General features: G+C 41.6%; 6 protein-coding genes across 14 annotated transcripts in view; 3 read left to right on the top strand and 3 right to left on the bottom strand.

The window, feature by feature from the left end:
• CHRNB3 (cholinergic receptor nicotinic beta 3 subunit) overlaps positions 1 to 4,346 on the top strand; it is a 12,468-nt gene extending 8,122 nt beyond the window's left edge. For all 3 annotated transcript variants that reach the window (XM_068175781.1, XM_068175780.1, XM_068175782.1), the window contains 3 exons: positions 1,070 to 1,179; positions 1,404 to 2,286; positions 3,560 to 4,346. In XM_068175781.1, the coding sequence (XP_068031882.1) occupies positions 1,070 to 1,179; positions 1,404 to 2,286; positions 3,560 to 3,694 (1,128 nt within the window). In that variant the 3' untranslated portion in view covers positions 3,695 to 4,346. The remainder of the gene's footprint in view (positions 1 to 1,069; positions 1,180 to 1,403; positions 2,287 to 3,559) is intronic.
• Positions 4,347 to 6,784: 2,438 nt separating this feature from the next.
• On the bottom strand, positions 6,785 to 18,012 carry CHRNA6 (cholinergic receptor nicotinic alpha 6 subunit). The gene is made up of 6 exons (XM_068175877.1): positions 17,614 to 18,012; positions 15,153 to 15,292; positions 13,966 to 14,010; positions 12,810 to 12,919; positions 11,682 to 12,666; positions 6,785 to 8,671 (listed from the first exon to the last, which is right to left on the bottom strand). Exons 1-6 carry the CDS (start codon positions 17,690 to 17,692, stop codon positions 8,549 to 8,551), a joined length of 1,482 nt encoding a protein of 493 aa, XP_068031978.1. The 5' UTR covers positions 17,693 to 18,012; the 3' UTR covers positions 6,785 to 8,548.
• Positions 18,013 to 46,046: 28,034 nt separating this feature from the next.
• IDUA (alpha-L-iduronidase) lies at positions 46,047 to 92,640 on the top strand. The gene is made up of 15 exons (XM_068176069.1): positions 46,047 to 46,302; positions 48,732 to 48,872; positions 78,855 to 78,937; positions 79,533 to 79,640; positions 80,288 to 80,383; positions 80,876 to 81,078; positions 81,513 to 81,692; positions 83,341 to 83,557; positions 84,142 to 84,357; positions 84,960 to 85,081; positions 86,324 to 86,449; positions 87,104 to 87,180; positions 87,968 to 88,068; positions 89,645 to 90,817; positions 90,862 to 92,640. The coding sequence occupies exons 1-14, from the start codon at positions 46,178 to 46,180 to the stop codon at positions 89,743 to 89,745; spliced, it is 1,896 nt and encodes a 631-aa protein (XP_068032170.1). The 5' UTR covers positions 46,047 to 46,177; the 3' UTR covers positions 89,746 to 90,817; positions 90,862 to 92,640.
• On the bottom strand, positions 52,885 to 89,769 carry SLC26A1 (solute carrier family 26 member 1). Of its 7 annotated transcripts, XM_068176063.1 has the most exons (7): positions 89,631 to 89,670; positions 89,174 to 89,274; positions 71,937 to 72,040; positions 69,066 to 69,148; positions 65,812 to 65,891; positions 56,963 to 57,614; positions 52,885 to 55,992 (listed from the first exon to the last, which is right to left on the bottom strand). In XM_068176063.1, the coding sequence occupies exons 6-7, from the start codon at positions 57,581 to 57,583 to the stop codon at positions 54,472 to 54,474; spliced, it is 2,142 nt and encodes a 713-aa protein (XP_068032164.1). In that variant the 5' UTR covers positions 57,584 to 57,614; positions 65,812 to 65,891; positions 69,066 to 69,148; positions 71,937 to 72,040; positions 89,174 to 89,274; positions 89,631 to 89,670; the 3' UTR covers positions 52,885 to 54,471. The 7 variants fall into 7 exon arrangements, with proteins under 7 accessions (XP_068032164.1, XP_068032163.1, XP_068032168.1 ...); XM_068176062.1 differs by lacking the exon at positions 71,937 to 72,040 and having other exon boundaries at positions 89,631 to 89,769; XM_068176067.1 differs by lacking the exon at positions 65,812 to 65,891.
• A 3,890-nt stretch (positions 92,641 to 96,530) lies between the features above and the next one.
• On the bottom strand, positions 96,531 to 101,091 carry LOC137465366 (purpurin). The gene is made up of 4 exons (XM_068177377.1): positions 100,875 to 101,091; positions 99,318 to 99,454; positions 97,831 to 97,943; positions 96,531 to 96,760 (listed from the first exon to the last, which is right to left on the bottom strand). Exons 1-4 carry the CDS (start codon positions 100,989 to 100,991, stop codon positions 96,531 to 96,533), a joined length of 597 nt encoding a protein of 198 aa, XP_068033478.1. The 5' UTR covers positions 100,992 to 101,091.
• Positions 101,092 to 113,806: 12,715 nt separating this feature from the next.
• PDE6B (phosphodiesterase 6B) lies at positions 113,807 to 135,259 on the top strand. Its single transcript, XM_068176141.1, has 22 exons — positions 113,807 to 114,812; positions 116,735 to 116,887; positions 117,225 to 117,314; positions 119,533 to 119,673; positions 120,808 to 120,882; positions 120,973 to 121,037; positions 122,005 to 122,071; positions 122,216 to 122,263; positions 122,476 to 122,625; positions 123,622 to 123,765; positions 124,335 to 124,400; positions 124,947 to 125,093; positions 126,649 to 126,756; positions 127,579 to 127,688; positions 128,698 to 128,785; positions 129,340 to 129,440; positions 130,844 to 130,951; positions 131,630 to 131,693; positions 132,539 to 132,613; positions 133,514 to 133,597; positions 133,860 to 134,016; positions 135,117 to 135,259. The coding sequence occupies exons 1-22, from the start codon at positions 114,402 to 114,404 to the stop codon at positions 135,173 to 135,175; spliced, it is 2,511 nt and encodes an 836-aa protein (XP_068032242.1). The 5' UTR covers positions 113,807 to 114,401; the 3' UTR covers positions 135,176 to 135,259.
• Positions 135,260 to 143,038: the final 7,779 nt, after the last annotated feature.

Raw genomic sequence — 143,038 nt, 5'->3', positions numbered from 1 at the left:
TCTCTAGTACAGCTGTGAAAATAATGTGGAATCAAAGAAATAAGAAGGGAACCTTATGAACAATTAATAGACAGTATTGCTTTTTTGGTTCATCCTTAAGTCATGGAGGGAATTACCCAGTGAAGGCTGAGACCTCCACATCCCTGGAGGTCTCTTAGTACTGCAGCTTAATGGAAACTGGTTCATTTTCCACTTCTTGGTATTGACCACAGTCTACATCTCTTGCATGACGTTGCTGCTATTTCTGTGGACAAATGAATATCCTCATTAATAATGAACAAGGATCAGAGAGTTGATTTTCCATTGCCTTTCTGTGGAAATCTCCAGGTTGTTGGAGCCACTTTGTTATGACCTCCCTATCTGAAAATCCAAAAAAAGGAGAGAGAAATTATTCTAGAGTTCAGCATGATGAAAATGGAGAAGACTCTCCCTGCTTTTGTAACCAAATACTTTACAATAACATATTATTTTTCCTGCAATAGTCTGCAGATTTTTCTGATGAAAGACCTTTTTTTTTTTTTTTTTTTTTTTTTGCATGGACAGTGTGTAAGTATTAGATGTTGTATTCCATTCACATAAAAAAGCCAGGTTTCCACTGAAAAGTGAATTGAGGCCACCTCTACTCATTTGAGTGCTACTACCCACACCACATAGGGTCCATGGGGTCTTCCATGGGGTCTGTGCCAGCCAAAACCCGCTTGGGCTGGTTCTCAGAAGGAAGAAAAGCTGCTGCACTAAAGGGAAGTGGCTCCTTCATTCTAGACTACTCTCAGGTGGGCTGTGCAGGGTGGTGAGTGAAGTGAGAGTCAAGTGCTGGCTTTGAGGAGTGCTGGCTTTGAGGTTGCTAGCCTAGGGATGGGTTCTTGGGTCTCACCTGTGTCTGGAGGGGCAGTGCTTGTGGGGATCAACACCTCCCAGACTTACCCATCTGGCACCCTCTCTGCAGCTGAGCAGCCTCATAGCAGGTTCTGCCTGCTATGCTGTGCATGCAGTTGTTGAGGCTCATGTGAGGGTGAGGAAAGAGGCTTCTGCATATGAGTGGGCAGAGAACTCCGCTGTGTTTTAATAGGAATGGATCGACCACAAGCTCTCCTGGAATCCAGATGAATACGGTGGAATCACCGCTATCCGGGTCCCCTCTGAGTCTCTGTGGCTTCCCGACATCGTTTTGTTTGAAAAGTGAGTAGTGTGGCTCCTTGCTCTGGGCTTGGGCCAGAGCTTGGGCAAGGCATGTCAGCTACCATGAGGCTTGTGTATGCTGTCAGAAGGCTGCTTCTTTAGGCAGTGTGAATGTTGTGCACCTTGTGCTCCAGGTGAGGGATAGAAAGCAAAGCTCGAATGGGGTACGACTGGGGCAAACATAGTCCTGAACTTGGTACTGTTTCTTCCTGTCCAACTCCCAGTGCTGACGGACGTTTTGAGGGATCCCTGATGACCAAAGCCATAGTGAAGTACAATGGAGTGGTGACCTGGACACCACCGGCCAGTTATAAGAGCTCCTGCACAATGGATGTGACCTTCTTCCCCTTCGACAGGCAGAACTGCTCCATGAAGTTTGGGTCGTGGACATATGACGGCAATATGGTGGACTTGATTTTAGTGGATGAAAATGTAGACAGGAAAGACTTCTTTGATAATGGGGAGTGGGAGATCTTAAATGCTAAAGGTATGAAAGGCAATAGGAAGGATGGGCTATACTCTTACCCATTTGTCACTTACTCCTTTGTGTTGAGGCGCCTTCCATTGTTTTACACTCTTTTCTTAATAATCCCTTGCCTGGGATTGTCTTTTTTAACTGTCCTAGTATTTTACCTACCTTCAGATGAAGGTGAAAAGCTTTCATTGTCAACGTCAGTTCTAGTCTCCCTCACTGTTTTCCTTTTAGTGATTGAGGAAATAATCCCTTCTTCTTCCAAAGTCATCCCTCTGATTGGTGAGTATCTGCTCTTCATCATGATTTTTGTGACCCTCTCTATCATTGTGACTGTGTTTGTTATCAATGTCCACCACCGATCCTCAGCAACTTACCATCCCATGGCACCCTGGGTTAAAAGGCTCTTTCTCCAGAAGTTGCCTCGTCTGCTATGCATGAAGGCCTATGTAGATCGCTGCTCATTCTCAGAGACTGAAGAAAAGGGGACAACCTCGAAATCAAAGTTTCTGGGGAAGCAGGAATACAAGCAAGCAAAAGACAGAGAAAAAATTGTTATTGCCTTTCTGGAAAAGGCGGCTGACTCCATTCGGTACATTTCCAGGCATGTTAAAAAGGAGCATTTCATCAGACAGGTAGGTGGAGGGAGGACAAGGAGGGAATCACACTTTCCTTGACAGCAATGGCTTCCAAACTCTTTCCTTTTTTGCATGCTTTTCCCTTTGCCTCTTCCTCCTGCTCTCCTCTGAGACATACTCGTCCTCAGACCTTGATAAATAATATGTTTTTTGAGACAACACATAGCTTCAAGGAGAAGCATATTACTCTGTGAGAGTCCCTGCTCTTCACAGGAGCCTCTCCTGGAGCGATTCCTGGTTTGGGTTTATTTGAATAACCTTGTCCTGTGTAAGCTTGGGATACACACAAATCTGGAAGCCTCTAAACTCATATCATCAAAAATGTAACTTTTACACTTACAGGCAAGCTCTATGGCATTTGCCAGTCCTGGCCTCCTAGCACATACAGTGCACTGCATAGTTGCTCTGTTTTGAGTGAAGGTCTTCTAGATTTTCACTAACACCTGTTTAGATTAGCTCCCAACTAATATCCTTCACCACTCAATGAGCCTCCTGGCTTTTAAAATAGCAAATTACTGTGTTTGCAAACAATGAATCTCATGCAAGGGTAGGACAGCAGAGCAATGCAGCCAGCAGCATTTGGAAAAAACTTCTGTTAGCATCCTCCTAGCAAGAGGAGGCTTTGTTTAAACTGTGCTGAGAGGACTACAGCAGAAGGAAGAGCAGTAAATCAAACATATAGTGTGTGAACACATACTGTCCATGACTAATACCTGTTTGAAGCTGAAATAATTTGAATAAAAAGGTTCCTTGAATCACCTTAATAATTAGCACTTTTTAATATGCATAGTTGTGCCAGCACTCACCATTCAAAATTCCCCTCCTGAGTGTACCCAATCTGAGTCAACAAATCACTTAAGCAAACACAAGTAAATGAAACTGTTTGTACTGGAATCAATGCCTGTGTCCAAGTGCTGTGCCAGAGCCTCATCCTGGCATTTACAGGAAGATGCAGGTCTGTAAAAAGTTCACTGGAAAGCCATCCTCAAGGCTAAGTCTGTAAATTTTCATATATGCACTTAACTAAAAGCTTTTGCACAGGCTGAGGAAGTCTCATCACCATGTGCATAGAACTACGGAATTGTTTTGGGGGTTTGAGTGATTTGCAGCTATGAGTCCTGAAAAGGTGATCTCTGTTAGTTTTAGGCTACCACATATTACAAAAGTGTAACTTTAAAACCAGATCCGGGGAGCTAAAATGTACGTAGCAGTATCAACACAGTACCAGGCTTGTTACTATTTATGTTTATCCTCCCTCTGTCCTTCCCAGGTTGTACAAGACTGGAAGTTTGTAGCTCAAGTCCTGGATCGGATCTTCCTGTGGTTATTTCTGGTGGTGTCAGTGACGGGTTCAATTCTCATCTTTACCCCTGCATTGCGGATGTGGCTGAGCAACACTTTATAGAAAACGCTCCCTCAGTAACATACAAGTACGGTGCCAAGGGATGGTGGTGCCTTGGAGCTTGGTCTCTGCTGTACAAGAGGGGAAGCAGCAGCAAGAATGAGGGAAGATGATGGTAACAGTGGGCATTTATTAGTGCTTTCAATCTTAACAATAACTCTATCAGTTACAGATTTTGCTGAAATCAGAGAAGAGCTTGGTGCACAGCCAAGGCCTAAAGTGAACTGGGGTTGCACAACTGGGTTATCATTATTTTATTGTCAGCTTGGTTGTATTACTATAAAAGCCAAGATTATTAGTTAAAATTGGAAATAGAAGGCATTGCACAATCATTATATTTAAAAGGCAGATCTGCCAGTTAAAATGCTACATTGTAAAAAAAGTTACAGTAGGAACACAAATCTCTACTCAGTTTATCTGTGTTTCCAATTAAAAAGCAGTAAGTGTCTACAGATTGCTTTATGCATGTGTCAGAACTGTCAGTTGCATAGCATGTGCATCAGAAAACGTATAAATTCTTCTCAGGTAGGATGCTTAAAACCTTGACTGTCTAGCCTCACCTTACTGCAGGATCAGCTCGACAGGGGTAGAACCTACCACTGCCCACCTGCTACCAGCCTTTATGGCATATACACTTTGTCTCTCACCTCAGCCATTGGGATTGCCCACTTTTCAGTATTATTTGCAGTTTTGCTTGCTGCTTGCTTCTCTGTAGCATACCAGAAGGCTGACAAACTGAGGATTTTTCCTCATTTAGAAACTATTATTCCTTCACCTGCTTGTTCACAAGTGGAAGATCACCTAAGCGAAGGTGGCTGTGCTATTCCATAAGGCGACAGTGATATTCATTAAATGTTCAGCTGGAGGGAAGCTGCAGACATCTCTTTTGGCAGATGAAAGTTTTGGCTGTTACAGGAGTGGGGTTTCTCTTGAGAGCTATGGGGTGGGCTGGTCACCAGGAAGATACATTTTTAGACGTTGGCTTGTCCAGGTTTCCTAGGCAATTCAGAATTTCACTGCTTTGATTAATTTATTATGGGATCCTTTTGCATGATTAGAAACAGCTCTTAAAAGTGTTAAATAAGTGAGATGTGACAGAAAACACCCAGGTGAAACTCTTGAACACAGGAATGAAGCTGTCACTACTTTTGCTGGGGCAGTGTTTTCCAACATGGTGTGCTTTCGAAAATCCCATTCAGAGCTTGCAAATATTTTCAGGGTTAGCAAGGGATTTGGAGATCCAATTTTTGACAATCTAAATATGTATTAAAGTTTTAGCTAGCCTTGAAACTGTCTCTCTAGAGATGAAGGTTAGAAAGTGTTAAAAATACATAGAGGTGTTCTTGTGCTTGGATTGTGCATGCACACCAGACATCCATGAGTTAATGCAATCCCATCATGTTGTGTCAATGTAGAAAATTCTGTTCACTTGTGCAATTATTATTAATAAAGATGTATTTAGTAAATGATTCCTGGGGTGTCCATACACTGGAGTTTGCTGTTGATTTGTTGTCAACAAAGCTAGACTGTAGCCCATTTTAAAAGTTTTGTCCCAAATCTATTCCAACAGAGGGGTTGTCAAGTTCTTGGAAAGTCCTTATTACTTTTTAGCTCTCTCTGTGCGTTTGAGCAAGAAGCATTCAGATGTGGTTATTATATTGCTGGAATAAACTCATTTAGTTGGGCATATAGAGAGAGATATCTTAGCGTAAGATACTGCAATAAAACTTGACTATTAAAACTGTAAAACTCATACACATTGACCATTCTATCAGTTTCTCCTCTCTTCTTGCATAAAGTGCATTTGCTTCCCTAGACAGTACTGTGAAATGTCTGTAGGAAAAGAGCCAGGAAACTCTTCAGTGTTTCCAGACTTTTGAGGTCCAGTAGTGATAGGTATTCCCTATAAGCACTACGTCCAGGAGGCTGGCTGTTAGCCATGATAGATGACAGCCTCCTCTCCTGGGAAACTGCCTCAGGTGTCCATCTGACAGATGGTCCTGTCTCTACCATGCAACACTTTGGTTGCCCACCCGCAAGAAACACATGGCTCTGTCTCACACGTCTGTGTCTGATGCCAAGCTGCTTTTTCTGGCTTACGCTGGTGAAGATCAGCAGAGCTCATGTGTTGGAGATGTATGAAAACTGCACAGGTATAGCTTCTGGCCTTGAGTCTTCCTAGCATTGCATCTGGTACTGCTACATCTGTAGTCTCACTACTCATTCCCTTGTGCTGCCCAGTCCTGAGCTTCTCTAAATCTCTTTGCTGCTGGCCCACAAAGGCATTCAACATGTTCCCCACAAAGGTCTGCCACTAAAAACACAACTAGAGAGGACATTTGGGCAGACAGTCCTCCAGTGGGGCCATCCCTCTGCTCTATCTGCTCTGTCTGTGGATGACAACATTGCAAATCACAAGTCTTAACAATAAAAGAGTAACCTTCTGCCTTAATACTGTCTTGACCTGTGCTGCCTCAGTTTCTGGGAACTGGTTTTCTGAGACATTGGCACTGCTTTTGGCACTTATATATATGACCCACTCACCAAAAGATAAATATGAAAAACTCTTCTGGGCCTTTTAGTGGAGGCAAACTGGAAGAATGGTCTCCCTTGGGAAGAGAATGTAAAGAGATGTTGAGCTGTTGAATTGCTTCTGTGCTTTTAAAATTAATTCATAGATGCTGTCACTCCCAAGGAGAGGAGAATTCTTGCTGCCAGTGGTACATTCATCACTGAGACATATTAATAAGGGGTGTTGCTGATGTGACTTTGGAGCTCATGGGGTGAAAATAGACCTTTCCTGTGGCTGTGCACAATGTGTGACCCAAGTTAACATCTTGGATGGCACTAGCTCTAGTTGTAACTTCTCTTGTTATTTCATTTAGAAGGTCCCCCAACCTTCAACAAGACTTGGGCAAGCAAAACTGTCATTTTTGTGTGAGCTCTTCCATGTCTGCTTGCAGGGGCACACCTACTGCAGCCTTCTTCAAGGTGACATGCTGAGATGCTTCTTGTGTCCTCCATCTCTCCTCTCTACATTCAGTCAAGTACTTTCACAAAGCTGGCGAGAGTACATTAGGCTCCCACTATTGATTGTGTCAAGCATGGCTGAGAATTGCAAAAGATGGGTCCAAAAGTTACTGAGCTGGAGAAAGGAAGGGTAAATAGTACACTAAAAAGAGACAGAAGATGACTTTGTAAATCAGGAATTTTGCTGAAGTCAGATTACTCACTGTGGGGCTGTAGCTGTCATGCTTAAGACACCAATGCAATGAACCTTCAGCCACAATATTTTCATGGTTTGGATGGTCATAGAGTGTAACAGTGAATGCTGACAGTCAGACGTCTTTTCTGTAGAAATGGGGTTTTTAGGTTCAGAATTCAGCTCTCCTCTTCAAATTTCCTTTCTCTTCCCTCACCTTTTTTCTGATTAAAGAGCCAAGTAGTAGCATCTATAAACACATTTACAACAGGAAATCTGAAAAAATACCCCAAACCACAAATTCTTCAAGAAGGTGTATATCAGGAGTGACATTTAATTGACAGGCTGACAAAATAAGCCATGCTTTTTCATACATCTGTATGTCAGTTGATACATAATTGAACAACATTCAGGGGGATTACAGAAAATAATAGTTTTCTTCTACTCGTTCTTCTACAGTCATGACTGGGCAGATTAAGACAATTATATTCTTGCCATTATGCCTTTATCTCTAATATATACACAAATTCATTCCCATTCTCTTTATTATGAAACATCAAAAAAGAGTGAAAGGCCAGTCAGTGACTTCAGAAACAGGGAGTCTTACTTTCCAAGGATTGGTGATGTTCAGAGCAGAGACTGATGCATGGCAGACACTGAAAACACTGCATTGACACTGTACACTTAAATTTAGAGGCTCTTATAAGAGAGAAGGGCTTTGCTTTCTTGGCACCATTTGGTTTAATTGTAGTGGTGCCTTTTAAAAAGAATCTTTCACCACAAAACAGGAATATAAACAAACAAGGGACTTAAGGGTAAATCAACCACATTTTATAGAAACCACATCAGGAACACATCTACTAAGTGTTTCAGGAGGAAGCGCACTAGGATTGAGACCTGGTTACAGAGCAGCAACATCAGCCCCAAAGGACATGGCCCTAAATTTCAGGTTTGCACACACAGCACAGACCCATAAGGAGTCAGGAAACAGAACACTGCTGCACAGCTGTTTGAAACAGCTTTGCATAGGATTCATGGTATCCATCCTTCTTCTGCTGGTATATGCATAATTTAGGTTGGTCTTGGGTTTTAAAAACACAAAACTTCAGATCAATCCACTGCTGTCAAACCAGTTCTGTCTATTACAAGTAGCTAGTAAGGGACAAACCCTTCTCTGTTGGGTTTATGTCTGAGCCTGAGCAAGAAAGAGTTTTCAGAGCAGAACATGTGGACTAGGACCACTGTTAACCTGATGAGATATGTGGCTTGGAAATCCTACTGAAGCTCATCAAGGTCTTGGTACTCACTATCAGGAAGTAAAGGGGACTTTGGTCACATGGCAAGGTAAGAGGCATATCAAACTAATGTTAAAAGATTTTAGAAGCACGAAGTTTTCAAATGTGTATGCCTCACTTGGCATTCTAACTCACATTCTAACATTAAGTCTGTTTGTCTTCAAATATGAATAAATGCTCAAGATCTGTCTGTTTATAAACATAGATATAAACACATACTTTATTGTTCTGGGAGCCTCTGTGGCTGAGTGCTGATGAGGTGGTGAGCAGACACATTATGTTAGAGGAGAGAAATAGAAGGTAAATTTCTGAACTGAAAATGAAACAAGAGCCAAAGTGGATAAAAAGGAGTGGATTGAGTTACGTTTCTGCTATTAGTGGCTGGATAAAGAGCCCTACAGTCCCAAACACACACAGGATTATAAATATCCACAGAAATACTCTGTCTATCACCATAGCTACGTATTTCCAATCATCTTCCACCTGCAAGAGAATAAAAAAAGAGAAGGATAAACTACATGTAATGTTAGTTGTCAACTCACACATGCATGTGAGTTGACATTATGCAGTAGAATTTCCCTTTGTGCTTTTGAATGTAAGGAAGAACACATGCAAGTCAGGAATGTTGCTTGTCATGCTTATAGTTGCTGCAGTTTTCACAGCTCTTCAGAGGGGGCTGATTTTCTAATGGTATTTTACCACTTTTGTCTGAGAACATACAACACTGTCTAGTCTGCTGAATTGTTCTAAATATTTGAGTCTGAGGGCAGCTTATCCATGGTTATGATGCTGATATTAACAAATAGGACCTGATCATGTGGTGGGTGAAGAGTGGGATAGTTTAACAGCAGGCATAGCCACCATAGCTGCACGTCACTAAACCCTGTTGAAGGATTTATCCTGACAGCCCACACAAGACACAATTTGCTAATCTGGTCAGATTTGAAACACTGTCTCACCAATCAAGCCCTACTGATTTCAGGAAACTGGACACACAGACACATGGACTATGGGTTCCAGCTGAGCAAACTGCAGTGTCATGTGCTAACCAGGACAGAGGGGATTTTGCATGGCTGAGAGACAGACCTTAGAACCACATTCAATGAAGTTGCTGTCCTTTAAACTGTACCTTTAAACTTGTACTGCACAAGAAACGCTGCATCAGAAGAACATTCACACATATAAATGAGGAACTAGGTAAAAGCTCTCTGCTGAGGGATCTTCCACTTGTTTTCCCAATTTTATTATATTTGCCTCCAAGAAAATACTGGCTTTAGGATTTTGATCGTGTTGAGGGTGAGGAATACAGCAGTAGGTATTGGGAAGTGTAAGTAAAATTTAAGTAGGGTAAGTTTGAAGTTGTAGACTATGATAACGGCAATACAGCCCAAGTGAGAAACAGATAAATAAGGTAAGAGTTTTCAAGTTTGTATTTCATTTAATCCTATCCAACTTCCCAGTGCTACTGAGAGGATAGCTATGATAGTCATTATTGTTGGGTTGAGTGATAGGGATGTTATGAAAAAGAGGGTGGCCATGATAATAAAATGACCATGAACAGAAACAGGCTGGTAGTCAGGGAAGAACCTTAGAGGACTTCTGAAAATCAGACATGGAAGCTGTACTTTGCATGAAAGCACACTCAGGAAGAACTCCAACAGCTTGGAGTTTCTACAATTGTTGTAGAAAACATGTTTCTACAACATGTTGTAATGTTTCTACAATTTTAAAGGGCTTTTATTTATATAGGACTAACACACTATAACACCACCCATATTGCTTTGTATATCTGGCTGAAGCAGAAGCAGTCTCCAGAATAATTTTTCTCAGTGCTTGCCTGAGAATAAATCCTGATATTTCCCTGAAAAGGGGATTTTTCTAAATGAAAAATCATGCTTCCCATCTCTAGTATGTTCTGAAAGATAAGATATAAAGCTGCTCATGAACACACTGGACTAAGAATAAAATTTCATGTGGCAGGAGAGATTTGCAAAATGGAAATCACTGAAACTAGCATAGAAGGATTTCTCCTGAGCTGTATAATCAAGACAACAAGTTATTTGGATAACTGTATGGAAAACTTCTTTTTGGGAGACCATCAGAGAAAGCAGCTGAATCAGAACATGGATATGTTTTATGAAGCTGGTGTGATAATGAAAGCAGGGCTGAAATGTGTGGGTTAAGCAAAACACTAAGGCCATGGGTACTAGGGAGGGCTTAGCTCAATCCCCATCCTCCTCTATGGCGAAAGATTCCTGTCTTTTGCTTCAGCCTGGCATGTACTATATTCTCACTCTATGAATTCAGTCACCAGCTTAACTCTACTCTTTTATTCATAAATTTATTTATTTTTCTTTCAGACAAAACTTCTTCTGCAGGGCATAAAGAAAGGGGGGAATAAAGATGATCTTTAGATTTCACTGAAGTAGTATGAATTTCAGCAAAATATTCCGATAGAAATAATGCATATCAACATTTCCCTCATAAAGTTGTTGTGATTTTCAATATTAATACAGCAGTATTTAGCTTTGAAATTGATTTTACCATCATAGCATCTAAATGGATTTTATCATTTTACTATCATGCCATCTAGAAAGCTTCAAAACAAAAAGCAAAAATTCCATGACAGATCAAAGATATATGTTTCATTAGGTTCTAAAAACTTCTATAAATATCTTGAAGTGTCAGAGAATTTCTGTTCCTTATGAGTTCTTGTTGTCAGAAAATCCTTTTGCAGCTTCTTTCAGTTTGTGTTTACACATGAGGATGTGGCCACAGAACCCTTTAAATTCCAATGTGCACCATTTTCTATTACAGTAATCCCAAATGTGAAAAAAAAAATTATGACCTGACACAAACAATCCATTAGATGGTCTTCTTCCCCAGCAACTTGTACCTTTAGCATTTCCTTTTTAGACCACGTCCAGCCTTTGTGGACTCCTTTGACATTCAGGACTCACTCCAAAGGGACTCTGGCAATTAATTTCCTAAACCGGCCAAAGTCTAACTGCTGGAGATCCAGTTCTGCTGGCACCCCTCATAACTTAACCCCAAACTGAAAACTCTATCATTCTGTGGTTGCTGCGCCCATGGCCTCCGACTGTCACATCTCCCACTAGTCCTCTGTTCACAAACAATGAGTACAGTGGGGCACCTTCCCTGGTTGGCTTGCTTCCTGTGTCAGGAAATTATCTCCCACACACTTCAGGAACCTCCTAGACTGATTCTTCTCTGCTATGTTACACTTGCAGCAGCTTCCTGGCAAGTTGAAACCCCTCATGAAAACAAGGGCTAGTGATCATGATACTTCTTCCAGCCTCCTGTAGAATACACACCTGTTCATCCTACCTAGGTGGTCTGTAACAGACTCCTACCAGGACATGTGCCCTGCTGACCTAGCCCCTGATCTTTACACGCAGGCACTCCACCTTCTCATCACCACTGATTTCAATACAATCAAAACAAGCCCTAAAGGGATGGTTACCTCCCTTACCTCTTTGGTTTTGTTTTGAGATCTCATGTTCTCTGCGATGAACTGCACGTTGCTAATGACATCCTTCACCTCTGGAGAGTACTCCATGTGCTCTGCCATCCATCTCAGTGACTGATGGCTCAGCCGTCTTTTGGTGGTAGGGAGTTCAGTCGGCTGATTGCGGTGACTGCACCACTGCTCCTTGTGCAATTTGGTGTCTTTGTGTTTGCTGTGCTTTGACTTGCCCAGCTTACTGTCTGATACTTTCTTGGTTTTGATAGAGGTGGTTTTTTTCTGCTGTTCTAGTGGCCTCTGCATCAACAGGACTTTGGGGAGCAGGCTAAGAAAGACGGTTTTTACCCATTTGGGCATTGTGTGTGTCATTGGAGTCCTGTAATGTATATTGAGGACAAACACTGTGATGACAATTGACAGAGTCACAAATATCATTGTGAAGAGTAAATATTCACCGACTAGGGGAATTACTAAAGAAGTGGATGGGATTGTTTCTGTGATCACCAGTAAAAATACAGTCAAAGAAAGAAGCACTGAGATGCAAAGATTAACTTTCTCGCCACAGTCAGATGGCAGGTAAAAAACTAACACAGTCAGGAATGAGATGAAAAGACAGGGAATGATCAGATTTATGGTGTAGAACATTGGTAACCTTCGAATATAAAAAGAATATGTTATGTCTGTGTAGATCTCTTCACAGCAGTTATATTTGATATCATGTTTGTAGCCAGAAGCATCAACTATTTCCCATTCACTATTTTCCCAAAAGTCATTCATATCTACTTTGGATCCGATGATCAGAAGATCAATTTTGGCTTTATCGTAGGTCCATGAGCCAAATTTGAGTGAACAGTTCTGGTGATCAAATGGGAAAAAAGTAATATCCATAGGACAGGAGCTTTTAAAAATAGCTGGTGGGGTCCAGGTGATCATTCCATCATAGTGAAGGAGGGCTTTCGTCTTGCCTTCGACTTGAAAATCTCCCACAGCACTTGAAAGACAAATGAGGCAAAACCAAATAAAAATTACTGCAAAAGTAAAATGTAATGGGTGTTTTTACAGGTGCTGCAAGGGGACATTTTTGAGAGAAAGATTCAAATGAATCAATAAAATGGGTAAAATGAATCATCGTACTTATTATACAAGACAATATCCGGTTTCCAAATTTTATCTGCTGGTACACGAACAAATTCAATGCCATCATATTGTCTGGGATCCCATCGCAGTTTGTAGTCATTCCAAATCTGAAAGAAGAATGGACCAGAATTACAAAACTTTAAATTATCAACAAATATCTGTTTCTCACACTCTTCCTGTAAAATGACAGACTATAGTAAAGTGTAGCATGTGGAGAAGGGGACAGTGGTCCAAAAGACAGGACTGCCATGACCTGGAGAAACACTGAACATGTGTGAATACTGCTCCCATTGATTGCTGCTCTCTTCTCTGTGACGGGATGGGGTGCCAATTGCTATGAACTGCTGGCATGCTGAGACCTCTCCTCTGTCTTGCAACATCAGTGGAGAGACTTGCTTGTGATAGGTTACCTCCCCACTGCCAAGAGAAAATAGGGATCTTGCTGCAGCACCCCACAGGTGAGAGTAGGACAGCACCAGAGGAGACCAGCACCCCCATGTTTGGCCCGCCTGCACATGAACAGGCAGCTGCTCCCAGAAGAGAGTATTGGTTCCACGGGAGTACGGACATACCAGGTCAGGGCAGCAAGGGATGCACAGCAGCTCTCTTGCACTGCTGTCTATTGCCCTATCATGAGGCCATGCTCCATGGTCTCTCACCTATCGCGAGTATGGTATTTTTTACAAAAAACTTTGCGTGGACCACAATCAGTGCCTGAAAAAAATGGTTCAAGTTAGCTATATTTTCTCAGCAGTTTAAGTCCTATAAGGATCCTTACCTATGTAAAAATACTAAAACTATCAGGAATAATGGAGGCATGTTCCTTTTTCTAATAAATATTTTGGTGGGGATGACCTAGGACTGCAGAGTGGCATATTTAATCACTCTTTAAGGAGTACATCCAGCTTGATTTTCCAGAAGAAAACCAATCATCATGAAGTTGGAGAAGAATATATCCCACAGGAAAGAAAGAAGATATAACTTCTAGGTAAAAAGAATGAAGAAATTACTTTTTCAATTGTGGAGCTACTACTTATTAATTTTTAAATCCTTGTTACAAAAGAAAAACTTATTCTATAGATGTAACTTACAAATAACACACATTTAATAATTTTGATGCAAAATGCATGAGAAATGCAACACAGTCACTTACGTGTCTTAGCCACAAATTTGTTTCCATAATCTGATTGACTTCATCCTATAAAGAAACACAGGCATCAACCGTTAGAGTATCCTGAGATGGCCAAAGGCTTAGCCCATAAAACTGGAAAATAGAATTTCACATTAACTGATAGCAGATTTTTTTTTAGCATCTTTCAAGAGGTTTACACATTGTACACTGTTATGTGCAACTCACTGAAAAATTAATAAAACTTTACTGAAAATGCTCCATAAATATCAGATATACAGAAAGCTGCACTGTTTTGCCAGGCATTTGAGTATCTGGAGAGTACACAACCTAGAATTGCTCTGACCTGTACCAAAAGAATAATGTTCTTCTTGTGGCTGTGTATTTTGTTGGATTCAGTGTTTAAAAAGCTCTTATTACACAGTACAGAATTGGTCAAGATTCAAGGAAAATGACATCTATATCACAGTGTTTTGAATTTCTATGCAAACCTCTAGAGCAGATGCACTTGACCAGCACTAAATTAGGTAACTGTTACACAGAGACCTTCTTTTTACAGTCACTTATTGCAATTGCCAATCAGTCATGAATCAGAAAGGTGATGCTTTGCTTCTTCCACATTGCCTCTGTCCTGCCCAGCATGTTTGCCCCACACCCATTTGCATTCCAAAACATGCAACATGATCCCCACCTCCATGCTTTAAAACACCACTCTTCCACTTGCCACACTTTTCCCTTACATCATTTTGAAACAAATAGATTGAAAAAAAAATGCAAAAAAGGAGAATTTTTTTTTCCCCTCAGGACTACTGGGAAATGACAATAGCCCCAAAGGAGAACTGGTCACATGCTACACACAGCATGGACACACAAGGTGCCTCTGCAGTGTGCTAGCCCTGTGAAGAGTGGGATTGAACATTCAGTAGTTCTGCCCTGGGCTCTGGAGGCTGCTACCTGGAGCAGAGGGGTTTGATGCTACAGAGAAATGAAATAAATCTGTGTCGTTCAAACAACTTCTTCAAGCAACTGGAACAACTCATCTGACTGAAAGAACAGCAAAGGTCTCAGCACGTGCACTTAGACACGGATTAAATGAAAGCTAGAAGATCTGTGGGTGCGTGCAGCCATCACAATTACATGTCCTGCTTCAGCGATTTGCATGTGTTTACAACCATCCCCAAAGCTCAGCAGTATTCTGCAGTGAGTCTTACCACATTTGTAAGCTGGGTAATGGCTAGTTCAAAATACACTGTAACAGGATCAGACACATTTTCCACTGGCCTGATGAACTGGTTGTAGTCGGAGAAGAGTTTGTGAAATAACCGTTCCTCTGATTTGCAGGCTGTGGCATCTGTATTAGTAAAGATAAAGAACAGATAAGCCAGAAGTAAGAAAAAGGGGAAGAAGGTGCTGGATGACATACTAGTCTGTGCTATATTTCTGGATCTTGTGCTTGTGACCATGTTTAAAGCCACCAGAGTACAGAGAGGAGAGGCTGCCAGTATGGTGTCAGTTGAAAACATCCTCCTGCAGAATGCTGGCTACTCCTTGTTTCCTCAAATAGTAAGGTAATGGCTTCAGAGATTTTGTCTCCTAAGCTGGGTTTAGCATATGAGCCTCCATTAGACCCACCCTGGTATCACACCAAAGTAAGGTGGTTTGAAATATAGGAAGTAGAAATGTGATAGATTTTTTAAAATTTTTGTGAATCTTCCTGGTAAAACAGGGTGTTTATGAAAAGCATAACTACTTAGAAACTAAAAGCTTGAGGCTGAAACTACTGTATCAAAATCTCTATCAGGTGATTAGGGGACTACAACGATGCCTCCTAATTTTAAACATTATGACTGCATTTTATCCTCATGATTGATATTTCCACTCTTTAGATAGCACAATTTTTCTTTGCAGAAAGTTCATTTATTAAGTTCTATGAACAAGAAAAAAGTGGAAATATTAACATTTCTTATAGAATAGCATGCATCTATGTAATACAGAACTGTTCTTTGGGAACGAGCAGATCACAGCTGTAACCCCTCATTAATGAAGAGCAGACCAGATGGCTTAGAAGAAACAAGGTATGTGACAGGCACTGAGCTGACTCACTGCAGCATTAAGAAGAATGCTCCTAACCTGTTACACATAATCCAAACCTGAAAATTATTTTCACAGTGTTAAAGGCTAAACACTTTTATGTCAAAAGGAAAATATTATATTTTATTGTCTCTGGCAACAACAGCTCAGAAGAACAATTTTCTTGAATAACTTTGCTATTACAATACATTACTGTAATTCAGCACCCAAAATAAAAATACTTTATAAGCTCAAGATTTAGAATATCTATCTCATGCTGTGCACTGCTGTGTTATCAAAGCTATATGATGATCCCAAAGATATTACTGATACAATTGTGGAAAAAATTGTTTTCAGATTCATTGTCATAAATTTTTTGCATATGTCCCAGATTGCACTAGAACACATCAGGCAAATAACCATAATAAGCCTTTATGATTAGAAATACTAAACATAGAAGGGGTTTGTGGCAGGCAGCATGGTCTCTGGCACATAAATTTGCAATTTACATATCCTCCAGTAAATACAAGGGCCTGTGGATGTGCAGATGTCCTGCAGGGAGACACTTGGTCTCAGTATACTGCACTTTAATGACTAGACTGTCCTTCCCCTGTTCTTGAAAAAGAGATTTCACCTCTAAATTGATTCAAAGCATTCTGAAATTGCAGGGGATTATCATGACTGCAAGATGAAATGTTGGCTACTGGTCACTTACATGTATGGAAAGAAAATTCTAGTAAAAATTTGAAAACTTGATGTTTTACTTCGTCCTTTCTGCATCATTCAGAGAAGACACATAAATGTGTCATGAAGTTTGGATTCTTTTATATCATGTATTGTTTCATTCAAAAAAGAACTAAAATTTTTCTTTTCAGATTTCCTCAACACCACCCATTGCACTGTGATTAGAAGCACATTACTGTGGGAACATGAAGTCTCATGACTAAAGTAAATGTGTCTAAAATCATGTTTAATTTGAAATTTTCCCACTGGTTTCTTAATAGACACATGCTTTCAAATAAAGTAACGAAACCAGACAAGTACTTAGGTTTTATCCCATGGTGCTGCTTTAAGACAGTTTCTTATGCCTTGCTAACACAAGCAGTATATTTAATCCACATCTTGGTCAACTGCAGAAGTGAGACTTTCAAAATAAATGTGTCCTAAAAGCAAAAAAATGCTGCTAAACTCTGTGACAGTTGTGAGCAGGAATGACTGCAGCATATTTAAAACACAGATCATAATCAGTAGTGAACAATAGGTAAAGTTGTCACTTTTGAAAATGTGAGTACTGACCATGCACATCCATAGCTTGCATTGTTTAAGTGCTTGCAAATTCAAACACTAAATGAAACTACTAGGAACTCTAATCCATTTCTATCGTTTTCTAGAAACAGTTCTTCCATTAGTTAGCAAACAAAAATAAAGAGTTTTACATTGTAAAACTATTATTGCTTTAGCTCTTTTCAAATACTGTTGAAATGTTACAGATTTCAGGTTAGAAACAGCTGGTGGAAGCTTTACATTGAATTCATTTAAGAAAACAGGAGCAGAGACAGTAACTAGAAAATATTCTAGAAACTGGTATCAAAGAGAGCCTACCTTTAATCAAGGATGTGAACACGAATGCCCACACACAGAAAGCAGGGCAACACCAACATAGCCGTGTCTCAGGATGCATTGCTAGCAGCAGAACAGAGCTTCCTTTTGAGAACAGAGGTTTGGGGGAAGGAACAAGAGGCAAGAAGACATATAACCTTCCTGATGGTAAGTAGGCAGTAGAAGGATGGATTTCTGTTTTGCATCTGCAGCAAACTCTGCAGCTTGCTGAGCAGAGCAAAGCCTTGCAGAGTTGCTTTCACTACCACTAGGCAAGGAGAGCTTATGCCGTGCAGAGCGAAGGGAGTCAGGCAGCATCCTATCAGGTGACTTCCCATTTCCAGTCACCCGCACCCCTGCCTCGGGGAATGTGTAAGAGTGCAGGAGAGAGAGGGAAGGCAAGACACAGGACAGCCATCATGGAGCAGGGGGAGCATTCACTCAGCCCCTCACCCAAGGGTTAAGAGCTGTCATCGTGCTGAAGCAGCTGCTTTAGCTGTTGCCTGGTGATCACCTGAGTGAGTCCGTCAGAATATGCTGAGGTGAAACAGCTTCAGTTTCTTAGCCGGGGACTGATACTTCATCTGATAGAAATGGATATTACATAGTTTTAACATGTCTACCAGAAGCCATATGAACCTTGAAATAAGTACAACATCAAGTAATAGAATTGTTTGACAGTATTCTCAAACAATAATTAATAATTATCCAAGGCAAGTAGACTTGGATAAATCTTGACTTGAATAAATCCAAGGCAAGTAGACTTATTATTGCCATCTGACAGGAGCAACTAAGCATGCTAAATTCTTTCCTGACAGTCAAGTCAGTTTACAACATCAATTCTTCTAACTTTTTTTCCTCACATGTGCAGTCTCCTGTGCCAGTATGCTAGTGTGCAAATGGAGGAGCAGAATAAAGGAAAAAAACCCACCAGATGCTGTTACAGGCCAAGTTCTCTGCAGCAGAGTGTTACTCTTAATGACAGAAGTTAAAAAAATTATCACAAATCCTTTAGAGGTTGATGCATGTTCCCTCCTTAGTTGTTCAGTACACGTCCTTGCAACAGGAATTCCTGAAAAGAATCTGTAGGAAAAGGATCTGAGAAACTGAGGGTCCTGTTTAGCTGCAGTGGGGTGGAAGGCACCACAGGTTACTTGGTGCCATTCCGCCTTCCAGAAAGCAACTCAGACAGGGAATCTCCATTATGTGTGCTCAATCCAGCAAGAACAAGTCTGAGTGACTGGATGAATGATTTGATCAAAACAGAAATGCTGCTGCATTTTCAGGCACTTACATTGTTGTAAAAGTGTACAGAGAAGAAAAAAAAAATGAAAAAAGGATGCCCTTCATACTACAAAATACAGAGGCTAAGCTGCAGTGCAGAATAAGAAAGTAGATTGTCATTTATACAAATTGTTGAAGTATGGATAGAAAGGAAGAGGACTGTCTAGAAGATAAAGACTTAGGAATGAGTTGACTGCAATAAAGAAGATCCCTGAAGTGGACCCGTGTGAATCCCTGAAGTGGTTGCCCATGACAAGTTTTGAGGGATGAAAAGTAAATTTTGAAGGATTACAATCACCAGCCTTACTCCAGAGCTCATTAGGGAGAGGGGGCCTTCTGCAGAGAGAGGAGAAAGCAAAAGAAACAAAACTATGAGTGTTTGGGAGTAATTTTGCCCTCTCAAAAGCAGCAGTGTAAGTGTAGACCACAAGACATGGTTATGAGGCAGCTCTAAGCTGAAGTTAGATACAGATTCTCCTTGCAAATAGTTTTAAGATGAAAAGGTGGGTTTCAGCATGGTGATTTGTCTTTTAAATTTCCATTTTACCAACATTTTCCAGGGAAAAAACTAAAAACCACAAAAAAATTCTGCTTTATGCCAGATTTTCCCAAGTTGCAGTGTTTATTAGAATGATATTAACAGTCCAGGTCATAAACTTGCAGTTACCTCACCTTACCAAATGAAGTTCATAGTTTCTTCTTGAATTGATGTGCCCGTGGTGCACTGTAGCTAACAGAATTACGCAGCCATGTGGCATCACAGGATGCCTGTGGCTGGCTGCAGTCATGGCATATGCACTCCTGTTAAAGTCCAGTCCTTCTAGAAGGATGACATATGGTAAGACAGATACAATTTGAAAACAAACCCCAACTTAAAATGTTTTGACATTTTCAAGCTTACTGTTCTTTCTAAAAATGTAACAGGCCAGGGAATCAGGTGGGAGAAGTTAACAGATCAGCACATGCATGTCTGCAGACTGAAAGGTCTTCAGAGGTGAGGGTAATGTGTGTGCTTCCCCTCAAGAGGCACGGAAAGCAGTGCCTCTGCAAGGCCAGCTGGCAAAGATGATCCTTGCTGCCACACATGAGGGAATGAACTGCTTTGTTATGGGGAGCAAGGGACTGGGGAAGCAGGCTGAGTTTGGAGGCAATACCAGTCATTCAGGGAGCAGATGCCAGGAGGGGTTGTGCTGCTGAGACCCTGCCAGATTGGGTGCTGCCTTTTGGAAAGGCTGTCGTTGTGCTGCTGAGACCCTGCCAGATTGGGTGCTGCCTTTTGGAAAGGCTGACGAGGAAGGCAAAGTTCAAACCGAGCCATGACAAGCGGCCGATGAGGCATCCAGATGGAGAATGCGGAGAGACCAGCTGACATACTGCCTCAGCACAAGGATGCCAGCTGGAAGCAGAGCAAAAAGTTGTGAATCATTGCTGCTTGGGAAGATACCTAATTTAATCTAATATGAACTGGCCAAAAGAGGTGGCAAAATGCCAGGCTCAAACAGAAAGCATGTATTGACAGGCTTTCATTTTTCTTTTGCCCTCTAAGTGTGGAAGAAGAGGCTGATTTATTCCTTTTACATGTATTTTTATCCCCAAGCAGATATTCACTCAGAAAAAAAAAAAATCTCTGATTTCTTTTCTTTAGTTAAGGTGGCTCAGGAAAAAGAGGGCAAGCAGCTTGCAGGGATGGACAAAATCTACACACCAAAAAGTTTCTAGGACATAGATACACTTCTTCACTGGAACTTGGTGTTGTAAAAGCTGCATGGTATTGACAATGAAAAAAAGACCAACAATGAGAGGACCCATTTGGAGGGTTACCTATGCACCCAGGAGCTGAAGGCATGCTCCCTGGTGCTATTTGCAATCCTAATGGCAGATCCATTTGGAGTCGGGCTCAGGTTTGAATGGCTGATTTCCTCCTCTAGAGCCAAGCAGTCCTTTGTTGGAGAGCTGTATCTGAGTTGTTTGTAAGGATTTGATAATGCAATGGATTAAACTGCAATAGGACAGTTACAAACAGCTCTGTGACAAATACTTTTTCCATCATGAGATACTCATGTCCTGATAATCTGCTGAGAAGCCCCTGCATCCAGTGGAAGAGTTCACAGTCTGTCAACTCTTTGCTAACTACCACTAGCCAAGTGAGTTTGCACTAGGGGCACTTTTCACCTTTTGCTGCTCTGGCAGCACTGTGGGGATCTGAGCCACTTCTTGCTCAGGTCTACCTATACATTTGCTTGTGATACCTGCCCTGAAACAGCTGAGTGGAATCTCAGCAGCATTTAATTTTATGTCTACTCTGCTACTTACTACTTTTGCATGCAGATAGTTATTAGTGAATCAACAAACTCATCTAGAGCTTGGTCCTCTTTGCATATTCACACAGCACTTCCTCGGGCACGGGACACCTACTGCTAGTAAAAAGGGATGCCAGCAGAAGGAAACTGTAATGGAATAGTGAAAGAATCAGTCAAGTCCTGCCATCTGACTAATAGTCCTGTAATCAGCCTTGGATATCTTCTGCATTAGATAATTAAGGTAAACAGCAAAGTTGCTAAAGCTCACAAGGGAGATTTCTGAGAAAGGGAGGTACTTAAATTGAGCAGGCAATTGAAGGACAATCTCTAAAGGCTGGAACATGAAGCTCCTTATGTTCTGAGTGATGGAGGAACTGTTTAGCTTGAAAAGTTTATATGGATTTGAGCTTTTTCCATGTCTGTGCTGTATGGGCAATTCAACAGCATGTGAACATGGATATTTTACCTTAAAATGCTCTGTTCTGATTTGTAGCATTTGGATACCATCGCTTTCCAGATCTTTCAAGACAGCTGACTGTAGAAATAAAGCAGACTTTTCAACCATTCAAGGCTTTGCAGACATTAGGCAGGGAGGCAGAGGCCACCTGTAACAACCCTCTGAGGGAAGTATTTGATCTCATCAAGTGCTGGGCTCAAATTAGGACTCCCCATGAGACATTTTTCACACAACTACTTGGGCAAAAAGGGTCACAAAGATTTACATCTGCTGGAGACAAAACCAGAATTCTATTCTTTTGTGTTGTCAGAGTTATCCTTCACTAACATGTGTGCATCTATTACTAAAGCATAGAAAATTGCTGCTCTCTATGTTCTCCCATCTGACATCATCCAGATGCTTTCTCAGCTGTTTTTCTTGGTTACTCCTGTTCTGTTTCTGAAATGCATTCTCCGAGCCCTATCCCTTCTCCCCCACTTCAATAGACAACTCACTGTCTGATGAGTTCTTGGTCTGTGTTCCACCTCTCACAGTATAATTTCCTACAGCTTCATAGAATCAATACTGACAGTAGCCTTATATGTGACAACTCTAGTCTCATAGAGGTAAAAGATTACTATTAATCTGTGTAAGCCCTGAGTGCTGTTGTGATCCACTGTTTTGTTTCAACTTCTGGTATTACTACGATAAATCAGACTAATAAAGCATTTATCAGAAGAATATTAGGAATCCAACTTTCACTGCCTTGTTGGAAGTCGTTCAACTATCACAAAAGCCCTTCCAGGACACTACCCTCTGCTAAAGTGTGAGTACAGTCCAATCTGCCAAGTGTCACACCCTGAACAATATGTTTACACCCCCTGCAGCAAAGCCTGGATCTCACCCATGTGTAAGTCCTGGCCTGTGGCCTCTCTCGTGCTCTGGAACCTCATATTCCAACTCAGTGTTTGCTCTCTGATCCACCAGACACTGACCAGTGGCTTCCAGTGTGCAGGAGATGTGAAGCATGAGTGAAGATGGACCTTCAATGACTACTGTATGCAGAATAATGTGCTCATGCTTCAGGCATGATCTTTTATACTAAAGCCTTTTTTTTTTTGTTGTTGTTAGTCAGATTTTAAATGATGTGTGGGAAGAGGCTTTGAAGCTTGTGTTGATAAGGGCATTTCCACAAACTGAGCACAGGATTTCTTCAGGTCAGTAGCTTGCTTTGTGATAAAGTCCTTTCTTAATTTTTCTTTTGCATTAAAGAGATTGAACCACAGCACCTCTATGAGTCTGCCCCTGCTGCCCCAGATATGAAGTGGGCAGTCAGTAGGTCAGGCACTCAACATACACTGAGTAAACAAGCACATGAATGGGGATGGCTATTCCCATGATCTTGTCTGCTAAGGAGATGCAGTAACCAGAGTACAGCACAAAGATCCAAGCTAAAGTGTCACTGATCCCCAAAGGACCTTCCATTGTACTAACAGCATCACTTTTTTTTTACCTTCACTGACCTTCAGCTTGGACCAGCTCTTCTTGTAACTTGACGGAGATTATATAGGGTGATAAAATCTGATCCATTTCAAGGAACTAAATTTCAAACCAATCACCTCTGTTCAGCTTTTTAAGAATTCTCTACTAAAGCAACAGTTCATGGGAGTAGGTTTTGAACATGTAATATATATGTTTCTACACTTCCCTAATGTAAGTTCCTTTCTTTGCTGCAAGCATACTTTGACACTTACAGGGAAGGTGCATTGGCTATTTCTGTACCCTCTTTTGAGCTCCTCACTATAGATGCCATTTCTCCTTAATCCCAAAATGGAAATCACAAAATGTTTTGAAGCAGATCTAAAAAGCTATAACAGAAAGAGGCCAGCATAAATCTCTAGCTTTATGCACACAGTTGTGATAGCAGAAATAACATGAAGACCACACAAGTTTGAATAGGATCTTGTGGAAGCAACCAAATTCTATACTGAAACATGCATTGCCTCCAGGGATGCTAGTATAGCCAACATTTTATTTCTAAGAAATTTAGCATTTCTTAAGTAGGGAAAAAACCAAATCAAGCAGAAGTGTAAATGGGAATGCTCAAAGGGATGCTATGATGTAACATCCTGAAAATGTTGGCTTCATTGACTGTTGAGGGGGTGGGTCTTCTCATGTCTTTTCCTTGTGGTGAGGATAATAGATATAGTATCAATATTGTTAGGGAAAATACAATAGCAATGAGTGTGATGAGTGGAAAGGGTAGGGGTCTTAAACAAAAGGTACAGGGCCAGATTGAGCTAGTGAATGATGGGAATATGACTGCAGTAGAGTTCCAGACTGAATGTCTGAAATCACCTGGCCTAAAAAAGATTAAGATGCAAATGCCCAGTTTTAGCCCTTACAAATTAATGAAATAATAGACCTCTGGAAAGAGCAAGTAACTCAAGCACAAGAGCAAGTAACTCAAGGTGTTCAGAGCACACCTAACAGTGCTCTTGTTGATCCAACAATTCATGGTTGTGGTCATATGCTGGCTGAATAACTACTCTGAGGCTGTGTTATAGTGGACTGAGGTTTGTGGGTGTGTTCCAAAGAAATAATAAAATTCGTGGAGAACTTGGTGGTTGGGGAAAGCAAAAAAAAAAGGGGGGGGGTGGTAGAAAGAGTCTTTAAACTAATTAGTGTGGAAAAAATCCCCTAACAATTGAAAAAGAAGAACCAAGTTGTCATTAGGGAAATGGGCTAGTCAATGAGCTGGAGGAGTGATGGAATCTTATCTTTTGTGCATGCATCTTTTCCCTCCAAACTTCCAGTATTTCAACAGCCATGACCATCCCTCTTGCTCACTTTTAGATCCCTAAGGGGTACAAAGCAGCATGTGTAGAAGCCAGGTAGGAGCTATGTGTATGTATGGTGACTGGTGAACTAACATATACATGCTGACTAACCACGTGATGTTGCATCGCTTTGGGGAATCCCCCCACCCCGAGACCCCTGCAGCTGTAACCATGTTAGTTTAACCCTTCCTTTCTGGACCCAATTGGCTCTTTCTGAACAGGGGTCTAGATAATACCCTGTTCCTTCCTGGTTTGCTCTCTTTCCGTCTTCCTCCTATGGAATAAACGTCTTGGACCACATTGGGAGTTAGAGCCTCTTTTGGAATCTTTCACCTTAACCCTGAAATATTTCCCCCCAAAGCTCTCTCAGATCTGGGCTCGCCTTGTAACTCCAGGGGGCTGCGGGGGTAAGTATTGCAATGTGACTTCTTCCAAATGAGATATATAGTCTGTCTATTGTTTCTTCAGATGAGAAAAATCTCATTTGAGTTGTTCCCTTAATGCAGTTTTTGATTCACAACAAATTTACAGAAACTTAGTTTTCTTTAAAATTCATTAAAAATTGACTTTTGGAAGGGTGAGTAGACAGAAAAATGTGTGATGAAAAAATATGGTTTGAGCAGGAAGCAGGGGTGAAATAAAGAACAGTCTTATTCTTGCTTCAATCATTAGAAACATATATAGAAAACAAAACCATAAGATGGGAAATAAATTAAGTATCTGTCCTATTTTTCATCCAAAATCTGGAGTAGAAAGAGCACCAGCTTGAAGATGAAAGATAAATCTTCTCACATAAGGTTTATCTCTTGGAATATTTGGGCCCCAATATATCCAAGTGCAGCAGAAATAACAGATGTTTGACTGCATGGTGATGAATACTGTATCCATTTATATAATTAAACATCAGATTCTACCTGGGATAAAAACCTCAGAAATACACCATGTCTAGACTAGGCAACTTGACATTCCTCTGTCACTAATCTTCTGTCAGAGGACAGAATTTAGGAAAGGATAGGTGAGGGGAAAGGTTTTGTCAGGTTGGATAATGAAGTAAACCCCTTTACCTTGCTGATGCTAGAGGAAAGCCTTAGCAACATCCTGGTTATCTGAAAATTGAGCTCAGAGCAGGCACCCTGTCGGAACCCAGAATGTCCCTTGGACACTCTTGGATGTTCCAAGCCCAAGTCAGAAGCATTTGAGACCCTGGAATGCAGCCACAGACCCCTGTGGCTTTGAACCTGATCCATAGAACATTTTACCAACCTTGCAAGAAGAACAAGAAATCACAAAAGTTTAGATATTATAGTAGAAGTAGTCACAAAGTGAAAGGAAGAAATTTTGAGTACTATACAAGAGAGTTTTAGGCCTCATACAGAAGGGTCTGAGTTTTGTACATAAGGGACAAAAGTTCTAAGATAGAAGGATTTAAGCATACCCTGTCCTCCTCCTTTCTTCTTCCGAACCTCCATGTTCATAGTGATGTTAGCACTCACAAATTAGTTTAGAATAAAAAGTCACTATTCAATGTAAGTAATAAGCATTAGAGAAAAACCATAAACATTTAACACATAATGTATGATATAAAAAAAAGCAGCACCCCATCCAATTAAAAAAAAAAAAGAAATAAAAAGAAAAGGTGCCATTTGAGAGAACTTGTAAATATATGGGGTAAATAACCCATGTCTGTAGGAACTCTGCCATTCACTTCTCAGATTTCCCCTGTAATGAAACTAATCCGCTTTGACAATATCTATGGTACCTTGGCCTGAAATCTGAAACACTTTCCCAAGTGATGAAAACGTTGAAGGACACAGCTTCTACACATATCAAAAAGAGGTTGGCAAGCTTTGTTTGAAAGTTCTCAAAACTTCAGTCCTTACTCTTTATTTTGGAACATTGAAATGATCTACTAATGTTTCTCTTAAAAATTCTTCAGGTCCAACTCTCCAACATTTCCCAGCATACTACAACATTTTATGGACATATTTTCACATGGCAAAAAGGGCTCAATATATTCAAGACATACTAAAAATTTTGTGGGGGAATTTTCCTTATTAAATGCAAATGAATAGAAAAAAAATCTGAACTGGGGCTAGAAGTTTAAGTAATCCTGGTCATTTCAGAGTCTGTGAGATGCTTTTATCCTTAGTGTCCTGTAGATTTTGAAGAGTCTTGTTTGAGATTATTTGTGCTTGGTTTTGTGAGCAATGTTGATCCCTTGCGATTGGTGGGAATGTTACTCTTATTAACTTAGCTTATTCCCTTTTTGCTCCTAAAGACCATATCACCACTCTGGAACAACCAAAGTAGCAGTAAAAATGTTTGTGTCTGAGAGAATCCAGTATTTCTCTCTCTGCTTGTTTTCCCAATCCATCACTAAAGGTTTCTGGAGTTCCTTAATGCCAGTGGGAAAGGAGGATGCAGTCATGTAACACATGGGCAGCCAAATTTCAGTGTCAAAAACGTTCCAGTGTCAAAGAGATTTACTTTGCAAGAGCTCTACATAAACACACTGACAGGCAGACAATCTTCAGAGGCGTCAATTTCAAAACTGGCACAGGAGGCAAGGCAAAGAGGAAAAGGAGGAGCTCAGTGGTCACATGAACAACTGGAACAGCCAAAGCACTGAGCGATCAAGGGAGTCAACAAAAATTGAACATGAAAATGTGGGCTTCAATGCACTAACCAGTAAGAGACTTTCTGGACAATGAGACATATTCACAATCATAATTTCATCTGAAAATAAGCCTCTTTTTCTCTTTTTCATCAGATTTCACTGGAAATTTGTCAGGAGGAGCCCTTCTGGCAAAAATTATAGACACAAGTTCTTGAAAAATTTTAGAGCAAAATCAACAACAGAAACAGGCAGGAACTAAGTCACACCTCAACAGTCCTGTAAAGATTCCATGCAGAAGTGAGAAATTGTGTAAATGTTTTCCTATAGACTCCCTGAAAACCAGTCAAAGCACAGAGATTTAGAACAGCACTGATGTCAGATCCTTAACATGCAATAAAGCACATCAAGTGAGCTTGGATTTCCCACCAGGTGAGACTTTTGTCAGAATTCTTCAAAGAGGACGTTTTTCCCCTCCAGAAGGAACTGGAGCAAGTGTCTGAAGAATTTTGATCTCTTTGAAAGAGAAACTTGTTATCTCAGTGCTAAAATTAAGTCTGCACTGTGCCATAGAACTTGTACCCAGATTGTGCTGACGTGCCTTAGTAGTGCTGTTTTAAATAGCCCAAAGCTATTTACTTGAGCCTTTCCTACAGTTTATCAGAAAATCATGCAGATTCTCACATGAAATTTTAATTTCCTTTTAGGCAAATTGCAAAAAATGAACTAAGGAAGTATTTGGCCAAACCTAAACTTCCCTAACAGAGTTCCTGGTGAGGGGAAGCATGCTATGACTGCAATGACATACAACACTCTCAGAAGAGCAAGCAGCCAAGTGACATCTTCCATGAAATCTCATCATGGCATATGTCCTCTGCAAAATATTTCAACTGCCAGTTGATTTATATGAGGGACAGGGAGAGCACTCTTTTATCCTTAGAAAATGCTGCCATCCTTCCATAATCAGAACCACTCGGACAAAAATCCATTTTCTTAGCAGAGAATATTTTTCATTCTTTTAAAAACTAATTTCTGAACCCCTTAATTCTTTACTTAATTGATGGCTTTCAAATGAAGTGTGCTGAGAAAAGGACTGCTGTGGGACTGACAGAATTTAAATCAGCAGCAGCATAAGGAACGAAGACACCGCAGTGTAAGTGACCAAAGCTGCAGAGGTCCTGAGATTTTTTAACCTTTTTGGGGCTAGCTTAAGTTTGCATCTGGAAGGAGAGCACTTCAAGTCTGCCAAAGGAGACTAGCAGCCCATTCCAGTTAAAATGGATCGTGAGTTAAGATCCAAATCTTCTGGTAATTCAGAAAGAAAAAAGTAACACCTATCCTCTGTTATGTGAAGAACAGTCCTGCTAAGAAAACAGTCATTTTGTAACTGAAGGCACAAATGGAAGCATTTAGGTTAACAAGAATTAAGTGTCAAGAGTCTGCTTCTGGTAGGTCAGTGGACTTGTCCATCTCTCCTTATGGATAACTTTGTATTAGTGAAGGAGGCAGGAGGCCATTAGCAAAGTTGACTGACTCTTCTTTATATAGCAAAGCTTTATTTTTGTTAAATTACTGTCTGACAGCTATACAGTCCTGTACACTTCACTTAATGCATGGCTTTGTGAACCTCATGTGTTCTGACATTTCTAGGACAGGCTGAGCCATCAATACCTCTTGTGCCTCTGGGCAAAAAGTCTAAGAGAAAGCCTAATGTCATTATGGTCAGAAACCATCTTTTCTGTTCTGTCTGAAAAAGCTTTTGGAAGGAATATCAGCAACCTGATAATGGGCATTGTGACTGAGAGAGGGAGGAAGTGGGAAAATTAATTTAAAACATCATCTGATTTAGTTACAAAAGTATTGCCTTTGGCTATTATCCCAAAAGGCATTGTCTAAAGGGAAAAAGCTTCATGTCTTGTACACAGCCTTAGGATTAGACCAGGAGTGTTTGGTGATCTGTTGCCAATGCCACAGTCTTTGTGATGAAATTTTAGGTTTAGACAGAGCTGAGATATTCCTGTCTTTGCTTCAGGCAGATGTAGATAATCTGATTAATGGGGATTCATTTCATCTAGCTCTAGCTATACAGAAATGAGGCATCCCTTTCAAGGCTTTCTCTGTTATCAGTAGAAGATTTGCTGCTTGTCTCAGACAGAGACATCTCAGAGACTGTTCTGCAGGGACTAGCTTATTCTGCCTTCTGGGTGGTTTAGGTTGGGCTAGCTAGATCCCATCCTTTTACCTCCCATTGTTTCATCTGGCACAACAAGATAACAAAGTTTTGCATCTCAGATCTTCTCTAGGCTCTGAGACTGGCTCAGAATCCATTCACTGTATGCTTGTACCACCCAACACCCTTTAAAATTTGAAACATAGACATTAACAAGGAAGACATTCAGATGGATAATAATCAGGGTAGACTTACATGAATAATGAGAATAATCTGCTTGTTTTTATGGACAAAATTGAGTGACAGAAGTGAGGAAAAAAATGGCAGTTCCTTTGCAGGCCTCCAGAGGCTGTGCAGCAACTCTTATGTCAACTTTATATGATAGATGCCTTAAGGCATTGTACAAGTAATATTGTACATCTATGGTATTTGAGGTCATGACTAGTACCTGATGAAGTAAAAATTGGTGCAAAACATATGAAAACAATCACCAATAGAGTTGGGCAGCTGAGTAGTATAACTAAGTATTGTAATTTGTTTTTTTCAGAGCATCCAGTAACACATTATTAAAATAATCTTAAATCATCCTGCATTACCTGATTAAGGAGGGATGTAAATATGAAGATATAAACAAAGTCAGTGCATGTGTTGAGATGGAATGTGGCTAAAAGGGCAAATGTCAACCGTCATTCATTTATACTACAGAAGATGCAGCAGTTTTGAATCAAAGGTGAAGAAGGTAAATATAAATTGGCATGACACCCCCTGGATTCAGGGTGCAAATTCAGTTAAAATGTTCTAGGGCCACAAATGCAAACAACAGGGGGAAGACATGATGAAGAGGAAAAACTGACACACTGTGTCAACTGGGCATCACAGTGTGTTGGTGCCATGTCAAACATCAGCACCAAGACAAGCAAGAATGTGTCAGTGATTGTCTGACCTATTTTACATTGTCAATGAGCTGCAGCTTGACAAGGAAGAGCAAAAGGTGAAATTCCCTGAGCAGACCCATGAAAAGTGAACGGCAATGACAGCTGACATCTGCTGGAACTAAAGTGTTGCTGGCTCAGCCAACAGGATCCCCTTGTTTAGTGATGGCCAGAAGCCTTGTAATTTAGAAAAGGTCAAAGTTTGCAAGAAGGCAAAAAACTAAATGAAACACATTTTTTGCAAAGAGCATCTCATTTTTCTTGGTCACTTCTGTGGCCAGCAGAAATTTTTCAGGTAAAACAATTTCTGTTGAAATTCTAATTTGTGTTTTTTTTTTTTTTTTTTTTTTTTTTTTTTTGAAGATAGATCTCTTGAAAAGAAAATGGTTAGTTTTAGGAAGGGTAAACTATTAACATTCAAAGCTAGTCTCATAAACACCTCTAGATTTTACTGCCTTGCTACCCTGTACCCACAGAATATTTTGTTACTTCTTACATTAGTAGCTGTCAAAGATATTACTCTCTTGTTTCATCTTTCCACCTTCAACCAAAAAAATCCAACAACTGTGAAGAAATTTTTATCAGTATGGTTGAAGTTTGCAAAATACAAGCCAAAGGAGAGGATCTGGTTTGGAAAAGACAAGGTTTAGTCAGATGGAAATCTGGGAGCAGCAAATTATGGCCCATGAAGAAAAATGAAGCCACCATGTAGAAAAAGGATAATTTTGGATGTCTTCACTCTAAGAAGACCCATTTGCAGACAGTGACCACTGATTGACAAGAAACTGAGAGCTGACTCTCAGTGTAAGAGGAGTATCTATCTGTGTGTTTATGTCTGTGCATGCATATACATTTTTACTAATCATGTCGATAGATAGGGAAGGATGAGTGCAAGGACTACTTGAAATGGATGCACTGTCCAGATTAGGCTGCACCACAGGATGGAATGGTACAGATGCACATATCCATAAAATCCCAAATGAGTGTGCAATGCTCATATCTGCTGAGTTGCTAAATGTGCTTTGGGCTCTAGAGGAAAGCAGTTATGCTCCAGTTCAGTGAGTTTACCAGTCTATTTTCAGAAGGAGGTAAAACTGGGAATTCTAACTTGTGCAGAAGTATTCACATGTTCTGTGTGGGAAGCAGCTGCAAACCCCTGAAGCTGAATGACCTTGTGCTCTCTTTTAATATGTTGTGTGATCTTCAAAACCAGCCCATTTTAACACGCATTATTTTAAGTGTTCTTTTCCCTGAAAAAGAGTACTCAGTTAACTTGAGCACACCCACTCCTCCACTATGCAAATGAGAAAATCTTACATCAGAAGATTTCCCATTCATTTCTACCCGTAATTGTAACCTACACCTTCTCCTTGAATGGAAACCCACAGGCAAGCACAGCAAAAATCTTTCAAGCCATGCATCAAGTCCACCTTACTTTAGTTTGGGTACCACAGTGCCCCCATTTTAGGATTACTTGTTTTCTCACTGTGCATCAGGCTAAGCATGGCCATAAGCCTGAGGTGCAAACCCTAGTGTTTTCACATGACAGTGCTGTGTGGTTTAGCAGACTCCTGCCATTACAAAAAGCCTGTAGAGAGCACTGTATGAAATGGTGAAGCAGCTGTCACTGGTCATTGTTCCTGTAGAAGAATGGGCTTCATGAGGAAGCTGTATGAAATGCTATCCATGAATATTCTGCACTATCATTTGGAATAGCAATGAAATGGGAATGTTATCACAAACTGTCACTATTTATTAATGGCTCATGTACAACTGTGACCACAGGTAAATCTATCAAGATACGAGGTCTGTTATGAGTCTAAGACAGGTAGTGAAGGGGAGGATATATGCCGAAGACTTATATGCAAGTACCTAAAGGAGATGCACAGCCATATCACAGACAGCTTGAGATTGACCAACTCTGGAGGGCTTAGGGCATAAATTTGTTCTGGTCCTGCAAGGCAATGCACCTGCAGAGCTGCTCAACAGCTGAAGTTGTTGACATCTCTTCCTTTCTCCCTTCTGGTGCCTTATCAGATGACGACCAAACACCTGAGGAGCACAGAAAGGCTTTTACCACCCTTTCACTGTGCACTGCCAAGGCCATGCTAAGACAGCAGAGGTATCTGTCATGCCCTCTGCATCTTCAGAGAACTGACAGTTAGTGTGACTTCTTTATGGAGAGAGCTGTGTAAACCCATGAAACAAAAATATTGCAAGTCTTGCACTGCTGAGAAGATATCTCTGAAGCACAGCTCCTCTTCTAATGTACTAGAATTAAACCTTGCAAAACAACTTAATGAATTATTAGGCAAAGTATTTGCAGTGGCTTTTCTGAACTTTATTCCTTCAGTTTCTAAGTATCACTTAGTGGCCTGTTACTCTACTCTGTTCTGCAGTTCATTACTTAAAATAGAAAGGCTGCAAAGCTACGGGGAAGATACTGATGGACAGCTCTGCAAATTGTTCCAGCTGAACCATAAAACTGTCAAACAAATGATACATGTTAGTTGTGATGGCCCCATGCCTCCCAGAAATAAAGTGAATCCTTAATGGAAGACTTTAGTAAGGAATTAAACATTAATTAGGACTTATATGTGATAGACATAAAAGGGATTAGATACAAACCACAGGTTTGCTGTAGCAACAGTAGAATGAAAGAGCATTTCTTTTTGAACTTTGGTCGACTGGTTAAAATCAATAAAGCTGAGAAGGCAGAGGAAAACATCTTTATTCCTTGTTTTGAAAGGGATAGAGGCCCAATGCCTTTAGTTTTCTTTACTTGCTTCACAAGCATAGTGCTGTGAGAATACTTATGTTCTCAGTTATTGACATGGTTAATAACTGGAAAAGCTTCTAATGTGTTGACTCATAAGCTCATGTGATAGCCACAGGAAGTCTAACACAGAAATTATGGCTACACTTGGTGTCAAAGAGGCAAATAGCTTTGTAAAGGAGATATATTTTTAACTGAGTACATCTGAGTTGACTTGTTTAGACAAAAGTGCCAATGTAAGCTTTCCAGAGGACTCACAGAGTGGCTATTCGGATTTTTCTAGAGGACTCTTTGATTTGTTATTATTTTTGCCTCTGCCTCTCCACAGCCCACACAAAACATCAATTACAATCCATGTCCTGTGGAACAAACAAGTGAGACGTGTACATCCTTGCCTTTCCATTTTGGGGGCAGACTTCCAAACGTGTATTTATTAATTGTTGACTGGCATTTAACATGAACCTAAAGTTCCATCCATGAGTCATCCTTTGGACTAGCACAACCAGCATCACAGATTTCCAAAACTTGCTTTCAGACCAAATATAGAGTATTTTAATTCTAATCCACAAAAAAAAAAGTCTCTTGGATTCTGTTTACAGAGCATTATGGCAAATGGTAGTTAACTGATCAATTAAAACCAGATATATAAATTATAAATATTCCCATCTGTATCAGCTGCAAAATAAAACTGCATGGCTTGCATGGCTTGTAGCATTTGGGAGTACCTGGAAACTGTAACCACAGATGCCAAGCTACCAGTGGCTGATTACAACCTCCACTTGTTTAGTACTGTGAAGCATAATTCAGTGCTGAGAAAGGTCCACTTGTTAATGTTCTTTGCATGGTAGCAGACAGCACTGCCACTGCTGAACCACAGAATTTGAAACTTTCCCTTCTGGTCTTCAGCTATTCCCAATCATGCAGAAGAAAGGTGCTGACAATGGATAAAATAGATCCACCACCGCTTCTCATCAAGACCCAGTGCCCATAAGGTATCAGAGAGTTGCAGTGTGATCTTCTCCTACAACTATACCCTAGATCTTTGAGAAGCCATGGTGGTCAGGAGAGGTGCCTGAGGACTGGAAGACAGAAAATCTCACCCCAGTCTTCAAAAAGAGCAAGAATAAGGACCCAGGGAACTACTGGCCAGTTAGCCTTACCTCAGTCCCTGGAAAGGTGATGGAGAACCTCATTCTGAAATGAGGCCATCCACATGGATGACAAGAAGGTGGTCAGGAGTAGTCAGCCTGGATTCACTAAAGGGAAACCATGCTTGACCAACCTGGCTGCCTTCCAACAATGAAACAAAGACCTGGATAAACAAGGGAAGAGCAGCTGATGTTGTCTACCCTGACTTCTTTTCAAATGAGCTTGGCAGACCAAGCTGTGGAAATCAACTCCCTGTGTTCTGTCCACCCTGTGTATTGATGCCAGTTCTAGGAGCAAAGACAGTAGCAAAGACTGTTGAGGTTTGAGGGATAAATCTGTTCTTTCCTCCTCACTCAGCCTCCCTTCCTCAAAGCAAGTGGTGGAACATGCTCTGGCCATAGGTAAATATATGCAAATCCTCATTCCACCAAGGGACCTAAAGGAGTTTTAAGAGAAATGACAATGTGGGGTGCCACACAAATACATGGTAATTTTTACCCTGAGGAGCTGATGCAGCCAAAGAGGGAACTGAGGATAAAAGGTGACTTGTTAGAAGGATGCAAGGCAGTGTATCATCCTCAGCTAACCAACACAGTGCTGTCTCACTTCTACCTGACTGCAGTCAAAACATATGTGACTGCCATTAACATCAATGCCATTCTCTCTGGTAGCTCTACAACACTCTTCCTACACTCTAAAATAAATTTTGCTATGGGCAGAAGGGAGTACAAATTATATGTGGAGCTCAGAATTTATTGTTAGTCTAATTAGGGTCTCCACAGACTAACTAAAATGCAGGAGGTCACTGCCTTTGGTTCAGTTATGGTAAAATGAACAATCTGAAAATAAGAGTGAGACTGGTACATATTAAATTCCTATTATCTATCCCTTTTCTCTGTCCTGAAGTTTAGCCCGCCATTGTCCTTCTGAGTCCTAAGGCTCAGGGAGGACACAAGCTCTCCCCAGGCAGGAAGTGGGTATCACACTGAGTCCTTGGCATGCCAATTTCTTCATCAAATGTAGGCTCTTAGTCATTGCAGTGTGGTTGCCTGAGTCCCATTTGGGGCTATCCTGGATGTTTTGTTAATAAAATCTGTTTTGCTTTCAGTAGTTCTCATCTAAACTTTGACACTCAGCCATAGTGTTCTTCTTTCCTCAGGGACAGTGAAGCGAATCCAGAATTTTATAATTGGCAGTAAAATATTTCAGATTTATTTCCCCACCAAGTTAAATGCAGATGGAATACATACTAGCCTCAGGCCTGACATCCTGATCCTCCTGAGTGGAGGAACTGGTACTTAACCCACTATAGGAAGAACACTGCATCTTTACAGTAGTCCTTTCTATTTATGTGAACTAAATATTGTCATTGTTTGCAACACAACCTTCTGCTTTCAGCCCAGGAGCTCCATTTCAGAGAGGCTTCAACTTACCCAAGCTATCTTGCATAAGTGCTGATCTCAGCACTGCCTACATCTGGCCGCAGACCTTTGATCTAGACTCTGATTCATAGACTGACTTCCCAGTTTGGCCCCACAGTTGTCCTGTCACAATACTTGCCTGGTACAATTTAATGACCTGGACTCTGGGCTGACCACATTTGTTACTTAGCACCTGCCTTTGCTTCTCAGTTCAGAAGCAGTGAACAAGGGTGCTGATGAGGATGCCAGTTTCCTTGGGGTTAAGCTGGCCCTTGCTGAGGCCGGTCACATTTTACCCCGGACGCTATTCACAGAGCTAAGCTGAAAAAATTTAGGAAGCAGTCACACAACTATCAAACAGCCCTTACCACAGCTAAAACAATCTTGGGCCAAGACAAGCCCTGAGACAACACACTGTCAGGCTGATATGAAGCCATCAGCCTAAGAGACATAATGACAGAATTAGATGTACCAGGTTACATCTGTTGACAAAAATATTTGTACAGTGGTGAACTGTAGCAAAACAATCCCTTTTAGTCATGCTCAATCATGGTGGAATAGAAGGTGACATCTAGGTGATAAAGTCCACGTCCCTGTAAAAGTAAGAGAGCATTTAACAGATAACCTTAGGCCACATGCATTGGATGAAATATACTGAGGTATCACAAAGACAAGGAGATGTCAAATACCGGCCCTGAATGTAGCCAATTTTGGGATATTAGAGATATGCACATGGATGGCATCTAGAATTTCAAGCATTCACATAATACTTGTTAAATTTGTTGTATTCAGCAGTGGTGATATCAAGACTTCCTACTCACCTCTTAGGTAAACTAAATAATGATGAGGAAAGCACTTGTTAAGGGCTGAGAAGTATTTTCATCACTCTCAGTCTGTTTGCATCAACCCAGACTGTGTTGTATACCAGCAGTTGGTCTCCTTGGGGCACAGAACACATCCACCTTAGCTATGAAGTCCTGAAAGTCCACTGGAAAAGCTATGAAACACTTCTGAACTTGTCAGAATTGTATCTAGACCAAAAGTGGGAGATGGAAAAAAAAAATGGCGTCACACCAGGAAAGAAGCAGAAACTACAAAATCTGAAGCCCTTGGGAGGAAACAGCACATCCCATCCTACAGCAGAGTAACGCACCCTATTCTCTCCTATACAAATCACCCACCCTCAATAATCCCATACAACTCTAGCATGATATGTCCCAGGCACCTTCAAGCTTTCAAGCTCCCTCAGGAGTGCACCCATGTTCCTGCATCATGTGCAACTTCTGTCTGGGGCTGATCACTGCAAGAAAAGCAAGTCCAGCACAGGCAATCACCATCAGGGAGCAGGTATTATGTCTGTCTGCAACCTGCACAGCCTGTGGCAGAAACTTAGTGCTAGAGGTACTGCATGTCTTGAGGCAGCATAGCACTGTCCCACCGAGGGGAAAGGCAACAGATAGCTGCAGGCCACATCTGGTTCAACTACTCATCCCAAAGGCTGGAAATAAATTGAAGATGGAAATCTTGGGGCTCACAAAGCCCACCAGATCATGGGTAAAAGCTGCAACATCGTCACAAGTGCTGAGCTTTGTAAACAAGCCACCCATAAAAAAAGCAGAACTAAGATTCCTACTGTGTTGCTGATAAGACTCCTAATGTGAGATATGGATGTCTGATACCTTCAGTATGTTGCAGAGACATTATGAATGCAGCGGCAGTTTTGTGATTGAGACAGGCATATAGAACTGCTAGACTCCTGCAAGAAACAGCATCAGTTCAGAGTTAGATTTTACAAGGCTGACCATGCTATGGAAGCCATGAAGATGCATGAGTTGGAGCACAAGTTCATACTATGTCTTCTCCAGCCTACCAGCAGGCAGTTCAGTCAGGGCCAGTCTCATTCCCTCCTACCTCTGTCTCTGTGCTTCTTCTGTTGTGGCCTACCAGGCTACACAGCGTCATGTCTCTGCAGCTTACCTGTGTACAACACAGACTGAATCAAAAAAGGGTATGCTTCCCAGGCAGTCAGCTGGATGAATGATCCACCTTTCACCTTCCTTGGTGTTGGACCTGACACATGGGAAACAGTAGCAACAGGCAAGCAGTGGCAAGGAAGAAGAGCAGGACAGAAGTCCTGGTTAGACTGGATTAGATATAACATGAAAGTTGAGACTATTCAGCCAAGTCTATCTGTCCAAAGACCAGCTGCCACCATGTGGGAAAGTGAAGTCATCTAAGAAGCAAAGGCTGTCATAAACCTTGGAAGGCCTCATCAAGAATTAGTTAATTATAACAGTAGTTAGTTACTACAAAAATATCCAGATAATTCCAGATGATTTTCTAGGCTTCAAGTTCCATATGCTACAGCAAAAGTCTTGTTCCTGCCATGTGGCATGAGATGGCTGTGTGACAAAGCCATCTTGGCATTTTCAAGGATGATTTTGCAGCCAAGTTTATAATTCAATTAAGTACTAAATTAGCTGGAGGCATCTGAACAGAAAAGCACACACACACATTCATAACTCACACAGACACACAGACACTCCCTCAACACATACACCCAAATTTCCTGTGCATTGTGCAGGTACCTCTTCACAAAGAAAAAAAAAATGCAGCAGGAAGTTACCAGCTCCCTGATGTGTCTGAAGGAGCCCAGAATGTCTATGTTCTCAGAACATCTGCATGATGCTGCTGGGAGAGCTGCTGGGACTAGATGCCTTAAGCACTCTTTCTCAGAGGAATGACTCAGTTTGGGAGTAACAGGTTTTACATCTCTCATCTCCCCAATCTGAGACACTGGAGGATTTTAAGCTGGCCAGACAGCTGGGAAGGGTCAGACTCAATATACTGGAAAGGGCCAGTGAACAGTGCTGCTTTCCATTCCTCATGCCTGTGTGCCTCCTCAGGAATGCCTCAGTACAGGAAGAGCTCTCATTCAGTCTTTGCAGGGAGATGGGAGAAGGCTGTGGTAAAATTCCCAGAGTACTTAGGATGGCAGTGCTAGCTGTGGGAAACCTCATTGTAAAATGCTACATAGAAAAACTGCTGCTGGACACTTCCCAGCCCTTGGAGGAGCAGAAAGTCAGAGGAAAAAGGGAAATCTTTTTTACTTGGTGACCTTGACCAAGGTTTTTATCATGGCTCTGCTTCATTGTTTCTAGAACCATGCTCACAGAAACCTAAGCATATGGGTTCTATGAATCCATCTATGAATCAGATTTTTAAACCTGGCAAACTGTGTGTTGGAAGTAATCTGAGGTAATCTTGGCATTTGCATTGCCCCTGGAAGTAGAGGATTAGGAGGATTGCAGAGCAGACAAGGGAGTTTCATCAGGGTAGCCTGGCATCTGACCTGCAAATGCTGCCAGAACATGTTGACTCAGTCAACTACCGTGATTGAGAAAAGTCAAGCCATATGCTCCCAGCTGCTCTCCCTGCAGCACCCCTCAGATGTTTTAGGAATTCACAGAATTCACAGAATGTCTGGGTTGGAAGAGACCTTCAAGATCATCGAGTCCAACCCATGCCCTAGCATCTCAACTAGATCATGGCATTGAGTGCCATATCCAGTCTTTTTTTAAACACATCCAGGGATGGTGATTCCACCACCTCCCCAGGCAGCCCATTCCAGTACTTTATCACCCTTTCTGTAAAAAACTTTTTCCTAATATCCAACCTATATTTCCCTTGGCACAGCTTGAGACTGTGTCCTCTTGTTCTGTCAGTTGCTGCCTGGAGAAAGAGACCAATCCCCACCTGACTACAACCACCTTTCAGGGAGCTGGAGAGAGTGATGAGATCACCTCTGAGTCTCCTTTTCTCCAGGCTAAACAACCCCAGCTCCCTCAGTTGTTCCTCATAGGGCTTGTGTTCCAAGCCCTTCACCAGCCTTGTTGCCTCCTCTGAACGTGCTCAAGCACCTCAACGTCCTTCTTAAACTGAGGGGCCCAGAACTGGACACAGCACTCAAGGTGTGGCCTCACCAGTACCGAGTACAGGGGAAGAATGACCTCCCTGCTCCTGCTGGCCACACTATTCTTGATATAGGTCAGGATACCATTGGCCTTCTTGGCCACCAGGGCACACTGCTGGCTCATGTTCAGCCGACTATCTACCAGTACCCCCAGGTCCCTTTCCGCCTGGGCACTGTCCAGCCACACCGTCCCCAGCCTCTAACGTTGCAGGGGATTATTGTGGCCAAAATGCAGTACCCAGCACTTGGACTTATTGAACTTCATCCCATTGGACTCTGCCCATCCATCCAACTGATCCAGGTCTCTCTGCAGAGCCCTTCTTCCTTCTGGTAAATCGACACAAGCTCCCAGCTTAGTGTCATCTGCAAATTTACTAATGAAAGACTCAATTCCCTCATCCATGTCATCAATAAAAATATTGAACAGAATTGGTCCCAGCACAGACCCCTGAGGGACACCACTGGTGACTGGCTCCAGCTGGATGCAGCAGCGTTCACCAGCACTCTCCGGGCCCGGCCACCCAGCCAGTTCCCATCCCAGCAGAGAGTGCTCCTGTCCAAGCCGTGGCTGCCAGCTTTTCCAGGAGTGTGCTGCGGGAGACAGTGTCAAAGGCCTTGCTGAAGTCCAAATAGACAACATCCACAGCCCTTCCTGCATCCACCAGGCAGGTCACCTGGTCATAAAAGGAGATCAGGTTGGTCAAACACGACCTACCCCTCCTAAACCCGTGCTGGCTGGGTCTGATACCCTGGCCATCCTGTAAATTCTGTGTGATGACACCCAATATAAACTGCTCCATTACCTTACCATGTACTGAGGTCAGGCTAACTGGCCTATAGTTACCAGGGTCCTCCTTCCTACCCTTTTTGTAAATGGGCGTCCCATTGGCCAGCTTCCAGTCATCTGGAACCTCACCAATGAGCCAGGACTGTTGGTAAATGATGGAGAGTGGCTTCACAAGCTCATCTGCCAGCTGCCTCATCACCCTGGGCTGGATCCCATCTGGTCCCATAGATTTATGAATATCCAAGCATCCCAGCAGATCTCTGACTGCCTGCTCCTGGATAACAGGGGGACCATTCCGTTTGCTGACGCTATTAACCAACCCAAGAGGACAGCTGTCCTGAGGACAAGCCATCTTTCTGCTAAACACTGAGGCACAGAAGGCATTAAGTACTTCTGCCTTCTCCTTATCTGCAGATAGTGAGTTCCCTCCCTCATCCAATAAAGAACAAAGGTTGGTCTTACCCTTCTTTTTACCATTTATATATTTGTAAAAACATTTTTTATTATCCTGTATGGAAGCTGCCATCTTAAATTCAAGCTGAGCTTTAGCATCCCTAATTATTTTCCTACATGCTCTAGCAGCCCTCTTAAATACGTCCTGAGAAACCTGACCGTCCTTCCAGAGATGATACATCCTTTTTTTATTCCTAAGTTCCTCCAATACCTCCTTGCCCATCCAGGCTGGACATTTACCTTGTCAACTCATCTTTCAGCACTCAGGAATAGTCTGTTCCTGTGCCCTCAAAAATCTCTGTTTTGAAGTATGCCCACCCTTCCTGAACTCCCTTGTTTTTAAGGGCTGCTTCCCATGGGACTCTCTGAATAAGTCTCCTAAACAGGCCAAAGTCTGCCCCCCGGAAGTCCAATGCAACAGTCTTATTAATGCTCCTGCTGATATCACCAATTATTGAGAACTCTATTATTTCATGATCACTCTGCCCCAAGCGGCCTCCAACCACCACATCTCCCACCAGCCCTTCTCTATTAGTAAACAAGAAGTCTAACACAGTCCCTCCCCTGGTAGGCTCACCCACCAGTTGCAACAAAAAGTTGTCATCTATACATTCTAAAAATTCCCTGGACTGCTTCTTATCTGCTGTATTAAGTTCCCAGCAGATGTCTGCAGGTTGAAGTCACCATCAAGAACAAGGGCTGATGATCCTGAAATATAATCTAGTTGCTTATAAAATAAGTTGTCCACCTCTTCTTCCTGGTTGGGTGGATGGTAACAGACTCCTAGCAGGATGTCAGCCTTGTTGGCCTTCCCCTTAATTCTTACCCATAGGCATTCAACTTCATTAGTTTCAATACCTATGGTGTCAAAAGCCTCCCTAATATAAAGGGCCACCCCTCCTCCTCTTTTCCCTTTCCTGTCTCTTCTGAAGAGCTTGTAACCATCCAATGCAGTGCTCCAACTATGTGAGTCATCCCACCACATTTCAGTAATGGCAACTACATCATAGCTTCACTGCTGCACCGTGACCTCCAGCTCTTCTTGTTTGTTGCCCATGCTGCGTGCATTGGTATACATGCACCTCAGCTGGGCTACTGATTTTACCCCTAACTCAGGCTTACTGCCCTTGGGCCTGCTTCCAGACTGCCCAGATGCATCCCCTTCCCCCTTCAAACCTATAGGAACTCACCCCCTGGTTGGGGTGAGCCAGAAAGGTGGAAAAGTCTCTCCTCCAACCCGTGTCTCCAAAGAAAGACTCAGTAGTCTTCAGTCGTCCGGTCTCAAGGTAGTTTATTGTTATGTTATCTAAAAGATTTCTCCCTGAGCAGCTGCGGTCCGTTCAGCAGTCAGGCAAGGGCACACTCTGAAACCCAGGGGGCTGGTGCCCTCTTTTATATCAAACATTACGTATTAGATGTTTACAGTTTTTCCCCAATGCCCATCACCTATATTGAACAGTGACTTTCTACTCTAAACCAATCTGTGAGTGCCAACATCACCAAGAACATGGAGGTTAGGAAGAAGAAGGAAAGAGGACAGGGCACACCCAAGTCCCTCCATCTTAGAACTTCTGACCCCCATGTACAAAACTCAGACCCCTCTGTACAAGGCCTAAAACCCCCCTGTACAGCACTCAAAATTTCTTCCTTTCACTTTGTGACTACTTCTACTGTAATATCTAAACTTTAGTGATTTCTTGTTCTTCCTGTAAAGTTGGTAAATTGTTCCATGGATCAGGTTCAAAGCCACAGGTGTCTGTGGCTGCATTCCAGGGTCTCAAATGCTTTTGACCTGGACCCGGAACATCCAAGAGTGTCCAAGGGACATTCTGGGTTCCGACACAAACCTAGTTTAAAGCCCTGTCAATGAGGTCTGCCAGTTCATGAGCTAAAAACCTTCTGCCCCTAGCAGAGAGATGTATCCCATTTGGTTCCAGCAGGGCAGGTGCCGTAAAAGTTGCCCCATGATCAAAGAATCTGAAATTTTGCCGACGACACAAACCCTTAAGCCACTTGTTAATGATGTGAGTTCTCCTATTTCTTCCATCATTTTTCTCTGCCACCAAAGGGACTGAGCAGAACACGACCTGTGCCCCTGTCCTATCAACTACTTGACCCACTGCCCTAAAGTCCCTTTTTATTGCCTTAACACTCCTCTTTTCGATCTCATCACTGCCAGCTTGAAGTATCAGCAGTGGGTAATAATCAGAGGGCTGAATCAGCCCAGGAAGTCCCTCAGTGATATCCCGTACCCGGGCCCCAGGGAGCCAGCAGACCTCTCTGTAGGATGGGTCTGGGCGACATACAGGGCCCTCTGTTTCTCTCAGAAGGGAGTCACCCACTACGACTACCCTTTTCTTCTTGATGTTAGAGGTGGTGATCCTTCTTACAAATGAATTATAATTGGGAGGTTCACTGGGCAGATAATTTCCCTCTAAATCCTCTAAATCTAAGTCATCTAAATCATCTGGCTGGCTCTTTAGATCCAGAGCCTCATACTTATTCTGAAGTGGCACCTGGCTAGGGGATGGGGGACAGGAGGAATTTTTATTACTACCTCCCCGAACAGGGACCCATTTCCACTCCCCTTCATCTTCCATGTGCTCAACCATTGTCTGAGAGAGGAAGGCGTATGAGTCCTCCGACTCCTGGTGTGTCTCCCTTAAAGTTGAGAGGGCTGAGCTCCACCAATCTATTTCCCTTTCACTTTCCCTGATACTCCTCAATCTTTTAATTTCCTCCCTAATCTCTGCCACCAGTGAAAAGAGGTCATTCACCTGTTCACACTGCAGGCAAGCCTCCTCCACAACACCCCCTGAAACAACTGATAAGGCCAAACACTCCGGAACAGAGGTGTATTGGGCTCCTTCACAGGGTGCAGATAATTCTGATGGACTTTCTTTCTCTGACAAGAGGCACCAGAGCAGCTGTGGTGAGCAGAAAAGATTTCCTGCAGGCAATTGCAGTTCTTCAGAAGTACCTTAAAAAATCTTGTTAGCTGCTTTGTTAGACATGGAAGAGAAACCTGTGGGTGATGGAGCCTTTAGCAGGGGTTTTACTTCTCTTCTGTCACTCAAGTTCAGGCCTGGTGTGGCCAGTATGCTACATGTAGCACTCGCCCATGCCTTGGGATAAGTTGTAGAAAACAAGGGGGATGTTCTATTTATCCCCTACCCCAATCTCTAAGAAGGATCTTCCTGGAAATGCTCTGGAGTTCATGTTCTTGTCAGACTCCCAGGGAAGAGAGTTTCTTGGAGCTCTGAGAGAGACTTCTCTAAAATGTCAACACAGCACTATTTTACATCCATGGCTTTGTGGTGTTTCAAGACGTTCTACAACATGGCTGAGGACAGCTGTGGCAAGCACATTTCTCTCTCTCTCAGGATTTTTATAAAGGTGCACAGAGAGAAGTGAAAGAGAAAACAATTTCTATTTCTGCTCCTTGTTTTTCTCTTGTGGAATGTTTTTGGAGAACTGTTTACCTAGAGCGAATGCCTGGTTGGATCACGGTGGATTGTTTGGGCCTGATGGCCAATCGGATCCACCTGTGTCTGGGCTCTGGAGAACAGGGTCACGAGTTGGGAGTTAGATATGATAAAGAGAGTAGCATGTAGTTTTTAGTATCCTCTTTTATATAGTATATTAATGTATCATAGCATAATTATAATAAAGAAATCATTCAGCCTTCTGAAATAAGTCAGATGTCATCATTCTTCCCATTGGGTTCACCGACATCTACAACAGACAGCCGAAGTTTCCTGGCCAAAAACTGCATAGCATTGGTTTGACACCCTGTCTTCCAGACTGGACTTTGAAGTCAGCCAAACTGAATGCAACAGTTCTGTTTTAGCAGTCTCTGAGGAAAAGTCAGCTTGGTTTCCAAGGGTCAAGCCTTCCTGATGTCAAAAGGAATGGTCTGTGGTAGTATGTATGGGCTTCAGGGGACTTCTCCCTTGAAAACAACTTTTTGCTGAAACTTTTGTCCATGTCTTTGATTGGGGATGGAGCTGTTGGTTCTTCTGCAAGGAATGGTTTCCACGCCCATCGCAGCTAGGTGCTCAAACTGCTGGCATCTTGTGCTGGCCCCACAATGAACCTTCCCCACTTACAGATACAGAGGTGCAGGGTTGGTGTTAATAAACAAAAAAATCACAGTATGGTGTTTGGTTGTCAAGTGGGTGCAAGGATCTCCTCTCATGGATCACCCTTTCAAACTGTCAAAATGCCATCAGCCCTCACTGAAGCCCAGACGACAGCACCAACCCACAGGCAGCTGTTGTCCCAGCTCAGAGTGCAGCTAGCGGCATAGAACTAGATTCCCTGCCTGGAAGGCTTGACAAGATTCCTGAAGGTAAACGAGAATGATCCTGAAGACAAGGGTCACACCTTATGGAAAATGAACTCCTCAGGTGTACTAGGTAACAAACAAGCATTTAGAGACTCAAGCTGCAGGCTGCGTGTGATAAAGCACATGTGAAGCTCTTCAGAGACTCACAGAATCATAGAATATTAAGGGTTGGAAGGGACCTTCACTATTATCTAGTCCAAACATCCCCCTGCCACGGGCAGGGACACATCCCACTAGACCGGGTTGCTCAAGACCTTGTCCAGCCTGGCTTTGAACCGTGCCAGGGGGCATCCACAACCTCCATGGGCAACCTGTTCCAACATCTCACCACCTCCACAGTAAAGAATTTCTTCACAATAACTACCCTACACTTCTCCTCTTTAAATTTGTATCCGTTATTCTCTGGGACTGAACAGCCACTACTTTCTTAGCCTGTCTTTGCAGGGGAAGTTCTTCGGTCCCCTCGTAAACTTCACGGCCCTTTTCTGGGCTTGCTCCAACAAGTCCACGTCCTTCCTGTAGTGGATCCCAGACCGGATGCAGCACTCCACGTGGGGTCTCTCCAGAGGGGAGCAAAAGGGCAGGATCCCCCCGCTCGCTCTGCTGCCCACGCTGCTTTGGAGGCAGCCCAGGACGCGGCTGGCTTTCTGGGCTGAGAGCGCACTCTCCTCTTTGACACACCGAGGCCAGCTGGTGTACACGTAGCCAGCGGACACGGCTCCCACCCTGCCCCTACGCTTTTCCGGGGAAGGAGGGCAGTTCCGCTCCTCTCACCGCGGCCTTCCTGGGCCTGGCGCGAGGAGCGCGGGCGTGGCGGTGCGCACCGCCCCCGTGTGGGGCAAGGGTGAACCGCAGCCGCCGCCGCCCGCCCCGCGGCCCCGCCGGCGGGAGAGTCCCGGCAACCGGCGCCGCCGGGACAGCGGCCGCAGCGCCGCGACTCGGGAGCAGCGCGGCGGGCAGGAGGCTCCCGCGGGCCGCGGGGCTCCGCGGGGCGGGGGCCTCGGGGCCCCTGGGCGTGCCCTGGCGCGTCGGCAGCGGGTGGCGGTGGGGCCCCGCTCCCCGGCCCCGCGGCCCTCGCGGCGCCATGGGACCGCTGCTGTGGCTGCTGCTGGTGCCGCTGGGCGCGGGCTCCGCGGCGTACGAGGTGTACGTGGATGCCCGGCGAGCCGAGCGGCCCCTGCGGCACTTTTGGAGGAGCACCGGCTTCTGGTAAGCGCGCGCCGCCCGGCTCCGGGCCCCGAGCCGCTGGGCAGAGGCTCTTCTGCCCTCGCCTCGGCCGCATCCCGCCCTCTCGATCGCCAGGGCGAGCGGACGCTGCATTCCAGGAAGAGCCGAGGCTCTCCTGGGCTTGTTGCTGTGGGATCAGAGGGCCTTTGCTGCCCCTTGTTGCTTAGCCTGGTGCTGGACCGGGTCCACAGCGTAGGGCGGGATGTGGGATGTGGCCAGTTAATGTGAACTGGCCAAAAAATAGGCCTTGTCTCCCCTTCTCTTGCTTCCTTGCTCCCTCGAACATGTAAAGTCCTTCTTCTTACCCAGCGCAGTATATATGTTGATACTCAGAACTCATTTCCCTTTACTTCTCGGTGTTTCCATTGCCAAGGCCCCTACAGGGCCCCAGGAAAAAAACTTCTGAGAGTTCTAGTACTGCCAAACAAAAGACTGATAGTTCTAGGAGTTTGTTCTTCTTGACAGACGTTTTCCAGATGCACCACCAGATGCAGCCAGTGGGTCGAGTTGACCCAAGCTGGGAAGGCGGTGACCATGCAGAAATTCCTGTATTCTGGTTGTGCTTTGCTTCTCGGAGAAAGCCTGGTCTTGCTCAGATAACTGGGATTGGAACTGCCTTTAAGTTTTGTGAGACTACTAAAAAAGCTTCTAGCAGGCGTGAAAGCAAGAGATGGTATATTGCACTGCCATGCTTGTATTTTACACTAAAGTGATTATGATCTACTTCCTTTAAGCACACAGTGGGTTAAGTAACACTTATGTGGAAAAGAGTTGCAATAGTGATGGAATGAGCACGTGCTTTGGAAAAAGGACTTTGTGCACATTTTTTTATAATGCATAAAGATCCCCTAAGAAAAAACTTACAAGATTTTTCTTTAGGTTTCCAAGGGGGGAGGAACAGAACAGACCTAAAATACATTCTGATGAAGAGAAACGTTTGGGCTTTCAGGATTTTTTTCTTCTTTCGTTGTTTCTTTTTTTTTGTTTGTTTGGTTTTTGTTTTGCTTTGTTTTAAATTTTTCTTGTAATATTAGGAATCATTAATGAAAATCTGCCTTAAAAATAGTATGTTTAGCCCATTTAAACTTCAGCCTATGAAACACTCATGGTTTTAATCGTGCAAAAAACTTTGGAAAGCTGCAAACATGAAACATGCGTGAAGGAAAGACAGAATAGCAGTAGCAGAGGCAGAGAATATCCATGGGTCAGCAGTTACTTTTTTATAACACCTGGCCAACACTAGTATTTCTGAAAATCCCTTGAAAGGTCATGCAGTGGCACAACTGAGTTCCAGCTGCTGAAGCTTCTTTTCTGGGCAAGTGCCCAGCTGTGTATCAGCAGCTGAGAAAACCTGGGAGCAAGGCTTGAAGTTCTTTTGGATGGGCACTTTGCACTCAGAACAGAAAAGGACAGATACTGATAGCACCACTAATGAAACCCAACATTCTGTCAGTTTTCTTTTGTATCCCATCACAGTTTCTGCAAGATTTCTCTCTAACAGGGTGTGAATTTCAGAATGTTTATTCATCATGGATGAAGCAAAAATAATTGTCTTTGCTACTATTTAATGGAAACCAGTTTGAATTTCAGAGTAATAGTAAAGCACTCCATCAGAATCTGATTGTTAACATTGTCCTTATTCACTGGAATAATAAAAAAGACCCAGATGGCTCATACATTTTTAGTAAGAGTGGCGATGGTAATTTATCAGTATCACTTGTGTGACTTGAAGCTATCTTATGGAGATAGTTTTTAAGTGCCTTGTATGCCGGTGAAACTGCAGAGAGGGGCTCACATGTACTGGCTGATTTGTAATAAGCGTTATAAATGGATGTGGTTTGTGTAAAGACTTGAACTTTCAGGTAAGGATGCAGGAGATGTGTTAATAGATCAGCAGTATCTCTGTGGTGTCAAGTTCTTATCCAGGTGGGGTCAGGTGTTTCTTCCTTTGTACACAGATGGTTATACAGTAGGAGATTCATTCGGTAGTGCCCTTGGTGGCGGGATGATTATATGGATGGGTACAGAGTAAGCAAGGATGACATAAATGACTCTTCCCAGCAGAGTTACAGTCAGCACAAGTCTGGTCAATATCATAGGAGACAGACTACAACAGGCAAGGTATAGACTACAACAGTTTTTGACTTAAACAGTTTGTATATAGCGTGTAGTTAGAGCACAGGTCATCTCTTGCTGCAGTGTGAAGACACATGGATGTATTTTACCAAGCCTTTACCAGTGGCCTTTACCAGTTACTCCATTTTGCTTTCATCTCATGTTAGACAGTGCTTCTCATGCCATGTAGGAACATACAGGTGGTATAGGGATGTAGCATAGGAATTTTTGCATGCCCACTGGAGCTATTATTTAATATTTCAATGTATTTCTTTTCTGTCCATCTTTTCCTGAAGCCCTCCTTTACCTCACAACCGTGCTGACCTGTTTGACCTGAGCAAAGACCAAGAGCTAAATCTTGCCTACATTTCTTCAGTTCCACATGGCGGCATTGAACAAGTTCGGATTCACTGGTTGCTGGAATTAGTTGCTCTCAGGTAAGCAAACACCTCAAGTCAAAGTCTAGGAAAATGTGACACATTAAAGGGTTCAACAGGTGCTCACTTTGATGTTAGCTGAATTGCAAGCTGGGCATATCTTTGCTTCTGTGGAAGTCAGCTAAGTTTCAACAGATGGGAATAATTCTGGAATTTTAAGAGATGAAGAAAGACACAGTTTCTACTGAGAAGCTGAGGGATTAGAAAGGTAGCTTACTTTTTAGTCCTTTAATGTAGGAGTTACAGCAAAAAAATCCAACAAAGGTTGATACAGGCCTAACTTACTGAGAGGTCCAAATGAAAGCTGCCATAATCCTTCTGCCCATTTTAGAAGTTACTTTTTGCCTCCTGAAGGCACCTGTGCACTGCATTAATTGACAGGAAGTGAGAATTAAAACAGGCTGGATTTCGGTAATACCAGTTAATACCCTGTTCCAAAAGGTTTTATATACAAAATGGCATTTTTAGTTTTAGGGAAATATATGTCAGACTTTAGGAGAGCACTTGGAATTCATTGCCTTTCAAGTCCCTTTTAACTCAGCTTGAACAGACTCATACCAAGATGCCCAATGGGAGCAGCCAAATAGCCAGATGCCTAGAGCAGGAGCAATTGGTCTATGAAGAAGGAAAAACCATAAAAACCCCATGAAAAATTGTAATAGCTCTTAAAAGTTCTGCCTGGCTCAGACTCTTTCTGAGCTGAGCACATTTACAGTCCACATCATTGTTGCATCTACTGTCCCAGACACAGAAGAATTTACCACTATGGGGAAGCAACAGGGAAGGAGAGCTCAGACTCTGAAAATGGTGTGTGAGCAGAGGAGTAGAGAGTTTCAGAGTCTGCATTAGGAGCCGGATTTTTCTTCTTTGATACTAAGGTGTGCTTGTGTATGTCAGTTTTTTAGGAAGGTGGTCCTAAGTCCTGCACACGGGTAAGTATTGCATCAGTACCCCGTGGTGGCCTCTGTTAGTTTATCCGTGAACATAGCAGGTAACAGAGCTTCTCGCTCTCTTGTTTCCCTTGTGAAGTTTCTACTAAACACCCTTTCCTGTGTGTGTCTCCCTCTCTTACTGGACTATGGAATATGTACTCTTGGAGTGAACCAGTGCCTAGGACAACCACCACTGCTCACCACTTCCGGAGTTCCTGTCTTAGAGAGTTCTCCTGGGAGGTGGGTTGGGTCTTTCAGGTTTCTGTAACCAATTCAATTAGGAAAAATCAATGAGTAGCTTTGGAAATAAAGTAGCCACATCTACACTTGGAGCCCAGAATCCCTTCTGGCAGCCTGTGTTAGCTGTGCCATTGTGTTGAATTGGGCTTTGCACATGACTGAGGGAGAGGAATGCATCTGTCATGCATTCTGCTCAGCCTTTGTGGAGACTGAGCCACTGAGCCTTTTTAAAAAAGTAGGATACAATCCTTGATACCATTAAAATTCTAGGACCATGGAAACATAGCAATTAATCAATAAGTTCCCAAAAAAGCTGTAGTGTCTCAAAGGTAGGGTTCTACCCTACCAGCTTCAATCTTTAGCCCACCTTTGACATATAGAAATTAGAAACTGCTACTGTTTAGAACCAAGATAAAACTTCTCATCTTGCAAAAAAATGTGCATTTGTCATGGACAAGAAGACATGTAAGTTGTGAGAGGACAATCAGTGGACTAAATGTCAGCAATTTTTGAAGGGGAAGGTGCATGGAGCCTGCAGACAAACATTGGGACTGAAAAAAACAACAGGAGCAGGAATGCAATTCTGAACAGAGAAGTTTAGTGCTGATGCTTAATTTTGTGCATGTGTAAATCTCTTCCTGAACCAGTGATTTCCAGAAGGATGTAAAGAGGCTTTGAGTGCAACCATATGAATGCAGAACTGTATTATGTCGTGGTGTTGATGAGTAGAGAGCACTCCTTGGAATGTAGAGATAGGCACTTGACTGAAGAAGAGCACTTAGAAAAAACAGAGGACCTCTGTGGAAGTCTAGCAGATAAAGGCTTTGCTTTTCTTCACAGCTGCCACCATCTGTAAAAAAGATGCCATAAATGTTTCTGCCAAGAAATAGATGTGCTCAAATAAAAGACTGCCACCTTCCCCTTCTCACTTCTGTAATGGTCTTTCTCATTATGTTTTTTAATCCCCCAATACCAAGTTCATCCCTTTATTTTAACTTTTTCTAGTACAGCAACGCCCTCTCTTCATCTTTGTCTTTATTTGGAGTCAGCCCATTATTTCGCCACTTGTGAAAGGATACCACAAGGCATACTGTTTTCAGATAACTCCTAGTTTTATTTTCCAACCAGCAGCACACGTTTGTCTCTTGGTCTTGGTCTTGTGACACAGGAATATTCATGATTGTGGGGAAATCCAGGATGTCTTTCATGGACTGGACAGTTCCTAGGTTGTTGGTTACCAGTGCCAGTAAATATAGCTATTTTGACACCTAGACCACACATTCTAGCCATACTTCACTAGTCAACAAGACAGGACACTTTGAGCTGAAGACTCAGGCTCTTTGCCCAGTTCCAAGGGACACACGCAGTCCGCAATAAGAATCCTTTCCCATTTTTATGTAGCAGTACTAAGATCTGTTGGATACATGATACATGGTAAATCACAAGGTATCACAATGAAAAAAAAATATAGTCAACCTACATGAAGCATATAACATTTCTTTTAAGGCATATAATATTTTTTATTTCAATATTAGTTTTAACCTAGTTGGAATTACCAGCCTATCCCCAGCTCCTCTCCAAGACATGATAGCTAATTTCTGGTAAATTAGGAGAGAAGAGAATCAGTAGGTTTTGTTAATTTTCAATCTTCATATCTTTAATCATAATAGAACTCAGTATAGCAAATAGAGATGTTCCAGAAAAAGGCTTGATTTTTTTAGTTACCTTTTACATACTCCTTAGAAATAGTTCACAGTCTGCCAGCATCCCTACATCAAACCATTGAAGCTGTTTCCATGTTGTGTTTGACAATGTCCAACACAGTTGATTTTGAGCTCAGCTCTGCCAGTAAAACCAAAACAGGAAATAGTTCTTACAGTTTCTTCTGACCAATAGTTTCTTTCTTCAAATATAAATTCTAAAGATTACCAGTTTACCTTCTCTCTTATGTGTAGTCAAGTTTCTTTACTTAGGTATCCAACTTAAAGTAAATATGGTGAATATATTTATTCACCATATATATTACTTTCTTATCCTCTTCATTATTGTCCAGAGACTCTTGCACAGATACACCTTCCACTGGAAATTCTCTCTTTTTTTTTCTTTTTTTTCCTTATTTTTTTCTTTTTTTTAGTTTTAAAATGAGGCTACTCTAGAGTTAAGGGTATCTTTGCATTTTTTTCTTTGTGTTTTATGTTGGTAGCTGGATCCATGAAGCTAAAAAAAGTGTAGATTGGTAGGATGTTTTATTTGACTTCCAATGACAGCTTGTTTTGGCACAGTGTCCTAAGAGCGTCTATATTGATACTGTCTGGTAGTAACTCTTATAAACCCATTTGCTTTGATAGGCCCAAATAGGAGGTATTCCTGATCAAAGAATGGTTACAAACAAAGCAGGTACCAAGCAGTTTTTGTCCTTGGGCACTGCTCACTTCCTTTTAGAACAGAAAGAAGCTAATCCTGCCAAGTCAGCAATTTAAATAAAAATGTGTATTGTTTTATGACAGGAAAATACTGCTAATGGTCAGTCCTTTAATCTCGTGTCAGATGTTTCTGTCAGGTTTTGCTGCTTTAGGAGTAATAACAGCGTGAAGCTGATAGGCTTCCTTTGTAATTAGTACGTGAAAACGCCAGCTTTAATAACCTAATACTGTACTAGTCATAGTCCCTGTGAAGATGTTTTTGGTCTTTTGGAAGTGCACTGCTTTTCCTCTAAGAAAATACTTGTTTCTGAGAGCCAGACAGGTTCTGGGGCACCTAGAGAACCTCAGTTTGACTGTTCTTTCATTCAGTGACCTAAAAAGTTGAAATGAGTAAGTCATACAATGTTTTGACTTGACTTTAAATGGGACGGCAAAGAAATGGCTTCTGCATATATGGAACCTATTTCTACAGCATGTTAGTTTTGAGAGGCACAGCTGTGATAGAATTTCCTTCCATGCCTGGTGGTGTGTGAACCTGACATGAAAAAGGAGAGAGAGTGAGCACAACTGTCTTTTGTGCAGGTAATTATAAACTTGAGTATGAAACAGAATATTCTGCCCATGCCATGGGCCAGAACACTGCATACTGTGTTACAATCAAAACCCAAGTCTGTTCTTATTTGAAAAGATACAACATACATATACGACAATACAACTGATGATATAAAGCATAATGAACAGCAGTTAATGCAAATTATTATAGAAATTAAGCAGCCCAGAAAACATGGTCTAGTAGACCTCAAATCAAAAATTAATATGATAGGAAAAAAACACCACGCAAACAAAACCCCCACAACATCTGTAGTATGTACAAACAGTGGTGAAAGTTTTTCAGCATAGAGGGATACACAAGTTACAAAGCATTGCTCCGTTTACTTGACCCATTATGTTACTTGTAATACTTTATTAGCATTGCATCAGAGAAGACCAGCCAGGCAGTTCTGACTGATCCATCAATCCCCTTCAAAAAAACTCACAGATTTATCTTCCCACCCTACCCTTATTTTCTCCTGTTTTTCTTTGAATCCAGGCAGGTATTTGTAGGAAGATAGTGATATGCTGCATCACAGCTCTGAGGTTTTATGTTTGATGGTCCTATGTATCTCTGAATTAGAGTTGCATCTGCCCACCAGAGGCAACTTATTTTACAGGATGGTACAACTAGTTGGGTAGCTGCCAGTTAAAGCCATTCATTTTTCTTGATCCTGTCTGTCCTTTTACTAGTTTCAAATTTGCGCATCAGAGTCATATTTCTTCCAGGGGTATCACAGTCTTCCGTAACTAATTACGACAGATTTAATCCAATAGAACGGATGACTCCTGTAACTCCAAAGCCAGCAATTTTTGGAAATGGTAATTTTGAGAGGAACCTGTGATGGATCACAGTTTATTCTCCTGTGGCAGATTATGCTATTAAGCTTGTGGGATCAAGGAGGAGAGATATTCTACATTCCACAATATTTTATACATTTTATTTTTATGCAAACAGTGGGGACTTGTTTAGGAATCCACCTAAAATGACTGGAAAGGGTAGGGCCTTGCAAGCCACAGTTTAAACAATTATGTATCCAGAATGCCATATTGATTGCATTTTCATGGAAGTGGCTTAGCCTTCTTAACACAAACCAGCCGTTAAATCACTGGGACAGCAACATTGGGCAGGCCTTCCACCGCTACAGTCCCCTGACATCCATGTTGGGTCACAGTCATGGTAGGATGGACAAGACTGCCTTCGCCTGTATTTTAAAGTGTAGGTGGTGGTCTGACTTTTCCATGCTTGCCCTGGACTGCCTCCCCAGTGGCTGCCCTGTGTAGCATATGACATAAAGTGTAACTCTTTGGGGGGAGTGGCTTTACACAGCCAACGGTGTGTCTTGTTTACTTGTTACAAACTACCCCTGTCTATCTGTCACTTTGTAGTAAATCATGAAGGAACACGTAGGGTTAAACTGAGCAGTCTGCTGGAAGCTTTTGGTCTTTTGCAAACAGCACAGCATTATGTATACTGTAGAATAGCATTTCCTGCATACATCCAAAATCCTTTCCGAAGTAACCCCCTCTTTTCAGAGAGTCTATCACTGAGGGATTGCAGCAAGCCAGGAGAACAGAAATGTTTAAATTCTTGTAGTCTTTCAGGATTTCCTTCAAAGTACTAACTCCAGTGGTATCCAAAAATGAGATGGAAGAGCAATCGACAACAAGGGCTTGGAAATCAATTTGCTTAGGAACTAGTTGCAAAGTGGTTTCTCCAATGCCCAGTCCATTAGCTGTTCTGTGACTTCCCTTTTTCAGATGCTGCTTTTCCTTCTTCTCATATTTCTTCCTCCTAGCAGCTTCTAGGTTAGGATCTAAATCGGTCAATCTGTACAGAGACTTTAAGAAATAGTTTCTATTTGCATAGTAAAGTGGGGCCTCAAAACGAAATATTTTGACCTTTGGAACAGTAGAGAGATTTTCATATTCTGAGTCATCCTCATAAAAGCTTGTGTCTTGAATCTGACCAAGCAGGGCTGTCCGTGGCCGCTGGGTCCGAAGAATGATGCATAACATGGAGAAAACAATGCCAACCAAGAGCCCTATTTCTGTGCTGATCAAGGCAGAGGCAGACATGGTAACTACCCAAACAAGTGTGTCCACCTTATTCACATGGTAGCGTGCTGGCACATCTCGGAACTTCCTCAGGGCTCCTCGAAGGCTCACAATGATAATACAAGCCAGGACACACTTCTGCAAGGAGTAGAAGAGAGGTGCCAGGAAGAGCAGCACCAGCAAAACGACCATTGCACTAATTACTCCAGAGATTTGAGTCTGGCAGCCTGTAGATGTTTTGACAAGTGTTTTTGCCAGAGCTGCACTGGTTGCAAAAGAGTGGAAGAAAGAAGGAATGATGTTGCAGAACCCCACAGCAAACATTTCCTGATTGGCTCGGATGGTGTAAGCATATTTCTTTGCAAACATTTCAGAAAGGGATACAGTGAAGACAAAACTGACTATGGCAAGAGGCAAAGCATCTAGAGCAACTCGGAGCATTAAGTTGAACTCTGGTACCTTTGGAGGGATAAATCCTGTTGGAATTGCTCCAGAAACACTAGATGCATACATTTCATTTAACTTACCATAGTGTGACACCAGTGTTGCCACAACAATAACTACCAGCTCTGTGGGAAGAGGAAATTTCAGTTTATGCTTATACCGATCTCCGAGTTCCTTAGCAGCGACCAGCACCACGATACAAATGGCACTTGTGATGACATCACACAGGTTAGCCTGAGAAATGTTCCGGAAAATGTTAATCCAGGTAATAACCAGCATCCCATGGCCTTGGCTACGTGGAATTTTTATTCCAATAAGATACTTCACTTGAGCTGTTAAAATGGTTAAGGAAGCACCAGTTGCAAAGCCATCTAGTACGGACTCAGATAGGTACATAGATACGAAACCCAGATGAAACATCCCCATTAGAACCTGAGGAAACAGAAGAAGGAAAAAACCAAACAAACCATGAGCTGTAACCATTGCTGCAAATAATTAGGTACAGATCAGGGAGAACTAGCTGGAGGCCAATAGTATTTGACTATTTCATTATTGAAACAGGAATTGTCCTTTTTTATTTCCAGTCTGCTTTCAAAATATGATTCCTTTTACTGTTGTGGAATGCTGCAAACCCAAGAGGTGAATGAGGAGTTTAAGATAGGGTGGTCTAACATTTGTCTGAAGTAACTCCACTGAAGTGGCTTGCCTGATTTTTATTCCCCATGCACAAGAATAGTGGGTCCAAAATACTTCTGTTATACCAAAGTCAATTTTCCTTTTTTTCTGTCTTAAACCAAATAAAGTTAAAATGTATGGCTTTTTCCTTGTAAACAAAACTTGAATGACAACAAATAAGATTCCTACTTTAGCTTTTGCATTAAGCATCTTTTAATTTTAGCCCTCTGGACAGAGGGGAAAATGGAACGCAGGTGGCCTTTGTGGCATACCTAAGATCAGAAGTGTCAGAACAGCTCACAAACGCCATGATTCTGTCCATAACTAGTTGATTCTCCTTCCTTAGATGGTTTTGGAAAATATAGAGAGTTATTTCTTTATTCTTAAGTACACAGCTACCTAGGAATTTCCTGTATCTGTGCTGGGCCCTCATTGTCCCATGAAAGCAACAAGGCCAAGAAGCAGAAGAGTATCAAAACAATGTTGATGGTCTTTCATAAGACTCTTGTTATACCTGTGTTTGCTAGAAACTAAGAAAACTGCCTGCCTCATGCTGTCTCTGAGTTGCCTACTGTTAGGCTTCCTGGAGAAAACAGCCCAACGTACATTCAAATGAATTAAAATTCAAATGATGTATCTCATTGAAACACAGTCAAGTCAATGCTTTGGTCATGCAAAAAACTTTAGGAACTTTATACCTTGCCTCTGGTTATCAGCAACCACTTACCTGATACACTCCAGCCATGAATGTCAAGGCTGTAGCAATGCCAATAGCATAACACTCTTTCCCACACTCGGCATTTATCCCTGCAATGGTCAGGTTGAAGGCAGTTGTGTTGGACAGATTGTCATTCTGCAGAGAGCCATCACCTGAGGCTGGTGGGGCATCATCATTCAAGTCAAACCCAGCCAAGAGAAGTTCTCGGTCCACAACTTGTCCCACCATTAAGCTTATCAAGCTGAAAATGCCAACTGAGACGTGACGGGATGTGCCCATTAAGAAATAGATGATGTTGGCAAAGAAGGATGTGTAAAGGCTATAAATGGGCTTCAGACCTGCCAGCAGTGAGTATGCAATTGCTTGAGGCACCAAAATGATCCCAATCACTAACCCAGACATAACATCCCCCCAAATGTAGTCTTTGCATCGGTACTTGGGAAGCCATTGTAAAACGGGAAAGAAGTCCATAAGAAAGTTCTTCAGCTTCTGTGGTGTGCAGGAGCAGCTCTTTCTCATTTTAGCTACCATGATTTCTTTCCTGTTAATCTTGACATGAGTCTTTCTTTCCATGAGAAGGCAGGATGAGATGTTGTTTTCCATTCTGTTAGCCTCAAGTGGTCTTTCCATTTTCCCGGTGTTTACTTCATTTAATGTGTTCCTGCAAAGTGAAGAAAAACTCTGTCAGGTTGCAATTCATGAAGGTTTTTTTAACAGTCACTTAACATAAAAAGTTTGTCCCCTGATTTTGCTTTTAAGGAAGTATCATCCCAACAAGAACACTCTCACAGGGCTCCAGTGATACATAAGGCTAAGAAATAAATCTGCCCTTTCTTGCACACATTAAGGAGTACTTTCAATTGAATCCAGTTTGTTCTAATAAAGAAAAATGGGGTTAAATTAGCCATTTTTTGGTATGACAAAGATTTCCATCATCTATTTTAAATGTTCTATAATAAAGATCTTTGTGACCAGAAGTAGGACTTAATGGTGTGAAATAAACATGCACTAGTGAAGTAAGTTGTAGTGTTTCTGTATAGTGAGTACATCTTGTAATCATTGATTAGTAACTCTCATGGGGTATAATGATCTGTCACTGCAGTTGTCATCAATGCAGAGGAGAAAAATGTTTCTGATAGGACCTGTAAAGCAGAGTTTTCTGTAGAGCAACAGTTTAGTCTTACACAAAAGATATATACATAAACAATTTATAGACTCTTTGTAGCTGCTACATAACATTAACTTGTTGAACTGTAGATTGTTTCCAGTGTGCAGCTTCTGGTCATAAATGCCTAGTCACAGATACCGCCACAATGGCAACGTACAGACCAAGCACCATGACGTTACCACAATGGAAGAGTGCTACATGTTATTATTTTCAGATTTAAACCCCTAGTTACCCAACTATTTTCCGCCAGTAATGAGATACAACAAATAATTATGTGTACAGCAGAACAAACACAGCAGTGTTTCCTATGGTTCTCCTGATTGTTTTCTAGGATGTGATGCCTGGGATGATTTGTATTCCCCTGATGGGGGTGCTTTTAATGTCTCTTGCCTCAATGGACACAACTGTTTTCACCAAACTCGACTTCAGCATTTTTACTCAATTGTAAAATTAAATTGAAATTAGCTTAGCGCATTCATAAGTAATTTTGAGGTAGGTGGGAACATGACTAAGAAGCAAAACATGTAAGTGTCCTAACTTATATAGCTAAAAAAATAAAATAAGAACACACAAGTGTTAAACGGGCTATGCCAAGTGGCAAATCTTTTCTGGTTAGCAGTAGAGGGAAAGAAGAGACTTCTGTGTGAGGATGCACATATAAGAGTAGTGGGAGATAAGGAGTGACTTGTACTGATCTAGATGAAGATAGTAGGTGCTAATACAACAGTATGCAGAACTTTTAGGAAAACAGACATTCTCTAGGCTCCGCCTCTCTCAGTGTCATTAACAGCCAGGATCTCTGCATCAGAGCTGTTTGGTGCCAGGAGTGACATTGCCATAGTGTCAAAACTTAGTGTCTTCATTTACAAGTGAAAGCTATTTCTTTCCTCTTTCAGTGTTTAGAGACAGACTCTGTACCCATCAGTTTCATAAAACTTGCAGTAGACTTACTGGCACAGTATTCTGTTGGTAAATTTTAATGGTTTTAACAGTTAATACACAGTTTAGCTGCTACTGACAGGATTCCCTGTAAATTTCATGGGATTTTTTTGTTGTTAAGAAGAACATTTTGATTTGTTAATGTTAGGTAACAGCCTGTTAAGGTGTTGAATTCCGAATTTAGAAAAAGTGTTAATGAGTCCAACTGGAAACATAATTGAAAAGCAAAAAAACAGATTATCAATAGCCTGTAAGCTTTTGTCCTGGAGCAGTCCAAATAGAGAGTGGCTTATTAGAAAGTCTTTTGTCTATCCTGCTTAGAAATAGTTTTCAATATTTTAATAATTATGTTTTGCCTCCAGATTGAAAACAATAATAAGATTATTATATATCTGTAACTAGAGCAGAACTTATAAACAAGTTCCCAGGTATTATGATACAGCATACATATAAGTGATACAGCATGATTTCTAAGGCTATGCAAAGTTTAACCACAATTCAAAACAGGATGTTCAGGTGTTACAGGTAATTTATAACTTGGTAAAAGACAGAGTAGAGAGTCTTGCTAGAAATGTGTGTTCTGATTGTCCAAGTTGAAAATAACCTACATAGTAGTCTAAATATATGTTTAAAAATTAGTGGAGTTTTATCCATCCCAATTATATAAACCCATTTTTAGCTCCCATTGTATACATTTCTTTGTGTTTGTAAGTAAGGTTTATTTCCATCATAATATATATATATTTATATATATAATTATATATATATATAATTACAATTTAATATAATAATTTATAAAGATCCATGTCCATTTTTTATCAATGCTAAGTTTATTTTAGACCCTAATGTACTGCACAGTTATGCTAGCCAAGATCTGCTTGGACAGGAAAATAGGTTGGATCTAGTCTTTATTAGAATGCAAAGGTGACAGAAAAGATAAATGAAGTTGCAACACCAGGTGAAGTACTTAAGAGCATATGAATAAAGTTTACCAAATACAGAATGCTAGCAAGTGTAATAAAGACACTCATTTTTAAAAGGCAAAATCCCAGTACTTCCTGTCTTACCTAAATTAGTTTGAAGAATGAGACACTTGTGCATCAGGACAGCAAGTCCTTATTTAAATGCCACTCACTTCTTACAGCCAAATGAATTCAGCCAGCCAGGAAATAAGTATTGTGCCCTTGCTCAACATACTTAAAAGCTAGTGGGCAGTTCAATATCCAGTGAGTGCTTTTTATGGGTGTTATGGTTTGACGCTGGCGTAGTGCCAGCGCCTTTATGAAAATACACCTTCTAAATAAATGCTGTGAGATGCGATCAGGAACAGAGCAGAGCAGGCTTAAGCTTAAAACAAAAGGGGAAAAAAAAAACTTTATTAAGCTACTACTACTATAATGAAAGACACACAGAATTTAGAATGAAAACTCTCCAAAACACCCCTCCTCCCCCCACCCAATTTCTACTAAAATACAGTGAGACAGCACCCGTGATTCCTGATTAAGTTGCTGCCTTTCAGATAATTAATACTTAGTCTGTTAAGGGACAGAAGAGTCTCTCTTGCACTATAGACTTTTTAGGAAACACAGTTGCCACCTCCTGTGTTTCCATGTCACACATGGCAACCGCCTGGAGAAAATCTGCCATGGTGACACTCTCCTTTCCATGTCACAGTGCTCTCACCACTGTGCATGGACAGACTGCTCATAGGGCTCCTTTAAGGATGCTTTGCCAAGGACTAAAAGTAACAACAGTTCAGCTTTTCATTTTGGGACCACAGTCCTTCCTATTTTCTTCCTCCACTGGGGCTGAGGGTCTCTTCTTCTTCCTGAAGACAGAAGGCATCACTACACTCTCCTCAAGTCTTCTTTGTTCACTCTACTCTTGTGTTGGTAGTTGCTGAAGCAGGTCTCTTGGCTCACTATTGCATACCCCTAAAAATGCAGTCTCTCTTGCAGGAGTAATTGGTTTAGTCTATGGCTATTTAGAAAAGTCCAGCCACAAGACACTCCATCATTTCCTCCAACTTAAAAAATTTCTTCTTCTAACATCTCAGGTCCCAGACTATCTTTCTTCTACTTTAAATTGAGGAGGACTAATATTTTACAAAGCTTTCATTTCCCAGGAAAGGGTTAAAAGTCTCAGACTCCCTGGACGGCTGAAATCTCTGCCCAGAACTCCAACTCTCACGGCTGGGCATCTCCCCACCCCACCCCCCCCCCCCCCGCCCCCTCCTCCCCGCTTCTCCTCCTCTGCCAGCAAATTCCAGGTGCAGTCAGGCTCTCTGTCTCTTTCCCTCTGGGGGTGGGAACAAAGGCATCTCTGTTTCTCTCCACCCTTCCATCCGCAGGGGGCCCGCCCGGTTCCAGTCCTTCAGCCCCTGGCCCACCTCTACCAGTCCACATGGCTTCCCCTCTCCCACCCAGCCCGTGGCTGGGCAGGGGAGCTCTGCACTGCACTCTGACCGGAACCAAAGGGAGAGTTCCCCTGGGAGTTCTTGCTTTTAACCCCCTGTGTTCTCAGAGGTGTGTCCATGCCCTCGGTGGTCACTCTAGGTATCAATATCTAAACTTGACTACTGATTGGTTTGACTACAACTTTTTGAGAAACTTCACTTCTGTGTCAAACCACGACAATAGGCTGCATAAAAAAGATTGCATCAGCTTCTGTACACTAGGCTCATATATTTAATTGCATAGTTGCTGTCTGCCTCTCTCTAATCTCATACAATTTACCTGGAAGTAATTTGGTATTTACAAAGAAACCCCATTACAACTCAGATATGTGTGTTGTTTGTGCAGCTCCCTGAGGGATAATAGTGATTTTTATTACATAAGATGATTTTAACATAATTTCTTTGGAAGTCTATTAAGAGATCTTATGTTTGAATGATAGTTTACAAATATATATATTAACTATACTGCCATACTGGATAATCAGAATAATAGCTTTTTGTAAAAAACAACCAAGCCTCCCCCACCTGCAAAAAAAAAAAAGGTAGTACAGTAAAGTATGTTTCTTCTCTGTTCAAGTGGACAGTAAGTAATTTTCTGTTTTTGTTTTTTTTTTTTTTCCCTGAAAATAAAGGTTTCCTTCCTGTAAGTAACTGTTTATTCTGCTATGTATGCTTTCAGATTCCATGTCAAATGAACGTGGTAGGTGTTAAGCAGTCAGCTCTCAACCTAGATTGGTATCCAGAAACTGTTAATGTTTAAAGCTTCCTTGTTGCTTTCAGAATGCAGTTAAGCCACACCAAATAAAGGCAGGGGCATTGTTATCAGCAACCCATTTTCAGCTGTTTAATCCAATAATTGTCAGGCTGTGAGGCCTGTAACTCATTGCTTCACCTGAAGGCAATGGGATTCCACCACAGACATGTGCTATACCCTGTACACTTATGCAGCCTAGCAAAGCTTGGAGCTTCCAATGTTCTTGCCATCTCCAAAGACAGAATGGAGGAGAGGAGATCTGTCTGCTGTTATGCACACGAGCAGACTCCAGCCTTCTGATTCTGGCACTGAGATCCACCACCATTATTCTAAAGTGGTAATACTTGACCAGTATGCAGTAGCCCTACGGGGTCAGTAGGTGGATTCCTTTACTGGTTCACCAAATGACCCATTTTCAGCTTAGGCCACACTAAGAAATGGAAACCCACTATTCCTCCCTTTCTTCCTCCAGAGGTCCACAGAAGATAATGTTTGCATTTTATTCAAGTCATCATTTGCTGAAAGAGCTGTTCTTAACAGGGCTGCACAGATGAAGCAGAACATAGCATAAAACATGTTAGTTCCTTGCACTTGACTTTGGTAGAACAACTGTTTAAACAAGTGAAAGATGACTTGTGTGCACATTCATGTATATATGTAACATTCATAGAATTACAATTATAATAATATATTATTATAATAACCAATATTATAATTGGTTATTTTTAATTGTACTTTTATGTTTGGAATCTTCACAGTGAAGTTTTTTCAAGTTTCCTTTGACCATATGAGCAAAAGCAATTGAGCAGAACCTTGTCTGAACCACTCATTCTTTCAGGTTATATGCATTGACTCAGTTTATTTTGTGAAAAAGAGAAACAAGGGAAAGAACCATTCAAGCCAAACAAACTGCTGACTTTCCAACTGGCCTTAGTCCCACTTTGCTTCCTGTCTTTTTATCATGCCTGTGGCTTGACAAAATCTCTCTGCACGGGAAGAAACCTTCATCACAGTACGTTCGTGTGGGATTTCTCTTTGCAGCTTGTCAGGCAGTTTCTGCTGATGCATGTATAACCATTCTGAATGGATAAGTTGTTCTTTGTGAAACAGCATAACCCTCAAAAATTTCATTCTTTTGCATGCTTTTGCCTCCCCATCCTGGATTGTCGATCAAAAAATCTGAAGCTGTATCTTTATAAAGCCCAGGAGGGAGTAGTGACGGTGAGCCTGTCTCCCTATGTTGAGATATTTTAAATGCTTTATTTAGAACAGAAGTAAGATGGTATCACAGCTAATAGTATAATTGTTCACTTGCTGAAATAGTGAGTTCACGTGTAAGTTAGGATAGAGCCATTTAAAGATTTTGAGTCATGCGATGTTTGCTGTTTTCTCCATGTTTAAACTATGAAAATCCACTAAAAACTAATGTGGTTAGGGTGGGTTTTGTATTTATTTGCTGCATAACTCACTGAAAAACATGAGAGACATCAGTCTAGTTGAACATTTGATTGGAAACACGTGTGTTGAGTTAAATTGTTCATGTTGCGCATCTTTCATATCAGAAGCTTTTTCTGTCTCATAGAAACCTTTCTTGGCTCTAATGGGTATGGTTATGTTACTGTTCTGGTTTTGAGCAATGACACGATTTTGAAGAAACTCCTTGGTTAGGCTCATTTGTGGTGCATAGATTCAATGTACAGGGGTGTGTTATTCTTGTAAATAGGATTTCTTTTCAGAGGAGGGTACCTAGAAACTATGCCCCAGTGCACTTTGACCCTTTATGGTGGCATAAAAACATAAGTCAGCAATTGGTGCTTTGGACAAATTTGAACAGATGTGAGGAGCACGTTTAGTTTGTGAGAACTGATTAGTCTGAAATAAAGTCCCCTGAGCTGCATATAATATAAGACAATACTGCTTTAGCACCTATTGCTTTGATTTATTAATATTTTGTTCTGCAGCGTTGCTTAGATATTTCAACATAACCTAAAAGTTTTAGAAGTCATCGGGTACTAAAACAGAACAAGTGAGGTGAATGTTTCTCTCTGTCTTGTGTTAGCTATTGTGTTTTCATCTTTAGAACTAAGATGTACTTTGAAGCAGGCTTAAGCACGGTGCCAGCAACCAAAACCATTTATTTATACACTGACCCAGCAAGCTGTCAGACTACAGGCACAGAACCTGGCAATGCCTTCTAGGAAAATCAAACCTTGTTAGGTTTGGTTAGTTTTTTCACTGTATAGAGGTAAAATATTATTGCTTCTAAGCATTTTTGTATTGAGTTTCAATGTTATACTAATTCAAACATGAAAGAGGAAATAGCATTCCAGCTTAGTGTCTCTACAAGTCGGGAAAGCCAGATCATGTCCTCTGCAAATTAAACTGCTATATTAAGGAGAGATTTATTCTGAGAGTCTTTCAGATTTCTGTATTTCTAATTAAAATCTCCAATTCACAATTTTCATTTTCAACTGTAAATTGGTTTAGGATTTTCCAGGCAAGTTAGACTCTCTGTTAAATGCCTGCATTCACCAGCAGCTGTGTGTCAAGTCTTGTTTTCCCAAGAATTCTCAGTTCCATATCCCAGTGAGTAAGGTGACAGCCACTGACAGGTAACAATACCAGAGCTGATGAGGGGGCTACAATGGAACTCAGGCAGTCAGCCAGCACCTATTGTTAAGGCTGGCCCATCAAGATCATCTTTGGGAATGATCATTCATGCAGATACATGGTCAAGTAGTTTCACTCATTCTGCAGAGACAGTTTTTTTGCAAGGATTCCAGAAAATGCTGATCTAATTATTGACACGCTCTTGAAGGCAAGACAGCATTATTCTTCTGGAGAGTCTTAGGACATGACCACTAAATAGGCATTTGCTGTGGATTCAAAAAACATTCCTAAAAATCAGATTTCTTGCTTTTGGGAAAGTAGCTGTTTCAAAGTGAAAGTCTGTTATTTAAAAAAAAAAAAAAAACAGAAGTCTTTCAAGATAGCTTTTCAAGACCCTGGTCATCATTCACGAAATTAAATACTAAGCTCTGTGTTCTGCCCTGTGGTTTTGTTGGATATTTTTTAGCCATACTAAGCTGTCACAGAGAAAATGAAATTGATAGTTCATTCTCATGGTTTTTCCTGTCGTTTTCTATGGCATCTTGTGTTTACTACATGCAATAAGGACAGTATTTTGGAAACTTTTTTGTACTTGAGCACTAAGAAAATGCTCACTTTCAATATCAATGTAGTACTTTGAGAAGCCTGTTTCCTTAAATAGAAATAAAAACTAACCAAATGGTTGAACTATTGGATGAGGGTTGCAGGAAAGATAGTTGCTGTACCATTTACAGCTGACTGTATGTTTTACAAACTTTTGCCCAGTTTCTACCTTACAAGCAATATTTATGAACAACAACATAATAATAAAAAACCAAAAAAAAACCCCACAAGCAAAGTAAGTGAAAAGAGGCAGTTTTGCGCCTTTGAAAATAGACAAAGAACAAATTAACCTGAATTCAGAGGCACAGAAAGGGAGACAAATCTCTTACCTGGATAGCTTTTTGACAGGAATGTACCAGCTCTGGTTTTGCACGTGAGAATGAATGGAAGTCTTCAGCCAGACATTGCTCTATTTGCATAAAGGATAATTATTAGCTAAATATTCCTCAAGGTAAGAATGGGTAATTATGGAATTTTGATCTTGGTGTTTGGTAGTGTGTTGTCACTGGTATCACTTTGAAAAGCTGGATATATATGTATCGCTAGCTGAGGATTTGAGTTTAAATAATGCATAAGATTATTAATTAACTAGCACTGATCCAAAAATTGTGCTGAGTTTGGGCTAGCACATCTCTGACCTTTGAAGCTACTTCTCATCTGAGATTTGATCTGGTTTATGCATCTTCATGTAGCATTAGCTTTTGATTTTACATGTTCAATGTGTATGAATAGAACTTCCGTCTTGCTTGAGATTTGTATCCTTTGCAGGCTGGTGTAAGTCCTGTTCTGCTCAGTGCATAGGATGGGAGAGCTGGAGGTCGGAGTTCTTTTTCTACATGTCAGCACATTCAGATCACAATATTTTTTGCTTCTGTGTAAACCAAAGGCTTCATAATGTCAGCAGATCAGTAGGACAAAGATAGACTTCTGTTGAAAGTCTGCTTCATTCTTGTGAGGTATATAAATGACCAAGTTCACTCTCAGTTATTTAAGATCTTTGTATAAGTGCAGACCTATCCAAGTGATAAATAAACATCCATCTCCTCCCCTTGACAAAGGTGATAGGTAATGTTTAATGGTTACTAAGCAGTGCAGATTAACAGGTTGGGCACAAGGCCATGACCTGCAGGAACTGTATTCAGCTGGCCTACAAGCTAAGGAATGAGCAGATGTGTCTATTTCTCAGCCAAGGAAGAGCACAAGCTGGCATGTGGTAAAAATCTGAGATGGGAGTTGCAAGGCCACAAAAAGACTGTGTTGCTGGCACACAAGCATGACTAGAGAGGGCCAGGTTTCAACATTGTCTTTTATCCCCGTGCAAAAAAGTTGTTTGCTGCTCTTTATAAGTAAGAGGAAAACATAAAAAATATGTAAATGAAAAGTCAAAACTTAGGTGAGGGAGGAATAGAAATAGAACTTCTGTGATGTCAGACTGGTCATGGATTCTTAAAATGGTCATAAAACTACTGGCTACTACTAGGAGCTTAGACTTGGTGGTAGTAGTTGTGGCGTTCTAAATACAAAATTTAAAGAAGGTAGTTTCAGTCCTACCAAAATCCTGTTGATTGCTTCTTTGTTATGGAAGGTCTTGTCAACCACTCCTATCCCTTTCCCCTTTGCTCAAATACCTCCTAGAAAAAGGGAGATACAGTAGTACACCTTATCTGCATACCGAATTTTCCACACTGGTCACAAAGATAGTGTGTTTCTTTGGTTTTGTGATCTACAGAATAGAAGACTTCACTGCTTCTGTTAATTTAATTTTAGCCTTGAGGTATTTCTTCATTAAAAATAAAGTAACTTAAACTCAAGTCTCTCAAATTCATCCTTTCATTTATTTTACTATCTAATTCTTAGAGCCAAGAGTTATCTTGTCTAGTGACCTCCTAAAATGTGTATCCCAACTGCTTCAGTACCTAAGTAAGCTTTTTCTCCTTTTCAACTCCTGTACAATATTTGGAAACTCTGTTACTTCTGGTATTTGCAGTCTTGGAATTTGCAGAATAATTGGGGTTTGCCCAACTTTGCAATTTTTTTGACAGAGATCTCTCTGCATTTCAACAGTACTTTTCCCAATATCAGGCTCCTAAGAGAAAGGTGGATAGTATTGTATACTTAGCACTTGACCTCTTCTGTATAAAGTTGGTTGTAACTTTGTTTTGCCTCAAGCTAGCCTAAAAATAGCACTTCTTGAAATCTAAAAGAAAGAAACTTCAAATAATAATTTTGAACATTTTTTTCATTACAGCACAGTGCCAGTGAGGATAAAGATCTCTAGACAGGACAGTTCCACACAGGAAAAAAAGTGACAAAATGAAGCAATCTCTCACTCTGTCTGTAGAAATTTTGAAAATTATGTAGTTTTGACAGAACTGTGTTTTATGATGAGCAAGTTTTACTTAACATACAAAAATACTGACAGCAGAAGTTTCATTAGTGGATTATGGAGATGAGAGTTCATACTCCATTACATGAAGTCATTCATCAAGGCTTCAGTCCAGCAGTAATTCTGAGTGGGCTGGTCCTGGCATCCTGGTTGAATTCCACTGACACTAATACTCTAAATATGCTCCAGTTCTAAATGTGCTGTCTTTCCTTGTCAGCTGCTGAGTAGTGAAACAGTGGTAATGGGCCAAAACAGCCAAAAGAGGTACTACAGTGAAACACCCATCTCTAAGAATAGAAACTACAGTAGAAAAGAATGATGATCATTGGCCATTAATTTTGAGTTTACTGGTGATTTTTGTTTGTATGACTTACTATTTATCTTTATGAACAGATGAACAGTTTCAATTTGTCTAAAAACTGTAAAGGGTTAAAAGCAGCATTGAACAGAAGTATTTATGAAATAAATGATGTAAAGATATAAAATATATTTGACGTTGACACATTTACTTGAGGATTTTCAGATTATTTCAGAAAAAATCATGGTATTGCTACATATAATTCATATCTAGTAACCTAACTATTAAAAAAATAATGCTAAATTAGTCACATACACACAGTTAATCTTAGAATCACAGAATCATAGTTAAAAGTGTTTGTTTACTGGGTCACAGTCAATAATATCTAATCTTCAAAAGTACATAGTCCAGCTGTAATAGCCACGTTCTTCCTTCTGTGCAAGTGTGGGAAGTTCAGAAACTCAGTGAATTAAAAAAACCTCTTAATCCTAATGCCTGCATTGTTTAAAATGCTCTCAAGTCTGTAATTTATATCATAGCGAGCAGGTGATGTGCCTAAAAAGCACACATTTGGTTGCATTTTAATAGGAAAGATGGGCACTCTGAAAGTAAGCATCCACTCCCTTTCAATCCACTATGCACTGCATTCCACATTCCTTCTCTAGCTGTGACAAGTGCCTGGTGCAGCTACAAATTATGTATATATGTGGAGAGTCATGTTATTGATTTTTTTTTAGCAAAAACATCTGCGGTTCCTGTTGTACAGTTTCCAGGAGAAACTGAGATCTGCAAGATTCAATGCAGATTTGTATATTCAAAATTGAGGAAGGCTATCATTTAGCATTCAAGCCCCTTTCTATTTCCCACTACAAACACAGAACCAATGGATTAGCACTTACCAAGGGCACAAAGTAGCTGCAGTAGTTCCACAACAGTTCTTGTATCACCACCCAGTAGCACAGTGCCTCAGGATCACAGCTTTCTGTAAGAAGAGATTACAAATTGTATCATGATATAGTGTGGGCCAATTGGTTATTGCTCTCATAATGTTTACAGTGAGATAATATAAATAAACACTAGCGCTTGAAAAATCTTTGTCCTGTAGAGTAGAATCACTGATAAAGGATAACCTTAAATCATTACCTTACAGAAGCTGGTAACCTCTGACTTCTTACTCACCTGTGCTATTCTGCTTTAATTAACTGGTTACACTGTGTGGAGTTCAAATAGAATTGCAGTCCTGACATAGCTTTTTATAGTCTTTTTAATTGGGGTTTTCAGGGGTTTTAACTTCAATTAGATGAAAAAATACTCTTAAAGTGTTAAATGAAATTAGGGCAGGAAGTATGTGGAGCTGTCCGTACACTTAGTGCTTAGTTGTCAATGATCACTAATTGAGATTTGCCCTTTGAAAAAGCATTTTTATTGAAATAAAGCATGAAGGGGGTCAAGCTCATAAATCTTACATACAGGAAGAATTTACATACATCAGCTGACACTGAGTATAAAATGTCTGAGCTTTCCTGCCTTCTGAGAAAAACTCTTGTTGTTTCATCTCCAAACAGCCAGAACTGTAGAAGCAAAGCCTGCTTATTGATGAAGATGAATGTTACTACTGATATTTGTATATCATAGAGGCAAATTTAATGTAGCAAGGATAGTCTCTCTGAAATTCTGGAGCTTGTTCACCCATTCCTTGAAATTTTATGTAATCTTAACTGGATATTGAAAATCCATTTCTGGGTGCAAAGAAAATAGATGAGTTCTTACTGCATTGTGAAGTAAATTTTCATGTTTAAAAACACAGAATGTAACGCATGTTTATATTGAAAGGGGAGATATTTTTCGTATTAGTGGAAGATTTTCAGGATGGGGGAGGAAAGGACAAAAAAAGGTAATACATGAACATGAAGATCATGGAATGTAAGAGCTATCAATACTGTATATAATAATACACCACTAGTCTAAATTGTAATGCCAAACCCAGGTTCAAGATAGAATTATCAGATCTCAGTTTGTGGAGACTTTTAGATTTGCATCTCATATAAAACTCTATAAATGCAACTGGCTAGTTTTACCTCCTTAATTGTAAGAAGTTTATTATGTTTTATATTTGAGAGTGAAGAGCAGACACTGGCATGCCATTTAAAAAACTGCACTCTCCAGATTGTCTTTTAGTGGCCGTTTGTCAGTTCTGAAGTACTCAGAAACCACTCATCACAAAAATTCTTCAGGATTAAGAACAAGACATGGAAGGCATATTCAATGTGACTTTTCACCATCAGAAGTTATTAAACTCTAGTAAGTTAGAAAATAAACTTGTTATCATTTTGCAAAGTGACATACTCAAGTTAGACATAAAGTTGCCCATGGGGAATCAGGGATTGATAGAGAAAGGCACACCTGAAACTACATCTGATATACAAAATAGATCGAGCAGCTGCTGGACTTCATCAGACACCACACACTGTCTGTATTTTAGATGTAAAAGAAGTGCATCAGTTGAGAAATCTAGCTGAAAATCTGCACACCTTAATTATATACCTCCATGCTTTTCTTTTCTTAGACTGTTGGTTTGTCCATTTACATGCTTCTTGGTACACATCCTGACAAGTGGAAACAAGTTTTGAGAATGGAAAAAGTTAAAATACCTGGTTACAGCAATACATTGTGCAGTAGTGCAAAATTTCAGGTCCAATTACAGTATGTGCATGAGCAAGCAAAGTGCTTGCGAGAGCACACTAAGTAAAGCATTGGTGAATTTGTTTCTTGTTGCATATTTGGCAGCAGGGAGGGCAATAATTCCCTCTCAATGTTACGATTTACACAGCAGTAAATAAGCTGTTTTCTGTGATATGGTTGGAGTCACATACTTTTGGACTGTATTTCCTTGTACAGCTAGCAGGCAAAATAATAGATGGAGCATAAACAGCAAATAAACATGTGAACATGAAGAGGTGATAATAACAGAACTGTGAAAGGAAAACAGTAAGTCAAATATGTACCATGGAGGCTCATTTCAGAAGGTGCACTATTGTGCATACTTGAATTAGAATGCTGGATGCATACAGAGAACTGTTCTGTCACTGCTTGGGAAGAAAAGATCAGTGACAGCTTTCCCAGGCAGTGCCAAAAGAAGTTTTATGCTTAAAGTAAGCTAGTTTTAGCATTTGGTTATGTTTTTTCTTCCTCGTGCATCTTTAGTCTTCATTATTGATTTAGTCTCCCTGTCAGCCCATTTCAAAACTTTTGCTTATAGGTGACTTTATTTGGAGTTCCATCATCAAGGGCAGCATCAAACCACATTGAACATTTTACTTATAGCCAAGTGTTATGTAGAAGGAAATCAATCAATTTCATACATCAAACTCAATCAGAAAGGTATCCTCTAACAGTCAGCTCACATACAGTGACTGAACCTTTCAGTCACTTGCCAAGCCTTTAAATCTGTAGTGAAGAATCAGCTGAAAAGCATTTTCTGCTATTTCACCTTATTTAATTGTACCCTTTGCAAATGAATGTGAACATAGCAAACCTGAACAAGGGATCACAAGGTCTCATGACACTGAATTGTCCATGCCTAGGTGATCTGATTGGCTATGTTCACATGTCTAGAGAGGTCAGATACTAAAATAGCATATACCTTTGCCTAAACTGCTTGTATAGCCTGTTTCTTCTTTTTCATCTGGAATTTGTTTTAATGGGGAAGAGGGGTGTGGGGGGAAGAAGAGACACAACAGTCTTAACAATATTTTCTGAGGCTAACTCACCTCGGCACAGGAAGCTGTTGGTGCTTTGTCTGCCTCTCTCTTCCCCCCACACACAGCACGCTCACTGCTGAAAGAAGGACTGAGACTATGCTCACAAAAGCAGGCTGAGTAAGAAATGGAAAATCATAGGCCGTGATTAGCATCAGCTTGAAAACATCCATTGTTTGCTTGCAATTCTGTGCCTGTGAATTTCTGCCAGATCACAGCAAGGATTTTGTGAGTTGCTTTGCAAGGTGAAGCTCAAACACTGCTGATTTCAAAGAGCAAAGATGCTTATTAAGATGCTGTATAAATCAAAGTCATTTCTATTTTTATGTTTTTTAAAAAATAGAAGGATTCAGCTGAATGCACAGCCTCTTGGCTGGCTTGTAGAAGAGGCAGTGATTTCCAGCTGATGTATTCTCCATTTTTGAAGCGGTGTATTCCTAAGTCACAGGGATTCATACCCATCCTTCTTTTTGCGCATGTACCACGCTGGTTGGTTGTGCGGATGGATTAACTGTGACAAGCTGTGACATCAGCAGAGGCTGGATGCTGCCTGGCTCCATGATTTTGTAATGCATCCTCCTGTTACTGCTGGGCTGACTCATTCCTGCTATAGGGTGACTGAATTGTGCAAAGTGTGGGCCAGCACCGACTGAAGCGTTGGGCGTTGTGCTTCTGTGCAGAGGCTGTGCCTTAATTGTAAAGCAAGCAGATTTTCCAACCCTGCTTAGACAAATGATAGAACTGAGAAGCAAATGCAAAGAAAAATATTAATGATTATAAATAGACACAGAAGTGGTAAAATATGCGGTTTATTTAGTGTGGGTGTGGTAGTCTTTGGCCTTTGAAAAAGCCTCTGATTTAGGTTTTTGATCAGCGAGGCATGTGAAAAGCACAGGCTGTGTTTTGCTTGGGGACCACCAGGGAGGAAGAATCAGTGTTCATCAGTCTGAAAACTGTCAGGTTATAGTGATTATTTTGGATTATGGGGATTTTGTGAACAGGAGCCTATTTACTTTATCTGTAATGATCATAGGAAGCGAGAGCAAGTGGAGCAAGAACATGGTAGAAGCAGATCTAGTGTGAATGAGTATTATATTGTTAGCTTCCACTCAATTCAGGAGGGGGAAGTGTTGTTTATTAATAACCCAGAAGTCTACTAATTTCTTAGTTATTAATGGTCTTGTACTTAAACCTGAAATACCAGACTAGTAGGGTTTTTGATTGAAACTGCTGAGACCTGGAGAGAACTGCTAAGAATTCAGCCTCTGGAAAGGTGAATGTTAATGTGGGCTATTCAGCCCTTTGTATACTCTGAGGTAACATTTCAGTAGTGCTCACAGTCCCTTAGGATATGCTTTTAAGGTCCAGAGGTTTTTTAAGTACTCAGCAGAACAAGAAGCTTATGTAGACAATTGATGGGTTTGGAGCAAACATAGTCTTTGTAAAACCCTGATCTTTAAATTGGCTTCATTTCATTCCTCATAGCTGCAAAAGTAATTAGAAAAACTAAGGGGGCGGGATCCTTTTGTGTTGTAAGAGGCACTTTGGAGGGCAACAAGTTTCTCCTCTGAAAAAAAATAAACTTGCTGACATTTTCTGTCCAGGGCTTTTGACCTTCATCTTGTAGATGCTCTCCTTTTAAGCTTACATGCTTCCTTGTCCATTTAACAGCCTGTTCTGGCTAAAAGCAAAGACAGGCACTTCTGAAGACCATTCCTTCTGGACTACCTTGTAGCAGCAAGAATTTGAAATGGCATAGATTACTGTTGTTCGTTGCCCCATTAGTTACTGTTGTGGGAACCTGTGGAAGTTTATTGTTTGCTTGCAGTGAACAGCTTGACTTTGGACACTAATGTCCTTTCCAGGGTAGATGGACTCTTGAGTGTGTTCTGGAGTTTTACAATCCCTAAAATGGCATCATGGATTCTAGAAAGGTGGTAAACAATTACTTGGGACACTGTATCTATGAGCACTCCTTATAGTAGTCACTTACTTCAAGACCTGTTTTCACTTCATTTAGTCTTGAGAGGGGGAATTTAATTATCATGCATATTTACACTTATCAAGAACAACGGTGATGGTGTTACTATTGGCCCACATCCTGGACCTGGACACTGTGGACAAGAGTTTATGATTGCGGGAACCCCCTTACAACGGCGGGCAAAAATGGTCTGCCACACAGCTAAGGATCTTTATCAGATGAATAGTGGTATGTAATATAAATATCTCAGCAGAGGTACTAGATACTGCCATAGCAGGGTAGTCTCTTAGACTGCATTGTTGCTTCTCTAAGATTGTAACACAGAAAACCTTCAATGGAGAAAGGGGTTTTGTAGGTGACTCCTTCATGGAGTCCACCTTCCAAGTGTGAGGTTGGCCAATAGCCTGCTGAAAATTTTACGGGTGTGAGTTGCATCTCTCCTCTGCTAACACCTTGTGCCAGTTTTCTGTCCCTGCTTCTTGATTACATTTGCAACTAGGTGAGCAGTCTTTCCAAGTAGAAGCTCCCAATGAGGATGTCAGCAGGCTGTGCTGCTGTGGGAGTGGTGTTAGCCAGCCACTATGGCCAAACTGCCCAAAGAGGCTGTTCTCAGATAGTGATGAAAGCAAGCCAGATTATGTCAGCTTTTGGTGTGTATGGTAGCTCTGTTTAACAGAAGCGCAAAAGGGGGACCATACTAGCTGAATGAGAATGTCAGGATGAGTACTATTCTAGTTTATTGGTATTTCCCAGCCATCCTTAATCATAGGCTCTCTTCAACATAGTATCTCTGGTACATTTTTATTGCTAAATTGGCTGTGACCTACTGACAGTAAGCCACAAGGCTTCCTATACCAGGAGATTTAATTCAGTACATTATGATAAAGTCTGATAAAGTTAGCTTGACGTGTTATCAGAGATTCAGTACTTGACTGAAGATCACTTGGAATGGAAACACTCCCTGCCTGTGGTTTTTGTTCTCTCTTTTCTGTAGATAAGATATTTGGTTCAATGTCTGGGTGTGCACATATTTTCCAGGGCATGCAACTAATATTCCTGGACAGGATCAATGCAGGGCAGAAGAGAGGCAACAGATGCTGGGCACAGGAGGGACCAATAGGTGTAGGCTAAGGAGTTGTATCTGCAGCTGTGCTGGCTGGAGCAGATCTGGCTGTGATGCAAGGTGCTGACAGCTAAAGCTGTCTTACCTCTGCCCTCCCAAGAGATTAAGTTTGTGAATGAGGGTAGGCTGAAAGTGTTATGGATAAGAAGCACAACATGAGTATCTTACAACACTTTGGCAAGCTGTCTAGTGCTGCCTATGCACCTGAAAAGAATTTCCCTCTATACTTGAGAAAACGTTACTTCAGTAATAAGAGGTAGTGGAAAGCTGTTAAGATGGGCCTGTAGCCTTTGATTCAGCAAAGGACTGCCCATGAAGCAAACCCTTCCAAGGAAGGGAGCAACCAGATTTTGTGACAACCAGCAGACACCCCCCTGTACTCATCACTGCTCTTCATATTCACAGCATGATTGTTGCTCCCAAGAGGCAGCACATGGGTTTAGAAGTGAGACCATGATACAGACTGGAAAGCTTCCTCACCAGCAAGCAACAGTCTCTGGAATATAACAGCCTCAGGCCTGGTGCTTCTATGGGCCTTGGTGCCAGAATGCCAGTAAATGTGCTTTAGTGTAGTTGTTTATAATGACTGAAGATGAAGAAGGTCTATGTGGTAAGCTTCCTGGAAAAATCCCAGCTGAAGAGCAGTTGAAAGCCAGCCACAGACAGGACAGTGATTGCTGCTTGACATTCAAAATACCTGACAGCAGACAATGAATAATTGTAGTCTTGCAAGCACTCAAATGAAATTATGAGTATGTAATCTTCTGCATGCTTGTAAATGAAGGCAGTGGTATCTAGAAACCATGACAGAAAGATTGGAAGAAGAGCAGGCAAAAAATAGATGGTAAAATTCTGTAAGCTTGCAGCCAAGAGCCCAATCATAGGTACATGGTGTTCCACCAACAGTTTAGATGTAGAAAGATGTTTTGAACAACTTTGGCCATGGATTTATCCTCTGCCATGCATTTACCTTGTCATGTGCCTGTAACAGTTTTGATCTGGTCTTCAGTGTCCTAAAATTGTCTTCAGAACACTCCTGGCAAGGGCCTGGCAGTTGAGCCAATCTTGTCCATGCAGAACATATGTAAATAGTACCAGTTTCTGTGCCTCAAGTGCAACTGTCAGCATGGCTTACAGTCACTACATGGCAGGCAACCATGCTACCCAGATTCTAGTGGTACTGTATGCGCTGTAAAAAATGCATCGATCTCACATCAGGAATGTAGTATGGGTAAGTATAAGATCAAAATCTGAGCAAGTGTCAATCCTGTCAGTCAAGTAATCATTTTATTAATGTGAGCATATTGTCTGGTCCACTTGGTAGGAAGAAGAGATTCTTTTAAAGTGACAGGTCAGCCAAAGAACGTAAGAAGTGCCTCTACACCTACACACGTAACAAAAGATCTCATGTACCAGCACTCAGTCGTAGTTTGCAATGGCATTCTGTTTTAAATGTGTTACTTAATTGGTGCAGTTGGAAAAATGTAAATGTCCTGGGATCTTAAGTGTACAGGCATCATATAGAAGGTTTTATTTATGGTTATATTTTATATGCTTATTTATGCTTATATTTTCACATAATACTGTGTAGACCTTAGACTGAAGCCAGGAAGACTGTAGTTCCTTTGCTTTTATCTGTATGGCATTATTAACTTTTTACAAGACAGCGTAGTTAATCATTCTTACGCACACTGACTGTAAGTGTGCCTGTAAGCAAATAATTCAATAGAACACAGGGTACAACTGGAAATAGTTAATGGATCTGAGGGAGCAGAGCTAGTTTTAGCAAAAAAAAATTGTCTTTGAACTTTGGAATCAGACTTTTTTTTTAAACCTCTGTCTAAGCAAAAAAAAAAAAAAAAAAAAAAAGGTTCCAAATGGCCATTCTTTAGTTCAACAGTGACTTTTAAAATACTTTAAAGTATACTAAAGCAAATAAATTTCTTTCTGCTATTTCCTTCTTTTACAGCTGCACCATTTGACTTGGGCAGGAACCCTAAGCTCATCAGCAACCGCATACATGACATATTCTGTCATGGTGGTAGGATATACTTTAAAAAGAAAAAGCCTGATTCAGGTCTTTAGTAAAAGAGTGAGACCAGCCTAAGAATGTATGCTTTGTTACACAACATGTGGAGCTGGCATAGTGGATATGGCTTATGTTACACTTACTTTGCCTGCCTTGTCTTCCTCTTCTAGATCCTGGTCAGAGATTTGTCTTCTTCATGTTCAATAGTTCCCTTATTTATTCACTGGGCAATTCTGTCAGCCCTTCTTAATTCTCTGGGAATTTGGAACTGATATTACAGATTCTTCACTAAAACCTTTCCTTGACAAGAAAGCACAGAGAAAGCATCTACATCAAAGAGGCTCAGAAATGCATGGAGAAGTACAGAAAGAAGCAAGTTGTCACTATGAACACAGCACTGATTTAAGAACTCTGCTGATGGCCCCCTTCTCATGTCTAATCCTGTTTGTTTGTCATGCTATGCTAGCACTGATCAGTTGCAAGAACTGTGATTGTCTCTCCCCCTTCCATCATACCTGCAGCATTGCATCTGTAGTTCACTTGTATAGCTTTCCACCCAAGCAAAGGCAAAGTGCCTGTGAAAGAGCAGGTAAGACTTCAGGATAAGTGGTCAGGTTGCATTGTACCAGAAAAATTAGCTGTAGTGACCTGGCATGGTTGGAGAAATCAGCTTTGAGAGGGGTTGCCAAGGCTTCACTCAGTGCCACTGTGTGACCAAGGCTGGATTTATGTCAAAGGTGCTTAAAAAGCCTTTTGCTCAGGTTGTTCTGAGGCCAGAATTTGGCCGCCAGGCCAAGGCTGTTTCTTGGGCCAAACATCAGTAAGTCACACTAACAGAATGTTCTCAACAGAAATTCATTGTTAATTCTTATTTGGCACTTCATACTGGCAAAAATTCTCCATCCCTTTCAGATTTCAGTTAAATCAGGCCATAAGTTCAGAAGTTGTGGGAAATTAACCTGCATAGTACCTTGTATTTGTTTCTACTGAATGCCAGGCAAGAAAAGCCTTTCAGGAATTTAAAGCAAATCTTCTAGTGTACCACATATAAATTGCAAATGTCTTTTCATCCCCTGGATAAAAGAATTCCAGTGTCCCCATCCATGTGCATGTCCACATTTTGGTACCTGTGTTCCTGCAAGATTCCTTGACACAAAGTAATGCATCATAGGGTGCTACCTCTTTGAATGCATTTATTCAAAGCCAGATGAAAGATTTGCAGGCTGAGATCCTGGGAGTACAGGAGAAGTATTATGCTTACAATGAGGTAAAAGTTACAGACATTGTGTGCATGAATTCAGCATTCTTTGAAAGATACAAAGTTATTTTTCATCTGGACCTAAATTCATATGGAGTGCTACTAAGTAATTTATACTATGTACTGCAGATTAGAAGTACATTAAGAAAGACTGCATATGGGGCAGTGGGAAAAGAGCTGGCCTGGCAGTGGGTAATCCAATGAAAACTGAGAAAACAGCTTGAGCAAAAAAGAAAATTTATGTAAATTTTACTTCATCAGAGAGTTTAAAATCTTAATATTCTGTGAAAAATCAGAATTCAGCAAGCAGACCCATATATTATATTGCTTCTATTGCTGCTAAAATAGATAAAGGGCATGGATTAGTCAAGAGACATGATTTGCTTATGGTGAACACCTGTTACTTTAGAGGAAGGAATATTGTGTACAATTCCAAGAACACATTTTGAGAAGGAAGCCATCTGACTCATTATCTACTAATCAAGTCCTATCTTTACTATAATATTTACATTTGTATTTTTATTACCTTTTTTCTTCAGAGTGGTGAATGGCAAACTTAACTATGATTTTACTGCCTTGGATAATCTTATGGATCACCTGTGGGAAAATAAGCTGATTCCAGGTAAGGACAGCTCCCTGCCTCCACAGCTTGGTATATCTGTTCGTCCATATTGTACAATCATTAGAATATTCTTAGAAAGCTTTTCCAAAGCTGGCTTTGATAAAAGATTCATTATTTACTTATTTGCCTTTACATCATATCCCATTGTGAGCAAAATCATATTATAGCAATTGAGACAACACAAGTGGTTTTACATTGCCTTTGAAGGCAGTTTCAGATGGTTGTACTTGTAAATAGATCTCTTGAAGAGAATATTGTATCCATTGATGTATACCTAAAAGAACCAGAGAAGCAGGTATTCCAGGTATAAATTCCCATAAATTTATGCAAACATCCATTGTTTCAAGTTTCCTCTGAGCCCTGCATTTATGTTGACAGCTATTAGCTTTGACTACTATAGTCACTGACAAGTAACAAGTAAAAAACCTCAAATCTGAAATATTTCTGGTGGCAACATGTAGAAACAGGAAAGAGAACCAATTTAATTATGCTTCTTCATTAACAAGTTTGTTTCAGATGATGTGATAACCTTTCATTAATAAAAATGAGATAGCATTCACAAAAAAAGGAGACCAATTTCTTATGTCTTTTTTAGGATTTGAATTGATGGGGAATCCATCAGGATATTTTTTAGATTTTGAAGATAAAGAACATGTAGTACAGTGGAGAAACTTAATTACTGTTCTGGCCAAGAGATACATAGGTAAGTTAAAGAAAGAAAAGCCTTGTTACTTGTTCTGTCATAATCCTTTCTAGCTACTTCAAAAAGTTCTGTGTATTATGATCAATTTCAAGACCCTGGATTTCAACACAAAACTAGAAAACAAACATGCCAGAACAGACCATGGAGACCATGGGATAATAGTCCCTCTTTTTACTGATCCATGGCCAACATCCAGAATGAATAGAGTGTTCTGGGTAGCACATTTGACCTGCCTCGAAGGACTGACTTTTAACGTTGTTATATTGTTGTGGTTGCAAACTACCAGCTTTCACTGGAGCATGATAACCTGAACACTTCTCGTATGCCAGCTTCAAATATTTCTAACAAGGCAGAAGGCTCAACCTGAAATAAGGGTAGGTGAGTGCCCTAATCACAAAGCTGTAAGTCATCTCTCTCTCACCTTCCATGTCTTTCAAATATTGCTGCATTTAATCAAAAATGAGAAATCATTTTGAAACTCACAAATTACATTTCCCTCATTATTAAAAATAATGAGGGAAATGATCTCGTGATAGTTCTGGGTGCTGAGCCTCACCTGCAGCCTGAATTAATAGTAATGTCTGTATAAGTAACTTATTGTTAGTATTGGATATGCAGCTCACTGATAAATGAGACCTCTCATACAGATAGGTATGGATTGGAGCACGTTGCTAAATGGAATTTTGAGACGTGGAATGAGCCAGACCACCACGACTTTGACAATGTGTCTATGACAGTAAAAGGTGAGCATGTTTTGGAGCACTTCTGAGTGTGGTGAAGTGAGACAGGTGTATGGGGTGAGCAGAGGGGTGACAGTGAGATGTAAGTTACACTGACAGAGAAGTAAGGTAGACAGCAATGATAAGGAGTGTGACAGGCATACCAAATCTGTTTTGCTAAGGTCATGTTACTGGCTACACTTTATTCCCTACTTGAGTATCAGGGGTTGTGGCACAGAAAAAACAAAACAGGAGTTACACTAAGAAGATGCAGTTCATTAATTGCTTATAAAGAAAGGTAGTAGCAGTAAAGGGGAGAAGGGTGGAATAAGAGGAAGACTCCTCACTGAAGTTCTCTTGTCTTCTTGTGTTGTCAGTGCACAGGAAAGGGTAGTCCCAATTCATGAGGTCTTGCAAATAAATCAAATAACAGAGTTATAATATCTCTTTGTAGTTTTAGATCCAGTTTCTGTTTTGAATTACCATCTTTGATATATTCATCTGCTTGCACTTCAGGGTTTCTCAACTATTATGATGCTTGTTCAGAAGGATTAAGAGCAGCAAGTCCTCTTCTAAAATTTGGAGGGCCTGGGGATTCTTTCCATCCCTTACCCAAGTCACCCATGTGCTGGGGTCTTCTGTGTCATTGCTACAATGGGACCAACTTCTTCACAGGGGAGACTGGTGTAAGGCTGGATTACATCTCTCTCCATAAGAAGGTCAGTCCAAGATTTCAGTTTAAAGCTATTTTCTTCAATCAGTTCAATCAAAGTTATATTTTATTCTGATTTACAAAGTTGATGGTGATGATGAGTGTCCAGTCTATAGCAGGAAGCGTGTCTACCTATTCTTGAAAAACTTTAAAGATGTTCAGTTACAAGACTTCAACTCAAAGCAAATTTGTCTTTGCCTAATTACCAAAGGAAAACAGCTCTTCTACTTATTTTCCATTTTGTATTCTAGGAGGAGCACATGCAAGTAGCACATGCTTGTAGTAGATGAGGTAAAAATACCAGTTTTGTTGGTCCACAGCAGCTTGGTGACCAAGGAATTCGTTTTCCGAATATGTTTTATGTTTATGACTCTAGGTTATGTCTGTATGTTTACCACTGTTTTCTCATTACCACTAAGGAGATATGAAATATTGTTGCAGGGAGATGGGAATTCTCTCTACATCTTGCAACAAGAAGTAGAAGCAGTTCAACAAATTCAGAAGCTGTTTCCAAGTTTTTCTTCTGTTGCCATATATAACAATGAAGCAGATCCAATGGTTGGATGGTCCATTCCACAGCTCTGGCGAGCTGATGTGACGTATGCTGCTATGGTTGTAAAGGTAACAGTTCATTGGTAGTTTTGGCACTATAGTATCCCTTGATGTGTTTTTGCAGTTGAAAAATAGACTTAACAGTTAATTTTTAAGCAGCTACTCAGACTAATAGATCTTAAAAAAGGAGATCTCCCTACTGGTGCAGTAGGGGGTTTCCCTAAATAGTCTCATTTTAGTAGCTTGATTTAATTTGTAAATTTAATTTAATTTTTGTTTTCCTCATCTTTCCTTAAAAAAAAAAGTCCAACCCAGAACCAAATTGAGAACTTGACAGGGAACTGCTAGAGAACTGAGTTCTAGAATGTATACAGTCCCCCAGTTAGATCCATCTGATAAGATTACTCCCACACATGCCCTCTCCATGCAATACTACTGCTCTGATGTCAGTACTGCTGGCTGTCACCTCACATATGTGAGAATTATTTCCCAGCTCATTCGGAAGTTTATCTCATCACGAGACATCAAGCATAATAAAGACGTGCCTTGAGCTCTCGGCTTAGTCCATTCTTTGGTTTGGGATACTGACTGTATACATGATCTTATTAATTACTGCTAGTAATTACTGATGTTGACCAGAAAAGCAGAAGGAGAAGAGAGTGCTCAACATTCCCACCTCTGCAGTAATTGCACCCTAGCCCCAGAGCAAGCTCAACTCTTCCCCTGCATAGTAATAACTTGCACTGCAGGCCTGGTGCTTTGTGACCCACTACCTTTAACAGCACATAGAGTCCAAGTGCTCCTTTACAAAGGAATAATTCCTAAACACAGGAGCATGTATGTCACCCAGAAAAAAGATGCATCTTATCAGCTGCTCCTGAGGAGACAAAGGCTCCCAGTTCCCCGAGACTGCATATACAAGCCATCTTCTCTAAGGCAACAAGTCATTGACTGCATCACAGAGAGTCTGCAAGACAAAATAGGAGTGCTTATAATGATGTGGTGATATGAAGGGCGAAAGAAAGACACAACCAGCGGAAAATTAACACTTGGTTGTATAGAAGCTGAAGCATTGTGTTCCTTCAGAGACACAATTGTGAGACTGTTCAGTTGTCAACCTTCTGAAGTTCTGCTTAATTCTGATACTCAGGCACAATCTAATAAGCAGAGAATTTGGGAACTTTGACGTTTTTCAGGAGAGCAGCACAGCAACCAGTGAAACACCAGGAGAATTAATTCCAAGTTAGCACCATGTGAGAAAAATGACTAATTGAGAAACAGAATGCAGGACCAGCTCACAGACACTGATGTAGTGGGTACAAAGCAACTCCAGATTTGGATAACCATTTAGATTTAATTCAGATGGTAAATCCTGATTACCAATTAAGTATTCAAGACAGAGGGGCATCATTTGAAGTGCAATAGACAAGGAAATGTATTCATTATCTGTGAAGAGTTCTAGTATTAATTATTTCAGAGACTTACTACTGGCAAAACTAACTATGCAGGAACTTCAGATTTTACAGTGATTGATATATCACCTAAAGTACAGTTTTTCCAAGACTTATGATAAACAGTTATTTTCTTCAGTCTTTTCTAAAAAGCAGAGTGACAGTTCTTTACAGAATGCTGTAAAGGTTTAGAAAAAAAATACAGAGACTGCATGCTTGTTGTTTTTTCTCCAAGGTGAAGGTTCATTTTCTCCATGATTTCACAGGTCATCATCCAGCACCAAAACCTGCTCATTTCCAAAGCCAACAACACCATCAACTACTCCTTACTGAGCAATGACAATGCCTTCTTGAGCTACTACCCCCATTACTTCACCCAGCGGACTCTGACAGCACGTTTTCAGATGAACAACACAAAGCCACCTTATGTCCAGATGGTGCGGAAACCAGTGCTGACTGCCATGGGCTTGCTAGCACTGCTAGGTATAGTAAAGAGCACATCAATTACCTGTCCTACCTAGAAGTTTCCAGCCTAAGAAAGATAGTTCCAGCCATCTCGCTATTCCTAAAAGCATGAGTTCCCTTACTCACTGTTTACTAGCTGTGTTAAGAAAATGAAACTTCATTTCCTCAGACAAATTGATATTTCAGAAAATATTCCTGAGAGTCTGTTATCTGTTTGATTTAACTTAGTGCTTTGTTTATACCCTCTGTGTGCCAACCACTCATTTTTTGTTGACTGGTACTTCCCTCTTGTGATGCAAGGGGTACATCCCATCATGCTGCAACTGCCTTTAAGAAATCCCTGTAGCTGAAAGATGCATGCAGGGAGAAATTAATTCATTGTCACCTGTTTGCATGTTGCTAGCTGAACTGCTAAGCATAAAAACTGCTGTAGTATGTACATACTCTGCTGTTGTAAAATATATCTGACTGGAGGCTATAACTGCTAAAATAAGGCAGAACGTAGCTCAACCTATGCTCAATCTATTTGCATGCTTTGACCCTGCAGCTTCTGACACAGGACTGACTAACAGTGATGCTTACAGTTGTCACATTTTTTAAAGGAGAAAAGCAAATTTTTGCAGAAGTGAAGATCAGAGGAGATGAAAGCGCTCAAAACAGCACAGTTGGTGTACTGGCATCTGTGCACACCCCAAGTGAGACACAGCCCTCAGACAGCTGGCAAGCTACAGTACTGATGTATTCAAGTGAGGATAACAGGACTTCATCCAACATCAGCACTGTCATAGTGAATGCCACCCACTTCCCCAAACACAGAGGTAAACAAATATCATGTAGACAGCTCATGTTAAGTGGTCTTTAAGACAGAATAGCAGCTGGAAAACTTCTACTGTGTTACCTTTCACTGTAAGAGTGAATTAATTTCCTAGCTTCCTCTGTCATAATTTGTGAACTCCTAGATTTTCTGAGATATAACAGGGTCCTTCTTTGAAAGGTTCATTCCTAATGTCTACACTTTGACCCTGCCTTTAATGGCAACTGCCAAGTGCTACCTTTTTGGAAAACTACTGATCTCAGTGTACTTGGCTGCAATTGCCAGGCAGCAATTCCCTTAATTAGATGATTCCAAGACAGCCAACACGAGCACACAATTGCACAGCTGATGCAGTTACCCAACAAATACATGCAAAAAGAGGATTTTGGTTCTGGTTGTGGAAGTAATAGTTTGAAATGTAAACTTGGTAAGTGCAAATTGTACAGCCTCATGAGAGTGCTGGCCATGGGACTTTCCAGTGGAAGTCAGGCTCCAAAGTGCTGAAATCACTTTTGAAAAGGTAGACTTACACACCTGCTAGATTTATTCCTGTTAATCTTTAAATCCAAGTAAATAGTTTACTTCTTTTTTTGTGTGTTCCTACAGAGATGGTGTATGTGATGTATTACATGGATAACAACCAAACCAATCCCTATCTGAAGTGGAAGAACCTAGGAAGCCCTGACTTTCCTTCTCCAGAACAGTTCCAGGAAATAAGGGATGTCGAGGTATGATTATGTGTTTGCTTGAAGTGTTGTACGGGTAAAGTGCTTGTGAAAAAGACAACAAATCAGGCTTGTAACAAAAATTTTCTTAGTCCACAGTCATTCACATTTCATATACACAAAAAATTCACTTGCAGTTCTGCAGAAAAGTGTAGCTCATGCACACCTTATGCCTTTGTGTTTTGTTATATGACCTCTTCACTCTGGGCCTACCCATAAAATAATGCTCTTGGGGAAGTTCTGCCTTCTCTCTGAATCTTCAGTGGGCTTTGAGACTCTTTCTGTTCCATCTCCCCTAGTAAGTCAAATGGCCCCGTGTATATTACAGAATGGCCAAATTGCTGCATTAGAAAGTTGAAATGAGCCCCCTTAATAATAAGAAAAAAACACCTCCCTGAGGTGAAAACTAACCAGTGCAAGCTCGGAAAACTGTGAGGCACTCACAGGGAGACCGACAATTTTGCCTTATCCTCACTAGTGCTGAATGCACCATAGGGGTAATTAAGGAGTCAGTCATCTCTGAGAAGTCCTCTCCTCCCTATGGATGAAAGCCATGCAGAGATTACTTACTGTATGTGAGCATATGTGAGCAGCCTGTCACTTCAGCTCCCCTTCCCATAGTTTCCCCTATGCATTCAGACTCCCAGGTTAAAAACGGAGGTCATCTTTATCCCCTTCAGGACCCACAGACAGAGTACTCACTTTCTGACTTTGGTATACACTACTGTGTCTTCTCCTCCCCGTCACCATAACTGACTATTGCAAAGGCCTGTGGGATACTGTAGGAGACATTAGCTCTTCCTTGAAAAGAGCAGCAGCAGGATTTTAGATACTCTTGGCTATCTGGTACAGCCTCATCCCCAGAGGCCAGCTGCGTAGCTGTTGTAGCTAGCAGTAGCTTGCTGTGCACGCTGGGAAGAGATGGGGCCATGGTTTGTAAAGACCTCTAGCCTGAAAGGCATCCATGGGAGGTTACAGAAGTGACAGGTTGTACCTAAGGACATTTGTGATCAACCCAGCTTGTGAGATGGACAAACCCTCTGTTTCCTGAAGAGCTGGAAAACAAGTGAGTATAAAGTCTCCCAGTGTAGAGAACTTTGATGCCTGTAAGCATTAGCAGTACCAACTCTATTGGAAATTTAAGAGTCCTAAAGTAAATACACAGGCACTTTACACTGGTTTAACAGTTGGTCTTTAGATGCTGTAATGAAAGATTTTTCACAACACTACTCTTTGGCTCCACAGGACCCACTGGTAACAGGTCCATTCCCATTTCCTGAAGCTGGCATCCTGACACTGAAGCAAGAATTTCCTGTTCCCTCAGTCTTTCTTATCCACATCTGTGCAAGACCCAGATCAGCTCCTGATCAAGTATGTGTTGTGTTCTACCATCAGACACATCAAAACTGAAACTGCTTCTTGCCTTAAATCTTAGGAGAAAACCTTTTGAGTTAATTTACTGTTAAAAGTATAAGAATTAGTAAATAAAAAATTCTTCTCTCTTTTGATGACAAGGCTCTCAAAGGTATAAGTACTACATAGCAAGTGAAAGGAGCCATCACTTGCTATATGATGGCTCCTATCACTTGCCATGTAGTACTTTATCTTGAATTATATCTAGTAGTACTTTTTCATCACTAAGATGAGTGGAAGTTCCCATGGTGGGAAATTAGTACAACAGTGCTGAAAAGTGCAGTATCTCTTTAAAAATTACATGGTATGCTACAAGGACTGACAAGTTAATTGACAGCTAAAATGGAATCATGGCTGCAATATTAGACATCTGTATCTGCTCATTCAGTCTCACCCATGTTCTCAATGGTACCCAGAGCCTCTGAAAGTCTTCTGCAGGTTTGACGAGTGGGAGACATAGGCTGCAAAAAGCTACAGAGCCAAAATTTTTGTTTTTACAGCTGATCTCAATGTTAAAAAAGCAAATAATTAGTAAGGAAGGTTGAACACAGAAATTTGACCTCTCTGATTGGTTTGTACAGTTTTTTTACATGGGATTGTGTCTTTGGACAGGTGACTGGTGTTCGTTTGATCCCTCTCACAAAGGGGCAGGTCGTTGTGCTGTGGGATGACGACTGTGTAAAGTCAAAGTAAGTAGCTTTAAAATAAAATCAATACAAATGAGTTACCAACATACTACTCCCTAAGTTTCCACAATCCCTACAGAGTAAAACAAATTCAACAGTTAATGAATTGTTGCTCCTTGATAGATGATACAGTGCATTTGCTGAAAAAAGGAACTGTAGGACCTGTGTGCACAGACTGTGAAGAGCAACCCTGCCTAATTTGCTGCCTGATCAAAGGAATCTGCCTGTTGGTCAGCAGCATTCAGTGGCATTTCTGAGAGGATTCTATTCAGCACAGCAGACAGGAAGATTCATGGTAAAAGTTACGTTATCAGCAGATACCTAAGTGGGATCTTACACATTTCTGTAAGGGATGTGAACTGGAAGAGAAAACCTCCAGTTGCTTTCTTCAGCAAGCTAGACTCAACTGGAAACCCTGGTGAGCTCTGAAAGGTGATCTAGTGTACAAACAGATTGCCTCAGGAAGCAGTGACTTAGGTCCTTTTCAAGCCAGTCTCTCTAGGTTCTTCATTCTTGATAACCCTGGTATCTGAGTGAAAGATGTGTGACATTTTGTGATGCTGCATATACCCAAAGCAGCAAGTCAGTCTAGGTGTTTTTCTGAGGGCTGTTGGAGCCCTGGTTCTTCCTAATAGTGTCAATTCATTCCATCCTACATTTGGTAGGAATGAATCAACTGAACATTTATTTTTTTTGTCCTTCTTATTGAAATAGCCCTGATTTTTTATAGTATTTGACAGTTCACACATTATCAGTTGTAATTACAAACCTCTATGGTTCTCTTTTCTAGGTGTATAAAGACATTTGAAGTGGAATTCTCATCAGATGGACAAGCATACCAGCGGATTAATGCCAAAGACACAATATTCACTCTCTGGGTCTACAGTCCAGGTATGGCAAGAATACTCACATTAGGTAATCTGTCATGTGATATTGCCACTCATGAATGTGTGAACCATTGTTTAGTAACTACTGAAGGCAGGTAACTTGCTAGTAACACACAGTCCCTCACAAATAAGAGCATGTCCCTTCCTTTAGGATCATATTCTCAGTAAGAGCCTTTTCTCAAGGACAAGCAGAGGTCGACAAGTAGTCATGAGGATATTATTAGTAGTATGCTATGGGTAATTCTTGTCACAAAAGCCAGTCACTGAGCTGCAGGCCTGACAAGGTCCCTGAGAATTTAAGGAGCACTTTTGGAGCTGGTATAGAATTATGCAAAAATGATAACAAAAACCCCCACAAAAAACATGACCAGACCTTGCAATAGAAGCTTACTCAGATGAAACATCCAAGTGAAGGAAGATGCTGATGTTTTATTTGGGTATTTTTTTGTTTATCTGCAGGTGGAGGGTGGTGGATGTCACTTTTTTGTTTGTTTTGTTTTTTCTTTTTTAAACAAATGCTGTCTAGTTTGCAACATGACCATCCAACAAATATTGATAAAAAGCACTGATGAGAGCTGAGTGAAACACAGACAAACCTTGCCTTACAGTGATACTATTAAAAAGCTGTTGAGAGATGTTTTTACCAGAAACAAGGGCTTACCTTACCCTGAGAAAGTCTTAACATCAGCAGTAGTGGCAAAATAAAAGTTCAGAGCTATTATTGCAATGTAAGGGCTGCACAGGCGAGCAAAGACTGTAAATCATGGCTATGACAAATCTCTGAAATTATTAGTCATTATTGTATTATAATATTATATACCACTTTTAATAGTTTGTTTCAAAACTAACAGCAACAAAAAAGGCTGCTTGAAAAAATATCATGTCTCAGCATTCCTTATTGCTAGGAACTTCCTCCTCACCTGTTATTTCTCACATTTTTTTTTTCTAGAATAAAATCACTAAAACACATATAAAAATCAATTAATTAGATAAAATACCTCCAAATTTATATTGCTTGTGTGTTCAAAGATTCTGCTAGGGCAAGCTATGTTCTTTGAATTGGATCAAGGATAAAAAGCAGCAGAACCACAGAAGATCAGCTCACATACCTTTAAAGTAAGTGGTACTGCTTCCTGAGTAGAGCAGAGGGTTTTCAGTCAGCCTGCGTGCTTCTTGTTCTGCTTCTTTGTTGAACTTGTCCCCACATAACCTGTTCCAAAGGCAAAATTCAGGCAGAAAAGTAAGTCGGAAAACAAGGAAATTACTAATTGTGTGTTGCATATGTCACAGCCTTCTTCCAAAGGAACTGCTGGTATAGCAGTCCTATAGCTGTACTTGCTAATCCTAGTAAGTAGAGAGGACATCTTTGGTGAAACAAGATAAAAAAGTCAATACTTGGCCATGAGGAATTTATTATCATATTTAATCAGACAGACACAGACACATGTAGGGTGCAGAACTGATTTCCCCAGCCTGTTCCACGAACCTGCATTTTACAGGAGTAGTGCCTGCTTCACATCCTCCCAGTACCACAGGTGTCGGCATTTCACAGTGACCATTTCTAACCTTTTCATTTGCAGGAAGCTCAGTCTCCGGCTTTTACAGAGTGCGTGCCGTTGACTACTGGGGGAAGGCAGGCCTGTCCTCTCTTCCTGTGGGGTACATTGAAGCTTTCAAGTGATGCTGAAGAGTGGTGCCTGGCTTGGTGTCAGAGTGGTGTATGTTCCTTGCAAATGACAACTCCCCAGAAAAATAAACTCCTCCCAGGCTGAGGAAGGCGTATGGAAATTACATGATGAAGTTAGGAATGCAAGTTAGAAGCAACTGCCCCTGTTAACTCTTCACAGCACAAAAGACAGCATTATTAAACAACCACAACTGCCAACGCAATTGGTAAGAGGCTGCCATAGGACAGGGATTCAGCCTGGTAACTAGTAATTATGGGAATACGTATTTATTATTCCCCTTTTTTCACTGAGCTAACAGCCCGGGCAAGTTGAGATTTATAGAGGTCACAAACTGTAGCAGGAACAGAACCATGGCTTCACTGTGTGAGTGAGGATGGTAGCGAAGGCACATGGAGGACCTGTCTGTGAGTGAGCTGGCTTGCTTAGCTGCCAGCCTGTCTTGACTTAACAGTTTGATGGAAAAGTGCACAGCAACAAGACACATTCAGAGCACGAAGTAAAGGATCCCTTAGTTCCTTTGGCTGGTTAGTCACAGTGGGTTATTTCAGAATGCTTGCCATGTCTTCAGGTGTATGAGGTTTTTCACTCTCTCACAGAGGGTTTTCCACTCAGCTTTCTCAGTATTTGTGACCATTACATGGATGCCAGAGTCATTTCCCATAGGCAGAGGCAGGGGTATCAGCTCATTCTCAGAGGGGAGAAGGCACAGAAAGCCCTAGCCTCCAGACTTACCTGCCTTTTCCCTTTTGTGCTTTTGCCCAAGTCACCTGTTTGCACTGTGGCCGTCAGCAGCTGCCTCTTTGTGGTAGAGGCTCTAACCCTGAAAGTCCCTCTTTCTCTCCATTGCTGTCACCTAGCCTGGTGTTCTTCAGCCCTTACAGTTAACACCTCCCCTCACAGTCTGTAAGTGGTCACTCAGCTCTGCATGGCCAGGAGAAAGCTGAAACACTAGTTAGAGCCTTTTGTGTTTTCATATGACAGGACAGCACACTCTTGAATGTAGCAGGGCTACTACTTAAGACACTTAGGAAATCAACAAAGAACACTTTGAGATCCTGTGCACAAGTGTACGATAGCCCTTGATCACGGGCATATGATATGTATGATAGCAAAGCATGTGCACAAGTGTATGATTGCCTTAGATCACGGGCTACAGATCACCACTGGCTGTGCTTGCAGGTGCCAAACACTTTATGTAAACAGCAAAGTTCCCTGAAATTGCAGGGGTGCTGCTTTATTCTTCCCTTTTCACAACTGGCACAGTTTGAGCTGTGCCTTTTAACAGGCTTGCAGAGAGAAGGATAATGCCAGTGAAAACAGCTGGAGTGTTTTCCATAAGAGGAGTGACTTTGTCACACAAACAAATCCCCTGCTGCTCTCTTTGCTGACATCAGCCACCTCACCAACATAACAGCAAAAACTGCGTATTTGATGAAACATTCAGGTCTCAGCAAAAAAGAAGTGCCCAAATTTGCACAGTAGGGGAGAGAGCTGAACTACCTCAAATACCCTCAACTCTTACAGCACAGAAAAGAAACATATACAAAAAGTCAGAGCATGTGAAATGTGACCTTGTATCTCCTTACTTGCTGGTTACTTGTTCAAGTGCTTTTACTGAAAATTAGCCTTAAAAGATTTACTCTGTCACAGAATTCAGATGAAATGTTTCTTGCCTCATTTAAGTTTTAATAAGGGGCACTTGTCACATCCTAGTCCTCCAGTTCCTTGTCAGTACAGGCAGAACAGAAAACGGCCATGGGTCCTACTGAATTGAAAACCCTCTCAATTTAAGAAAAGTTACTGAGACATTCTACTTGGATGGAGAAGGTAAAAATACATTTCAAACTTGTGATAATTGCCCCTGAGTGAAGAACCAGTTAAGTAAAATCTAGCAATTAACACATGTTGTTTTGCTAGTATGAGGTGGAACCACAAATAAAATGATTTAGAGAAATACTAAGTATAGGGTCTTGAGAGATTTTAGTGTGTCTGGAGCAGGGGAAGATGTAGGAGCTTGAGTGGACAGTTTAGTATGTTAGGATGTCCCAACTTAGTAGCCCTTCTGCTTTAAAATTTGCCCACCCTGGCAATCAGACTATAGCAGTCTTTATCAAACCAAGGACTATGTACTAGTTACAGGTGTATTAAAAAAATAAAAAAAAAAAAGAAGAAACATAGCTGTAGTGAATAGTATTGATTTTGTTATGCAGGGATGAAAATATATAGATGTGCAAACCATGAAAAATAGAAGATTTCTTCTGAAAATCTTCTTTGCTGCTATGATATAAACTCATTCCTTTAAGAAATGAGCATGTATTAACAATTACAGAGAGAAGAGAAGTTGGTATTCCCAGGTATGAGTTTATTTCTTACAAATTATAAAAGTTTTTGAAATGGTGTTTTCTTTTTTTATCATTTAATGTCTACAGAAAAACGCTGTTTATTACTTGAAACTTGAGATTTCTGTAACCATCTGTTCCTGACTCTGATAGTGTTTCCAAAATTGCATGTTTAACTAATCTCCTCTGTTACATGTAGTGATCAGTCCCTCATTACAGTTTGAGTTTTCAGAAGTGCCAAGTATCCATAGCACCAGGTGTGAATAGCAGGTGCTTAGTAGTTCTGTAGTGTCATAACCAAAGCAAGGCTGCAGAGCACACTTGTATGTCTTTTGCTGTTCATTAATCCAAATAAGAATATGTAACTGCAACTGCAACATGGGGTTATTTGCCTGCGCTTCAAACAAAAGCTTGTGAGGGTATATAACCATTTTGCAACTGAAAGAAGCTTTCAGCTGAGTATTTTACATTGTCTAATTGTGTATATGCTACATTTGTTACCGTCTTTTGTGACAGCAAATAAAACTGGTTGTTAATGTTTCACATGAACCCCGTAAAAACAAGATCTGATCACTGTGTTGTAGAAACTGCTTACAACTCAATTTAATCTTGGAAAGTAAAGACTACTCTCAAGGACTAATGTTTTAACTCCAGCCAACAACCAAGCACCATGCAGCTGCTCGCTGTGGCTACCAGCACAAGCAGAAAAATAGCTCCACTTGTGGAAATTCCAACATTACATATAACTGAAGCATAAAAATGTCGAGACTGAAGTAGAAAACTAAATGCATAGATTGCCTCAGCTACCAGAACCCAGGGAAAACTGGTCAAACTCAAGGTGGTATTATTGTGTCTGATTTGAGGATTTGCAGTGTCCTTGCTGGAGGAGGTTCACTGATGTGTGAAGGACAATATCCTTGCAGGGTCACTCCTGCTGTTGCACAGTCATAGTCTTTCTGCCAGCACTAAAGGACCTTCTGAGGACAAAACAACAGTCCTTTTAATGAATAAATAATTTTTTTTATTTTGTCTTGTTAGTGGAAAGTTTGTGCAGGACAGAGATTATGGCTTGGGACCTATACACACACTTAAAACCCAGGAATAATAGACTGCTTTTCATCAACCAGCTCAAACAGCAGACAGAAGATGTCTACCTCTAGATATACCTGAGATGGTTCATGTTGAACTCAACAGAATTTCAAGAGAAGTGTAAATCTCATCAGCATACACTCATGACTGCCTGCCCTATCCTGCCTTGTCTTTCACATTTCCTGCAGTCATTAGAGACAAATGGATATGATGTAACTCCCATCTGTTCATTAACTTACCACATTATACAATGAGGACTTGCTTGTGGTCCTGATGGAAACATGCTCCCACAAGTACAATTCCTGGGACACGTGAACTCTATGGTGTATTCAACCAGATTTACCTCTATATTTCTATGATCCTGCAGGCTTTGTCTCATGTGGCTAAGGAGGAATTTTACTGCCTATCTTATCTGGACAGACTACACCAAACACAATAAAGATGCACTGGGTCCTACATACTGATTGTATCTTCTTGCTACAACTCTCATCTGCTCTGGTTGCACAATTAGTATAGACATTAAAAATCCTATTTCTCTAAGACTGGTAGTATTGGTCTGACAGTTTTGGCCAAAGGCCATGCTCCTTCAGGTAAGGGTTAGTGCTGTCTAATCAGTTGTTATACAAGTCCTAAGGTCACAGATTCCACCCCAATACTTCCTGCTGGGAGAGGGGTGGAAGTGGAGAACATTCAATCAATGCACTGACCTTGCACTTAATCCAGCAGAAAAGGCTGATATTTTTTCAAGACTCAGTAGTTCTCTGTCTGTGTGGGGTTTTGTTAGGATTGCCTGTTAGTGCTCCTATGTTTCTGTCCTTAGCTTTAGGTAGTAGCTCACAGTCTTGCTCTCTGTCAGGGTAGCTTTCCCTAGACCTGAAGAGCAAGGACACATTTGTTCAAGCGGGTTGAGCACCATGCAAGTATTGCTAGGAAATCCCGGGAAATACAAGTTTGAGAGACTTCACTGCATCTCTGGGATAATGTCTCTGGTCCTGGAGAGTGCCTCTTCTATACTCTTTCTGGCTACTGTGGGTAGGATTGTGCAAGCATCTTGCAGAAGCTGTTTAATGGTGTAGTGCTCCGAAGGTCTTCAGTCAACATCAGCCTTGTTCCACACACCTTTTGGAAGCCTCAGGAGTAGGGGCTGTTCAGTTTGATCTTACCTCTATGCTTCATAATTATAAAAATTGTGTAGTTGATAAACTGCAGCGTTCAGCAGGATGCTGGGGTGTTCTAGACTGGTATTTTTTATTGCTAGGAAACACAAAGTGAATGTGATTTTACTAAAAGCAGTGGGAAATACATGTCAATAATGCTGACCCAGGTTACCATTTTTCTACATGGAGATTTCCAAGTACTCTTTGTTTTCTCTATCTGTGAAATTCTTTGTCATAAACCCAGTCTGTTCTATATCTTTCAGTTCTATACTTTGAAATTCTTGAGTTCTATCCAGATACTGAAAACTGGATTATGAAGGTAGAGAGGAGCAAATTACTGTTAATGCCATTAGAAATGCAAGCACTCGCTTATTTAAAGCATTGTACAGTTACTGAAAGTAGCATCTGTTTCATTGCATTTGTGATTCTCCCATGGGAAGTTTGCTGCAGGTAGCTCTGCCTCAGACACGCTCTCAAGTCCTGTTTTTGGCTGGAGCCATCTCACTGATGTGCCTGCACACTGCCCTGTGTCTTGCTGCCCCCACTTGCTGGCTGGACTTTCTAGGGGAATCCCAGTTTTACCCTGTCACCATGCTGCTGTCTGACAATCAGCCCTGTCAGGGGATGTGCCCCTCTTGCCATCCTTGCCCTGCCCCACCTTGTTCAGTGCTGGAGAGTGACACTGCCCCATCTGTGCTGGGAGCACCCTTGGCTGCTCTCTCACTGCTCCTCAGTGAGCATCCTCAGTGCTTCTGCTCCCCAACAGACTGGACAACAGGCAATAAAAAACAGTTTCAGAGGTGCCTTTTTTTCAAAAACATTTATTGACAAATGCCACATTAGGTATTCCCTTGAAAATTCAAATATCACTATTATATTGCACACTGTTTAAAGATCCCCCAATATTTTCATGTGTTTTTCAGGAAAAACACACTATTCCATACTATGTTTTTTTTTATAATTAGTTGAGTGGCAACTTCAAGACCAAGTGGTCTGGTTTCCGTGCTTAAGTATAGGATCAGAAGCGTACTTTTAGCAGGCCCCTGGAAAGAAAGAAGAGTAAACTTTAGTCTGTGTAAGTAAATTTGCCAAATGCTTTAACAGCCATTAAGTCTCCAGTGAAGCAATAACTACAGCTTTCCTACGGTACTTCTGAATCACAGTACAAGACTATGATGCAGGGTGCAAAAGTTGCTGTTTGCATTTCTCTCTATTGGCATAGACACAGGCAGCCTTTCCCAGTTAGCCATGGGCACTCAGCTTTCCTGAGGACCCAGCCATGACCCTACAAGCCAGCTGCCTTCCCTCTGCTATGGGGAGCAGTACCGAGGGGTATGGGGCAGGGATGCCAACGCCGTGCCCATGGCCTTGGGTGATGACAGTGCCTGCTCTGTAGTAGAGGACTGACTGACACAACAGTGTGCTGTTCAAGAGATTTTAGCTGCCATTCCTTGTCCCACAGTGCAGAAAACCTGTGTTATGTGGCTTAGTAAAGGGCCAACTTCCAGGCCAGGTAGTGAGGTTGTGAAGGGTGTGAATGCTCAACTGCCAACAAAGAAGAATCTCTGCCTTCTGCAGAGCCCTAAAAATGGTCTGCCTATTTCATGGGCAGCATTTGAACTAGAAGATCAATTCCTGTACCTCCAGAAAAATGTTCTCAAAATGGCATTAGACATGGTCTGTTTGCATGTATGTGGAGCACCTGCTGACTCCCACTGCCAGCTGACACAGTCAGAAATGCTGCTCAGAGCCCCTCACCCCTGCTACTCAGACCACACAGGACACAAGTCATGATGGAACTGAGTGTGAGAGTGGTCCTTCTTGGAGGCACCTTTTCATCTTTTCCTGGAGGACACTGCATGGACCCAAGGTAAGATGCAAGTGGCCAAGACAAGCATTTCCAAGAGAAGAAACACCGACTTGATGCATCCATCCCTGTACTGTCTACTACAGTAACAAGGCTGATCTTCATCTGGTAGTGTACCAGTTTCAACACACAGAATTCCGGTAAGTAGCAATCTTAAGGCTGCAGAACCAGCAGGCTCTTGTTCTTGTATGGATTTCTCTTTGTAGCTGTTTTCCTATTAGATCTAACATGAGGAAAAGGTTGCTAAAAAAGAACAACTGAGTTTGCTGAAGTTCTGTGACATTAACAGCAAATGCAGTCACCAGCTGTGCAACTGAGTGAGTTTGCTAATTAGCCAAAGTACCTGACTGAAGCACAGGCTGGAACTGGCCAGACATGCAGATTTCCTCCTGTTTTTGGCGCACAATGCGCTGGATGGCTGGTGGGAGGCCACGGGGGTTGCGCGAGAAGATCAGGGAGTAGCCATCATCACAGGAGCCGTCCTCCTTCAGGCTGCGGCAGGCGTAGGTGATGGCATAGTTATCATAGTCAGTGTCAATCACCCAGTAGTTGTCCCCTGAAACAACAGAACACACAGGTTTGTCACAGTGGGCACAACTGAGCAGAGGTGGATCCTTCAGCAGGGAGGTGGCAAACTTCACAAGGCAGGCATAGCTTTCCAAAGGATCTATAATCGTGTCACGTATCCAGCTTATCTCCACACCATGAGGGGAAGAACTGGGACAAGTACAGGGCATCTTTAGACCATGATTTTCCCCATTATGCTCAGTGCATTTTCACCTTTTGTTTCTAAGGCTAGAAGTATTAAGAGGACTAGGATTTTCTAGGTTTTCAATGACAAAATACCTCTTTATGTTGCTTGCTCAAGCATGGTGGAAGGAAGGACATACAGTACAGATTACATTTCCTGTACAGGAAGCCTCAGTAAAACATTCCTCCTCTTTTCTAGCGTTGCTCAACTTAGTTCTTTTTGGTGTGGCTTATCTGCCAGTACTAAGGGAATGTACTTCTTTCTTACACCTTAGAAGTCATCCCCAACTTCCACAGCTGAGGAACTGCAGCTATGGGAGGCTTGGGCACAAAGGATAGGCTTTGAAGGGCCCTCAGTGTAACTGAGGTTCAGCATGAGCAGTTTCTGAAAGGTTGACTTGAGTTAAGAGCTCCATTTCTTTGAGTCCAGCTGTGTCTCTCTGAGGAGATATGTGTCTTGTTGCTGGGGTGCAGCTGTGGGTCTACATGTGTCCTCTGTTTAGCTAGGAGGAGTTACAAGGGTGACTGACCTTAGCACTTCCCTAATGCCCGCAGTGGGCCCCAGGAAGTATGGCTTCCCTAGGCTGAACACCACAACTGGCTGTACAGAACCCATTGTGTATGGCCCAATGTCTCTAAGCCTCCTTGTTAAGATATATAATGTATAAGAAGGATCTGTGGGGAGTCTCTGGATGCTGGCCTTTCTGTGGAGGTAAAACGCACTGCTTGGATAAAGCATCCTCCCCAAAAAGGATGTTTGAGGGGGAACTTGGAGCAATCTGAGCTGAACTGTTTTTTCTGCTTATATGTGGTAATGCACATCTGGACAGCTGTAAGCAATTGAAAAACATCAAGGGGCTGGAGAATTTAACTCACCACCACTGGAGAGGTAGCTGGCCAGACCCTGGTAGGTCATATACATTTTTGCTGGAGTGGTTGGGTCAGGTACTGTGTACTGAGCAGCCATGTCAGCACAGATCACCCAGAAACTGCAACGAGATCCATAAGATTCAAGATAAAATCTGGCAGCATGAGAGCTTCAAATGAGTGTCCTTCACTCAGGGATTGGGCACAACTTCCTCAAGCATGGGCATGGCCTTTCTTAATGCAAAGTCACTGTCATTAATTAATGCAAATCTGTGACACCCCCTAAACACTGCCAGTGATTGCTGCTGGCCTCTGGTCCTCAACTCTGCTGTATGGCTATGCTGTGGCTGGGGCAGTGCCCTGACCCTCCTTCAGTTCAGTAAGCTTTTTGCCACCCATTTCTGTAAAAGCAGACAGCAACCAAGCACAATAATGAATGTTGTTTCTTGGCTCCCTGCTAGCAGTCTGCAGGGTGAGTCCACCTGCATTTGGGCTCTTTTGGGGTCAGTAGCTGTCCCCCAGGAAGAGGCAGGGACTTGGCTCTCCCCTGTCTATCCCTTCCCAGCAATATGGGCACAGGAATGTCTGTTACAAGCACAATAGTAGTTACAGCCCCTCTGCCAGGCTGGTGAGAAGCTGTCACAGAGCCTTTGAGAACCCTGTGGATGTCCATTTGTTCCAATGCCCTTCTCTGTTTGTTATCTGTTTCCTTTGAATGCCATCCACATTTCAACACTGCTCACCAAGAATTACCTGGATTAGTGAAACAGTGGAAGGGTCTTCATTCCCTTCCTTGCTCAGGCTGGGCTTCCCCTTATCCTGCCTTTGCAGAAATAAAATTTGCAGCAGTCTTGAGACTCGCTTGTTTCTGAAGAGTCCTTTCAGGCATCTTTCCCCTTGCACAGTATGGCATGCAAAACCTCATTTTCCCATTCTCAAAATATCTTGGAGTGCTGCACTGTTAAGATGTAAAAGGTTCATAGCCACCTGCTAGTGCTAGCATATTAGAAGCCACAGATTTTCTCTTTTGCACTCAGGAAGCTATTTAATCTCTTTACATGCTGTAATTCCTTGTAGTAATCATGACCAACAGGCAAAACTCTAAGCTTCCTGCCATCTGTCCATTCAGGCATTGCAATTACATCTAAGAGTTAACCACAGGTTTTCCTGAGAAATCTTGCATCTTGACAGCCTTCATTAGCTACTTTACTTGATTGCAATTAATTTATCTAATCATTCCATCAATCCAGATTTGACTTAATAATTAACTTTATGCAGTAGTTTTGTGATGGACCTAAACCTCTGAGCCAGGCTGTGAAGAAACTCAGGGCTCAAAAGTGTCTAGTCTCTAGCTTCTAATCTAATACTTTGGCTGAGCTTCCCTTTTAGATGAAGAAAACCCAGCCATGTTGTGTATTCAGGGTAGATCATCATCCATGTCCCCCTCATCCAGTACCTCATAAGAGCAGCTAGAGCTGAAAGTCAAGAGAGCTCACCCAAAAAGCTTCACTCGGCCTTTGGAGGATGCCGTCATTGTGCCATCTTCCTCCACAGTGTATTCAGCAGAGATGTTATCCTGAAGGAAAAGGCCTTCTGGATCCTTCTTGGCCAGGGCATACCATTTCCCTGCATACTGTCACAGAAGTGTATTAATATCTGCATTAGCCACCGTGGCAAGATTAGCACAAAAACAATTTTGTGATCAAAGTGCCTTTCTAACTCCCCACTGCCTGATAAATGCCAGTCTGAGTTTGGGAGGGAATGTAGCACACAGATGCTGCAGTGCTGCCTGATGAACCCTTGCCTCTGTGCCAGAAGAAGTGGGTCTAGCAGCTCTGCACTGCTCTGTGTGTGTAGTCCTGGTGAAGTAAGATATTCCTGTCGCAGTGACCCCACACCAAAAGCATCTCCCATCCTAACACATCTTGTGAGAGTCAGAATGGTTCTTCTCTGTTGCTGTTCAAGCCCCTTCTCTTCCATGGAATACCATAGCAAATTCAACAATATCAAAATGCAGGTACAAAGACTGGCTGGAGACAATCTTTGTGGCTGCCAGGGGCCACCGTTGATCTCTGATGGGGAAAAGGGTCTACTCAGCAAAGCAGAAAATGATAATTACATACTCAATTTGTGTTTTGGGGAGAGTAACAGCAGAGAGAAATGGAGTGAGATTAAGGGAAAGAATATGTCCATGCAAAAAATGCATCCCTGAAAATGTACAAGTGTCTAGTAAAATGAAAACAAGATTTTAACAGGTGACTGACAGAGAGGAAGACCCTTGAAAGTTAACACTATCAGTAGAAATGCTGAGAAGAGCAGGAGCTAGCTGTGTTAAAATTGATTCTGCAGTGAAGCTAATGACATCTGTTAGGCAAGTTATGTGCTTAAGTCTGCAAAACCGTGATTCTCAAACACAGGAATCCAAGCAAAAGCTTTGACTTTTTAAAACTGGGATATTCCCAAAGCTCTCCCCAGACATGAATTGTTTTCAAAGCAAAGCCAATCTTGTATAGACAAAGTACTCACCATATCCCAGCTGCCCCTAGAATTGTGGTGTTTGCTGACCATTAGTTAACATAGGTACTGACACACATCTGGACCTTTCCAACAGCAGATTAGCCCTCATTTTCTCCTCAGAAGTATAAATTATGTGTTTAAGCAGGAGTCAGTGTTCAGCATACCAGACTAGGTAAGATTTCCATTTGCTATGGCTCCCAAGAATGACTAGTGGTGGATGCAAGTGCCCTAGGGTTTGTGCTTGAGCTTCCTCTCTGATATGGATCTAAATTGTTCCTTTCACATAACTGTTCGAAGCTCAAAGTCGTGCCAAGCTAACAGAAGATGAGCTCTAGTAACATCCCTGGCTTTCAAGCCCAGTTTTACTGTAGTGTTAAACAGTACTGAGAAAACTACAGAACAGGATCAGTAACACAGAATACAAAAGAAGTTAGCTTTTTGGTGAAGAACCCTTTAGATGAACAAAACTCGTAATCTGGAAAAACAGTTTATATGTAAAGCTTCTTCACATGTACTATTGAAGTAACCATAATTACCCTTTTTGGATCAAAATTATCTTTCACAGAGAAAGACTCCACTGCACATGTCTGAGCTAGGCTGTATTCAACAGTGTAGAAGACCGAGGCCAGGAAAACATACTGTGTGTATTTCATTCTGCAAGACAAAAGCAAACATGGGGGTTTATTTCATGCAGTAGATGGAGGTAGCTAGTGCTACAGATGCATTTCCATTATTTAAGACTAGTTTCTTTCCATACTAGCTCTTCCATTGATACAACCAGCGCTTCCATTGATACTGAGTCATTGTGGTACCTAAATTCAGCCAAAACGGAACATCAATGGCAATTACTTTGGAGGAGTATTTTGCTTGCCAGTAGTGGTAATGCAGTTCATTGTATTTTTGTATTATAAATCAAGCCAGACTATGGATAAGGTCAGTAAGAATTGGTAAAAAATCGAAATGTTTTGAATTTTGTTTTCACAGGACGAAAAATGTTCTAATGAGCTCTGGTAAACCACTGTACATTGTAAAGTTGTTGTTTCTAATTATTTCACAGTGAGTGTCCACTTTGCTTTCAAGCCAGTGAAGCCATGTTCTTTATCTCCAGTTCTGCTCACCAAAACAGGCCTTTCCTAGGTGTCTGCTCTAATGGCAAAATACACTTTGATATTGGTCATTCCTTCAACAAACATGACAAATGCTACTAATTTTCTAAAGGCCTGATCTGTCATTGCAGCACAACCACTAGGTGCCCATGGCTGTTTTTCTCCTTGGATATCCCTCCTCATCCATATCCCAGCATATTTGTTTCTCAGACTTCAGGAAGAGAGAACCTTCATGATACATTCTTGCAGAGTATTTGACATTGAATACCTGTCCTTATGCCAAGATAAAACAGTTATCTAACACCTGTCAGCACCAACCAAGCTGAGCTACCAACCCAGAGCCCAAGCACCCATGCAGCTACACTAGGCTATTCCTAGCTGCTGCCATGCAAGCTGCATTTCCCTGCTGCAAGAGATGTCTGATCCACCTCTGCTGAAGAGAGACTTACCTGCTGAGTAGAGATGTTGGAGGTCCTTGAGACTACTCTGCTTCAGTCTTTGGACTGCAGGTAGCAGGAGGATTTTGTGTCAATTGCCCTCCAGCTCCCTTTAAATAAGGAATCTGCAAAGTCACTAATTGGTTATTTTTGCTCATGTGCCTGAATAAAACACTTAATCTTGGATAATCCATTATGTAAAAACCAACTGTAATCCTCACACTGGTGGGTCTGACTGCTATACTAATACAAACACAGCCTTTACATAATGGAAAAAGCTGCCCAGAAAGCTAATAAATCTGATTATTTGATTGTACCAGTGCTTTGTCTCATTGAAGTCTTTCTGATTCTAACACTTGAGGAGAATAGGCACAGAGCATTAATTAGAGAAACACTTGGGCTATATACACGCATCTGCATAGGCACGTGTTTTGTCAGCTTGCATGGAGCAGGTACATAATTAGCTCTTCTCATACCTGCATCATCAAATTAAGGTGATCCTTTCAGAGCAGGAAGATGTTATGCATTACCTACATGGGGGAGGGGACAAAAAAGTGCAAACAATGCAGTTTAGACTTCATGTTTATATCAGTCCTCAGTCCTTTATATCAGTTCTCCTGTGCAATGAAACATTTTTATGTACATTCTTCCTAGCTAATTTTGTCAGCATTTCCAGTCACATAAATACTACAGCTCTCTCCTTTCCAAAATGTTCCTTCTAGTAGCTTCTCATGGGAATACAGTACATCAGAAAAAGACAAGAAAGCAGAGATCACTAGAAGAGTACTTTTGACAGCAAACCATGCCTGCCATTCTCAAGCGCCCAAATAATTTCTCTAACTACAAAGGTTGCTCTCCCAGGTTTCTCCCAGGCTCACCTGGGAGATCTAAGATTTCAGACATTCAAATAGGAGTTGATGGTACTAGCAGTTATTCCTCACACTGGGTACTAAGTGCTTGGGAGCCTTAGACATAACCACTAGGGACAACCCTATAATTCCTATGGAGTCAGCCCAGGAGGTCCTGAAACTTTTGATTCTGATCCAACAGTCTGGACTTCCAGAATGAGGCCTAAAGCCTTCTGGATGTTTTGGGCTTACTGCCTCTTGCCCAGGGCTTCTTGAACAGAAGCACACAACTTTGCCTTGCAGCTGGTGTGAACTCTGTTGCTTTACAGGCAGATTGTTTAGGGCTTGCCTGGAAGCATCTTGCCTGGAAAAAGCTGTCCCTGCTTGCTGCTAGAGGCAACTTTGATTTGGTCTCTGTACAGCTTCCATTTACACTTTAGAGGGAGGCAGTGGTACTTTGCATACAGTGTAGTGACTGAACCTATCCTATTCATGCCATCTGCGTGTCTTCAGAGGAAACTTGGGCAAGTCCACACAGGAATGAGCGCGTGGTAACTGGGACTACTTGGCCACTTAAAGAGTTGCATAAAAAGTAACTTCTTAAACTGCATTTCAGGGCTAGATGCCCATTGGATTTTAAAGGGACTGACACAGAATATAAAACGCACTCTTTCACCCTGACAAACTGCAGTGTTTTCTGTAAATTAGAAGGCTTCCAAACACTTATCACTTCATCTGTTTCCAACAAAAGAGATTAGTTTATGTCCATGTGAGACATAGGTGACACTTGAAGCCATGCTTAGATGAATCACTTAATCCCCTGGGGATTAGACACATGCTAATAATAGCTAATCACAGCACAAGATTTTGGTTGGTGAGCATAACATCTGTCACTGCATTTTTTGCTCTTTAGAGCAAGAAGAAAACAAAATAAAATTTACCTTCATTTTTACAGTATTATGGCTATTTGTACTGGGCATAGGGGAAAAATGGGAGGAATCAAAGCATTGAAACATATTCCTGGGTTTGTTGAATTTGATGTAACATGAAACAGATTTTATAAAACAAAGATACCCAAAGATGTGTTTGGTTGTCAAAGAAGATACCCAAGAGCCTGTTCCAGACTTGCTCACCAAAACTGGCTGGTTTTTAGTAGAAGTGATGGCCTGACTGTTCAGTGTACTGAATTCAGCACAAGGATCGCTGGTAATTTTAATGACATGCAGCAAAACAGGTATGTAGATGAGATGGTTAATCTTATCTTCTTCCCTATCCTGTGAAATACATCACCAGCAGTTTCAGATTTCCTGCACCTAGCAGGTCCTCCTTTTGCTTTATTATTGGAATATGCACTGGGTAAACTGCTCAGGGAATTGCTGCAATTGCACTGGCATTTCAGATTTAGTAAATTTTGTACTGCTAGCTCAGCAGCTGATGGCACAGGATGAGAGCTCTAAATATGCTCCTGCATCAGGCACTAAGTTCCCTGCTGTCCAGTGGGTGATCAAATTGTGGGTTTGTTTGCCAGGGCACTGGAGAACAGCTACAGGTATGTGCATTCAGAGTCCCCCTGGACCGCTTCTGCAGAGGTTATTGCACCATGAGTTGTGGGCACTTGATCCTCTGCTTTCGATCTAATTCGTGCTGCTGATGCCAGGCTATTTTTCGGGGATGTCACATGGCAGTGCCTGCATTGCTGCAGAGCACACATCTCAGTCCCAGGTTTGCCAAGGGCTGAGAGGGCAGTGGTAGTCTGCTCCACTCCTTCGTGGGGGCAGGACACAGGAGAAATAAGGCTTCCCCACAGTGAGACACCACATTAAGGCTGTGGACATAGAGGTTTTCAGTTTCTGTGACTTCTGCTCAGAAATGTGGATCTTTTCCAAGGAAGTGAGTGGTGCAATACAGATGAAGAGGAAATTGTTTGACGTTTGTTCTTCTGTGGTTCAAGGGCAAGATTCTTGGGCGTGTTATATAATTAGGTTATAAAGGCATCATAAATCACTGCCTTAGGACTTTCAAGGCAATATTCAAATACCTCACAGTTTAAAATGACAGGAACCGAGACACACCTTTTTCTTCTGAAAAATGATAGTGTAATTCTTGCTGATTGTACTGACTAACAATTGGCAGAGCAGGGCTTCACATGCTCCTGTGCACACAACACATCTCAGAAAAAGATACACACTTTTCACCCTGTTTTTAGTGAAACAGGGGTGCTGCTCAAAGCAAGAGAAATCAAGAAGCCTCATCCTCTCTGTCATGATGCGCAGTAAGGGAGGGAATGGTTTTCTTAGAGCCTTGACAAGAGCTTGCCAGAAAACTTAAGTTCCCTTTCTTCCAAACCCTCCCATGTCATGCTGCCTTGCTAGAACAGGGCGAATGCAGAGCTAGCTAAAATCTCTCCTTCAGCAGGATCTTACCACACAAGGACCTGCCGGCCAAAGAAGTAAATTTAAGGTTTTGTGCCATCTGCTGGTTTCTGCACAACGGTGCAGATGGTAGCTGTAGCTCCATCAGTGAGCTGCTGGATTTTCTCCCCAGCCATGGCAGTTTCCCAAATGGCCTGTTGCTAATCTTTACCAAAATACAATTCGGGCCTGAGGCAACCTCATGAAAAAGAGACTATTTGGGGCCATCAGATAAAAAGATAAACTTTTTGTTTGTAATTTTCTAGTACTTACTATAAAGCATACTGTTGACATATCTCTATACCAATCTAATATTTACTACTGCTAAACTGATCCATTTCCAGACATTGGCATGTTTATTCATTTTAGTTGCAATATTTGTTTAAAGATACAATATTTGTCTTTTTCATTCCAAGCTGCCAGGTCCTGGAGGGCAATGACCAGCCCTTTCAGCACAAGAAGACTGGAGAGCCTGCCATTTCATTGTGGACAAGGAGGGAGGCATCTGCAAATAGGAAAGGAGCTCAGTTCTGTGGAGATAAGGTCTTTACACTTGAAAAGATCTCTGATATACCTCTATGGTCTGATCCTATTCTTCTCCTGGGGGAAGACAAGGGGAAGGAGATTGTTTCCTTCAGGCAGTGTCAGCCTTTCCCACATTTCAAAACGAAGTAACAGACCAGAGTTAATGAAATCCCTGGTGTTATTCCCAGGATGCTTTCCAAAAAGAAGGAGGCACAGAGGTCATGTGAATATCCCTGAAGGTATAAACCATGCATGTAGTATTCTTTTTCCTTTTCTGTTCCTGTAACAGAAACAGCTTAAGACAAGGAAAAAAAAAAAAAAAAGGCAGGAGTAAATCTATAGGGTCTAAGTGGTTGCAAAGCAGGATGTAACAAGAGACCATATGTCTACATGTTTGAGACAGTAAATTCTGCCTCCAGATTATTGCATCAGATTATTCCAATGGAATATATACAGCTCCTTATATAGCATGCATCTCAAGGTGCTTTACAAAAGTGATACTGCTGGCAATGAGCTTGAGTAGTTATGGGTAAGCCAGGATGTCCATGCCAGCCCTGATGATGGATTTAAAAGCTAAAACCAGAAGCACAAATTACAAAAGCCAAGGAAATCTGTATGTGCATGCAGTCAAAAGACATTGGCCGAGTACCTGGCCTTAGTAGGTGTTAGAGGACATAATTTCCATGTGGAACTGAAGGTGCAAGGAGGGAAGGTTTAGGTCAGAGCACCCTTCTGCACTCGAAAGGGAGGGCAGCTGTGAACACAAGGCTGATTAGTGAGTCACAGGGCTAAGAGAATAAGCAAATGCTTTCACATCCGACTGTACTTCAGATTTCTATATCTGCTTCTTCTGCAGGAGAAGTGGATGGAAGTATGGAGCGTGGGGAAAGAGGAGTTTTCTAAGCTGTCAAAAATGATAGAATGACTTTTTTTCATGGAGGATTTGTTTGTTTGTTTGATGTTTTAAGCCTCTGATCTTTAAAGCTGCAAGACCTTAGATAGCCTAAGCATTCCATGGACATGTTTTCACCATGGCACACTTCTCATCACTTACACAGAAAAAATATTTATTTTACAAACAGAAGTTGCAGTCAAATCTCAGAGTCCCATGGTTACCACCTCTGTAAATTTACAACTGGAATACTCAACTTGAAGATAGAGCTACATCTGCTTCAGACAGAGCAACAAGCTGGAAACACTGAAAATTGCAGGGTGGCCTCAAAGAGAGAGGCCCCTTAAAAATACCACCACAGCAGCCAGCTCCACTGTAGGAACTGGACACTAAGCATCCCTCTGCCCACAAGAAGAGAAGGAAGAGGAGGCAGGCCACAGTGTGGCTTAACATCACCAAAACCTCTGCAGGACTCCCTCCAATCCTGTGCCTACAGGCCTAGCATGGGGAGCTGTGGCCGCTCCTGTGAGGACCAGTGAAACTCCTGTATGACCACTCCTGCTGCTGGTCTCTGGAATATAACTATGCTATATGCATACTTATATGCAACTACTATATGCTTTTCTTTGCCGCAGCCTTGTGTCTACTAGTGCTGCAAACCTCTTTATATTGTTCTGACAGGTGCCCTGAGATTACACAGACACTTCCAGCTTCTTCTTGTGACTTTTCGGTTTGAATTTGTCTTACCCATGGTGGCTATTCTTGTTCCCACCCTTCTGGTTCCACAGCTTTTTATAGACTTGGTAGCCCTTTTCAATTCCTCATTACTGGCTCTTCCATTACTCTTGAAGTTAGAATAATTTTCTATGCGTCCTTCTTTTTCTGCTAACCATCCTGCTGTCTTTTTTCCCCCATTGTGGCCCTGTTTCCCACAAATAATTTCCCTCATCTCTCACGATGTCCTCTTGCTCTGCAAACTTCTGCAAATCTTTCCTTACAGCATCTTCTCTTTTCTTCATTGTTTCTTCATGAGACTGCATAAGCAAACTTACTTCTGGGTACATCTGAGCACATATTTTGTGTCATTAGTGTTCCTTCTCAGAGTTTTTGTATGTCCTACACCACTGTGCTTTCCTTAACTCCAAACCCAGAGCATTTTGGGAAGAAACTTAGGAAGTATTTTGTGCACATGGCTTGGTTTGAGAAGAGTTTAAAGATCTTTTTAGTCCTTCATCTTCATAGAACATTTGATGAATGAAGTAATCTTCTTATTCAAGGTCCAGTGATTTGTGCTAAGAGCTTTGGATACAATCTGTCAATTGAAACACAATAAACTCATGTACACTTGCAGCAGAAATTGCCACTGCTACGGTATTGTAATATTTTTTAACACAGCCATCTCTCAATCAAATTAAGAATAAGAGAATCTGTGCATATTTACAACATATAGAAGGAGGAGGAAGCCAAGAAGGTACATCCAGCCTGTGATGACTTACAGGCTCAGGTATATTTCTAGTCTTCTGGCATGGCATAGATACATTTCCTCATCAATATCTCTCAGAATAGTAACAGTCAGACTTAACAAACACCAAACTGACCTGTGTGATCTCAGAAACCCATGCCCCTTCTACAAGAACCATTCAGATGGAAATCTCTGACTAATTCCTGCAATTCACCAATGCAATACAAAAAGTTGTATGCTACTTTTAAGATAATTCTCCAAAGGAATTAATAAATTGGAGGCTGATATTCCTTTGTAATGACAAGGTGGAGTCAACATTCTGGCAAAAATGCAAGCATATGACAACATGCTTCTCCTTTGCAAGTGGACTGCCAGCAGCACACTTTCTCCTGCACACAAAAGTGCAAGGGATTTATGCATTATTGCAAGCATTTCATGATCTGGCTACAGCTCAGCTATCAGTTGTTCTGCCAGCAAGGAAATACAGCACTAGCATAACCAGCTACTGCTCAACTGCATTTTCTGCAGAGCTAGAGTCTGCTGCTGTGCTCCTCTGTGTGAGTCAGATTGCTGTGTTTCTGTATGATAGTCAGATTGCACTACAACAAATACGTCTCAAGCCGTGCTCATGCACATGCTCCAGCTGTCACTTGTCCCCATGGCTGCCAACCTGCATCTCTGTCGGGCTCCAAGCAGCTCCAGGGGCAGGACTCAGTGCCTGCCCAGGCTGAAGGAGATTCTCCAGCTCCTGAGCTTGCAATGAAGGGGAGCCCTGATCTCTGCACCCCCAGACTGGTGGCATCCCCAGATTGGCCCTGGTGCAGTCTGTCCCGATCTGGCCCCATACAGCTTGACCACTGGTGTGTAGACAGGGAAGCTGCGGCAATATCCCACCCACTGGTGGCTGCATTAGCTGGGACCACAGGCCAGGACTGGGGCCCAGCAGAGTCTAGGATGAGATCCCAGATGGCAAGGTTGGGTTATAGGGGCATCTAAAGGTCCCTGGAGAGCTACAGAGGGGAAGGACAGGAGGAGGAGGCTGAGCAAGAGCCATAAGGTTTTGCATGCCAGCCCTCCCTGTGACAAGTGACAATCCATGTGCAGCTGAAGGAGGGGGCCAGACTTTGGGGGACAGAAGAAGACCCTGGCCCAGGAGGGGTGAGAGATGTGGCTCTGATCCTCACTGGGCTCCCATGGCTGCAGGCAGGAAAGCTTATTCTTGTATAGAAGCAGGTGGCATGAGAATATTATGTGGTAAATCAGATAAACTGCAATCTTGTTATGCCAACAGATGAGTGGGTCAGAAAAGTTTGAGTATAGCTGTCAATACAGCACCCTGTAAGGATAATGCCTAATCAAATTAGTTTAGACACTTGCAGCTCCCATCCCCACGGCTTCTTATTTAGGGGGAAAAACAATGTTCCCATGTAGAAGGAACACAAAGCATCTTAGCAGCCTGAGCACACTCAGCACCTCCCATCCGTCTTTTTGCTTGCCAGGCAGTGTTTGCCCCCATTGCTTTGGACACAGTCCCATAAATGGCCCTAACATTATTCCTTTTCCTGGGGAGTATGTTTTGTAGCACATCAGCCAGATTATTTTACTCCAGAAATTTTCAGTAGTTTTCATGCTAGGACTAGGGAGAGACTGTCATATGAGTTGTTGGGAGGGGAGGAATTTTAGTCCCTGAAACTTCACCTTGTTTTCCCAGCTACCAGCTAAGCCTTTGGGACAGCTTAAATATTTAAGGTTTCCAACTGGAACACTGTTTCAATGACTTCTACTGACATGTGACATAGCAGGGATCTTATGCCAATTCTCCAATTTGTGTTTAAAGCTATTGGAAACAAGTCTGTGCAACCACACGTGTTCAGATGGTATTATGCTGTGTGACAGCCTAGAGCAAGTTTCCTAAAATAGCAGCCTCATCCTCCTCCAAAATCCTCCATTGTCTGCCTAAGGCCATTCAAAGAACATTATCCTATTGCAAGCTTAGACTGCATCTACTTCAGTTATCATTGTTATGCCGGCAGTGGCTGTCATGGTGTCGCTTGAATATCCCTGAAAGCCTAGGGAACACTTATGCCTCTTTGCGTCATGCTTTTAATTCTGAGTACATCAGCCCACTAAAGGGTTGCTCTGGCTCAGCTGGCTCCATTTGCAAAGGTAATTTAGATTTCCACCTGCCATTCCTGCATGGTTTCAATTGTATGGCAATTACACGGCCCTGGCTTGCCTCAAGAAATACTGCCTCAGTTTCTCCACTTCTGCAGCTATGAACATCAGTACATTAGGACCTTCATTCTTCCACCTTGTTAAGAGGAAATTTTCTTGCTAAATTTCAAACCCTGAGTGCAGAAGCAGGAACTGATCTTGGATCTTTCATATTTGGAGCCTGGAGTATCATGGTCAGACACTGTTCTTCTTCTGAAAGTTTTGAAACAAAAGCACTTGAACTGAACATAAACTTTCACACCAAATGAAGTATGAATATCTGGAAGGTTTGGATCCAAAAGAGTGCCAATTGTGATTCAGTATGAATAGTTCAGGCTTTCGCAGTTTTTCAGTTCCCAAATCACAGCTGAAAAACACATACAACAGTTTTCATAACCCTTAGTGCATCCACAAAACCTTTTTTATCTGTCAGGAAAACACCACATGTTGCCAAGTTCAAAGGACCTTCTGTTCAGATGTAGGGCATCCTGAGTACATCCTCTAACTGCATAGCTCTGTCCTGTGATATCCACTTCATATCATTCCTGGACATTTGGTAATTCTTATGATTCCTTCACTTTTAAACATTTTTGAGAAGTGGCTATTTCTCTCCTTTTACAAATTTGACCTGGTACAAGGAGGATCATAAAAACTGCCAGGCAACAATATGCTGGACTGTAAGAAGAGCTAAACTTCACTTCAGACTTTCTTCAAAGACTTGGTGAGAGAAAACTTCATTCCTTTGGGATACCAGAATCCAAAACGTGTTAGTCTCCTTGAAAGACATTTAATTTGTTTTACTTTAACCTTTTTCCTCCCTGTCACTGTGGGATGAAACAAGGCTTGTATTTTACCACATACTGGAAGGGCCCGGATTACTACTGGAGGAGAGACATTGAAAGGCAGAAGGCAGCCTCCAGTTTTCCTTATGTTAGTCATAAATAAAATTACTCCCATCTGGGAGGTTTACACAGCTGCAAATGAGTTTTTACTGGTGTACAAGCTATGGTTTCCTTATATATGATTGGCCTGACAGGCCATGGGCAGGAAGGCTGGACTCACAGAAAAATATGTTTCCCTCCAGCTCTAAGAAATTGTTTGTCTATATCAATTCCAGTTGGCTGGTGGGCATCTCTTCTGACTAGAAATGCTTCCTGGGAAAAAGGATGAGACCCCTATTTCTAAGGGTATCTTAGATAAGGTGGGAGCAATGTCTTCCCACTGTTTTGGAAGGCTTTTCTCTGCAGGTCTAAAATCTACTGTCCTATATGATTATGGAGAACCAACTGTTCTTTTTTTTCTTAGCTGTAGCCTTTTATGCAATGGGGGACTGTTTTGTTAGAAAAGAGAAGACTCAAAAAGAGACATGAGAAACCTTGGTCTTTCCACAAAGGTCACATTTTCCCAGTGTATTCCAGGTGAGACACCAGTTTAGAACAACATGGCATAATCTGTTATGCAAGAGAAGGTTCATCCTAATGGATGTACACCTCCTTCTGCCTGGAAGTCCTGACAGATTGTGCAGCCTTTGTTAAGCTGAGGTAGTGGCCCATCCCCATGAATTCGCCAGGTGACTGCTCTCCACGTAAGTAGGACTTTCCATGCCTCCTTGGTGAATTCTAGCCCTCTTGTCCTGAACACAGCTCTCTTCAGTTTTAAGATGGTGCTCAAACACATTTACAGACACCTGACCATGGCTTACTCACTGGCTTAATATTTTTACACCTATCAGTGGAAATACTGACATGCTCTACATCTGTTAAAGCCTCCACAGAGAATCCTATTCAAGAAATTATACATTTCATTAGTGAGCTACTTAAACTATTCATCTTTCAAATACATTTGCCAACACCTTCTCACTATCTCATCTAAACCCTCACTGTAAGACACAAAATATTGTGTTGTTTCCTCATCAGTCAAGAGTTGTGACAGCCATTACTTTCCTTCTGTCCAGACACTTCTGACTCTGCCACAGAGGAAACTATGCTGTATTACACAGTTTGCTCTTGACAAAGTCACACTGGCTGTTATTTGTCTCTTCTAGTTATGTACATAAACAGGTTTGTTTCTGTATTTTCTTAGAAACCAAGCTGAAAAAACGATCTATTGTAGAATTCTCCAGTTCTTTCTTTTTTCCTGTTTTACTGAAAGGACCATTACATCTACTTTTTCCTAGACTTTCAAAACCTCCATTAGTTGTCAGAAAAAGTAATTAAGAGTTTAGAGGTTACTTTACACAACCTCCTAAAAACTTCATTTCTTCAGTACTTTTCTTGATATTCTTGCTCTTCCCTATATGATAAACAGAAAATATTCCTTGCCTTTCATATTTCTAATTTAACCTCATGTTTGATCTTGAGTTTTCTGACTTTCCATTTTTACTTGTCCATGGTATTTTTATACACATCTTCAATAATTTCACCACAGTTACACATTTTCTGCCAGTTTTCCTCTTGTTTAAGATTAACAGGAACACATAATTTACAAAATGGCCTTCTTTTTCCAGTTTGAAACTTTCATTTCATGGTCTCACTCACCTGAGGTGCCTCCCACCTTCATTTTTCTGCTAGTTCTAGCTGTTGCCTCCAGTCAAAATCAAAGAAAATTGCCTCTTGCTCTTTCTGCCACCCTTTGTACACAGAAAACTGCTGCAACATGTGAAACTTTGCTGAATAGCCCACAACCTGAAGCACTGCCATCCCTACTAAAATTCCCTGTTGCCACCAAGCCCTCTGCTTGGGACAGTCCTCACAAAAAAGCTTCATGCACCCCATTCTGGAGGCCTGGAGCAGCCCCCCACCATGCCACATCTGAGGAGGTCCTTGTTCCTCTGCTGGAACATCATTGTGGAAGGGAGTCTGGCCCATATCACCTCCTTCAAGTGTTCTTGAGCAATAATTCTATTTTAATATCCTGACTGAGAATTACCACAACAAGCCACCTTCCTCCGCATCCACATTTACATTTGGGCTGGATTGAACCACTTCTGGGAGAAGTGACAATATTCACAGACACAGGCAGGCTGGGCCTTTAGACCCCTACTCCTTCAGCAGGTCAGTCTTGTTATTTTCCAGCAATGTAGTAGATGGGATTAATCCTTATTCTCCAGTAATGAAATCTCCTGTGCATTGTTTAATTCTTCTGAAGTGCAATGGCCTCTGTACACTTTGCCTCCCAGCATAACACTGACCCAAACCTGCTGTTTGCAGTGTTGTGGCTTCATTGATGTGAAACAGCTCCTGTTCCTCACAGCCATAATTCTCCCCCTTTCTCCACTGATAGTGACGAGGGAAATATTTCTGCCTTCCCAATTTGCTTGGGTTTTGTTTGGTGTTTGTTTTTCATTTTGTCTGCAGGGCCTCCCACATTTCCTCAGAGTGCTTCAATTCAGCAACCCCAAACAGAAGATCTCCAGATTCCTTCCTATATGGATGCCACTAAGAGGCATGTTTTCCTGATGTGGCTCTTGCTAGCAAGAAACAAAGACTGTAGACCTTGCCAATTCAGTTCAAACCCTGGACTAAAGCATTCAGGATTGGTGCTTACCTTGGAGAACAACCCTTACAGGAGCCATGCAATAGTAGACAGAGTCCTAAAAGAGCAGTGTTATTTCACTATTTTTATTTTGGTCACTGGGTTATTTTGTGAAGAATGGACTTCCTACTATTGCTGGGAGCTGGGAGAGCAGAAATAATAAGATGGTCACCTTGTTAGCCAAGGATTATGCCCAAGCAGTATATATTTAATTAGACTTTAAAGAGCTTATTTCAATGTTAGGAGATGCGCTCCTTCCCTGTTGCTGCTGCCTCAACAGAATTGTTTCAGTAAGTGTTCTGTTTATCAAGAGACAGGACAGTGTTTTTAGACATTGTGAGTACTCAGTTTTTGTTTGCAGTTAGATTAAGAAGAGGAAAGTTGACTCAAAGCTCTTGTAGAGCTCATCTAATCTCTTTGGTTGAGAAGATCTGTCCTCCCACAGACTCACCTTCAGCATTATAAAGGAATACATCTTCCTGATGACAAGCTCTCTTTGCAGGGACACTTCAAACTTGGTTAATCTAGACACAGCATCTTCTGTTACAAAAATTTAAAAGACACATGAGAAATTAGGAGTGCTGCTTGCACATCTTTGGGCTACTGCTTACCCACAAGATCCAGGGCATTCACAATGAGCATTAGTGAAGACGACGTGGAGAAGTTTCTTGATCGCAACCCTGCTTTTGCCAAGCAGTATTTTGAGAAGAAACTAAAAACAGAGACCTGGGATAACAATGAGAGTGAAATACTTTTTGAGTTGATCCAAGACATGCAAGAAAGCATCAACATGGAGAAAGTGGTTTTCAAGACCTTGAGAAGAATCAGGTCCCTTATTCATGCTGACCGCTGTAGTCTCTTCATGTATAGGCAGAGAAATGGCACCCCTGAACTGGCAACAAGGCTTTTTAACATCCAAGAAGGAAGTACTCTGGAGGAATGCCTGGTCGCCCCAGACTGCGAGATTGTCTATCCACTGGACATAGGCATTGTGGGCCATGTTGCTCAGACCAAGAAAACCATGAACATCAAGGATGTCCGTGAGGTACGTTTGCCATTTATTTATTATCTAGGTAGAAGAGAGGCTCACAGGGGTCAAGAGGCAGCAGCACACCACAGTGCTTGGTCAAAGCCCTTGTGGTGTAGTAGCTGTGTACTCGAAACAAGTAGCAAGTCTGAAAGTTCCATCCTATTTCATTTATGGGGTGAAGTGAAACTAAGCACATTTTTTATACTAGGTCTTAATGCCAGAAAACAGTGCACTGCTACACTTTGCCTGTCTAACTAAAAAAGAAAAAAAAAATCACATCCAGTCCAGCAGAGGAGAGTGAAGTAGTCAGATCTGCATTGAATGCACATGGAATTTTCCACACAATTTTATATTCTATGAATAAATGGCAAAGACATAGAAATTCTTTACAGTGAGTCCAAAGAGGGTTTTCCATGACAAAAGAACTTTGAAAATGTTTGCCGTGATGAAGGTTTAGCGAGGGGCGTTTAGAGGCATCTTTATCAAACAGAGGGAGTGGACCCCAGAGCAGGTACGTTAACTGCAAGCTGTGATCTTCATCAGAAGCAGCAAGAGACAATCTGAGACTAAAAAAACTCTTTCAGCAAAAATTGCAATCTGCATTATCAGGAGGGACCTGAGGGATTTTAATGTTTTATGTTTATGCCTTCATTATAGTATTTATTCCCCGTACTTCTGGTTCAGTCGTGTAAACCTGGATGGCAGGAATAACAATCTGCTTGTTCTAATCATAATCATATAGAACTAAAATCCATGTGACCCAAATATGGCATTTGGGATTACTCCATCTATTGTTTGCTAGTTACAAACAGACCATCTGTTTATTCATTCATTTGTTGCTCAGTGCAGGCATGTCTCAACCCTTCAGCAAATCTTTCCTTGTCTTCCACAGAACACACTGAGACACTGTTTTGGTCCTGCAGCCTGGGTTCTTTTTTGCTGGGCGTATTGTTGTTGTTGGGGGAAGCATCAGAACGTGACTTAAATTTTAAAGTTTTTTGGTTTCTGATGTTTCTGCAAATACAGTGGAGGATTTCAGATCTGTGAGCTAAGTGCTGCACTCCAACTCTAGTGCTTTTAGACATTGCCATAATACAAGTCCTTTGAAGAAGACCCAGAGACTAAATGCTTGGTCTAGCCCATGGGGCAGAAAAGGCCAACAATGGGGAAGGTATGGGGAGAAGATTAATTAGGGAGTGATCATTCTTTCTGGTGCAGCCTTCTGAATATCATCAGAGTTGTGTGGCTTTTTCTAACCCAAACAGAACGACCTATAGATGACAATTTATTCACTTGGACAGGGAGAATATCTTTGGTCAGCAAGACCATCCCTGCACTCTCCTATGGCAGGTGATGATGGTATCAATAAAGCCCCGTGCAGGTGAAGTGATTCGCCGTCTGCTTTCCCTGGACTATTCTTTCCCCGCTTTTTAAGAGAAACTAGGGGTAGATGCAGCAAGCTGACAACACACTTCATGGTAAAAGCAACAGAAAAATGAGGGTGTGTGAACTTGCCAGTGACTGAACTGGCTTATACTCTGCTGCTGTGGAGTGCTACTTGGCTCTACCCACTCTGCAGTGCAAAGAAGAAGTCAGAGGAAAGGATTGGAGGAGGTACCATGAAGAATGCCATTGATCTGAGAATAACCAGTGGAGAGCCCCCTCGTTCTGAGAGAGTTTGACATGTTAAACCTTATGATTGGCAACATCTTCACAGAAAGTTAAAAGCACGTATGTTGCAGTTAAAAGCCACACCTTCTGCTCTTGATAGTAGCTTAATCATCTGTACATGGTCCAATTTTCTGCTAACTCATTTCTTTTCCTCAGTAATTTTTAAGCAAAACTTTCTTTAGGCAGCTTACTTAAGGGGCTGTGCTTGGACTTGGTTTCAAGACACGTTGTGAAAAATGCTTATTTGTAAATTCTCTATTGAACAGTGTGCCCAGTTCAGCCCATTTGTTGATGAGCTCACCGACTACACTACAAAAAACATCCTTGCGACACCCATCTTGAATGGCAAAGACTTGGTTGCTGTCATTGTGGCTATAAATAAGCTGAATGGCCCACACTTCACCAGCTCTGATGAAACAGTAAGTGGTCAGTAGCTGAATTCCTATCAAAAAGCTTTACTTTTGTCATGTAACAGAGATCCTTTTACCCTAGTGACCGAAGCCTGCTTCGGTGAAGTTCCACTGGTGTGAGTTTCCCTTAAGAGTACTCACACTCTCATAGAAGAGGCTTATAATGGGGATGTTTATCTCAGATCTTTCAGGGAAGGCACAGTGGGATAAGCCTCGTGTCATGACAGTGCAAAGCAAAGCATTTATCCTGGGAAATTACCTTGATGCTTGTAAAACAGTGTTATGAAATACAGTGCACATGAAGTTGCTTCTGCATTCAATTCAATCTCAAAATTTGCCTTTTCAGCTTTTTCTGAAGTATCTGAATTTTGCATCCTTGAACTTGAAAATTTATCACTTGAGTTATCTTCACAACTGTGAGACTCGAAGAGGCCAGGTAAGAGTGAAAATGCAAATTGGCTATCTCAAAATCAAATTAATACATTCTTCTGATTTAAAGTGTGAATCTGATCATCTTCAGAGATTTGTCCCTGAAGAGCAGAAATAAAGAGATGCCCACAACTGCTTTCAGACACTGCTTCTTTCCCAGAGTCCTTCATTACTCTTTCTTCTGCTATTGGCAAAACTGAAGGACCTGATGCGGTGGCACCAGTTTCAGCAGGACTGGCCTCTAGCTGTTTTGTTGACTTGAGGCTGTGAAGCACTCTTGGATCATTTCATCATTTCAGACAACAGCACCAAGAGATTTTCTGAAACACTTAAGAATGTGGTCTTTTCCCCCTATCTGCTCATTAAAAGTGTTATTGAATTTCCTCTTAGAGCCAGTAAAATTGCTGTCACATGCATGTTTTATTGGCCTTCATCAGTAGAAAATAACATATATTAGGGGTTTAGGATATTCTGGATTGAAATTCTGGCACCATACTTTCCCATTAGTTGGGTTACAGTAGGACTCTCAGATTTATTGGGATGGATGTGAATCCTTGCCATCACTTTGTGTAGCAGGCAGTAGTTGTCACTCAGGAGGATATGGAATTGCAACTGTGCTTCATGGCAGCCACGCTCTATTCTCCAATGGAATTGCCATGGAGAATAAATGCCTATCTTAGTGAAATGGATGCAGAATGAAAGTTTATTTTGGAGCTTTGGAACGGCACTTATACTTTCTAATTAATTATGCTTTGCCTAATGTTTTCATTTATCAAAAATATGAATGATGGTCCAGCAATGCCAGCAATGATGAATAGTTAACTAAAGTAGAACTAGCAAAGGTTTTATTGCCTAATGCTTCCACCAGGAGTGGACCCAGGAGTCCTGTGTTCATATATTGCTGCTGTCTGAGCAGGTCCCACACAAAGGGAGCAAAACAAGAAGGAGATGCAGGACACATTGCTCTAGTTCTGCCAACAGCTCAGTTGTCAAACCTCTGACTAATATATGTCTTTAGGGCTGTGTAAAAGTTATTATAGTTCATTGTATTAGACTTTAAGGTACAGAAGTACAGAGTGAGCAAATGACATTCTCAAAAGTGGTTTAGGATTTTAATATTGCGAATTCCAACAGCAAAGACTGGATGATACTGTGGGTAAAATGGCTTGTGCAAAGACAGGTCAGTCTGCTTGTGCTCAGATACTGTGGAAAAGTCTTATTAGAAGACTATATACTACATTTTTACCAACTTCCTTACATAATTCCTTGGCTTAGATATATTTCAGCTGTTTCTCTCAGTCCTTCTCACCAGGCTTGTGGCTTTAAGATCTTATTGCATGCTGTAAAGTGCCAAAAAAGCTAAACTGCTGCTCATTTTCATCTAATGCTTTGTATGACAACGCCACTATCCTATTTGAGGCATGCTGACACTGAACAACTCAGACTTCATACAAATGGCAGAGTTGTCCCAGTTTATGGATTAGAAAGAGACCAGTGCAGCTCAGAATTGCTCAAAAACATCTACTAGTGCCCAGTGAAGAGGTGAGACACAATTTTTCCAGTTGTGGCCATGTAACAGTATTTCTTCTTCAAAGCACAAATCCAGTCTGCTTCAAGTTGCAGCTTCAGTGCTTCAGAAGCATGGCTCCTCATATGTCCTGGGCTCAGAAACCAGACATACACCTGGGATACAGGCACACATGCATTAACTAAGCTAAGCAAGACTGTAGGTGACTTCTTTACCATTTCAGAGCAGTATTTGTGTAACCTCTGCTTTTACAAATGAACGAGCCTAATAGCAGCAGCTTTCTTAAAGGTACATCTGTAGAATGTACCAGAAGATGGGGGAAAGTATCATAGGCTGATGCACACACAAAACAGCTACTCAAACACTTTGAGGAAAGTGTTAACTCAGATATTTCAAACAGCAGACTCTGGAATTTGCAATGTTTTTGGTGTTAACTGGTTTTGGATGCAACATTTTACTAATGTGTATAAAATTTAAGTGGGGACAGTTCTTTGCCTGACAATACTACTTTTTTTGTGCATATTGGTAACATTTGACTCCTACATAACACTGTGATGACCTGACTCTTTCTCCCTAGTAATTCCCAGTACGAACAAGCGGTGTAGGTTTCCTGCACTTTTGAGGAACTGTAACTCAACATTTGGGAAGTCCATCTCCCCAAGAAAGGCTGTGCTTACGTTTTGGTTTTATCCTGCAGGTGCTGTTGTGGTCAGCTAATAAGGTTTTTGAGGAACTGACAGACATTGAGAGGCAGTTCCACAAGGCTTTTTATACGGTGAGGGCATATCTGAACTGTGACCGATACTCAGTCGGTCTCCTGGACATGACAAAGCAGAAGGTGAGTGTTCACATGTGTGCTGTGCATCTTTCTGCTTGCTGTTATTCACTGAGGGGTAATGCATGCAGATAAGATTTACTGAGGCACTAAAAGTGCAAGCTAACCCTCAGCCACTATTCCTACTTTGCTTGGCATTTTTTTACTGTGCAAAGATTAGGATAATGGGTTAATGAAATCAGAGGAAAGGGGAAGAGTTTATTACTGAAATGGGACTGTTGGAGGCTGGGAAGACAGAGGAGGGGGAGAGGTGTCTGCCTTTGGCAATCCTGGTCAAAGTCTGCAGCACAAACAAAACCTCACAAAGTCTGTGGGTATTGGAAGTATGGTGAAACACCTGTGGAACTAACAGCTAACAACTTGTCTGGAGTGTCTCTGAGATCTGGAAAAATCTGAGGTTTCAATATTAGTAGAGAAAAGAGTTAGGCCATATCACAAAGTGACTTGTGACCAAACAGCCACCTTCCTCAAGGACTCATTCATGCTCACGATATTCAGGCTTTTAGAGGAAATTTGGCTTCATGAAAACAAGCTGACAGAATTGAAGTTACCTCTGATTTGTTCTGATAGTTTGCACCTTTGGCAAACTTTATGTGGGGGTTACACAGCATCCTTGCCAGTGGAGCTCTCTTTGTCCCATGGCCAGGCTGTCTTGTTGACAGAGTTCTTGCAGCATATTGTCTTGTGAAGAGGTATATTTAAAGATCATTAGTGTAAGCTAAAGACATTTTGATCAACATTATAATGTAGCATAAGAAAAAAGAGCAAAAGAAGTATTTTGCTTCTTCAATCTGGCAAGTAGTAGGTCAGGCAATAGTCACGCTTTGGAAAATTAAGAACACAAAAACATTGTCACAGCTTTTTGCTCTGAGTACAGCCAGGGCTCACTGTTCACTGCATGAATCAGCACTCTGTATATAGGCAGTATATGGTAATATGCAGCCATATAAATGCACCTCACATGTCCAGATTTGGATATCTGGGTATCATTCTGCTGCCTAGTATTGAATTAGTTTTATTATTTCATGCATTGTTTACACAACACCAAAACCAGCATGGTAGAGCAATGGTTACATTGAGGCTCGAGACAGAATGCACTTTTCTACACTAAACATACTTTCTAAATTTTAAAACCAGGAGTTTTTTGACCTGTGGCCAGTTCTGTTGGGAGAAGTACCTCCCTACTCAGGACCTCGAACCCCGGATGGCAGGGTACGTGAAAACAAGATTTCTTTAATTCTCTCCTCTCTGGATGGATTGCCTCACCACTCATTTTAACACCACTCTTTTTTTCACTTATAGGAAATAGTCTTTTACAAGGTCATTGATTACATATTACATGGAAAAGAAGACATTAAAGTCATCCCGTAAGTGCCCAGTCCCTGAATGCTAGGTACCGACACAGGGTGTAGCTAAAAACAAGGTTCCCCACGTTTTAAAGACATCCGTGTGGAGAAACATAAAGGACTGATAGAGGATCGAGAGTCAGAATGTAAGTTGGTGCTTCAACTCACATTTCTGCAGGATAAAGATTTTCTCAAGGGCACTGGGATCCTGACTTGGAAGTCAGGCTCCAAAATTCATTCAACCAGTGATTCTTTTCAGATGGAGAAGTGAGCTGCTTTGATTGCCTGCAGTTTTCTGCTGTCCTTCCCAGGCAGAGACATCACTCTCCTCCATGCCTTCCCTGTGTCAGTGGCTGAGCCTCATCCAGGATGCTAGGAGGCTCTCATGATGAGGTTTCCTTGCTTTTCTCTACTCCTTCTATCACTGAGCCCATGTTAAGACTACCTCTGGCCTTTTCTCCCATCCTAACACATTAGGACTCTAAGAACTACCCTCTCTTCTTGCCATTGAATTTTCCAGAGAAGCCTTGGGCAGCTTAGGCAAATCTGAAATAAGAGAGGTTTCCTCCAGTTCTGGTAACACTGCTTTACACTAGAGTATGTGCTGCAAAAAAAGTCCCCATTTCATGGGTACAGCAGTGTTCAAAGTTCAGGCTAGCAGACATCCTCCGCCAGGAATCTCTTCTTATCTTTCTCTGTGTTGAAGGTCTGAGACATGGCCTTCACTCCTAGAAATGAATTTTTATGTATTGCAAACTGATATTTTATCAGTTATTTTATTTTGAATCCTTGAAGGGGAAAGTATTTACTTATGTGGAAAATTTTTTCTTGTGCACATGGATCCTTTGAAAGTAACAGAACCATTTATGGACTGGGGGTTCCAGGTCTAAACCTGGATTATACAATCAGCTGAACATACTTCAGCTCCATGATATTTTTTCAGAAAACATATACCTTTAATTTCCCTTATACATTTTTCTTTTGTTAGAAATCCTACTCCGGATCACTGGGCACTAGTTACTGGACTGCCAGCCTATGTGGCTGAAAGTGGATTTGTAAGTACTTACCCTGGGATTCTTCAAGTCTTTCTGAGATGAATAATACTCATTCTGCTTTCTCAGCAATTCAGTCCTTTGTTTTGGCAGTTAAACTTCTCATTGACCATATTGTAATACTTTTTCTTCTGTGTGATCCCCTAGATTTGCAACATTATGAATGCTGCTGCAGATGAGATGTTTAACTTTCAGGTATCGTGAAAACTTCCCATTCTAGCAAGGATGCAACTTTTTTTTTTTTTTTTTTTTTTTTAAGAAATGTAATGTAGGGTCAATATTAGGCATATAAATACTTCTTTTGCCTGTAGTCTGAATGTAAAACTGGAGTGCTCATGTGTTTACATGAGCATAATATGTAAGACATATTAAGTTCATGATGTATTTCTGCTTGCTGTTGCTTCAAGGAAGGTCCTCTAGATGAATCAGGATGGACTATCAAAAACGTTCTCTCCATGCCAATAGTGAATAAAAGAGAAGAAATTGTTGGTGTTGTCACATTTTATAACAGAAAAGATGGGAAACCATTTGATGAACAGGATGAAACCCTCATGGAGGTATAGTTTCTTGCTGGAAGAAATTCATATAGTTAAAGAGGCCACTATTGCTCCATGTACACTTGCAAAGCATCCTGAGTATTTTGAAGCTAAGTGGGTATCTTTGCTGCTTAGAGAAGTGTTATACATCAGCTTGAAAATTTTAAAAGCAACTGTTTGGAATACTGGGGGAGTTTGGTATGAGAAACCCAACGGTGTTCTTGTGATTTTTTTTCCAGTATTCTTTGGCTGTACACCTAGCCATGAGCAGCTACTGTGTGTCTACACAACCATTCTGACCTGTATTCACATATCTGCCAGCTGGCTCTCACTGGCTAGGCAAGTCCCACAAAAAATGACATGTAAATCTATGTAGCTAGGATAAAAAGGGAGGCCAGTTATTAAATTCACCAACAGTGGCTGTGATTAAAGACCTTGCTCCTTAGAAATGTTCCTATGCTAGTTTCAATGAAATATAACTATTTAGCTCTTGACACCTGTTATTAATCAGGACATTTCCTGAATCAGACTTTTCTTATCATACAAAAAGACCATGGGGAAAAAATCAGTTTGAATTGGGCACTGGACAGCAAACAAGCTGAAAGCAAGCACAGGATGTAAGTAAATACATGTGAAAGGTGATGAGACCACCCTGCTCTCCTCTGATGTGAAAGCTCCTGATCTGCTGTCACCATTGTGGCAGAAACGTTTCCACAGGTATGGAGACACCTGCAGAAACACAGAATTAATTTTCTGTACTCTGAACTGGACAGAGGGTCCTTCAACCTCCACAGAATTGGTGCTCTCAAAGCCTAGGCAGATTCAACAGCAGGGGAGCTGCTTTGCTGAGGAGCAAGTCACAGTTGGGAGCAAAGATGTGGTTGCTCATTGCTAGAATTTTGGACAAAGTCGAGCTTGTGTTTCTTTAAAAATGTATCATACAGTGTCATATTTCTGTGTCTTTGAGGAGCAGATGTTATGGCTATTTCTCTGTTTCCTTCTCTTCCCTTTACCAAGTCCTTGACACAGTTCCTGGGTTGGTCTGTACTCAACACAGACACGTATGATAAGATGAACAAGTTGGAGAATCGTAAGGACATTGCTCAGGACATGGTGCTCTACCACGTGAAATGTGACAAGGATGAAATCCAGGAAATTCTGGTAATGCGTCACAATGTGGAGCTCACACCCAAGTGTACTGGCCTGGCCCACAACGTATGGCACAGACACAGGTCTCCCATTTCACAGAGATGCTTCTTGCCACCATGGTGGGGCGGCAGCACCTGGACCCTAGTAACTGCACAGAGGCAGAACAAGCCTTGCTTTTGATTCTGTGATCTGCCCTCCACCTTGGCACACTGCACCACTATGCTCTTTCTAACTTATTCAACATAGTCAACCTTGGAGGTGCTACTCAGGGCAGGGCTGTAGGAGTGGAACAGAAACTGATTTATTCCTCAAAACCTCCTTTGTACTGAGGATGTGAAGTTAGAGGGGCCAGCTACAACATTGGCTCTAGGGGGACATTTGCAAGTGAGGGAAACACAAAACAAAATCAAGGAGGGGAAAACACTGCCAGGAAAAATATGTTGAAAGACAAGAAATTGAAGTAAGGTCCGGGAAAGAAGCACAATTTGCATATGAGAGCCGCTCTAGATTGCCCCAAAGCTGCCCAGTGAAAAGTCCAGGGTGGTTCAGGTGTTTCATTAACACACTCATGCTTTTTGCAGCCAACACGAGAAAAGCTGGGGAAGGAGCCAAGTGAGTGTGACGAAGAGGAACTGGCAAGCATTCTGGTAAGAACAATGCACTGCTGGAAAGAACAGCCCTGGCAAGCAAATATTGCCTGCATAGATGCAGGGAAGAGTTCCCAGTGTTGGCATGCTGTTACCTGGTGAAGGGTGAAGGCAAAGCATACCCTGCCCTCCTTTGCTGCCTGAGTTTGAGATTATCATTAGTATGTCTCAGCACGTGCTTTCCCCAGCTCCTGGGGAGTCTCTGCTCTCTGCCTTTTTATCTCAAGGGCTTCAAAGTCCATCTGGAAACACAGCAGCCACCTTGGCTTGTTTTTCAGAGTAATTAAGGAGGGCTGTAAGTCTTCCCCCATTTTGAGTCTTCAAACTATATCAAATCAAATGCTTAACAGGAAACAAATAATATTTCCTGCACAAAACTGCCCCCCCCTTCCTCCACTAATGAGGTTATCATGAAAAGCTTCATTTCAGTCTATTTCTGTGCTATATTCTAAAAGAAGAGCAGCATCAGACTGATACATTTTTATTCAGCAAAGCTTAGGAATGACATAAGCAGCACAGCAATAAACCAGCCCACCTCTCTTACAGAAAGAAGAACTCCCGGGGCCCACTAAGTTCGAAATCTATGAGTTCAGGTTCTCTGATTTTGACTGCACTGAGCTAGAGCTGGTGAAGTGTGGCATTCAGATGTACTACGAACTTGGCGTGGTGAAAAAGTTCCAGATCCCACAGGAGGTATGAGCTGGCAAAAGCTAGGATCTCCTGTCTTGGATGAACAGCAGACCCGCCCATGCTGCAGCTGGCACCGAGGTTCCGTGCATGCCCAGCACAGCTCTCAGAACAGCCACGGGGCTGGGCTCACGGGGGCTTGCAGGGACCGGGTCGTGTGTCCTGAGCCCCCTCACCCCGCTGAGGGCAGGGAACAGTTTCTCGTGTGGGACTGGAGCATAACTTCAGCGGTCTTCTGCTCCTCACTGCCTGCCGCAGATGTGGGTTTGCTATGAGGTCTGTATGGATGAGTGGTGGACCCTGCAAAACGCTGCTTGCACGTTCTGTATCCAATGCCTCTCGCAGCCGCAGTGTAAAAACGCAGTTCCCAGGCGCACCACGGGTAGGGGAGTGCCCACCTGTCTGCCTGTTTCCTTTGCTAGAGTATGTAACCTGCAGCTTTCAGCCAAGATACGCTGAAACGCACTCTGGCAAGCCCCTGTGTTTTTCATCCCCATACAAACACGCATGTGCCTTCATTCAGGCTGGCGCAGTTTGCACCAACCTGTCGACAGGAATGGCGTGACCGTGTGGGAACGAGGACCCCACAAGCTCTGACTTGCGAGCTCACGACTTTTGCTAGTTCAAAACCCTACAGGAAACTGGCATTTCAGCAGCTCTGCTGCTCCCGAAGGGATTTCTCTGCACATCATGTGAAGTCGATTTCCATCTAGTGGGATCCGGGGGTAACTGCAGGAAGACTTTTCACCCTGGAGAGGCGGGAGGGCAATGGGGAGGAAAGTAAATGGGAATTACCTCTGTGCTTCTTACACGCAGAATGTCAGTGTCAAAAATATTAAATATATCTCACCGGAACAAGTAACCCCTTGTGAGGTTGTGAAAAGCAGTGATTCTTATAGTTGAGATTTTAAGAAATGAATACTCATTAATAAATAATTGGCTCTTTAATGAGAAAACTGCATAACTACAAGTGGGAGCACGCATAGAGAAGTAGATTGCAGAGGAAATAAACACTTTTCTATTTGAGCCCTATATTGTAGTTCTTTAGGTGATATAAATGTCATTCACCTCCACATCTGTGGATCCATATCTCCTGTAGAGAGACATGAGTATTAATAAATCACAGGAAAAAGGGACAAATCTTATAAGTGACAACCTAGATAAACAGAAAAAAATCAATAAATTTACAAACAGTATGATGAAATCACTTTTCCTTCAGGCAGTGTTGATTCTTGTTTACCCCAGAGGCATGTCTGTGATTTTATATTTTTTACTCCCACCAAAAAAAAAAAAAAAAAAAAAAAAAAAAAAAAAAAAAAAAGAGAGATTAGAAAATGGCTATATTTCATTGTTTCATTGTCCACTTTTGCTCTCTACTCGGCTTTACTCTACCACCATTGTCAGGGTAGCCTGATGATATTACACATTCTGATCCCTTTCTGGGCCTACCTTTGCAGAGCTGGTTTGAACCTCATTCATGGTTTCTGTACATGACCCTTATTGCAAGATGAACAGGCAGCAGCTTCATCACCCACACTAACATGCTCTTCCCCACTGGCAGGTTCTCGTAAGGTTTGTGTACTCTGTCAGCAAAGGCTATCGGAAGATAACTTACCACAACTGGCGTCATGGCTTCAATGTTGCACAGACCATGTTCACGCTCCTGATGGTAAGGTAACACCACCCTGGCTAATTCTGTGGCACAGCTTTATTTACAGCAGGTCTTCTGTCACACCTGAGAAATATGGAGGGCTCCCTTTGAACCCTGGTGTAGGAAAAGTTTTGTAACTCCTAGCACAGGTCCTGCAAAACTAGGTCTCCATTTGCCTGAAGTGACAGTCATTGCATTACACATGAAGAAAGCTTTGGTCAATATTGGCCAATAAATGGAGAGCATTAATTCTCATAGAGACAGATGTGTATGGTGTTGAATAGATTTCAGATTAAATCCTTCTGCAAAGAGGAGGAGAGAGACTACAGGACTTCCACTCTTCCAGTAGATTCTGATAGTAAGAGCCAAACTGAAGTCAGCTGGCTGGGATGGACACAAAATCGTGCTTTCCATTTCCATCCGGAGCAGACACAGGTGTGGATAATCTTTTGGGCGATTCAGCTTGACAAGCACGTTGCCCAGAAAGACACAGAGCCATTTCACAGAGTACTTTGTGCTTTGTGTCCAGTGACTGTGAGGCGTGTTTATGACAGCCTGGGTGAATCCTAGGGCCAAGCCTTCTATAGCAGTGGGTAGCCAACCCTGCACGTGTGCATCAAACACATAAACACTACAGATGCACCAGCCTGGGTCTGAAGTATTTTGTTTCCAGCTGATTCCCTGTTTTAACCTAAGTCAGCTGTATACTGCATTTCAGTTCACAAATATTTTCAGTTCTCCTGGGCTGTCCCAGGACAACCCCAGCACAGAGCAGTCACCACTCGTTACCTTTTCCTGTCAGAGATGTTAACATATGGCATATAAATTCTCTCCCTCCAGACTGGCAAACTGAAACGTTACTACACTGACCTTGAAGCCCTTGCAATGGTAACTGCAGCTCTGTGCCACGATATTGACCACAGGGGAACCAACAACCTCTATCAAATGAAGTAAGCATTTTCTTACCACTTGCTCCTGCTTGGAGTGGAATCAGGCTGTGATCACACCAAACTCCAGTACAGCTATGTGAAACACACAAGGGTGACAACCTTTTTTTACAAGTTGCCTTGCTTTTCAGCTTGCTGCAGTGTTTGGTCTTATGCTTTGGCCAGTGAGGACAATTTGCTGTGCTCTCTGGGGCTTTCTTTACCTCCTAGCAAACCTCCCTGATTTAAAGCAGAAGTGTACATTACAGTGTGAAACAGGCGCAGAGCAGGCACTCAGTATCCTGAGCACTACAGGAGACTTAGGATGTCAACAGAAGCATCCTGGACATAAGATGACGAATTTTTGCTTCATCTATGGAGAAAGCACCGTGCTTTGCATTGCCCTCACTACCTACAGAAACAAAGCACCTATGAGGATGTTGCTCTCAGTAGGTAGTCATTAGCTACAGATAAAAAATTGCATAATTTCGTTGCCTAGTCAAGGCTCTGTTACTTTAAATGTAGTCAGATCACAGCTTTTCTGCAATGCTTGCTGCCTATATCTTCTTGTATATCCTGGAGCTTTGGAAAAATGTCACATAAAGTTGGTTTGTGTTTTTGATGGAAGAGGGCCTTGCTTTTTAGTAAGGTGTCCAAGGATTGCAGGTTGCCTTGCTTTTTAAAGTTGTCCAAGGATTGCAGGTTTTTCTGTTCCTATTATCAGATCTCAATATGTAGTTATTCATGAATTAAACAAACTTAATAAGTAAAGTAATTACAATGTAGTCATAAACAGTATTGGGAATGAAATTTGTGGTTGGAAGACTATTTTACACACTGTACAAAGAGTTATAAGCAATGTCACAAGAGTCTTTTATTAGACTGAAATCATTACTTATTAAAAAGTTCTACTCATAAGCCTTTTTTAAAAAATGGAACTTGTATGTGTGACAGAAATGAAATACAAAATTAGACACTTCTTTTCATTTTAACTGCTGCACTAATGTCTTCAATTTTTCCTTTATACAAACAGATCTCAAAATCCTTTAGCTAAACTTCATGGATCCTCTATTTTAGAAAGACATCACCTGGAATTCGGAAAATTCTTGCTTTCTGAGGAGGTTGGTAATGAACTGCAGTATAAGACCATGAATAATCTTCTTTTCAGGGAAGTTCTTCATTAACAACAGGTTGTCAGCACAAGACCTTTCTCTGGCTTGGATGTAAAGAAACTGCAGCTGCCTCATTTCCAAAGGACTCTATGCTCACCCAGGACCAAAGCACATAGGCTTCCTAAATGCATGTCTTGGTTTCTTCAGAAGCCATATTTTTATCCCTATAGGAATATGTTAAATGCAGAGCTGTTCTCCATTAGCCCCTCTGATAGGGCCAACGCTGACATATTCCAACAGCTAAATTTTAATTTCAGGCAAATTTGCACTGCAGTCAGGAGACAGGGTTTGGGTAGGCACTGTGTAACAACCTTCCCCTGTTCAGTGAATTAAAAGGGAAATGGCACTACACGTAGCATATAGGCTCACACCCCTTTCACATGAGAGGAGCAAGCTGAACTATTGAAAGAAAAAAGTGGACACATTTGGGAAAGGGAGGTCGCCAGGAACTGATAACAACATAGAGCTTGGATTTTTTCAATGTCCTGTCCTTTGTTTTTCAGTCACTGAATATATGTCAGAACCTCAACCGCAGGCAGCATGAGCATGTGATTCACCTGATGGAAATTGCCATTATAGCAACAGACCTGGCGCTCTACTTCAAGTAAGTCAGTCATGCATACCGTGTGTGAAAGGCAGAAAGCAGCTGGCACTTTACAAGGGCCAAACGTGATGCTTTGCTCTGAAAGCCCCCACCAGTGCAGCAGTTCTCTTCACAGACACTGGCTGTAGGAGGCTGCCTTTAATACTGACCTCAGACCTGGTGGGAGAATTCAAATTATTTGAAAGAATTTTGAACTTCCACTCAATTAAATCATATACATTACTTTTTAACCCTCTATTGCCAACAAGGCAGGGCTATGTGATCCCCTATGGGAAGAAATGTCAAGATTTGCTTTGGTGTGCTTTGGTTTTATTTACCTAGCATTTCAGACCTGAAAATACTTATAAATGGAAAGTGGACTGGCCAGGACTATACTAACTTCTCTCTGAGAGCAGAATGACACAAGAAGTTCATTGTAAGTGAATGTTCAGCTCATAGTCTATTCCACACACAAGGTCCAAAAAAGCCAAAATCTTGGAGCAGCATCTGCTTTCTGGGACATGAGGCTGAAATTCAATGACATATAACTTCCTAATTAGCAAGGAGCTTTCAAAATGTGCCTTCAAAATACAGTGTCAAGACCAGAGACTGCTTCTGTGTTTTGTACTGCAGTATAATTACAAAAACTTTAAACAGTCCAAAAAAGAGGAATTTGAGGGAGGTTGGAATACCCAGAATACTCTGGAGATACAGTATCTATACAGCACCCTCTATCTATATACCACCACTTCCTTACCAGTTGGGAACAAACTGCTCCTTGCCCTCCTTGGTCCATGAACTGCAAACAAAGGCTTGGCTGAGCTAAGACACAGGATTGTTGATGATAGAACACATACACAAGTCACTTTGTGATATGGCCTAACTCTTCTCTCTGCTAATATTGAAACCTCAGATTTCTCCAGATCTCATGCCACTTCAAACAAGAGTGTATTGTGTATAAACCATTCATCAGAATTCCCAATATGCATTTAGATTATATAAATAGGTTTAACAATGCCTGACTAAGTATATAAAGCCAGGTAGCTTTAAAAATACTCCAGCTGGCTCTAGATTTTTGCAGTTTGCTTAACATTTAAGGAAAAAGATTTCTTGAACTTCATACAAAGGTGTAAGCATTTCTCAGCTGACATAACTTACAGTAGCTCATGCTTTCAAGGACCTGCTCATATCTCACCACAATACTCATTTTTGATGCATTTGTAATAGTCAAGGATGCAGATGATGGTGCTTGGTTTTGTTGGCACATCAGTGTCAGGACAGCAACTACTGGAAACCATTCTGGCAGAGTTACCAATACCAGGATTGAACACCTGTTTTTGTCATATTTATTTCTTTGTTTCATAGATTTTTCTTTTTTTAACCTTTTTTTCTTTTTTTTCACCCTTCCTCCCCACGCCCCAAAGAAAGCGAACAATGTTTCAAAAGATCGTTGATGAGTCTAAGACGTACGACAGTGGGACTGCCTGGACTGAGTACCTGTCTCTGGAGACAACAAAAAAAGAGGTTGTCATGTGAGTAATTGGCTCTGGGGAAAGGTTAGTGATGTGCACACCTGGTGAGAGCTCCAGGATATGCTTTGTGCTGCAAAGTCAACAAGTGATACATTACTGGCCACTCAGATTTGATCTTCTGGAGAAGCAGGGAAAAAAAACCCAGGGGGAAAAAGGCTTAAAGTGCTTCTTCATCCAAGTGTCCTGTTAATCATATACTCTCAAGGAGAAGCAGGATGCCTTCTGGTCATATACTCCTACCAGATCACCCTGTAGGCCACAAACAGGGACATCCAATCCATTAGCTGTTGTTCCCAGTGGCAACTAACCTGAGTTGCACGATGCTGCTGCTGTGACCAGACAGAAAATTTGCAGGATGCTCTGTGCCGGTGATGAAGTGCTTTCACCACCTCACTGCAGACTTCACTGCTACACACCTGTGGGGGAGCCAAAGGTGTTACTCCAAAGTCAAAGCAGCAAACATCTTAATATCAGAAGCAAGTATTTCCCCATCATAATTCCGTTTTAATCAACAGAGCAGAATTTAGTGAGTGTCCCAGTCATAAGTCCCAAGGCTGTTACAGCAACACATCTATCAGTTCAGAAAGGGCCATGGGACACCTGATGCAGTACTGGGGTATGAGGGTCCTGAGCCAGAAAACAAATAGGGAAAAAATTTAATTTCTTTCCTGTTTTTAGGGCCATGATGATGACTGCCTGTGACTTGTCAGCTATCACAAAGCCTTGGGAAGTCCAGAGTAAGGTCAGGTGCTTGATATCCTGATGGATTTCTGTAGCTTATGCTTCAAAGTAATGCAATTTCTAAGCTGCCTATAAGCTAAATCAAAGACTCCTACCAAAATTACCAAAAGGATTAGCTGTGGTTTTGATTAACCAATTATTAACCAATTATTAACCAATTATTCAGATTGTATTAACCAATCTTTCAGATTGTAATTGTGAGCTCTGTACAAAATTCGTGTTTACCAAAAAAAAAAAAAAAAAAAAAAAAAAAGCCACCCAACAAAACAAACCCCCCCCAGTTACACAGACGTAACATAGGTCACAGTGAGATTTTTTACATGTAATATATGCATTGGCATTATTATAGCAATACCTACCTGCAGTTTGCTCAGTTGTTTTATTTCCTTTACTGAAACAGTAATGGACAAGTTTTCCTGTAAGTAGACTTTTCCTGAACTGTACTTGAGCAATTGCTAAATAATAAACGCTAAAATTTAAAGGAGAGTAAAAGAAATAAAATCTACCTTCCTGTTCAGCATGAAGAAAGGACAACAGAAAAAAAAAATAGACACCCGAAAGGTGACCAGTAGGCAAATCCTCGAGGGGAATAGATTGGAAATATTTCTCAATAGATGAGCAGTGGTCAAATGAGATCCAGTGCAATACGACTGTTGAGCTGTCACTAGACAGGTGAAATCCTATTGTCACAGCTGCCCTTCCCAGAAGAAAAAGTGAGGCTAAGGTCGGCCAAAAGAAACAGAAGGATAAGAAGTGAGATTTGCTGCAGAATGGAGACGTGAAGCGCATCAAGTTATAGGGCTAAAATTGGTGCTAACTTCTCTTTATCCCTCTGTGTCAATGTAGGTAGCTTTACTGGTAGCAGCTGAGTTCTGGGAGCAAGGAGATTTGGAAATAAGCGTCCTTCAGCAACAGCCCATTGTAAGTACCATGCAAGAACCATCAATCATGCAGTTCAGTTCAGATAGCAAGTCTCAGCAGAGACTTACTACAAGCAGTGCTGCCCTGAGTGCTCTGTGTCTGCCTAAAATCACAGTGCTTGCCAAAATCCTTTAGAAAAATATGTTCTGAGATAGTGAAGAGCATCCCTGACAGTGACAAGTGCCTCATGTCCAGCTGTCCATATAGTTAGATGGGTTTAGTGGCTGTGAACCATCAAGGGGTGAGTCACCCTGGAGATTTTGTGCAGGTCCCTTACAGAAAAATTTAAAAACTAAACAGATAAGTCACAGAAGAAAGAAGAGCTTCTAATAGAGAAAAACTGCAAACATAGACTTCATAGAGTCAAGGAATTATCGGTAAATGGAAGGGCATTTCTAACACTTTTTTAATGGATAAATTTGACATTGAAAGAGGCAAGAGTCATTCCTTTAAGTGTCCTCCACCTGTGTGGTTTGGGGATTTTTAATGTAGACTTTCATGCACTCCCTCTACCCACAGTGGCATCACTAATTATATAGTAATCAACAAGATCTGGTAAGAATATTATTTCTTCTTCAGTCATGTTTTAGACAATTTAAAACCTCTTCAACAATTTACAGCCTTTCCTGGTATCTGTTTGAGAGGCACAAGGGAAAAACTTTTTCTCCTCCCCATCTATGGACACTTGAAATGCTGTCTAAAATTTCTGCTAAAATGGCAACGGAAATGAGCTCTCTTCACTCCTCTGCAGCTGAGGAAGAGGGCTGTGATGGACAGCCTTTAGGACAGCATGAGAGAACTGCCAGGCTGACACAACAAGGCAGTTTTGGGGAGAAAATAGAGGTGTGTTTTTCAATTAAGTGTTCTCATAAATCATGGTGAATTTGTGTCCTCCAACAGCCGATGATGGACCGAAGGAAAGCTGCTGAGCTTCCAAAGCTTCAAGTGGGTTTCATTGACTTTGTGTGTACATTTGTCTACAAGGTAAGAAAAGTGCACCCTTACACACCCCACCCTTATCAACAGGGGTTCAAATCCCAGCTGACTGAGTCCTGGTGCAGCAGCAGCACTCCTGGGGAGAGGAACAGGTAGACAAGTGAAAATCTGCCCTTTTCTGGGGCATTGCAACAAGTTGCCTCTTTCTGCCATTGATGCTTTCTGCAAAGCGGAAAAGGTCTATCCTGGGGTATGATGGACAAGCATTCCCTCTGCACTGCATTGTACTAAGAGGGTGTGTTTTGATTAGGAATTTTCCCGCTTCCATGAGGAAATTCAGCCTATGCTTGATGGGCTGCTGAACAACAGAAATGAGTGGAAGACCCGTGCTGATGAGTATGATGCAAAAATTAAAGCTCTGGAGGAAGAGAAGAAAAAAGAGGAAGAGAGAATGTCTGCAAAGAGAGGTCAGAAAAAGTAATTAGCTTTTCCTTCCTAATTCAAAAACGTGCTTATGGACACCCTCACAGATTACAGCAAGCTTTTCTGACACAGCAGAGCAAGATTGGCTACACTGGCAAGGCTGAAGGCACCTTGCCTTCAAACCTTACACCATGACAGGTTGTCAAGAAGGCCACCAACTTAAAATCCCAAACACTATTATCTGAGAAACTAGTGAGAACACACTCAGTATGAATTCCCATGCAGCTGGGGAAAGCAGAATGTCATGTGCTGTCCCTGGAAAACAGCAGGTAAACAACCCTTTGGCTGATCTGCTGTCCCACAGGTCATGAAGCAGAAGCTAAGAAAAGTTAAAACAAGGTCCTAAAGTCCTAGGAGAACATTTAAGAAATAAAGGTTCATTGCATTTCTAGCCTGAATTAGGTACTACCTAGAAGCATGCAGTATTGGCAGTGCCCAGTAGCAATTTATTTTGGTTAAACATGGTTTTCTTCTTCTGTGGGCCCAGCCTGGGTAGTACTGGAAAACATCAGAGGTAGCTGGTGCTGGTTGAAAGTTTTTCTGATAGCCTGAGGATTTGTTTGACTCTCAAAAGGGCAGAAATAGAAGGTTCTTCTGGCCTCCCAAATATCTGATCAAATACCTGCTACGACTAGGTGCCTTCACTCCACAGAGACTGTATCTGAACTCTTCTTTTGTTCTAAACTGGACCAACATTCCAACAGCCCATGGTGTGGACATTACTCAAATGACAAAGTTTAGAAATTATTAGAGCTGTCCAGATGTTTTATCTCAGTTTGATTCACAGTAGTTAACTTAAAATATCAAAAGCAAGTGTTTGAACTATTATCTAGAAAATCTCTGAAGAATTATTTACTGAATAAGTAACTGATATTCAAGCAAGGAAAATTTCCACTAACTCTACAATGCTCTTTCCAAGCAGCCTTACATGTACAATTACTTTGCACTGCAGACAGCTCTATATAGGGTGCTATAGCTATGACCTAAGCTGATCATTGGATAAAAGTTCTAAAAAACTCCTGCAATGACTGAGAAGGAAATTTATGACTGTGTGTCTAATTCTATGTTTCTTTTTGTATGACAGGTGAAATAACCTGTAATGGAGGAACAGCTCCAGCTTCCAGAACCTGCAGCATACTTTAAACCTATTCTCACTGAAATATATGCCACACAAAATGAGAACACCCACATACAAACAACAAACAACAACAACAAACCACAAACAAACAAAAATGCCACCCCAAAACAAACAAACAAACAAACAAGCCCCCCCCAACAAAAACCAAAAGAAAACAACAACAAAAAAAAAACCACCTAAAAAAATCATGGTGAACAAATACATTCCTGATTGGACTATTCTGATAATTTATTAGGCTTGTGACCAACCAGGGAAGGGCTAGATCTTGTATGCCTTAATTGCATCTCTTCCTGATGGTAGGGAGCCAGTTCCATCCTGTCTCCTGTCCTCCATTTAATGCACCTGATGTCAGATGGCATGTGACAAGTCAAAACAACATTTGGCCCAATAAATCAGGTTGCAAGATTATGGAAGAGCATTTTTCCTGCACTGAAATTCTTCTTATCCTAAAGCTGATGGGGATAGTGCTGCTCTGTAAAACCTCATGAGACTGACAGTGAATGCAACCATAGCCTGCACAGTAGGAAAAAAGGAAGAAGAAATAAAGTTATTATAGCTAAGGCTGTATCTGTCAGGATATCAGAAGGAAACCTGAAGGTAAGGATAAAACATGAAAACTGACCATAGTAAATCTTTGAAATGCTCTAAAAGTATATGATTAAATTTAAATCCAAGAAACACTCTGACAGATAATACATCTGCATTCACTTCAAGAATCTGGATAGGTTGCTATCCCAAAGCATGGAGCTATTAATGCAGCACACAGTAGCTGCCTTCTCCAGGAGCAGGATCCACACTGTGTACTAATTGAAGCTTCATTCTTTTATGCACCATTTTAAGAAGACAGTGTTATCATTACCCATTACAATTCCTCTTACAATTAACCAAGCAACCTGAATTGTGAGATCTCATAAATTTGTTCTGTTTTGCCTCATAATGCCAGTTATTTAACACAACTGATCAGAACTAACTGTCTTCCCTTTCCTCCTCCTGCTCTGTCTGGGTTTTAGATCACACTCCTAACTTGTGACTCTTATTTCAGATGAAAAGTACATTTCATGTTTATTCACGTAAAAAGAGAACATTCAATTACACTCTTGTAGTAGTAGACATACCCTCATGTCCTGCTCCCTCCCCTTCCCCCCTTTCTTTTTAAAAATTCTTTGGAGATCTGTTTTGCTGGGGATTTTCTTCTTCTATTACTCCTGCTACCTTCAGGATTCTTACCCTTCAGTATATTGTTTCAAATTACAAAAATATTGTAAGTAAAAGGAAAACTAGAGCTGTGATGGTACCCAGTGATCATTTACCTATCTCAGTGTAGTAAGCAAAATGTAATCCTCAATCAATATGCAGCAATTCCATGAGAAGCAATGCGTCTTTTGGGAAAATACAGAAACTTGTACACTTGCATGAAAGTTAATACACAATAGGTAGTGACACCATGTCGTATGTCTTGGTTTTATTAAGAGTCATAGAATGTCAAGGGTTGGAAGGGACCTTCAGGATCTAGTCCCAACCTCACTGCCATGGGCAGAGATACCTCTCACTACATTAGGTGGCTCAAGGCCTTGTCCAGCCTGGCTTTGAACAGTGCCAGGGTTGGGGCACCCAGAGAATCCTGGTGAACCTGTTCCAGAGTCTCACCACCCTCACAGTAAAGAATTTCTTCCCAATATTTGATATAAATTTCCCTTCTTTCAGTTTGTACACGTGACACCTTGTCCTATCACTACAATTACTGATGAAGAGTCCCTCTCCAGCTTCCCTGTAGGACCCTTCAGATACTGCAGGGTTGCTAGGAGGTCTCCACACAGACTTCTCTTTTCCAGGCTGAACAGCCCCAGTTCTCTCAGCCTGTCTGGGGGAAGTGTTCCAGCCCTCTTATCAATGTTGTGGCCTCCTCTCACGTGCTCCAACAGTTCCATGTCCTACTTATATTTTGGGGCTCTGGAACTCCTCAGAGTACTTCAGGTGGGGTCTCACAAGAGCAGAGGACCATGTGGGAAGCTTTTATCATACAGCAGTACAGCAGAAGAAGTAAAATAAGTTGGTTTTGTTTTTTGTTTTTTTTTTTTTTTTTTTTTTTAAGCGGAAAAAATGCCACAAGTTTATTGTATGGCACAGTGGTAGGCAGTGGGATTTTGATGATCACCACAAGACACCGGACACTTAAATACTGAGAAAAGCTCCCTATATTCTCAAATGTTTTCTGGGAAATAAAACCTGGAGGCTAACCTTCCTGCTCCCTGTAACCAGCATGAAGCACTCAGAGCACTGCAGGGTGCTCCAGCAGGGCTGCTCTCAAAAGGAGCATGGTGTGCCTGCCCATCACACCCTGTGAGCTGTGGGTGGTTGTGCCCTGTCTGCCAACATGCACTTTGGGAGCACAGCTCGTCCTCACAGCATCAGGGTGGGCATGCTCCCAGGTATTTCCAAAGGGGACTATGCATGCATGCATGCAGGGGTGTCCATGGACACTCAAGTGTGGGGTGCCAGTGGAGGAGGCTGTTTCTCAGAGGTGGACCCATTCCATGGGAGCAGTGAATGATTCTCACTGGAGGTATTGGTCAGTTAGATGCAGGTGAAATTTGCCATAGTTCCTCCTGCAGTGGTCTCCCTTTACAGCTAGGAGCTGGCTTCTTGGATATGTTAGACATGGAGAAAGAAAAGGGCCAAGAAAACAGATTTGCTCACTGTTTTCCCAGGTGTGATGGACTGAACTTTGCTTGGGTGGGCTGCTTGAGCCAGTTTCCATGATAATCTGGGATTTATGTCTTAAACAAAGTGTTTTCACATCAGATAGGGAAAAAGGCACATCAGAAGCAGATCCTGCAGAAGTAGGGTAATGCTTTTTATCATTCCAAACTCCTTCCTTCTGGTGAAGCACAACTGCATCTAACCTTCCAGGGCAAATATGGGAGGAAACCTTTAAAGCGGTTCCTCTAGAAAGCAGATTCAAGTGGCCCCTCCCACAACTGGTCTGGGAAAATATTTCCTTGGAGAACAGTGGAAAAAAACCTGTTTATTTCACAGGCAAAGTATTCACCAGCTCAAAAAAGAAAAAAAAAATAATATTAAACAATAAAACCTCTTGCCAGTCTGAAGAGATGACAAACTCAAAAAGTTCCCTTGGTGGGCTGTAGCTCAGTTCACCCAGTCTGTTATCAGTCCCTCTGGCGCTGGAAATGCCACAGACCTGGCCTGGCCTGGTAGGTCACAGGCGCAAGCTGCTGGTGCTCTTCTGGGTGTTCAATCCAGAGCAGGTTTAAACAGTTCCAGGAAAAAGAGAAACCACAGTCCAGGGAACTTCTCTGCCTCAGCTAGCTAAAAACTAACTAAAAAGCAAAGGAGACCTCTCTCTTGCTGTCTGTGCTGCAGAAAATACAGTCCAGGAGAAGGATGCGGGGGAGCAAGTGCAGTTTCTGATAACGAACTCCATGCTTCTTCTCTCCCCCTACTTTGCTCTCAGAACCAGTCTTAAAGGTGTAAAACTTATTTCTGGGCTAAACAGACAAACGGGGATACAAGCATCATAAAGTCACCCCAGGACAGGAGGCATGGGGTGTTCACACCTAGGCCTGAGAGTATTCCTTCTTTCTGATAAGGCACAACTGGCAAAACTATGCAGCTGTCAGAAGCAGGGCCAAACAGCAGTTGTGCTATTAGAAGGCAACGGAAGCCATCAAAGATCCCTGAAGAACCACCCTGACTCATTTCCACAGTGTTGCCTCAGATAATGTAAAACCCCTCTCCGGGAGAGCTGTCAGGGTGTTCCCATGTAGGCTTGAACATACAATAGCCTATCTAACTCTTTGTTGCATGGGTCTCCACCCCCAACAGATCAAAACTGTGACCATCAGAGTGATGACCATGGAATCAAAATTGAAACAATCAAATCTTGTCACTGGCTCTTTCCACTATCCACTCTTGTGCTTTTCTTCTGTTTCTTTCTTTTCCTTATGTATTTTCCTTGTGATATTTTCACATTTTTTAATGGAAAAGAACCAAAACAGCTACATAATGCCTTTCCACTGCAACCAAATTGTTTAAAAATAAACCTGCCTCACGTATACATACTAGTCATTCAACGTTGTTTCACTCTAATCCACGCAAGGGATCTATTAACAAGAACTCAGTTACCCTGCTTCAAAGGCAGGTCAGAACACCAGGCCTGAAAAAAGATGTATGTAATTACAACATAGTTTCAGGAAAGGTTGGTTGAGGGCTGTAGAGAACTCAAATCTGCTCATGGCATAATTTCCTACAATCCAGTTAAGTGTTTTCACCTTTGGCTTGATGCAGCTCTCAAGTGCAGCAGGAGACCAGAGGGGATCTGTTTTGTCAGTGCCTCACTGAAGCGGATAACACTTACACACTTCCATTCTTGGTTATGAAAGTGGTGGTTGAGGGGGGTAGGAAAATTAATATCCCTGTGAGACTGGCAGGTGAGGCTTCTGAGAGAGATGCTCTGTGCTGGAATGTAAATCTCCCATCCATGTAGGAGAAGAGGCTTGCCTGAGTGAGAAACTGGCAAGGGATTTTTAATCCTGCATCTTGGCCATTGAAATAAATGGGCCAGGAAACCAGCTCCCTTTGATGCCTTTATTAAAGTTATCAGCTCTGGGTGGGGGCCTGAGGGGTCGCGCACACCGCTGCTGCTTCCTTTGGCGACGCAGAGGAGGAGGTGATCAGTTCTGCTTCACAGCAGAGCTGGTGCTTCCGTCCTCATGGGCGTGCCTAGGAAGACCCTTTCTGCCTCGGCTGGGGTCCTCATTCTAGTCTGGTTCCACTTAGGTTATGGTTATGGACTTCTAAAACCCCATCGGAAGGGTAGAGGAACTTCTCCCCAGTACGTCCAGTCACTTAGTTTTCCAAATTTTAAGTTGGCTCGTTGTTTCCAGGGTCTTTTGTGGGGTTTTCTTGAGCTTTTCTTGATTTGCATATTCCCGGGAAAGTTTCTGGCCGTCATTTTAGGGAGCAGCAGCGGCAATACCCGAAGGATCCAATAAGGGGACAGGTAAAAGAGGTTCATCCAGGGTATGTGTAAGGGAATTTAGTGAGGAAGGGGGGTACCGGGGATACAACCAGGGTGTATGTAAGGGAGATAACTGTGAGGGAGAATAACAAGTGCAGATCTCAGGGAGTTTACATTGGGGGTTTGTAACAAGGGCATATGCAAGGGAGTTAACAGTGAGGGGGGGTTGTAACAAGGGTGTAACATTTATTAACCTAAACAGTAAATGCTTTAAATGCTCCAACCATATTGAACTTGTTCATAACAATTCCCCCCTCTATTTCTTTGATCGGGCTGGTGCCCGCATCAATTTGCTGTTTCTGTCTCTTGGAAATAATATTTTCTGAGTCTTTGGTATTCATTGTATATTTCTTTGGCATTTTCATGCTCCTGCTTCTGGCTTTCCATCAACATCATTTTTGTTTGCTTCTTGTTAATTGCCTCGGGTAGCTGGATGCTTGCTTGCACTGTGGATGTTAGTATCCGAACTAAACAGGGGAACAGACAGGGTAGAAACAAGAATCCAGTTATAGAACAGACAGTTATAAACGCAGCCTTTTTCCACCAATTTCCTTTAAAAGACCAGAACTCATCCCACCAGTTACTATTTAGTAAAGGTGTCCATTCTTGATTTCCTACATAAGCCAATTTTCGAATTTCCTTAGAGATGTTCTAAATCACTGCACTTTTGTCATCAGTCTCCAAGCAGCACTCAGAGGAGTTGAATTTTCCACATATTCCTCCTTCATCTGCCAATAAATAATCTACTGCCAACCTAATTTGGCAAATTACTGTTCTTGTTTGGGACAGCTGGTCACTTACATGTTCAAATGCTAATGCTGTCCGATTCGATACTTTTTCAAGTACTGCTTGGAGCCTGATTATTCTATTCAACATATAAATGGGAGTACGGTAGCCCCAGGATCCGTCCTGAGCCCAGGCAGCTGGTCCATAAGTTTGGATAATTTCCTCTGGAGTCCACACTTTACTTTTCCATACTTGTGTACCTCCCATATCAATTAGGTCTCTTTTCTTTCTATTATCTTTTCTCAGATCATCATATACTGGGACTCCCAGGTGCGCTCCTGATTTCTTAGGTAGTAGGAAAAAGGCTGGTTTGATGACTCCTAAGGTGCAACTCCCTGCCCAGTCCCCTGGAAGTCTTGTATATGCTGTGTCCCCACAGATCCAGAATAAATACTCTGGAACTTGCCAGAACCCATCTCTGATTTCCGTTGGGAATTCCCAAAATTTTGACAGTTCTCTAGTTCCCCAGAAGGGGTTTATTCCTCTTCCTGTACACTTATGAAGCTTATATCCTTCATGATATATGCATCCCTGTTCTGTTTTCCTGACAGCCCAATATGTGTTGGGCTCCCTTGGGACCCATTTAGTCTCTGAATTCTTTACTAATAGATACCTTTTACATGCCATTTTTCCTACAGGGGTGTTGTATCTTCTTCCTGTTCTCAGTATGCATCCCTCACCTATTACCTTAGATTTCAGATCCCATTTTTCCCTCGCTCTAGATGCCAAAAGTTCATAGTTTGGTTTCGTCTGTTTCCATCTCAAAATTTCCAGTGGGCTTAGACTAATTACCTCCCATGGCCAAATTTCTGTCATTTGGGTACTTCCACAGATCCAACATTCAGTCAAGTTTAGCTCTTTGCTAATCCTTTCAACTAAATCTATGAATAGATTTTTCCCTAAGGGGATGTCGGAATCATCTTTCTTCCACATCAATTGTTTTTCCTTTATTAGATCTTTTAATCCTTCGTGCTCGAAACAGAACCAGGGTTCTCCTACTGGGCACTCCCCAGGCAGGTGCTGCCTATAGGAGGCTGTATTTCTGGTGGTCCAATAAACTCTCCCGTCCTCTTGACAGGTAATTAACTGAGAGTGATTAAAACAGCTTGGGTTTGTATTAGTGTGGACTCTGAATAAGGACCTCAGGTCTTCCCCATCATAGATGGGATGATAGCATTTGGTACAGGGGTTCCCTTCTCTGCCAAGGGTACCACTTATCAGTAGCATCAGCATTAGCTTTCCCAAGAGTCCAGTAGGAGTAATTTCCCCGTGCTGACACCCCCCCGTCTTGCCTCTTGGAGCTGAGGTCTCCTTAGGGATTCAATAGAGTCTTTCACCCCTGGCCGTTTCACTCTCTATTCGCTTATTTTTTATTACCCTTTTAGGAAAGCTCAGTAGGAGAATTTTACTGTTTTTCTATATGGGGGGGGTTTCACACTTCAACACTTATAACTTCTTAACTCAGAACAATTCTTGACATCCACAACATTAGTTACAACTAGCTTATAACAATTTATAAAGCACACTCTTTAACTCTGTTTTCAGTCTTTATCAATTCCTGGTTTTTTCCTGAGGATTATTTTTAGGTCCTTTGGGTTCTGGACTACGGTCCACTCTTGTGAGTTGGTGGGTGGGGTTCTTTCTACTGGTCCTGCGGATGGTGCAAGGGAGTTGGGTCCTTTGTCAGGAGGAGTTACCGGCCCTTTGACTTGAGTGATATGTGTCCAGCTCTTTTCTTGGTTCCGTATCGCAGTGTGTGTGGTCAGCAACTCCTGAAAGGGACCTTCAAATTTAGGTGTTAGAGGGATGTTATTCCAGGATTTAATAAGTACCCAATCCCCTGGATGAGTATCATGCACATTTACATCATGGGGAGAAGTCTGAGGTATATATCCTTTTTTCCTAAGACCCTCTAATGTTTTTCCAACGATTTTTAAATATTTCTGGGTAGCTTCTTCTCCTCCAAATAATTTCCAATACTGTAGGGGGATAGTAAAAAGGGAAGCCCAAACATCATCTCATAAGGGGACACCCCTATGTCTGC

This window comes from Anomalospiza imberbis, chromosome Z, assembly GCF_031753505.1.
Source record: "Anomalospiza imberbis isolate Cuckoo-Finch-1a 21T00152 chromosome Z, ASM3175350v1, whole genome shotgun sequence".
Taxonomy (NCBI): Eukaryota; Metazoa; Chordata; class Aves; order Passeriformes; family Viduidae; genus Anomalospiza; species Anomalospiza imberbis.
The sequence above is the reverse complement of the archived record's forward strand: the minus strand, read 5'-3'. Positions and strand labels throughout refer to the sequence as shown.

What these genes read in the sequence shown, in the direction of transcription:
- CHRNA6 (XM_068175877.1), bottom strand. Translation starts at nt 17,692, where the DNA reads ATGCATCCTGAGACACGGCTATGTTGGTGTTGCCCTGCTTTCTGTGTG. An exon ending in TTACCCAGCTTACAAATGTG is followed by an intron (nt 14,011 to 15,152) that starts GTAAGACTCACT and finishes GTTTCTTTATAG; the next exon opens with GATGAAGTCAATCAGATTAT. An exon ending in GATATTGTCTTGTATAATAA is followed by an intron (nt 12,667 to 12,809) that starts GTACGATGATTC and finishes TTGTCTTTCAAG; the next exon opens with TGCTGTGGGAGATTTTCAAG.
- IDUA (XM_068176069.1), top strand. Translation starts at nt 46,178, where the DNA reads ATGGGACCGCTGCTGTGGCTGCTGCTGGTGCCGCTGGGCGCGGGCTCC. An exon ending in TCTGGCCAAGAGATACATAG is followed by an intron (nt 79,641 to 80,287) that starts GTAAGTTAAAGA and finishes CCTCTCATACAG; the next exon opens with ATAGGTATGGATTGGAGCAC. An exon ending in CCAGATCAGCTCCTGATCAA is followed by an intron (nt 86,450 to 87,103) that starts GTATGTGTTGTG and finishes GTCTTTGGACAG; the next exon opens with GTGACTGGTGTTCGTTTGAT.
- SLC26A1 (XM_068176062.1), bottom strand. An exon ending in CAGTACCACTTACTTTAAAG is followed by an intron (nt 69,149 to 89,173) that starts GTATGTGAGCTG and finishes CTCTTCTTACAG; the next exon opens with AAAGCTGTGATCCTGAGGCA. An exon ending in TCATGGCTGGAGTGTATCAG is followed by an intron (nt 55,993 to 56,962) that starts GTAAGTGGTTGC and finishes CTGTTTCCTCAG; the next exon opens with GTTCTAATGGGGATGTTTCA.
- LOC137465366 (XM_068177377.1), bottom strand. Translation starts at nt 100,991, where the DNA reads ATGAAATACACACAGTATGTTTTCCTGGCCTCGGTCTTCTACACTGTT. An exon ending in ATAATTTTGATCCAAAAAGG is followed by an intron (nt 99,455 to 100,874) that starts GTAATTATGGTT and finishes CTTCTGTGACAG; the next exon opens with TATGCAGGGAAATGGTATGC. An exon ending in CAGCTACCTCTCCAGTGGTG is followed by an intron (nt 96,761 to 97,830) that starts GTGAGTTAAATT and finishes CTGTTGTTTCAG; the next exon opens with GGGACAACTACTGGGTGATT.
- PDE6B (XM_068176141.1), top strand. Translation starts at nt 114,402, where the DNA reads ATGAGCATTAGTGAAGACGACGTGGAGAAGTTTCTTGATCGCAACCCT. An exon ending in CCATGTTCACGCTCCTGATG is followed by an intron (nt 126,757 to 127,578) that starts GTAAGGTAACAC and finishes CTCTCCCTCCAG; the next exon opens with ACTGGCAAACTGAAACGTTA. An exon ending in ACAAAAAAAGAGGTTGTCAT is followed by an intron (nt 130,952 to 131,629) that starts GTGAGTAATTGG and finishes TCCTGTTTTTAG; the next exon opens with GGCCATGATGATGACTGCCT.